The sequence below is a fragment of the Anticarsia gemmatalis genome, chromosome 15, assembly GCF_050436995.1.
Source record: "Anticarsia gemmatalis isolate Benzon Research Colony breed Stoneville strain chromosome 15, ilAntGemm2 primary, whole genome shotgun sequence".
Classification (NCBI taxonomy): Eukaryota; Metazoa; Arthropoda; class Insecta; order Lepidoptera; family Erebidae; genus Anticarsia; species Anticarsia gemmatalis.
Window position 1 is genome coordinate 9,260,088 of NC_134759.1, and position 110,536 is coordinate 9,370,623.

Consider the following 110,536-nt stretch of genomic DNA (forward strand, 5'->3'; position numbering starts at 1 on the left):
TCCTTGGTACACCGCAAATAACTCACATCTACCTGCTTTAATTATTGTGAAACAGTTCAAAAGGCTTACGAAATGGAAACTCTCAATTTAACTCTACAAAACGAATGTTTTCATGAAAAGAAATTTGTTGGGACGAAAGACCCCTTTTTATTTTCACGTCGAGTTACCTCCTTTAGAATTTACAAACTGTAAATGGTTTTGATCACTGAGTCTGTGAGACTGTGACAGTTCAAGAGTTTTACATTTAAATGTATGTAGCACGTGGAGCGTGGCACTTACTTCCATCTTGTGAAACCCAACGAATGTAATAAAGAGGTTAGCAAACCGAACTCCTCTGAGACGTTCAAGATTCAATCAAAGATAGAAATGAACGAATGTTTTATTTGTCACGAAGAGAGGGAACCTCGAGGAAAGATGTAACACGTGTTTTTATAAACAGATTTGTAGAGTAGTTTATAAATCAAAAAACATTTACATTGAATAAATATGATTGTAGTATTGTATTGTATTTTGTAATTTGTGCCTATTTCTGTTGTGTATAGCAAGTGCCAACATGTTTATAGAATACACATCTTGTAGATATTTTATATTATTTCTGTTGTACGTATTATAGTAAGTTTTTTTTTTCCTGAAAGTCCTGTTTACGAAATATAGTCCTGTTTAATGTGACAGTAGTTGGAGGCGTGATCCCGCCTTAATTGGTTCGATGTGCGGTGTACCTTTATGTGTCGAATATTAGTCTCATGGAAATACCCTTGAGGTTACACCCACCTAAAGAGAAACTAGATGTTCTAGGCTAGATTATGTTTGTTTGTAACTCTTATACATTTATTTTAGAGTTTTCCCGCTATAGTTTTCATTTTAAACATTTCATTTATTTAAATTACATGCTGAAGTTATGTGCCGTGCAGTTTTTTAATATAATGCTCTACAACACTTTGCTAAAGATAAATGAATGACAGAATTACAATGCTAACAACTAAAACTACTAATTAACCTTCTAGAAAGATAAAAGAGGTTATTTAATACAGATACACATCTTTAATGAGCCCGAAAATCGAAGAGTACCAAAAAATATATTCAAAACAAAATAAGCTTTAGAACGCTATTAACATAAAGTTAGCTGAAGGAAAATTTATAGCACGTTTTATAAAGACAAACTTTATTGGGATTTCGTTAATTGGCTTTATATCTGTGGGCTGTTGGGCACCTCCCGTTAGGCCGAGTCACGTACGTGCTTTCAGGTAAATTGGTTAGTCGTAAATAGACCAGACTGTTTATTTGCTTCAGGATAAACAATGATATTCTACTGATAATATGTTATGGTAAGATGACGAGTAAAATTTAATAAGTTTTAAAGTTAGCTCTTATCATAACTATTTTGAATCTTGGATTTTTTCCAGGTATACAATCAACAGACTTACTTGTATTATGACAAAAAATATTAGTGGCTTTTAAATAGTTGCCAACTGTCGTTCATAATAGCCCCAGAACCCAAAATCAAATCACTAACTTAAAAGCATTTTGCACTGATATTTTATGCTTTCTTCACTACTTAATTCGTTCTTTGGCTACCTTATGGAGAAAAAGGTGTGATGAATGTATAATGTGTCATTCTTTTGATGTCGTGTATTGCATTGCATCTAGAGGTATTATCTAACAATCAGAAATCAAAACAAAAAATCATTAAAATAAATAATTTAAAGTAATGATTGCCCAATACATGTATTTGAATAATGTAATTAAACTAATGTTACAAGCGGTCGTCGACACACATTCAGGCGTTTCATTGTATTCAAATTGTGATCTGATAAATACTTTAGGTAGTTTAACTACTTTGATTAAAATTAATGAATCAGTGTTTTGGTTATAACGTTTTTGATTCAATTTGGAGAATATTTCGTGATAAAATATGTAAAAATGATGTTATCTATACGAAGGCAATTTAATTGTCATGATTATTGAATAGCATTAAAAAACATACACAAACATTCTGATCATACCATAGTTTATTATGGTCAAAATGTGTTTATAAATATGCAGTATGCACCCATGTCCGTCCAGTCGGACTTTGTTTTGTATTTAATTACTACTCTATATTACCTAATATAGTATCGTGAAAAACAATTCTTCAAATAATATATTACTCATTGAAAACGTAAATACCTGACCTATATTGATATGTATAGTGTGACAACCTTTGTTACGTTACTTGATCAGTTCTGTCGAGTATCCAAAGTTTTTCATTAAAATGTACTGACAAAATAGTTCCTACGACGCCCGTTACAAGCGCTGTCCAGATTTTCATACAAATCTTCTCAATAGCAGGCCGGTTGTCGGTCGGTCGATAGTGAGAATCAAGCTACAGTAGCGATATTCTCTACAGTCGGTACTATCGAGTTTCGAGAGTTTAACATTTAAAATTAACTATAATAATAATATTTCCCACGGCTACCACTAGAGGCGCTCATCAGATATTCATACGGAATGATACGATAGCTACCCGATTGTCAATAGTCGATAGTAGTAGGAAATCGCTCCTCTCTAACCGTGTCAGTTAACTAATTACTAAACCTATCGCATGTGGAAGTAGGTAGTAGTGGCTCGCTCTATTTTGGATTATAATAGAAGAAAACGATTAATTATTCAATAATTTGTTACAGATTGCATTAGCAATATTTCATGCGTTGTTGATTTTAAGGAATCAAACGCTATCCTAAACGTTTTTGTTTAGAATAACTCTCACAGTAGTTAAATATATTGACAATTACGTATGCGTTTGATAAGTAGTATATTTTAAGTTGTCACTTTACGCATTAGATAGCCGATCCGAAAGTGTTGCATCAGGAATTATTTGTAACTCAAACATGACATAAGCTTGTTGATAAAATAATTATAAACTGAAAGAAAAGCCTACTTTGTATTTCATTAATTATACATTTAGATTGAATCCATGAGTCATTGGAAATTAAACTTAGGAAAAATGTTCGTTTTAAAAACGATAAATAAACTAAAACCTACATCCATACAATAAAATGAATATGTACTAAAATAGAACAGACAGTACTAAGACGAGGGGTAAGCCTCATTTGAAAGGGAAGTGAAAAGGTCAGTGGTTTCTTTTATAATTAGTAGACTCACGGATAGCTATTTTCATTAGCACGATTTTATACAGTCTGTACTATCGAGTGTCGAGAGTTTGACATTTAAAATCTGCTGCAAAATTAATTCCTACGGTATCCACTAGAGGCGCTGACAGATCAAGTGTTTAGCAAAGACTAAAACTAATGCTTTAACCCCCGGTTTCTGAGTATATTTAGCGGAAGTTTATCTATTCAATAGCGTTTTTTTTTGTATCAGTTTTGACACTATAGAATAGATAAACTACCGCTAAATGTACCTGAGAAAACGGGGGTTAAATTATTATTACTATTGCTTTCACAATTGTTTTAATTTGGCTTTGAAAACGTAGCGATATTTTATGATACTGTCTTCTGTATAAGTTGGACGTGGGTATATATTTACTTAACTGCTGTTTCTTCAAAATAAGTATAATTTAGTTTGTAGGTCGAACTTCCACAATTGTTTTTATTATCATAAACATTTGCTATCACTTTATGTATCGGATATTTTATACGGCTTTTACATTTTCACAGAGCACAATGATTGAAATATGTAGTACAGAATATGAGGATCCTAAACCCCATCGTTAGGCCTTATTATGTTTTATATAATGATGCCTATATTTTTATAATTATTACATCAAATACGAAGGTTAATGATGACATGGACGCTCATTATCAAAATAAAGGGTCTAATTGTAGGAATATCACGTTTCCTGCTTTGTTACATTCCTTCGCGTACGTTTGGGAATACCCTCTTCCTGTAGTTACTGAACGAACCTTATAATTATGCTATTACTAGAAAATTTTACAATGTTAAAACTTATATATGAAGAAGAAACAATTATTATTCTAAAATTTAATGAACTTTACTATTTAAGTACCTAATTACTTTTATTCTTTGAATGAAAAAAGAGGAACACTTAGTATTGCCCCAAAAAAGACGATCAATAATATTACACATTATGACATACTGCACAATTTTAGTTCCGATACTGTGCGTTTGCTCAATTATTATTGCATACTATTTTTGCGGGTTTCTAAGAATCTTTAACATACGCTCATTTTAAACTAAACCAACAAAAACTTAAAATACATTTCTAAACGAATAAAAGTAGATGTAAAATATTTTACCACGATTTTAGCCAAATTCAAAAGAAGGAATATTTCAAATCTGCACGTTTAATTATTCCGAATTCTACATTTATTAATGCTGACCTCCTATCGAACGTCGTTCAGTCAGCTATTCTTGAGCTTAACGTTCTTCTATGACAGAAATGGATCAAGAATGGTCCGACTTAATCCTGAAGACTTAACATGTTCACAATGTTCCGTCGAGTAAATTCTTGTTTGCGTAACATTTTTAGGGTTTAAGTACAACTTTAGCGACTTATCTCGTTCTCAGGGTTTGTTCTAAAGATGTTAAATACGATGCTCCAGTTTCAGCAAATATTTAATATTTGCTGACTTGTTTGTTTGTTCGTTTAAAATATTATATTGGATCAAATTAATGTGGGAAGTTGTTAAGATAGTGGAATGCACGTATTTAAAGCATAATTTAAAGATAATACGATATGATACGATAATATTTGGATGAAAGCTGCTGAATTTGTGAAGATATGTTGTATGAAAAGCGTCGCAGAGTTAAACTTTTGGGATCTCCAACAGTATGTATAATACTGTTGGAGATCCTAGAGATTGAAAACTACTAAAGAGGCACTAAAAAAGGCACTCATAATTTATCCCGTGTAATCTCCTTCCATCTATACCTTGTCTAAAATAACTACACAAGTCTCAAAAGTATATTTTTCTTATATCAGGCTCTCAAAACCTGTACAAAGAGATGATAGCGTAGTGACTAAAAACGCTATCAATATTTCAACAAACGCAGTTTTATTGCTTTACTTGGACGTGCTTGTATCTCAGTGTACACCAAACCTTACACCTAATATGCCTAATATCATAAACCATACATGTAAACCAGCTGATCTGATAAAGAGTGCGACGTCGTTTTCATTACGAGTCTCTTTTATACCGCGCCGGGGTTGGACCCATGTGACATATCAGTTACCGACGTCCCTTTGTCTGACAGCGGTTCACAATATAATTACTCGCATCAGGATTACACAGGGATGGATTATAACCATAACCATGTTTTGCTTATTTTCGGATATTTTGGAACAAATAACACGACGGTTCATGGTTGTTTGGGGGTTAATAGGCACCATATAGGTATGTGTTGACCTGTTGTTTTATATTTTATCTAAGAAGAGTTAGATAATACTGTTTATTTTATTATTATTTGCAAAGTTAAGATACATCAAAGTTTATTAGGAAACTTTTCGATCGTGTTTAAGCGAATTATTTAATGGAATCACGCATGTTTTTTTAGTAAACGCATGACTGACAACAGAACTGGCCCCCAACCAAATATTAAACAATAAATATAAATTTCACCACGTCACAGCAAACATCACATGTCACAGCAAAATAAACAATTAAAAATCCTTTTAACATTAAAGGGCGGAAAAGGAGTGTACAAACCGCAGCGCAGATATATCATATGCAAGCAGCTGCTGATGACTGACGCATGACGTCACCCCCATTTAGTTAAAACGGAACATCAAAGTCGCCATAACTTGATGCCTTTCGTTATGAAAGGACACAAAATATTCGAATAAACATGTATACAGTGCGGTTAATATACATTATTTATAAGTTACCGTTCGCCGGAATACGGTACAATTTTAAGCTCATGTTTACGTATTTGAGTTCGATGAGTATAAAATATTACGCTTATATACATACTTACTTCAAAGAGTTACATAATATTACATATATTTATATTTAATTGAATTGATCTTGACCTTGTACTATCCAGGATCCACAGATTCTCTTCTCTTTAAAATAGCAATAAAGTCTCGCAAAGTTTATAGAGTAATTATTGGCAAAACTCTTTTATTTTCCTGCTTCCTGAAACATGCGTGCGTTCTTGCATAATGTATCGGTTATACAGATTTATTAAATATCTATACATATTGAATATATTAAAGTCTGCCGTTGGTATTGTTAAAGCTCTTCTCCGTCTTACTGTCATAAAATAGTTTATATCATAGGTTTTATAACTTCGATCAAACACTGAAGTGAGATTTACCGTCATAACAATACCCCACTACCTATTGTTAGTCTTTCAGATAATATACTTGATATATAAAGTAACGGTGGAATACAATGTTGTAAAGGGATACTTTATTATTTCTTAACAATTAATTTAAGCATTAGCTTTATTTTATTTATAACCTTATACCCTAAAGTCCTTTATTTTTTTAAAACATTTAGCCATCATAGTAAATATTATTTTGATGTAGAAACTAAAACGTTTTCTGAACCCTAACTTTATTCATAGTAACACCTATTTTTATTAGACTTGTAATAACTATAAAGCGTTTTTTGTTCTTAAACTTTACCCAAAACTTTGTTATCTTTCACTTAAACAAAACAATTCAATTGGAGCCGCTTAAAAAGGCTGTTTGTGTTTTCCAAAGTTCCATTACATTTTTATTTAAGTTACTATAAAGAGTAAAATTTAATAGTCTTAAATATTAGAGTTTATAAGCTATTCCACTAACAATTTATAAAGTTCTCAATTTGCATATTTCAGTTGGTGTGACGAGATTCAGCCTAAACATTTCGAGGGTAGTCGTTAAAAAGTCTCTCCATAAAACGGATCAATTACGAGCGATCGCTGGCGGATTTATGGTTCTCCGTTTTACCCGTGACTATGGGCAGCGACCGAAAATTTTGGCAACACGCGCCGGACAAAAATCCTTTGCAGGTTTATCGCGTGTAAAATCAGCCCAGCCGATGGTTGCTTGTGGATTAAGTGAGGTTAAGGAGCCGAGCCCGGTGCTTAAGACTGCCTACGCATAAACTGAACATATTTTATTTTCTCACAACGCCACTCTTTTTATTCCAGATTTCATATTTCATTTTATTATTTCGCTCAGCGTGTGTTGGTCATGTTTACAAGCCACATTTAAAGTTTCTGGAAGTGTAATAACTTCGTCTGATTTTATGGATTTTACAAGTAAACGTGTTTGTACTACACGTAGTTGATTCAAGACGTGCCACAGAACAAGATGCTGAGAAATGTAAACATTCATTCACTTCTTACAATAAATCGTTTCAGCACGTTTAAAAATATACACCAACACATTCCTCGTAAGGAGGCATTATTTTGATAAAGGAGTATTTCTGGCACTGCAAAATTGTTTAGACTCTGTACATTGACGCACCAAAACCGACGTTCCGACGTTAAGTATTCATAAAAGAGAAATGTATATGTCAGTGGGCTGTTTCGTTACGAAAAACGGATGGAAATGAGCCTCGTGGTAGTTTCTGTGTTGTCTTGATAAGAAAATGTTATGGCCCTAGCTGACGGCTCTCCCAGGGGCTTTCGTGCGTAACAACATGGATGGACCGTTTTTCTCCTGAGTCACTTTTAATCTGCGTTCTACTTTATTGCGACACGAAATCTCGTTGCTTTGAACGTTGTAAGAGAAATATTGTCATGCAGTGCATTACTTTGATTACTCCGGTGAACTAGAGGCTACGTAGGAAGTTATTAGAAGATTGTTTTCGTGAACGAGGTTCTCTCAATCACATACATCAATATTTTCAATGAAAATTGCAAGGTTTGCGGTGAAACTAGTCCGAATTTTAGCGATAAGTTTAATGAGATTTTTAGTGGAGGATATTTTTCAAGATTGTAATGTGATATAAGAAATATAGTGTAGTAAATTCAAAGAACGGGTCTAGAGATTTCCTGCTGAGGTAGAACACGTAAATCAGTCTGAATAATGTGACTCCTTGGTTTCGTCCAGTAAAGTGCACTTCTGGAAATTACTTTCCACTTTGCAGACTTTTTTTAATAGATTTTGTTCTCAGACAGATTCTATAGAACAAAGATTGGGCAATTGTTTAACATAGACTAACTATTTAACTTAACATTTGAATACACATTAGTTGAGCAATTTAACAACCTTACTGAGATATTCGACTATTTCGTTATTACACAATTATAAGGTAAAGTTTGTTCAATCATAAAACTTCTCATTACTTTTTTCTATAGGAAAGGAAAGTGTGTTATTTTCACACAAAATGTATCGTCCAAACAATGCAATTTATTTATAACCGGCTACGTATATACTCCATTACCGAAATTAGTATTATTTACGTATAACACAAAGGAAGACCGTTATGGCTTGGGGTCACGTAAGCACGGTTATGATACTCATAATTATAAACATGTACGTACGTATTAAGTGATTGTAGGTAACCGATGGTGTTTTGTTTACAAGCGAGGGAGATAGGCTGTCCTCGTCTACTAAATTATCAATCGTAGACCGATTGTGAAGACACCATTTTTTGATTTCGATTATACTTTTTATTTCAATAGTATAGAAGGATTATAAAATAATGAAGCTAGGCTACAAGGCTCTATACTATCTTCAACCTAAGAAAAAAGATAAGAAATCGAGCTATAGCACAAGAAACCGTGTAATAATTAACAATATGATGTCACAAAATTCCTCATCAAATTTTCGACGTAAAAATCGCAATTAACCAGGCATTAAGATACACGAAAGACTTTGCATCTTGCATGAGCAGCAAAGATACTAAGTAATTTCAGCTGCACCGGCTTTAGCTGTAGGCATTGAAAGCCTTGAATGGCTTTGAGAGGGACTGAAGGGTAGTCCTAGTGAAAGGATTAATCAGTTCAATAAGGTAGCGCCGAGAGCTTTCCACCTCTGTCTACAGAAGGCCTTTTTTGTAGAGGAATTTACTATCTGAGCTGAAAAGATACTAGAAATAGTTTAAAATGGGATAAAATTAAATACTTTTACCCTTTTATTCATAAAAATATATGAAGTTATGAAAGGTTTATAAAGTGTTTTGTTTCTTTCACTCCTTAGCAAAATGAAAAAGACAAAACATATTTTAGTAGTGTTTTAACTAAAATAGGTTTATAGTGTGTTTATGAATAAGAGAGTTATATTTTAAAATGAGGCTATATCTGATAATAAAAATGTTTAGGCATTGGTGATACTTATCTTATAGCAATAAACTAATATTGAGCAGATTCTTATATTTGATCTTCTAAGTGTAGCCATTGTATCCTTTACTTGTATGCTTGTCTGTCTTATACAAAAGATTTAAGGATTCATCAATCTCTTACAAGCCGTAGAATTCGATTGTGATATTATTTTACACTTGAAATGAATGTTGGAAATGATCCAATCGTATGACTTGCTAGACCGCCTTTGTCTTAATACGGTTTTAACTTATATTATTTTAGTTATTATGTTCGACTTATTTATTTAGTTATATTTTAAGCACATACACTGCACTAATAACTGACTGCAAACTTTGTTTACAAGTAGCAATAAATTGTTCAACAAGAGAATACTCCAACGCTCAATTTTTATCTATCTCTACCTGTACCATTAGTTATAATAAATATAACCCATTAATGTCGTACCTACTGCTGGGCAAGGGTCTCCTCTCGTAATGAGGGAGGGGTTAGGCCATGAGTCCGCCACGCTGGCCAATTGTGGTTAAGGGCCTTTGCATATCTTGAAAAACTGTTCTAAAGAACTCTCAGGCATACAAGGTTGCATCACGACGTTTTCCTTCACCGTTGGAACAAGCGATAATTATTTCTAATACACTCATAACTTCGAAAATTCATAAGTGAGTTGCCTCGGGTTTGAACCAGCAACCACTTGCGTGGGAGGTACTAACTTATACCATTCGGTTATCACTGCTGCATATAATATTCGTTATAACCCAAAAACAAAACTTAAGGCATCAATATCTAATAAACCAATAAGCGCCTCACATCAAACCTTAATTCCATCACAACATCCACAATGGTTCCAGACTATTTTTACACCAATTACAGTCTGACTGTAGTCTCATCTAACTTTGGACTGTCTAGCTAGAACTAATTTGAAGTTGTCACCGGAGTGTAATAGTTGCAGCCTGTGCAAATGCCTGTGTTTAGAACATGTGAATTGTCAACTTTACCACATTTCGCTATATAATTGCGACATGACTTTGTAATGTCACCTTCGTGACTTTACGAGAATAGTCGTTGTTGCTTATAGAGTCTGTTGCATAACCTGACAGGATAACAATTAAGTTTAGCGTATTGTTGCATAATGCTGATACCAGTGAAGACTATAATTTAGCATCTTACTATGTAGAATTTACAGCATCTAGAAGAAAATGATATAGTCTTAAATTTATTTCCAAAATGATTCTTGAAGTGTTTATTTTAATAGGCTAGAAATGTCTTTGCTTCTTTATTTTGGTCACTAGTAATAAATAGGTCATAGTACTACAGACGTTTACAGTTGACCTGATATCTATGTATACTCATGACCGTGCCAAGTGTGACTCAACTCACGTACCTATATACTATATAGCACAACCAAAACATAACAGCCTACTAAATTATATTAAGCAAGTGAAGGCACTACTCATTAACGAAACATACATTTAAACGTACATACAAACTGCTTCATTGAACCAATAACTTAATCATAACTTAGAGAAGTAGCTGCATCCCACATTTGAAAGTTCCGTGAACATTTTTGCAATGGATTTTCAACCCTATTAAGTTTGCTGAAGGTTGATTTTAGATTTACTTAGTAACGTCTTAATTATCGTCTTGAAATGCTTTGGGCCATAACCTAAATACCCTCATATATACACTTACTTTGATTCACAATATCGCATGTCGTAACCGTAACATGGGATATTATGCGTGGATTTCATTGGACTTTTCATAAATTGTAAAAAAATATTCTTATCATAAAAATATGACGTGTAACGTAAAATTGACTTTATAATATTGGCATCAATTTATTTATAATTTAGGTATTTTGGAGATAAGGTTATCTCATAGCATAATAGCGGTGAACATGATTACCTTCAAATATGGGAGTGCGTGTAAATTCGTCCGATTCCTATGTAAGTCCTGCCTTCGCTGAGCCATTTAGCTTGCAATCATCAACCAAACATCGAGGAAGGTATAATGCCTACCTGACTCGAAAACAATTATTATTTACTGCCTCTGTGGTGCAGTGTTTTAGGTCGCCACGCCGCTACCATTGCGACGGGAGGTTGTGGGTTCGATTCCCACACGGAGCAATTATTCGTGCGATCCACAAAAATATTTCGGGTTTGTAAAAGTCCCCACGGGCCACGACACAAGGGCAATTCCTAGTGCGGGAGTTGTCATAAAAAAAATACCTTGAACATAGAGACATTTCTTAGATGAGAAGTTTGCGGTAATCGTTGATATTACATACATAAAAAAATGCCCGTCTTTCCATGACAAAATTATATAAACTTTATATAACTGTGTTTGTATTAAATTGCGAACGTTAATAGCAAAACGTTTGCCGAGAATTCGCACTGTATGGAATGTGCAACAATCCTAATTATGTATATTGTAATTAAATTCTATCAGCTCTCCCTAGCATGTCATATTCATGTATGTAGTAGTACGTATATTGCTTTATGTTTAGGACATGAATATCACACTAACGTATTAATTAATAGCTATTATGCAATAATTACTGAACGACTAGGTAAAATTTATACATGAAGAAATGAAAACCAGAAAAAATTAAGATAATTTCACGTTTTTAGACGCGATTATGGACTTTGACATGTGTCAATTCTTCGCGACGGAGGAATGTTAAACTTTTTAATCCACGAATATGCACCACAATTGCTGTAACCTGATACTCGTATTTGACATCATAATATATGTATGTGTACCGAATACGTAACACAAGATCACCAGATTCCCACGTTTAGCTACTACGTGAATGGAAACGACATGTTATTTCTCGAAGCTTTAGCCAGGAGATACAGGGAAATCCCAGGGGATTCGTTTCCTATATAGCAGGGAACTGAGGCCCGAACGCGATTCAGATGTGCCAAAAAAATGAATTTACGATATGGATTGTAAAGCGTCACGTCTTCGCGTACTTATCAAAGTTTTTTGACGAAAATATTCTGCAATAGTCTTTACATCGTATTTATGTCAACGCTACCTTATTTAGATATATTTCATGAAGTAACTTTTAGAAATGAATAGGAACTGGCACGCTATATATCTGTGAACTTGACTTTTACAAAAATACTCGGCTAATACTGACCACTGCGACAAAAAGGTTCAACCAGACCGAAATGTGACGCTACACAAATATGTATATTATTCGTTCGGTTAGAAATCGAACTCACTGTAAGGTTAATATCCTTGATAAACACAGGATATTTTTCACGAGGATTATGTTTTTACACGGATGAAGTCGCGAGCTGATTTGTAAGTATGAAAGACAAATCCATACATTTCATATTAAATTGCACAACGAAACAATTCTAATATTAGCTACAAACATTATTATAATACAACTATTTTAATGAAATAGCGACAGACATTATTTAAAGCAATACCTATTGAAATGAATTAATAATGTTGATGCGAGTGAAACATTTGTCATGAAAATATCTATTATCACGCAAATGTTTGATGGACCGAAATTGTATTTCAAAATTCAAACCCTGGATTTTGAAGTATACAATACTTTGTATACGTTTTCAAAGTAATAACGCGGGAAATAGAAGCTCTAGGCTATTTAATAATATTGTAGTAATGAGTGAGTAATGATAACGTATTTCCAAATAATAGACATCATCCTTCGTAATTTAGGAATACTCTATATAAAAGCAGCTAGTATCCGCTAAAAAAATCTAGCTTTGGTCGGGTAAAATATAAGCCACTATCAAATATTAAAAAATTGACTTCGTCTTGATTTAACACGATGACCTTTGACAAGTTCTAGAATTATAGAAATTGATTAAAAAAGATTATATTCTATACCACTGTATACTTTTCCGGCATAAAATCTATACAATAGAGCCGCCCAAGAGCTGTACAGAATGTCAGACATGACTATCTGAACTTATTTCTAACAACAATATATTAAGCAATCACAAACTTGTTACACATTCATGACCTAAAACCATTTCATCAATAAGATACGTTCCTCCCATAAATTCGATCCACAATTTACAAAGTTAAACAAATAAGTGTTAAAGTAACTAATGGTACATACCAAATAAGATGCTTCGTGACTTGGATTGAATCCAATATGTCTTGGAAACAAGCCAATTGAAATCTCTCACTTAGGTGCTGCGGTAATGGCGGGTTGTCATTCGATCGCCGATCGCACTAAACTATGAGACTAGAGAAATTGTAAGTTATGATAAAAAATTATGGAAGTATTTCAGCTTTTAGAAGGCAATTGAAGTTGATAAACATCATGGGTTTTAACTTAAATAGAAATACACTAAAACAACGATATAAATCAACTTCACGATTACTGTATTTTAGCAACAATTAATACCTAGTAAAATTATACTAAAAACATTTTTCTTGTTTCATCGATCAAATAAAACTTATCGGTAGTTGAAAAGTGAATAAAGCATAGTTTGAGGAAAACTTACTTCTACCTCATCAAAAAAAAAGTTTTCTCGCAATGACTCTTCACATATTGTAGACAGACAGTCCAGAATCACAATAACCATAATTTCGATACAGAAGTTCTTGTTATGTATTAAGTAATTATTTACGTTATATATCTCGTCCTGTTCTCAATACAGTTGCCGCAGTACATTCCACTATTCAGACACGATTGCAAACACTAAGCTGTTTACAAATTGAAGGCTTCGAAAGCGCGTTAAGCCTTCGGTCTCGGGAGTTACATGAATGCCTGTGACGATCGTTACGAGTTCCAGGCTCAAGTTGTGACAACTATTGTTAGCTTACATTATATTGGAGTACTCATGAATTGCGTTCCGGACAAGCTTGATAATTACACTAGGAATATCTACTTCAACAAAGCAATGCTAAGTAAACATTCAAGTCTTATACTTCGAAATGTTAATAACAATCCTGCTAGTTACTATTACTATTACTACGTCTTCCGCAAATAAGGATAGAAAACCTGATTATATGAATAAATACAAAAATAACCAAAATTAAAATATATTTCACGCTAAGAGAACATCATATTTTATTTTGTTATCATATTTGTACTTCAATATTTTTAGTTACTGATTTTTAACACGACTTATTGTAATCTTCTTTGATCAATTCTGCACCTCTTTCTCCAATCATCACGCAAGGTCCGTTTATATTGCCGCTAATCTGATTTGGCATTACACTAGCATCAATCACACGAAGATTACCTACTCCATGGACTTTTAACCGACTGCTCACTACAGAGTTACTAGCACTCGATCCCATTTTGCACGTTCCTACTGGATGATACACTGTGCCTATCATATTGATACAAAGACATTTCCAATAATCTCTACTACCCAATTTAAATTTGTCGCAAGCAGACCACTTTACTCTCCCCAAATAACCTTTCACAGATTTAAAATGTTTCGTTTCAAGAACTTCCAACAGTTTTTGAATACCAGATACAATTAGTTCTAAATCTCTGGGATTACTAAAGTAATTTAAATGAATAAGGGGCAAGTCTTTTGGATCGTTTGAATTTAAAGATACATTCCCTTTTGAATACGGATGCAGTAAACTGATTTGGAAAGCATAAAGAGTGTATTTCTTGTTCAGTTCTACTATAGAATCGACGAGGCTGTCTTTATATCTATTTATCCTGACAAAAAAATCTTTAAGGTCACTTGTATTCTTCTCCATTTTTATAACATAGTATTGAAAATCAGGATATTTTGCATTACGGTCCATGGCGTGAAATGCCAAAATGTCATAAAAACTAAATTCTGCCAAATATCCTGAACGGTCGTAAAAGTATTTTATTACTTGAAATTGTTTGTCTGCTTCAGTTACTTCAACTGGTTCATCAGTGTAAACAGTTATTGGCATAAAGTTATGATCTTCGAGGTTCTGTCCAACCATAGGCAAATCTAGAAGAGTTTTGATGCGTTTTGATTTAAGATGTGCTTTTGGTCCGATCCCAGATAGCATGAGTAATTGAGGAGAGTTAATAGTACCTGCACTCAAAATAACTTCCTTCTTAGATAGTATCGTAATCCTTTTACCATTACGCTCTACCAATACTCCGTAAGCATGTTTCTTTGACGTGTCGGTATCATTAATTAATACTTTTGTCACTAAAGTATTTTTCATTATTTTTAAGTTTCTCCTATGTTTAACAGGGTGTAAATATGCTTCACTGACGCTATTCCTTTCACCGTTTGATGCGGTCGCTCTCATGATACCAGATCCGAACGCATTAGCTACGTTTAGATCTTTAACGTTTTTAAAACCAATTTCATGCCAAGCGGACAATACTTTCTTCGCCAAATGTCTATGCGTATTATTAAAAGTATTTATTACAAGTGGCCCATCGTGCCCGTAGTACACTTTGATTTCAGGAAATTTATCTAATTTAGCATCTTGAAAATTCTCTGCCTTTCTAAAACATCTTTGTGCATGATCTAAACTCCATTCAGTATTGCCAGCATCGTACCATCTTTGATAGTCTTCAGTGTTTCCTCTCATATAAATCATACCATTTATGTTACTGCACCCACCGAATGTTTTACCACGTGGATATTCAATAGATCCGTTAATATTTGCCTGACAGATGATTCCATTGTCCGTAGATTTGTAGCCCCAGTTGTATTTGGTATTGTAGAGGTCAGAATGCAACCCTGGAATCTAAAATAATAGGTGTACAAGTGAATCTACAATTTTTTATTACTTCATACCTAGTAGTAGTCACGAAGAGAAGAGAAGAAAGCCATGTTACGAGGCGAGTGATGAATATGAATGTAAGCGGACATGTAAGTGTAAAAAAGAGATGGATAGATTGTGTGTAAGAGGATATGAATAAGAAAGGGATGAAAATAGAGTTGACGGCTGAAAGAGATGAGTGGAAGACGAAAACATGTTGTGCCGTCCCTACCTAGCGTGGGACAATGGTATAGTAGCATTGACTCTTTGTTCGTTGTCATTGTCCATACTTACTTTTGCTTCGATTGGTGGATCATCTCCTGCCTCTATTAGTAAAATATTCCAGTCTTTAACCTCACTGAGTCTATTAGCCAGCACACTCCCTGCACTGCCAGCGCCACATATTATAAAGTCAAATATAGCAAAATCTGAAAAATAAGTTATAGAGCGTTTTATCGCAACCATCCGATTCCCGATTTCTAGTCAATATATACCTACTATGAACGAATGTGGTTTTGTTTTATTTGCAGACGTGTTACAGAACGGCTCTCTTATGACGGAACATATTAATAATTTTCATATGCAAAATTAATAATAAAAGATTCAGCTACCTTCAACGTCGGCATCTGAGTATGGTCCTTCCGGAGTTAGGCATTGTGCGGTAGCAAAAAACTGCACCGCAGAGGCGAAGACGGAAGAAGCAATGCCTGCAGTAGGTGCTGAACATGATGTGTTGTAACTGGACAATAAGGAATATAAGAGTAAGATTTGGTAGAAGGAAAAAGTAAAGTAGTGCAACTCATAATATAATCATATTGAAGCGAAAGAAAAACAAAATTTAAATCAGTCGAAATTTAATTTTGGGGAACGACATCACAACATCGCTGACTTTTATAACTTTTTCCTAAAATCTAGAAGGCTATTGATATGTGTGGTGAATTAGAAAATAACATAATCTACATTATACTTTACACTATTTGTCATAATGCACTAATAAAAAAATATTTTATAAAAACGTTTTATTTTTTTAGTTTACAAAATATTTTATTGTTGCTACGAAACAATTATAACGATAGTAATAAAAGAATGTTATCTTACCAATGCGTCGTTAACATGTCGAATCTTGTACTGACACTAAAATTGTAAGATACTTCAATGCAGTTTTTTAATTGCTCATTTATTTACAATTTATACAAGTGCAGTGTCTGCGCTAATTAACCTACTGCACGCCAGACAAATGACGATGCTACTAATAAACTACCTAATTATCTTAACGTGTCCTTTTAAAGAATTAAAGTAAATTAAAACAATATTATCATTTTATATATTTAATTATTAAATTCACAAACAAAATTTTGTTTATTTAGCAGCAGTAATATGAACATCAGTAGAACAATACAAGTGGTTTACTTAATAACATTTTTATAGTATGCATATTTTTTCACGTCAGTAGCATTTATCTTAAGTCCCGTATCGGCTATTGTCTGAATTATGTTTTACCTACTGTTCTGAATATTTATTTAACAGGTGAAGCAAGTTTAATTTATTGATTAAATATAACTCTTTAATGTATGTACAGTTAAATCAGTACCTATCAGTTATGACTAAAGGACGAGTGTCCCGGGTTCAAGACCGCCGGATAACTATAAGATAGTTTATCAGATGAAATTTTGATAGTTGATTCCATACAAATTCTGTCATTTTATTTTGCAGATAAATGTACATTGCATTTTAGAGCTTAGAAATAAGTGTCAGATAGACACTGTGAAACTAGCCCTTAATATTTTAAACATGCAAAAATATAAAGGGTTCATTTAATTATTTTTACCTACTTCGTACACTTAGTTTGTGCCCACAAAATATATTACTAAGAGCACACAGAATGTCTAAATGGGCTTTTAATTAGTCAGGTAAAAGGCCATTCTGAAAGTGAGGTCTACGCACTTAGAAATTTTCTACATTATTAAAAGGTTTTTATGAATGTTTGCAAAATTTAAGGGTCAAATGAACTTTTGTTTGGGGATAAATAAACTTTTGAAGTGTATGAAATTAAAAACAAAATATATTGAGTTTATTATGAACGCTACAGGAAAAAATATTAGTTTTAAGTAAGTTTATCAAATTATTAATTGAAAGATATATATAATTTCGACTTAGTCAACTTAAAAAAGGTATCTGGATTTTAACTTATATTGTGTAACAACTAGTAGCCAGCACTTTCATACATACAAATTATAAACTAGGACAAGTTGCTTTACAATGTAAAGTTAGCGGTCAAAAAGGAAAATGCTTAGCATGACTGAACATTGATTGATGGCTATTGAGAACCCATAGACCTTTCAATCAATCTGTCAATCGTGGTCACTTCACCATTGATTTTATGGGAACATACTTTATTAAACCGCGGTTGTCGCATGAAGGATTGACAATTCATTGAAGGCTGAATGACGACTGATAAAAAATTTAATCACAATGCAACTGAATAAAACAAGCATCTTAATTACATAAGTCATTATTTACATGTTTTAAGGTGACTAAAACCACATCATGAACATCACGCCTGTTATACCCAAAGGCGTAGGTATACGAAATACATCAGTGTTTTACCGTTAACAATGATTGTACCATGTAATAGGGCGAGCCTATTGCTATAATAGACGTCTACAATTTATTTCTGGCGTGTCGCTGGACTAGTTCTCTAGTGACAGTGCGTGTGTAGGTTATGGATAATCAAAGAACCCCGCAACTTAAATACAAGCATATTAACTTACACAACGGATGCCAAATAATCACAAAAAAGGATAAGAAAACCGCATGATATAGACAGAGTCAACATTTTCTTCAAAGAAAGTAAGAGGGAATCCTTGCGGAAATACTGTTCTTTACCCACATTCCTGCATAAATCTCTTCAATCAGATTCCAGGAACATTGTGTTGAGAAAACAAATATTGTTCAGAAATGGGGAGAACAGAACGCATCGCACGTTTATTCTGCCGGTTAAGTCGTAGACTTCACGGAAGGGAAAGGGTTATGGAGCTACAAATGGCGGCTTAGTAAGTCAACACTGTAAACTTCGAACCGTCATATTTTTTATACACAACCTTTAGGGAACTGATAAGAATTTTCTTTTTCTTATTTATATTTTAAGGCTGCAGTCATTCACTGCGGTATTTTTGATATAATTATGTAGGCATTCGTTATTGACGAATATTTCTTTTTTTTTACACTTCGCTGTCTCACTAGGAGGTGTTAGGCCTTGAGACCAAGCGTCGAACATTAAATGTCTGTTGAGATTTTCAAACTAAAATTGCTAGACTTCCTACTACATAATACATAATCTCAACATTAGTCTCTGAGGTCTATCTGTGATTAAAATGCATTAATTATTTAACTTATAGTGAGTTGCTTTTGCTCTGACTTTTAAGCTTATTTAATAATATTATTCTGTGTATAACATCTACGAGTTTATAATGTAAGAAACAAACAAATACTTTAACATTGATTCTACGATTACGTAATATTTAGAATTGTATTTTATATTTTCAACTACAAACAATTATAATATACAATCCTTAGTTTTTAAACACGAATTTTAATTCGCTTAGACCGCGGGCAAAACCTGCCTTATCTGAATAAAAATAACAAGGACAATAAAAGGTACATACCTACTAATGTAAAAAGATATTCTAGCTTTGCAGTTCGTTGTCACTATTACCAAATACTGCCTAGTAGCAGCTAAACAGTCTGAGTCCGAGACGTGAGCAGTAAACAGTGTCCATTGACATGTATATTAGCGTCGCAACATCCTTCCGGGTCCAACGCAGCAATAAAGTTGACCGACATTACACGACTGAGTTACATCTCAAACATGTATTATGTATAGGATATCCTCTTGTAACATATGATTCATGAACGGCCTCATCCTGAATGTATATCACTGATATAGAAGGTTTAATTTATATTTTATCATATTGCGCAGCGATTTCTTGCCGCTGTCGACTATTAACAACCTAAAAACTCTGGAGAAGTTTTCTATGGAGAGCCGATCGGCGCACCGAACGTATTTTGAAAACAAACTATTTTATATTTTAAATAAAACCTGCGAAATGAAGACGTCACTAAAGTTCAGACTGCCATCAAATTTTTATTTATGGATTTCGTTTGAACAAGCATTTAAGAAATAGTTGACGTCTTATATGTAAGTGAGTTCTGTACTCGTATCTTAATGTATCAAATATGTTATTTAATTTATGCCGAAGACCTCCAGAAAAATATGATTTAATCTACAATATCTTCTTCTACGGATATCATCGCCGTTCACAAATTTCTAATTATAGAAAGCGAAGATCATTACATAGGTTTCATTTCCACAAGACTAGTAATACCTTATTTCGATTACAGTCTTCTTTAATAACGTCTCATATAGCGTTACATTTCATTAATTACAAGCTTGTCGCCTAGCAATGCTTATTATGGATAGTTCTCAAGGGATAATTACATAATTAGCACGTCGAGAGTGTTTGAAAAGACATATAGTGATTGGATAATCAATAATTTTAGTAATTTCTAGCGTAATTATATGAAACCTATACGAAAACATGCCTTAACTAATCGGTACTTTTCCTGGAACTATAAATATGATAATTACATTTTCTAACACATTTTCACAGTTATAAGGAACTATATGTAAAAACGATAGCTTCAATTTGAACATGAGCTGCTTCGTCTTCTCAAAAACTTACACAGCGACAGACAAATTAGTTCGTAAACTTCTATAATATGCAAACTCGCTGTTGGCAATTCATAACAACGCAATCAGCCAGGGATTATCATAGGATAGCTTTGAAACCGCAGTATTAACATCAATACAGTGCAAATGTCCGTAACAGAGCATCGCGTCCGACCGCGACAACGAATGGTCATCGGTTTGTATCACGCGTTTGGATTAGCGGTCGGACTGATATTACGTTCAGTCCGCACAATAGTTCCATACTTAGATTGATATGATCGAAGTTGAATTCTCGATCTGCGAGTATCGGTTACGTAATGAACCACGTTGTGCTATTTCTCGCAAGTACAGACAAATTAGGAGTTATTTTGACGTTTTCATCAAATTATAATAATAATATAAAATGAATGAAATCAAATACTGAACAATTCGCGGACATTCACACACCACTTCCATCACTACTTGCTAATTCGGACTCATATCATAGCTCTATTATTTAATCGACTAATAATATAGGTGATGCACTAAGATTAAGTGCAGGTTTATAGCGTGGGGATCGTCATCTAGGAGATCTTTAAGGCTAGGTATAAAAATGCAACTATGAAATAAACTTTAATAAAAAATTAAGTGAAAATATCGCCCCAAAAAACGAAACGTGAGGGCCGATATTAATTTTCCGAGTTAAAATTCAGCGTGTCGTTCCTTTTTTCGTAAAAGAAGGGATACGAAATCCTGCGTAGGTAATTGGTTTTCGACACAAATACGCAATAAGTTACCCATGAAACTTTATGTGCGATCCGTGAGCCGAATACGTGGTAGGTTCTCATAGTCTGATGCGCCAAAGTAAGTGTTATCACCACCCCTGAATAACAAAAGCATGTTTCTATAGACCCTATAGATACCACATTCTACCGGCGTTAGTAATTGTGTGTATGTGTGTGTATGGAGATCGATTCGCGAGGGTTTACGACATCTTCCGTTTATGTTGTGCATACTTTTTAGGAACGGCTTTATGACTTAGCGTACGCGATGGATGGATCAAATATGTTAACACTTTTTCGGATTTTCGAATAGAAACGATTTGTCGGATTTATTGTGGTTTGTTTTAGCTGCCTCTCTGAAGCACGAAGTATTTTAACGTTGATGCCTACTCTACGTTATCCAGTACTTTTAAGAAATCGGTCTCGCTTTGAATGTCATGTGCCTCCTGCTTTCAATTTTGCACAGAAGTATAATACTTAGTAATATTATTTTTAGAAAGATCGTTATATATGTATATGTATTTACCGTGAAATTAGACGGTCTTTATGTAAATCACATTTCTATAGAAAAATACCATTACGTCAAGAACGGTATCCTTTAAAAACAGCTTATTAGAACACGAAACCCATAGCGTATACAAAACAGATTATCGTGTAAGAACAAGATAAGACATCCATGGGGCCGAAATCCCAAAGGGTCCTTTACAAGAAAAGGAAAAGTGCGAAGATAATCCAGTAAGTCGAACAAAATAAGTCGGTGGAATTATTACTGTACTTGTATATACATATGTATTGACAGATTGTTGGAGCAATCCTTCTTTTTCAATAAAGTTTTACGATTCCCTTGTGATGGTAAACAGTGGCTAGATATTGGTCTTCACACACGCATGCTTATAACATGTGTGTTATGAATTGATGTGTTGTCATGTTTGTTGTTGCTTAAAGAAAATAATTATTCATAGCTATGTGAAAATTAAGATTTAAAACAGCTAACATTCTATTCAACTGTTGTTTTTGGGCCATAAGAGGATTTAACGGAAAATCTTTAACTCTGTTTTTTTATTTACCTAATTTCCATCATTTTTGTATCGTTAGAATTATGGTTTTTAAGTAGACACGTCATATACTGCCTGTATGCGTTTACGTATTTAAATAGCGGAGAGCTATAAAACATTTTCTTTCTAATGTAATTAATAATTAGTTTTGAAAATCAACGCGTACTTTCATCTCCATAGATCCAAAAACAACAAACGACTTAAACCGATGACAGAGCAGCTGGCAGTTCTTCGTGAAATATGATTTCAATAGCACTCTCCATACAAAGCAATATTTAAAAAACACATAGCTGTATCGGGAACCGTTGACCCAAACATTCATTCCAAATAGGTAAGCACTCGTTTGGTGTGCGTAACAAATGACTGGCGGAACCTTCACCCTTTTTTAATATCCACATAAAAGAAATAACTGAAATAACTCCGGGTTTTTATTAAGAACAATAATTTAATATGTGGAAAAAAATATATAAGATTTATGAATCACTACGGGTGGACATAATTCATAAACATCTGTTGAGGCAATAAAGCTTTAACGATGGGTACACTTTCCGCTTGCCTTTGGCTTGCCTTGTTTCGTACGAGACAAAATTGTGTTATACTTATGAAGCACGTTACTAGGTGCTATCATAAAATGTGCTTGCATAATGTTTGGGACGAAAATGAAATCTTGCTACGTTTCAGGCTACTGATATAAGAAATACCATGCCACTCCTAATAAGAATATCTGTGACTGCCTGTATGGAACCTTTTTCTTATATCTTAGTGATAATATTTTCCACAAAACACTCCAAGCTAAGGTGTGCTTCTTCAAAACAATACTGTCAAAGATCACCCTTAATATGATTAAAAATGAACATTATAAAAGGCTCTTTCATTAACATCAGGTTACATTTTTGAGTACTTAAATTTTAATGTGGGTTTGATCTCGAACTAAGGGTCTGAGAGCTTGGCGTATGTTACACTAACAGAATATGTAATGGGCATAAGGCCGTAATGTTAAATTCTCTCTATCATGTTGTGGACTTAAAACTAAATATTTTGTCTTTCATATAATCTCATTGAAAAATATTGACCTTGTACTATGATTCTGTACAGTTACATCTCAAACTACTCACAAATGTGCTAAAAATCCATTATTAGCAATTATTATTGAACACTTCTGCTCAATATGTGATAAAATAATATTTTTTTATGCGTTTGTGACACAGGCCACAGCTATCATCGGAAGGTTCTTATCGATCTACAATTTTCACTTTTGTATTTTCCAATTACATAATTATAATATTACATTATTTTATATCATAAGAGTTCCGTCACCATCTCCCAAATAAAGCAATTAGTTAATTAATTACTTAGTTTACGTAGAACCCTCAAAGCCAGCACTTTTAATTGCCGCTTGTTTCAAAAACCTCTCAAGCAACTTAATGAAGAAAAAAAATGGAATGAAACTTTTTAATTTCGACAAAAGGGCTACACCCTACACTTGGGTACAAAGAGTTTTACACTCGGAAAAGTTTGTAGTTAAAAAATAAAAAATCTCGGTAGGGTATAATCCTTTTATAGCGAATACGGTGTTTGGTTCAATAGCTTTTTGATATTCTTTGTATCGAGTGCTTTGTGAACTTCAACTGGAAGTGAGCTGAGTGTGTTTTATGACTTAGTATAAAAATACCTTGGAGTTGTTACAACGATACATTTACGAGCAGTGCTCGCAATTGTATGGACCAAGTTTATATGAAATTCTTACTAAGCAAGTCTTTATTTGAATCAATAAAGTAGTTTTGTTCCTAAGTTGAAGGAAACAGTTGGTGTACTCGTTGTCCTTTTCATAATATTATGCAGAACGATTCAGTTACGTTGTAACTTTGTGCTAAGCTTAACTTGCACTACTCAATTGTTGAAGTTCGAACTCTCTCGCTCGTTTTCCGTTAGTTACTTTGTGGTTAATGTTTCTTCAATTGTTTTTTTTAAATAATTAAACTGTTAAACACTTAATAGTACAAGTTAGATCATACAGGTTCACTATCTCAAACCCACCATTTAAGAGGTGGAAGTGGAGGAATACAATATTGCTATTTAATTTTCACGTGCTGTTAAAAGGTTTATATTAGATTCAAATGCAGACTTCATTAGGTACCCATCAAGAATATAAGCCCTTACCGTAAGAACATACATAAGAACTTTTCATTCCAATCAACAAAAAACAAACTAAATATTTAACTTTCGTATTGGTTAAGTTTTGCATACAATAATTGGTTGGCGCGACCACCGAACGCGAACATTATACATGCAGGCTGGTAAATTAGGCAGCAGCTAATTTGTGCCGCCAACGCATATATGCTCATTATTATAACGTAGTTGCAATTAATTTTATTCATGGCCTGACGCGGAAATGAATTACGGAATATTTGATTGTTTGCAAATTGTATGCAAATGACTAAAATATAGACTAATTCAAGGGCATTTCTAAAATTGTTACGGAAGGATCTAACATACTAATTGAGTCCATCCACAGTATTCTGAGGTATATCCCTCTCATACATTAACTGTTGCCAGGAATCTGCTACCCAGACTACCAAAACCACCGGCCTTCAGAAACTTCTCATCTTACTTAGTTTATGGGGCTAAATCTGATACTGTTCCTCATTTGAAACAATCCTATATTTGTTACATTTACTTCATTGTTAAGTTAGTGGTCAACCTCAAAACCACTTAAAGCATCTAAAATGACTCTATTATATTTACAAGAAAACCTTAATTAGAAATTAACTAAACAGAGGACTTGTGAAAAATAATGTCGTAATGAGAAACTATTAAGCGGTGTAATTATAAACCTATGTATGGTTATAAACAATTAAACCACCGTATTTGCACGTGCGGCAACTGTGGTTGTTAATAGTGCTTTGTAACTACTTGTATCTCTGTTTAAGAGCCCGTAATCACGGATTAAATACTAGTTACCGGCGTAATGTTGCCCGCAATTGTGACAATCAGACAAGTGATAATTTCTACTTGAGAAATGAGGATGGAATCTGTAATTTGCGGTTCATAAAGAAATAATCTATGGAATATTCATAATAGATCTGTAAACGACACCGGCAATAAACTGTAATATGTGTCATGAAAACTTGGACAAATATTATCTTGTTACTGACTATAAAATAAAATCCTACATTTCATGAATAAAATAAGTGCATATAAATCTTGACACAAAACAAACAAAAGAATACAGAAAATAGTCCTAAAATAACGCAAACACTACTAAAGAATTGTGACCTTGCCTTCACAGAATCTACTACTTACCTTAGGTACTAGGTGTCTACATTACATACCTCTTAAGCCTTACCTTCATGGCTCATTAACTAATTCTAAGAGCTGCGGTGACTAGGTATTCTAGGTATTATACTCATATAACCGAGAGAACCACAAACACCTCAGACATCTGGGAATTCTCATTAAAATTAAACACCAAATGATAATGATAAGGTAACTAGTGCTAATAGACATTCGTATATGCGGAGAATTATGTAAGGGTGCATAGTATAAACAGTAGGTCGGAAATGCAATTCTTGGGGATAGATAAACAACAAAGATGATCTTATGATGCGAGCATGTAATGATATCGTATTCATATGCTGACGCCACGCACTAACCCATGGTCCTATAAATGCCTGCAGCCATTAGCTTTCTCCAAACGTCATATCGTTGGACCACCATAATAAGGACTTATTCACAGTAACAACAAACAAATAATTGAAAAACATTCTCCCAAACAAATTAGGGTTACAAAACACATTTTCTCCGAAGCCATTTACCAAATCCAATACAAACGATTTATCAAACTCGTTGTGAGTTTATTATCAAATCACCTCCGCGTGCCGTTTTATACTGTTTTGCCGCTGAGCGTATACGCGATAGGAAACAATAACAGGCAAATATTATCAGCAGGGGTGCCTTCATAACGCTGTTTATGTCTTTATCGACGTAGGGTTCGCACATAAATTGACGTCACAATCCATTTCGCGGCACATCTATGCGTAAAGTAATAAAGTTGGGTATTAGCGCTACGGTTTTTATTGTGTACTTTATTGGTGGTTTGACGTCGTGATGGGCTAATTTCGCGCGCTAGTGTGAAAGTGATGTATGCCGTCAACATGTGTATCGTTAGTAAAACCATTAATATGTGTGAATAAAACGCTAACAACCCTCGCCCCTAATAAATACAGACGTAACAAGATTATTATGAACAGCAGTAAAACTATTTCAGTTGTTGATATTAAACATGAAAGGTTTTATTTTGTTGAAGATCTTGATATGGAAGTAGCTTACTTGTGTTAACGAATAACTTTTTCAAAAATGCCATTTTACTGAAGTATTTACTATTATTATTAAATCTGGACACCATATACGCAATATAAATACGCGGTATTCGAAAAAATAAAGATTTCAGTACTGCGGTCAATTTAGCTACAAGTCAGTCAGCCAAATTCAATCAGGCAGGACAAACTGACACATTAATATATTCCATCAACTAGATTAAATACTGTCCAGTGCGGCCTCAACCACGCGTTATAATCCTAAAGCCTAGCGACGGAATAAATTAGGCATACCTACGAAACACGCTTCTACAGGCTAAAAGAGACTAAGTAATAGAGGTCGCTACCGAGTTAAGCCGCAGCCGCTATCAAGACTCAGCCGTATTAGGCAAATGGTTTGCAGCAAAATGTTTCTCATGCAGTTTTTTAACATTTTTTCATGTCTTTTGCAAGGGTACTAACAGGTTTACGTTGTAGTTTAAAATTTAACAACATGGAATTTCCATTCTTAATTACCAATCTATAGATCTAATGAATACAAACCAGAAATCAAATTATTCTAATAACTATTATAGAAACAAACATGGCAAAAAATGTAGAGAAGAGTGTCAATGGAAGTGGGAATGTTTCTAGTTTGCTCTGGGACATTCAATTTACAAATTCACGCAGCGTATCGAAACCAATCCCGGTTGTTAAACGTGCTAACTGCATACCGTCCGAAAGAGCCTCGATTTGTCACAGACCATTTGTTACAAATTATTTGTCAAATGTGAAACAGTCTTAAGTACCAAAGTCTGTAACCAATAGATTAATTGGTCGTTTATTTATTCATGATGCCTTACCGTGAGAATTGGACAAGTGGTGAATTCGACGTATTAAATTCCAGACAAGGAGGGACCTTTAAAATTCAGAACATGAAAGCCTAATTGCAAAATTCCGGATAATGTTGAGGGGAAACTCATTTATAGAGTCTTCAATAATATTATAGTTTATTTATAGAAGTTCTAAACTTTACGATTTAAAATAGAAATTCTGTTTTATTTATACGAAGGGTATCAAGTTCGTCGATCAAATGCCAATCTATACTAATATTATAAAGCTGAAGAGTTTGTTTGTTTGATTGTTTGTTTGTTTGTTTGTTTGTTTGTTTGTTTGTTTGAACGCGCTAATCTCAGAAACTACTGGTCCGATTTGAAAAATTCTTTCAGTGTTAGATAGTCCATTTATCGAGGAAGGTTATAGGCTATATATCATCACGCTACTACCAATAGGAGCAGAGTACGGGTGAAAAATGTTACAAAAACGGGGACAATTTTTACCCATTCTCTCTTATGTGACGCAAGCGAAGTTGCGCGGGTCAGCTAGTACTTAATATTTTGACATTTAGACTATCGTATTTAGATATTTTAATAGATGTGGGCGTCTGGGGATTTCAATCGTATGGAAGACAACTAACAATTTGACGTCTTAATTCCTATTTCACGATATCTTTAGCATTACAACTTGTTATATTGGATCATTGATTCCATTGTCGGGTATTGTTTCATTGAAAAGTTTGTTCGGTAGATTAATAAATTGATTTTAAACAATATATTATAATAGAACAAGACCTCCAAATGAAATGCTCTATTTTCAAATGCGTGGAAAACAAAAGGCCTCACATTTATTTTCTCATTCATATTTGTTAGCACAATAACTGCGTGGGTTTTTAAGACGCTTAACAGAACACAGGTTTATTGTAATAAATGTAGAGAAGTCTAAACATTTCTGTTTATGTCTAAGAGGAAACCTAAAGCCACTTACGTAGAAGCTTACTTACCTACATTAATGGCGTTAAGCGCTCGTAGAAAAGCATTTGCATGAGTTTAAGGTAAATGCTCTAGTTGAGTGTTAAGAAACTTAAGTGTATCTTAGTGTCAGTAGACAGTGTTTCACAATTAAAACTGCTACTATCTTCTCAGTAATAAGATAGTTTTTTTTAAGACAACTCCCGCACTAAGAATTGCTCTTGTGTCGCGGGGACTTTTACAATCGTACAAACAACGGACAAGAAGCACAACCAGACCCGAAACAATTATTTGTGGATCGCACAAATAATTGCTCCGTGTGGGAATCGAACCCTAGACCTCCCGACGCAGTGGTATCGGCGTGGCGACCTTTAACCACTGCGCCACGGAGGCAGTCAAATAGTAGCAGTTTTAATTGTGAAACACCACTAATGCCCGGTTTCTGATTACACTTAGCGGTAGTTTATCTCTTCAATAGCGTTTGTTATAAGATTTTAAACTCTATTGAATAGATAAATTACTGCTGTTTTCAGAAACCGGGGGTAAGACAGACAAAAGACGATGTGGAATTGTTTACATGTCAAGTATCCGATACATCGTTTTTGAGGTCTAGTTACTTAAGACGTATTTATTTGTTATTTATTTTATTAGGTCGCGTTAATCCGTTTAACTTACTTTATAATTGTTCTAGTTTTATTTAAACTAGGTGGTATAGAATTGAATAATTATAATACACTGAATGTCAGCGAAGGTTTTTTTTAAAGAATATACCTACTGCGAAGTAAAACTATCAAGTAACCAAAGGTTTTTTGATAAAAAACGAATGCTCATATTCATGCGTATCGTGCAAATTATATTCACAAAAAGTACCTACGAGTAGATACGATAAAAGCGTTAAATTCAAAATGTATTTAGTTACAGGTTATAGTCAAACATTAAATATATCGGAACACACAATCAGGGAACATTTAGAGCGCAGATAAGGTTCTAAAGCGACGAAACGTTTATCGATAATGGATCCATTAAACACCCTCACTACTGGCGCATAGCGATTTTTTCTTAATTTAATGCATCATCCGTTTTCACTCAACGGAGCCAATATAAAAAGGTGAATAAAACAGCTTCATTATGTTCCTGCATAGGTACTTAAGATAAACTTTTATTGTTCCTTTTTAAATGCACAGAATAGACTTGCTCTGTTTTTTTTCTGTTTTTAGCTAGATGAGATTTTAATTAATTAAAGTACCTTTTCAGATTACACTTAGCTTCCTGGATGTTTTAACAAATAAACAACTCGAAATACAGCCGAAAGAGAGAAAGTTAATTATTTTTTCACGTATTTTTTTCTTAAGGTTCAACCACACATAAACTTTATTTATTTTTTGGGAAAAAAACGTGATATTACGTATTACATATTTACGCATATTATTCATAAACTATGGAAAAAATATGTTTATAGAACCCGTGTACCTAAAATAAAAAAAAATGTTTAGTCTTATTATATTCAGTTGAGTATATTATTATTTATAACTTAATAAAAAATACTCTTTTTTACATATATTTTTCGTTCCCACAGTTTTTTTCTCTGTAATAAACTACGTGGCGTACGCGCGTGGGTTTCATCGGAAAACTAATATATTCATACTTAATACTGAACCGGTATGAGGCAACACGAACGCCGCTTATGTGTTGAATTGTGACCTAACATCTAGCTAGTAGGTCTCTCATTTTTTTCATATATCTATTACTTTTATTCGATAACAGTTCAACTTGTATCTTAAAGTAGTTCACTAAATGCGTCTTCTCAGGATTTAACATGGATGAACTATTTATGACCTAAACTTTAAATATAACTCAGCTCTCTTTATTACTATTTTTATCGGTAGCTTGTTAAATAATTTACCACACACATTTCTTTTCCCATTGTAAACAAACTAATTTATCTACTTTATATCTAAATTAAATTTACCTTGAAACAGCTTATCTAGAGGAAGATAACGCAACCCTTTTAGCTGGAACCCAATTTAAAATGCCTTCGCCTTGAAATATTTAAAAAGTTTACCGCGAAAAAATACCTTAAAATTTCTTTAAAGAAGGTGAAATAAGACAAAACAAACAAGTACAAAGTGTTCAAATCCGAACTCCCCCAAAGAACAAAGATTTAGAAAAGCCAAGAAATAAAATTTACCTTGGAACTTTCCTACGTAGGTCGGTAATAAGTAACACCACTGGAGGCCATAAATTCCGCTAAGAAACCGCGTTTATACTCGATACCCCTAACATTAATACAGATTTTCTAAGATTATTGTAACTTACCCTTTGAAGAATCGTGAGAAGGTTATTCTATGCGAAAAAAGTATTAAGGAAAACGGTAGAGTTATAACGTACTTAGTATCTTACTTAAAATTAACTAGTGTTCCTAATTTCCTATTCAAATCTAATAATAATATAAACTGTTTATAGCTTATCTCTGACTTATATTTTTCTTAAATGCATATTTTCTGCGTAATTTAAATATAAAAATAGCATTCCAATATCAAAGTCTTTCTGAAACCCGAGAGGGAACACGACGGGATAGTACTACATTTCTTGAAATAGTCTTCGCTTCGTGTCCGATATGAAAATGGAGAAAATATTTTTAGTATTTTTCTCATCTTAGAGTTCTTTTTATTTTTATTTAAACAATCAAATGGCAAGTTTATGACAGAGAACAAGAATACACCCACAAAAAGGTCAAACTATTTACTTTAAAATAATGGAAATTACATAAATATGCTGAGTACTTTACAAAGGCAGGTAATGAGGTAACAAATATATCGTAAGCGCAACTTAATTGAATATATATACGGCTTAGTAGGTTACATACTAATACATACATACCTATATTATTTATCACTGATTTATGATGTAATTGGTTAAATACATGCACTTATGCACTCTTTGAAGTCCCTAAGAGGACGAAAACGACATTAATAGATTTTCAAAAAGAAGTTTATAACCGTATTGTGGTGACTAATTTCACCCCACTAACAACTATTTATTTTGGAACCAGTTCTATGTAAACATACCTACATTTTAAGCTAAATGCATATTAATTCCGGATACATATTATTTACATACAAGTAAGAACTTCGTTTCCTAATAGGAATGCCCAGACAAACAATGGACTATTAAATGTTAATTTATATTATGCCTCGAAAAGTCTGCCGAAATTTTACGGTTCTGTATATTTCGATAGTAAAAAAATAATTATCTATTAATTTACAAGATGCAGTCAGCAATTAAAACCCTTTCAGTGAATAAGCATGCTCTACGTCAAGTGTAGAAGCATGATGGATAAATAACACAATTTATCTCGCTTTTTATTTACGCGTATTAATTTCCTTTAGTTGGCAGAGCGGTGATAGCCGAGTGGTATAAGTTGGTACCTCCCACGTAAGTGGTCGCAGGTTCGAACCCGAGGCAACACACCAATGACTTTTCGAAGTTATGTGTGTATTAGAAATAATTATCACATGCTCCAACGGTGAAGGAAAACATCGTGAGGAAACCTTGCATGCCTAAAATTTGTTTAATACATTTATTGAGGGCATGCAAAGTCCCCAACCCGCACTTGGCCAGCGTGGTGGACTCAAGGCCTAGCCCCTCCCTCATTACGGGAGGAGACCCTTGCCCAGCAGTGGGACAGTAATGGGTTAAATTTATTTTATTTTTGGCAAGGTAAGAAAGAATTTTAAATACATCACAAGAACATCCTAGCTTAATGTTGACTACCATGGAAGCTGGATTCGAAACTTAAGTATAAAATAATAATATTTGAGTACATAAATGTCATTTTGTATTTTAAGGTTTTATCTAATACGGCTTCGAATAAATTTCTACGGATTTCTAATTAAATCGTATTCCCTACGTTCATTCACCTAGTTTCCCGAATAAATTACATCATTGCAACACAATGCTTATAAGCAAGTTTACCTCACTAATGCCACGAAGTGTACAAAGTCAAATACAAGCAGACTGTCCCTTGAGGCGGACAAATAATAATATAAAGTGATATTTACAATGGATACGAAAAGTACTAACAACGTTAAACGGGGTATAACTCTAAGTGAAATAGTTCAGAATATAGAGAAACATTTTGGATTCCAGAATGAAATAAAATGGCCGAACGCGATCGCAATAGTTTTGTATCATATAATTGGTGTTTATTGGTGCTATTACTACGCGTTTCCTGTGAAATGGCAGACTCTAGTTTTCGGTAAGTGTTTTTCTTTTTATACATTTCATAAGTTCAGTAGACAAAAGGCAAGATACTAAGTTTTAAGAAGTAATAAGTCATAAATATTGTCTATTTGAAGTGGTCAGTTATTGCAGCTATATTCCAAGGTGCTAAAATCTTCAATTGTCCAAAATTGTGTGTGATTTTTGAATATTCTTACTCTGCTATTAAAAATGTTACGACTGCCATGTGTGATCATCAAGTTAAAAATGATCTCCAAGTCGAGCAAGCTTACGAAATTGCAATTAATCTCCACTAAAACTAAGTTACTTATTAAAAGAAAAATAGCGAAAAACGAAAGCGTTCTATAGAATCGCAAAGTTGGTAGTATTTTGTTAAAAAAAAAAAACAGCGAAATGCAAGGCAGTTATGTATAAAGAGATTCATTCAATTAACACCTTTCTGTAGCCCTCATCATGTACATCGCATCTGGATTCGGCATCACTGGCGGAGCTCACAGACTGTGGACACATAAGTCATACAAAGCTACGAACCCATTGAAAATATTCCTTCTTCTGTGTTTCGCAAGTGCTGGACAGGTACGATACTTTTACGTTCTAAGAATTACTTAAACTGAATGTGTCGTTTGCTTTAAGCTTACAAAAAATATTAAATTCTTAATGGTTCAACGGTCTTCTACAAAAAAAGGTTTTCATTTCAAAACAAATTGAAAAACTTTAAACCTTTTAACCTAGTTCCAGCAATCAATAAAATTGTAACTGAAATAAATCAGGTTCCTAAGTTTCACGACACCATTTTTCTCAAATCCACTGAGGGTCGTTTTAAAGAAAAGTGTTCTAAGATTTCCTCACTTTTCAGAATTCGCTTGTTCAATGGGTTCGCGACCATCGGACTCATCATAGATACAGTGACACCGACGCTGATCCTCATAATGCCAATCGAGGTTTATTCTTCTCCCACATTGGATGGCTAATGATGAAGAAGAATGATGAAGTGATTCTTAGAGGAAAACAATTGGACTTGAGCGATGTTGTCAATGACCCGATTGTTAGGTATTATGAAAGGTAAGGACAAGTTGGCAATATATTATTTTATTATTTTGTGGTCTTTGATTGTTAAAAATTAGGTCTATTATGAGATTTAAATTAGGTCAATCAAGATTACAAAATATCAAACTTGTAAGCAAGATCGCATCGTGATCGAAAAGCACTTAGCCGTGTTCAAGATATTTCCTCAATAATAAAAACATGCGAAATATTCTATTCAACAAACCAAAACACACGGAAAGTCGTGAATTTAATTCAAATGTGTTGCTATGACGAACATAACAATGTTTATCGTATTTGTTTTCTTGGCGACAATCGTCAACGTTTTGAAAGGAGTTCACTGCGTCGCGTTTTGTTTGACTCACAAAGTTTCGTTTTCAACATCTCTCTCAGTTGAGAATCAAAGTATGCACAGAGTTAAATTAATAAAATACAAGTAGTATGGCAACTTAATTAACTGCCACGCTGTGACTCGTTGTTTTGACTTGTTTCAAACTTTATTTATACCTCAAACTTAATATAAAATAATAACCATATTTTCAGCAAAATAATTTTAATTATTTTCCGTGACAGGATAAAAAATATGGTTGCTATAGATTGCTGCAACACCGAAACTGAACTTACCATCAGACTGTTTAGCTACGAAACTTAGATTTTTATTATTTTAACATCTATAAATGTTAAAGATCACAATAAAATAAATCGTCTACTCCTATTCTCTTGACTTTATAGATCTTCTGCTATCTGATCTCCATAACTATAAGAATATCAGGTGTGACTTTTTTAAATATAGGTATCTGATTATCTGATAAATTTTTAACAGGCATTTCAACCTCTTCAAGTTCATGTTCTGCTACTTTTTTCCAACAATTGCTGGTGTTTACTTGTGGAAGGAGGACTGGAAGTGTGCCGTCGCGTGGCAATGCTTCATCAGGTTCCTGAGCATGTTCCACAGCGAGCTTACAGTCAACAGCCTCGCTCATACTTATGGATACAAACCTTATAACAAGTATGTCGTTTATTTTCCGCTTCTGTTTTCTTAATAGGTAAAAAAGGATAAATCACTAATACAAAAAACTGTAGTATGCAAACCTCATTCTGCACTGCTATTTTTTAAAAAAAACAATACATTTTCAACCTAAAAATTCAATTTTCGTCTGCGTCCTACACATTTAAGATAGAAAATTAATTTATACCATATTAAATACCACAATATCTATTAAAATTATTGCTTAAATCTCTTTTCATCGTTTCTCTATCAACTAAATACTGTAATATTTTTTCAGAGACATTATCCCAACAGAGAATAGATTTGTAGCGTTCTGCACTCTCGGCGAAGGTTGGCACAACTACCACCACGCATTTCCGTTCGACTACAAAGCAGCTGAACACTTCGATATGTTCAATTTCGCGACTAAATTCATCAGATTCTTTGAGAAAATAGGATGGGCGTACGATCTTAGAGAAGCTTCAGCAGAGGCTATTAATTCCATGGCTCAGAGATTAGGTGATGGCACACCAGTACATTTCCCAGTACCTTTGAAGAAACACCAAAGAGCTTCGGGATAAGTGACTAGATACAAGCACTGGCAAACGTTCTAACAATTGACTTGCGTAAATAGTTTGCACATACCTGTGTATAAACATTTATTCCTGTATTAATATTGCAATGAATGTCTGTGTAAAAGTCAATAATGATGTACAGTTACAAATAAGCTAGAATTAATAAGTCTGATTAAGTTTATATGAATTTAATGTAGTAAAATTGTTCCATAATTATCGCAAATAAAGCTAAGCATTGAAACTAAATTTATAGTTTTTTACTTAAGAAATGTACAACATTTGCTTACAGAATAAAATAAACTAAGATTCTTTGTTTTAGTACCTGTTAAATTAAAAGTAAACTATGTAATAACTTAAAATATTGGTAAATCGTATTTATATATCTTATGCTAACTTAAATGTATTTCGTATTATAGAGGTAGTAACACTAACATTACTTAACAACTTAATACAAACTCCTATCCTTGTTCCTATGAATTCAACTTATTAATACACTAGCTGACCCGCGCAACTTCGTTTGCGTCACTTAAGATAATCATAATTTTCCCCGTTTTTGTAACATTTTTCACTATTACTCTGCTCCTATTGGTCATAGCGTGATGATATATAGCCTATAGCCTTCCTCGATAAATGGGCTATCTAACACTGAAATAATTTTTCAAATGTGACCAGTAGTTCCCGAGATTAGCGCGTTCAAACAAACAAACAAACAAACAAACAAACTCTTCAGCTTTATAATATTAGTATAGATTTTATAAATGCAGCAGTTATATTACATTGCTATTAAAAACTAAAAAATAGTGGTTAGAATAATAAGGATGGCATAATAATCGACGGAACCGGTCCCTGTCGGCTTTTGATAAGAAATTTTCCAATGCCGTTCTTACATTAAGTATACCTACAACATACTACAGCGGACAAATTTTATTCTCATAATAGCAAGACCCGTAATGTTTTGGATCTGGTTGTGGTCCAACACGACCGTACATGTTACGGTTCAGTAGATCCTTTTTGCGGAAACAAGTTATTAGATGTTTATCACCTTTACCAAATTGCCATCCATATTTCCAACTAGAACATTCAATAAAATAATACTTATCTTCGGGAGCAATTTTATTTCTTTCGTGGAGGTAGCTCACTCTCCTTTCGTTCAGCAGTTCCTTCTCTTCTTTGGAGACCGGCATCATCGTAGGTGCTGGCGATGCTTCTTTTGTTTCCTTTGGTCTTTCTACACGATGATGGTACGGTATTGGTAACTGAAACCTGTGACGAGCAGCCACTTTATTGTCCCTTGTTATAGTCGCCATACCTGCGACCATTACACGTCTTGAGATATCTTCTGTGGTATAATTTGTTGGTTCTCTGTGCAGTACAGCAGCTTGCTCTATTTCCTCCATATTCTTGGCCACCCATATTGAACGCAGCGTTTTTTCTCTCTCATAGTTCTCTAACATAAAACCAGCTATTTTTGGGTCAGTAAAGTCACTGCGTCCTGGCATCGTCGACTTGTAGTACTTTTATTTACTTTCTTATTATATTATATAGGTTTATATCTTAATCTACCTACTTAGTTTTTATTACACTTAAAGTACGAAGAGTCGACTAAGATTTAACAACGATCATGAGTATTGAGTAGCATTGTTCTAATACTTATTTTCGGAAGTATTTGCCTCCCCAAATCATGAGAGAACCCACAAGTGAAAATGACAAACACGACATTGACGTGAATGAAATGAGTGTTGAAATTCTAATAGACAAAACCAACGATAGTCAAAACTTTCGTAAAATCATAAATAAACGGAAAAAAACTACTATTATTCAGACACGTCATATTTTTAGTCACATTGTGTCATATGTCATATCTTTTGCTAGGATGTTTGAGCGCAGCTTGCTTTAGTAATAATTTATTTAATACTTATTTGTTTTACAATCATTGTTTTCGAGAAAGTGTTACATAGTAGCTTTTGATTACTTATAATTTGTATAAGGTTTAATTTTAATTCCACAATGCCTCTAATAGATATCACTAATCCTGATATAATAAAGTTTCTCGTCGAGAGCTATGATAAGACAGCTCGACTTCGTATGAAATGGAACAATCTTTATGGAGACAAGTTGAAACAAGCGGCCACGTTACATCGTGAAGAGAAAGGATATTTCGAAACAGATGTATTGAAAGCTGCAATGGCGGCAGGAATGCCGACCATTACAAGAGATACTATATCCGGGAGTCGAAATAGAAGACTCACTCCTATCCGCGATGGTGTCCACATTCCAGACTTATCTGATATGAAGAAGGGACATTCCATAGCTGAAGTTGGCCTCGGTGATCCTGAAAAAGATCCGAGACTCGCGCGCCCTGATACTGACTTGTCAATAGACCCAATCATGCGTCCCATCGACCCGAACCAAAAAGAAATCATTTACAAAGGTATTCCATATTATGGGCGTGAAGTATATTTGAAAAGCAGGAATAAAATGTCGCCTGAGAGTAAATACTACTTTAACGAATGTAATGGTTGGGACTACGGCTGGAGACTCGGTGACAGTTTCTTCGGTAGATCTGCGCCTAAGTACGGACGCGTATGGCGACTGAACCGCGACGTGAAAAGTCGTACTGGTCCATACCCGGATCCGCTACATTACAAGAATCCTGATGGAGGACCTTCTCTTAGAGTTTGAATGTTATCTCAAATATTTGATTTTTATTATTTAATAACTACAGCTTCAATGATTATGATAGTCAGTTTTATTATTTTAATGTATTTTTAATTTGACTTAATAAAATAAATGCTGATAAATACTTACCTTCTTTATTTTACTAAAACAACAGATAGTTACTATCCACTTGTCCTTACGCAATAATTATATCAACGATCATAGTTAGGATGAGTCTGCGGACTCTAAAATATCCAGACATCTGGTCTAATCATCCAAGTATCGGGAACCTATTTGGAAATCGAAGGTCGGGAGTAAATTGCTCTTAATAAATCTGATTTTCAATAAGATTCGGTTAAGCTGAATATCAATATTTTGCCTAAGTCAACTAATTTCTATTTCAATTCTACTATATGTTTTACTGCACATTGCACGGCAAGTCACTTTTTATTTTAAAGAAATGTTTTCCAAAGACAGAAGATAATACGATAAATGCTATAAAATTTGATGACAAAGCTTTAACCATTAGTGGTGATGATAGGTACTCAACTATCAACAAAACGTTTGATGATGTAATAACTTCGTAGGAAAATCAATCTATCTTAACCACGATAGCAAGCTACCTCTTTGGCGATTACTGAATGCCGAAAAAAATTTACAGCATAGCACAGACGAAACATTTGTCATTACTTTGGAATCAGTATAAAATACAAGATCGCCATTGTGAAACTAACAAATAATTTAATATCTAATTTACAATAATTGTTTTTAAGAAGACTGTTACATAGAAGCTTTAAATTACTTTTATTTTGTATAAGGTTTAACATAGGTTTTAATAATATAAGATTTAATTATATTATAACTTTAAAATGCCTATATTAGATATAACAAATCCTGAAATAATAAAATTTCTTGTTGAGAGCTATGACAAGACAGCTCGGCTTCGTATGAAATGGAACAATCTTTATGGAGACAAGTTAAGACAAGCGGCAACGTTACAACGTGAAGAGAAGGGATATTGCGAAGCAGATGTACTGGAAGCTGCTATGAGGGTGGGAATGGCCACAGTCACAAGAGACACTATAGCTGGAAGGCGGTACAAAAGGCTCGTTCCTATCCGAGACGGTGTCCACATAACAAACTTGTCGGACATGAAGAAGGGCCATTCTGTAGTTGATATAGGCCTCGGTGATGCCAAAACAGACCCTAGACTTGCGCGGCCCGACACTGACGAAACTATAGACCCAATCATGCGACCCGTCGACCCGCAACAGACAGCTATTATTTATAAGGGAATCCCAGGATATGGACGCGAAGCTTATTTGAGAAGTAGAAATAAAATGTCACCTGAGAGTAAGTACTACTTTAACGAAACTACTGCTAGTGACTACGGCTGGAGACTCGGTGACAGTTTCTTGGGAAAATCTGGACCAAAGTACGGACGCGTGTGGCGTCTGAACCGCGACGTGAAAAGTCGTACTGGTCCATACCCGGATCCGCTACATTACAAGAATCCTGATGGAGGACCTTCTCTTAGAGTTTGAATGTTACCTCAAATATTTGATTTTTATTATTGAAAACCATGCAGCTCCAATAATTATGATTCTGATACCTAATGTGGTAAGCGGTGGAGGACCATCAATTTAGAAGTATTTTCAATCCGTACTGCTCTAAATACTGCAATAGTCTGGCGACGATAATTTATTATTGTTAGGTATTTTAATGTAACTTAATGTAATAAATTGTTTAACAAACGTTCTTGCATTCTTGAATTTTCATTGTCTAGTAATCCCGGCTATCTCGAACATGAGTGACAATTTTAACGACTGCTCTCAGGCAGTGACAGGCACCTGTCATACCGCCTACAACAAATCGAATAGGTAGGATGTGAAATCCTACAACTGCTTTATATTAGTATAGTATTGTTGTTATAATAGAAGTGTTGGTCTTAGTTATTCTTAACGTCCTGTAGAGATTTAACAGAATAAAAGATTCCTAGCTACTCCTCGACATCACTATGATTAGTATTTTTTAAACCTGTTAGAGTGAGTGTTACTGTCCTACTGCTGGGCAAGGGTCTCTCTCCCCGAACGAGGGAAGAGTCAGGCCTTAAGAAATAAAACAAATTTTAAGCATGCAATTCAAGGTTTCATCACGATGTTTTCCTTCACCGTTAGAGCCAGTGATAATTATTTCTTAAACACACTTTTTTAAGTTAGTTTAAATAAAACCAGTAACATAGTGCCAATAAAAATATGCGTTATATTAAAACAATAAACTTTGAAGAGGCTTTCAAATTCTAATCTCCTCCATCAGGACTTCTGTAATATTGAGGATCTGGATGTGGACCGCTACGACTAGCCATGTCGCGTTTCAGTCGCCACACACGCCCGAACTTAGGCGCAGATCTACCGAAGTAACTGTCACCGAGTCTCCAACCGTAATCCCAATTACTACTTTGGCTTAAGTAGTACTTACTTTCAGGAGACATTTTGCTTCTATTTTTCAAGTAAACTTTTCGTCCATAGAAAGGAATTGGCTTGTAAATGATTTGTTTCTGTTTTGGATCGATAGGTCGCATTACTGGGTCTATACTGAGGTCAGTGTCAGGCCGCGCAAGTCTAGGGTCCTCTTTAGGATCGCCGAGGCCTACGTCAACGATGGAATGTCCCTTTCTCATATCTGCTACGGCGGGAATATGGACACAGTCACGAATAGCAACTAGTCTCCTGTTCCGACTTCCAGATATTGTGTCTCTCGTAATGGTCGGCATTCCCGCTACCATCGCAGCTTTCAATACGTCTGTTTCATAATACCCTTTTTCCTCTTTATTTAATGTAGCTGCTTGTTTTAACTTATCTCCATAAATTGTGTTCCATTTCATACGTAGACGAGCTGTCTTATCATAATTCTCAACGAGAAACTTTATAATATCAGGATTAGTGATATCTATTAGCGGCATTTTGTAAAAATAAAAAAGAAAATTATCTCCACAAATAAATAAAGTAAAATAGAAAAATAAACGACTCTATTAAATTAAAATAACGAACAAAATATTACAAATCAATAAAAATAAAACTTAACAAAATATTTTTTTGACAGAAGCAATGACTTCAGCCCATTTTTGTTATTGTATAATTGCATCACAAACTAAAACATCATTATAGGTCCTACTTAAAGAGTTAGTATACCACGTTCTATGGGCTTACTAAGACATTTAACTTCAACAAACCGAGTTATGGAACCAAAAAAGGGACAAGCGGTGCGTTAGTTAACGATGTCCATTGCGAGTGTTGTGGGTTCGATTGTCATTCCAGAACGAAAAAATTGTGCATTCATATTGTTTAGTAGTTTCGGATCTATTTGTGCTTCATAAAAAATATTGCATCACCAAAGTAGGTAGGGTTTTGTGCAAGAGTAAACATTTTTAAATAGGAAATCACCACAAACCACAGCAAACATCACACTAGTTATATAAACTTTTCTCACCATGAACGGGTTTTGAGTTGATATAATAGCCTACTCTAGGATACTTTAGAATACGGACGTGCGTTTTGTCAGATTAGTAGCGTAAATTTAACCCTAGGGCAAGGCACGTCCCGACAAACGTTGTCTAATGGCCACAATGGGACCAAAACTTTTATCATCTACGCACCGCTTACTGAAGTTCAACACTTAAACTTTTATTTTACCCGTAAACGATGGTGATACACGGTCCATGGGCCTTAATGGTGCAACCACCAACCACAATGATAGCAACCAGGGAGATAAGGGGAGATATTTGTTAATCGTTGTTTGGTGTGCTAAATAACGGAGGATTCAAATGTGGATTGGACCATAAAGGTTACATACAAGGTATACTAGATAGATAGGTTTGTACGTGGTTCGTACCTACCTAGTTTTTTTTTTGTAGATTCCGTACTTTCGATGAAACGTAAAAGAAGTTGGGCTCGATCACTATTCTACTACTCACCTTCTATGTGTAGATTCCAAGCACTTTAACTTTCAACGAGAATCCGGTCGCCAGAAAAATTTACCGTAATAAGAAATTATTGCAGTAAGTAAGACTGCAAAAACGTCGCGAAAGTTCGATACAGAAACTATAAAAGTCAAGCGTATCTCGGATACGACAACATTATTTCTAAGCTTAGCTATAAATCACGATAAAATCTCTCATGACGCCGTCAGTGTTAAGTCGCGTTATATAAAAGTTTGTAACGATAGAAGTTCCTTGTTGAAGCCGTTTAAAGTCGTAAGGCTCTTGGCTGATGAATATACAGTTCATGGTTACATGGGAGAGAATGCCAGGAATTTTGCGCAATAATTGTCTGGAATATAAACTTAAGTGACGTGTGTAGGCTTTGAAACTTTGTCAATAGGTACGTAGCTATGTTTCTACGTAAGCTCGTGAAAACAAATATCATAATATATTATGAACAGTTAGGCATTTACGTAAGTGAGCTTTGACTGTATCTTTACATTCGAATAACATTACCTTTTTACAGCCCAAAATCCTAATTTCTATTACGAAGTAAGCCTGAAACTATAACTTTCAATCGTGCCACTTTTTAACTATCGTGTTGGCTGTATTATGCCACTTTTACTTGTCCCACTTCGTCAAAATTAAACCAATTAATAATTTAAATTCAATTCCTTTATTCAACTTACAAACAAAAACTATTTACAAAAACACAGCGTCAACATTCTTTCTCTAATCATTTCCACACGGAACATATTAATTCAAACCGACACTCTATACATTACTCGTTCATTTTCTTTATTCATACATTATGTTTCCTCTTAGCAGAAGGTTTGTCGAACACTTGCTTCATACCCCCTCTAAAGTTGGCAAGTCTGGCCGCGGCTCCTTCATTGCTCCACGCAGAATCAAACTCTGTGGTATCTTGATCGACTAAGTGAGTGTATTTGGTGCGGCCGGAGCGACCGAATTTCTTTACTTGCATTACCTGTTAAAAGAAAATGTTTTATGAAATGATTGGTTAAAAGCTAGACTCTAAGACAGATTTGAATTGTTTACAAAAATCCAGCATGGAAAGTTTTTTCTGCTTTAGGAACACTTACCTTAGGAAGAACAGTCTTATCAAAGTGATCGTCCAACGTCGCACCAGAGAAGTCTTGTTTGAACACATCCTCTTCTTTGTCCAAATAAAAGGCACCTCTGCAAAATAAAATAATCAATAATATTATTAAATGTTAAGTTTCGAAGTTAAGGCTGGTACCTATTTCTAGCCGAAAACTAGGGCTTACAAAAATCGTCTTAAATTCCTACCCTTACCTAACTGGGTTATAAAAGTAGTGTCAAAAATAAAATCAATGTAATAGAGTTATATCAATAGTCAATTCGACATACTAGTTGAATAGATGGTCCGTATTTTAAGATTATAGTATATTTTGCAATACCTTTGAAAGAGGCAAAATATTGCGTCTAAATTGCGACTATGGTAGCGCCTATAAAACAAACAGTATAGTAAAATACCAACATACCTGTGATAATACTTCTGTAAGAACTTGTACTTTCCCTTGACAGCTTTGTTGGTCACTTGCTTCGGGTTGAGGCGTTGTTCCACGCGCCGCTCCTCGTCCGTCATGTTGCGCATACGCTCAATAGCTAATAGCTCTTTCTCCGCACTGAAAATTAATAAAACAATGTAAATACGGTTGAATACGAAATTTTATCTATTATTTCCAAAAAAAAGTAACAGTCAATATTCGTGATAGATATAAATACATTTTTTCAGTGATAATCAATTTCACGACACTGACGGTGATGGTGAACGAAATATCCAATCAACCATTTATACCAGGTGTTGATCAATCAATGACATTTCTAGCTCCATGAATAACGTGTTTACCACGCCGGTATCACTGCGTCAAAAAGCGTGGACGGATATGGTTCACGCAGTAAAATAATATTATTTTATTAAATCTACTAAATAAAATCAGAATAATATACCAGCATGGAATCAGACCGCCGCACTGTGGATCGAAAATCGGCTGTAGAAGACATAGAATCTCGATGTCGTGAATGTTATTTTTTTTGATGGAAATGTATTCTGCTGATCATTACTGTTCTATAAAATGTCATATGACGTAATTGTGTGCACAAATGGAAGAGTTATCATTTTTTAAAGAAAATTTTGTATGGAGCTGACATGAAAAATGAGAATATCTCTGGAATCGCAAGGTTGGCCGTTATATCCTTGCACACTGATATAGTACTATTTATTTGTGAATTTTTGACATACTTTATATCGCGGCATCACTTGCGATTTTTTTTCTAAAAATCGTCAAAATTTTCAAAAAAAATATTTTGTTTATGATACATTCAAATGCTTAAGTATGACTATAACAAGTGTAATTTACAATATTTTTTATGCTTACACCAAAACGTTCTTAGAAATCACAAAATCGTACTACTCCTCCTCCAATGGTGTTCTCTAAACCTCGTATAATCTTTGTTTCGGGCCTCTGAAGCTTCTTCCGAAAGACTTCCAATTAGTACAATAGCATTTACTGCAATTATGTCCCCTCCGTGAATCAACAATTTGTGGACAGTTGATGACATGTAGCACCCATCATACAGTTCCATGTATTTTTCAGCGGTTGTTCTAGCGTATTCGTTAAATTACGGCATGTCTACAAACTCTCCAGATGTGATAGCTCTCAGAATCACAACAAATCTGCGTATTATGTGTTCATCTAATGCAATGATCATCTTTGAATCGATCTTGGATTAGTTTTTACGTGGATGCAATAACTCTTGAAAGCCTTCTCCTCTAGCAGACCACTTTTTGTAGTCGAGACGATACGGTATGTGTAAAAATTATTCCATCACATTTATGCGGGCATGAAAGTGATACCGTAGTTGATAGTAGCTGACGGTGATACCGATATACCGTATGAGTGAATCCAAAACCCTACTCACCTATGTACCTATTACCCTCCAGTCCAGTTTAGTTTTTCGAAAGCAACCAAAGAAGTTGTCATATAAAGGAAAAAACTGCTATGGGTATTGAAACTCTCGTTACGGATAACAAAATTGCAGCTCTCGTTCCCTCAAAATGTCAGGGACATGAAATTAATCACCAATTAATGATGACGATGATTGAGGGCAACATTTGTATAGATATGTACAAAAAAGGGAAGTCAATGCGGCCTGCTACATGTGTTTGGCTAAGACCACATAAATGAATAAGTTTGATGCTGTTGCGTCAAAAACCATTTCTTCTGGTGTGTATGAGTCCGGATTATCATCATTTCATGCATGCATTTCATAAATGTGATGGAATAATTTTTACACATACCGTATCGTCTCGACTACAAAAAGTGGTCTGCTAGAGGAGAAGGCTTTCAAGAGTTATTGCATCCACGTAAAAACTAATCCAAGATCGATTCAAAGATGATCATTGCATTAGATGAACACATAATACGCAGATTTGTTGTGATTCTGAGAGCTATCACATCTGGAGAGTTTGTAGACATGCCGTAATTTAACGAATACACTAGAACAACCGCTGAAAAATACATGGAACTGTATGATGGGTGCTACATGTCATCAACTGTCCACAAATTGTTGATTCACGGAGGGGACATAATTGCAGTAAATGCTATTGTACTAATTGGAAGTCTTTCGGAAGAAGCTTCAGAGGCCCGAAACAAAGATTATACGAGGTTTAGAGAACACCATTGGAGGAGGAGTAGTACGATTTTGTGATTTCTAAGAACGTTTTGGTGTAAGCATAAAAAATATTGTAAATTACACTTGTTATAGTCATACTTAAGCATTTGAATGTATCATAAACAAAATATTTTTTTTGAAAATTTTGACGATTTTTAGAAAAAAAATCGCAAGTGATGCCGCGATATAAAGTATGTCAAAAATTCACAAATAAATAGTACTATATCAGTGTGCAAGGATATAACGGCCAACCTTGCGATTCCAGAGATATTCTCATTTTTCATGTCAGCTCCATACAAAATTTTCTTTAAAAAATTATAACTCTTCCATTTGTGCACACAATTACGTCATATGACATTTTATAGAACAGTAATGATCAGCAGAATACATTTCCATCAAAAAAAATAACATTCACGACATCGAGATTCTATGTCTTCTACAGCCGATTTTCGATCCACCGTGCGCCGGAGATAGGCTACAATGAAAAACTATAGGGAAGGCCTTTGCCCAGCAGTGGGACTACAAAGGCTTATAATAAAAATCTACAATACAATACTAATAGCTTTTTCTTATTACTAAATGGTGATATACTGCTATGATACTTACGCTTCCCTTTCTTCCTTGTCCCGCTTGATCCTCTTCATTTCACGCAACTTCCACGCCTCATATTCCAATTCGTCATTCTCGTCATCAGTACATACATCGTTAATGTTGCCTTCTTTTTGATCTCCCTGTAATGAATTCGATTTAATTAGAACCCAAACACAGATAAGTGTCTAATATTATATTGACAATATCAATACAAATTGAGTAGAATTGATATTATAATTTAACTTTATTTTATCTAAATTATTTTCTATACACATTCAGTCGTTACTATATTACCATTAGAAAATGATACAATAACTTCTAATCACAGGCATTTACGAAAATATCGTGAAAACACGCTAATTCAACTGAACACCTATGCATATTCTCATATTTTATTTTAATACATACATCTGTTCTCTTGTGTTCTGAGCGTATTGTCTCCTCGACAAGTTTTAAAGCCTCCCTTCTGCGTTCTTCTTTTTCCTTTCGTGCTTCTGCTTCTTCTTTCTTCTGCAATTTCACTTTGCGCTCCCGCTCTGCTACTGTCATTCTTTCCGATGCTCTAACAAACACAGGCTTCACGCGGGGTCCTAAGCAAAGAATAGATCAATTATAGTTTCCTTTTTTTGATAGAGTACATGCAATAGATAATACGCCCATCTAATCCGTTTTAAGAATACAGTGTTTGTGACTAAAGAAGGTAACATATAATAAAAACTTAGATAACTTATAAAAAAAGTGTTGTTTAGGGTGGATTCATTTGATGATAGGATTTTGGTGCACTGGCTATATTCACTAGGACCACAGCCAGTGGACCATAATAAAGGTCCAGAATTTCCACCATGAATGGGTACTAAATATATGTATGCTCACATTAGCCAGATATTTAACAATGATCAAGCAATTTAGTTTTACCTGTATCTTCTTCACTGTCTGTGTACTCTGTGTCAGAAGATCCACTCTCTTCTTTGACACCATCCAACATTTCTTCATCTTCATCTCTACCAAGAACTTCCTTTTCAGCTTCCCTAGAAAATTTATTAGGATCTTAGTTTATCCAAACTTTCCAAAGGCAAAAACATTCAAACAAAATATTAAATAAAGTCTTACAAAATATTGTAGTAGTATACATGTAAACATCACCTTCAAAATATTGTAAATAATGTCTTGGAATGCTGAAAAACCTTAATGAATTATGCAAACTTTTCTTATTTATGTTATATATTTCCTGCCTTATCTTTAAGTAAAAACTACAGTTTGTTAAAAAGAAAGATAGGGTTAACAAAGTGATCTGAATGAAGTGAGTGAACTATGATCACAGCATTGGACTTTGTTTCATAATGATATATTAAGTAGTAACACATAAAACACAGCAGTAATTGTAATAACAAGTATATAAAGAGTTTAGTTACCTAGCAGCAAGTTTGGCTCTAAGTGCCTGCCTCCTTTTCTCAATCTCCTCCTCGTCAAGTTCGTCTTCACTCTCTGAGCTATCCTTAGCCTCTTCAGCACTACTCTCTGATTCAGGTTCTGGTTCAGCATCTATTATCTCTGGTTTGTGTTCAGCCCTCCTTGGTGGAGACTGGGCTGCTTGTCTGAGACGCCTGAGACGAGGATCATCTACCTAGAAAAGATGTGTTAGATTTTTTATTTCTGGTTTGACTGTTTAAAAATAGCTGCTTTAATTATGTTGGCACATACCACATACTCATTAAGTAGATTGATCAAAACTATAAATGTGTATTGTTATAGATTATTCAACCATAACACAATGTAAACAAAGAAAATACTTCTCACCTCCATTTAACTCATTTAACCTTTATGTCAAAAACAATCATCATCACATTTTATATATTATCATTCGAAATAAAGTTGAAGCAATTGAATACTTACTTCTTTTTCAGAATCACTGTCCTCCTTCTTGCTTATAATTTGAGGTAATATCTGCTGTCTTCTCTCTGGTTTCTGTTGCTCAATAAAATCATCTACATCAGATTCCCCTGAAGATGTTGCTCCTTGTGCATAATCTGGCTTTTTACCCGATATGTATCTTTGCACTTTCACTTTCTGCATAGAAACATCGCCTGGAAAAAAGTAGGAAATTCAACACAACTGCATGCCTAATGATAATGTCATTTTTGTATTAGTTAAATCCAATCAATTTTGACACAAAATAAGTTGTATTACATGCATGGAGTCCATAATCTATTTGAATAATCACATTATTATCACGATATAATTGTAAACTTACCCTTTTCATTTAAAACAGGCACAGCCCCAGCCGTACTCTGTATGCCAATCGGTTGAGCAGGTAACGTATTCATTTTCACTGATATATTAAGTACAATTTGCTTTTCTCAAGTTATATCGGCGGGTCACTTTTTATACAGAAAATATTATAGATATTAAAGTGATTAACTAATATAACTTGATCTATAACACATCGTTGTAAACATCGTGTTTTGGCACTTGAATCTTGATTTGATTGACACTTGCTTGGATTCATAGAGTTTCGTCTGTGGAACCGACATAGACTAAAATGACAATAGTTTTAGGCACTGCCTTTATAGACTGACAAAGTTATTTTTGATGATGATCTCGAGTACCTTATTGCTTATTATTATAATTATTTTTAATGGTTCTTTACAAAATACCGTAGAAATGTTATTTACAGGGATCCTTTCCTCGTGTGGATAAAAATAACTGTACATTTTATGGACTTCTGTAGCGTTGTATTCAAAGCGAACTGAAGATTTCGTTACTTAGTAATAATCTCAAATCATAAATGCTGTCGATAACTGGCTGGCTCGAAGTTAGTAGAAAATTGTCTCTTTACCCCAAAGTACAGACCGTCGCATGTCAGCATTGCAACTAGCATGTTTCAGAAATAGCTACATCAAAAGGTACCTAGGTATTATTCTGGAAAGGTCTAACAAAGTAATAACAAAAGTAACTAACGCTTCTATTTACTTACCTACTTTGTTTAATAACACAACGTAGTTATGTAATCAAGACTTGATACGATATAATTGTATTACATACAGGACACTTACCTACTTTTACTTTTGGTTATACATAGTTGCTGAAAATTAAATGGGTTGTATTGTAATAAAGAGTATTTACTCTACCATATCAATAAGAATTAACTGTGCAGGACCTACCTAAGTACTTGCCATAGTCTGTTACAACCACATTTGTATATTAGTAGTAGGTCCGTCGGGCCATCTCGGGTTCGATTCCTGAATCGTGCCAAAAAAGTTTCTGTAAATAATTTTTCAGACATAGGAAGTATACTAGTGATCGAATCCGTACGTGCAGCTGGCCAGCGAAACATAAAAATACCAAATGCTCAAATAAAATGATTATCGGCAATTCAACCAAACATCAGTAAGTATCTGAAAAAAACTGCATTATTTAATCAATGTACCAGATACGTATAAGATAAGTATGCTGTGGCCTTCAAACATAACATCTAGTGTGTGGCATCCAGTTTAAGCTGGTTTGAGTTTATGATTTATCATGCTATCTGTCATTGTTTTGTACTGTTAACTTTACTGATAATAAAAACATCATAAAAATTATGTAGATACCGCACATAATTCGAAAATACTTAGATATTTTTTTTTATCAAAGATGTTTTTTTTTTCATTTTTATAGAAATGAGGTGTAACAAACTAAAAGTATCACTGTAGAATATGAAGCAGAGCGCAGAGGCGTAAGACTGCAGATCGCCATGTTCATAGATTTGAAACCTCGCGGCCCGACCGATTACGGATTTATCTAAAATCAAGGACTAAAGTGTATTATTTTAAAAAAATGTTTACTAAAGATCTCTTTGAAGTTAAACTAATTTAAGTACTCATAACTCAAGTGACTGAAATTGAATTTTTTTGTACAGTCAAATAGCGCACTTATTTATCGTTGGTTCAACATCACTATTATCCAAGTTTGACAGAAGTGATAACATTTGACACATGCTATCAGTTAAGTGATGGCTCGTTGTTTATTTAGATATTTATTATGATCTTGGCAATCTGGTGGGGAGTGGTAACGCTCCGCTGCGAATAAATTGCTACTTCATCTTGATCATTCTAGTTTTGTAAACTACAGTAGAAGCACATCTTTTAGTTACTCCTAGCCAAAATGGCAGCTTCTACAGAATTACCAAGCTTCGACAAACTCATAACTAAGGCATTATCAGGAAAAGATTTGGAAGAATTTAATAGAATACACTACGGTAGAACTAATCATCATGAATTAGATGTGAAGACTAGTAACTTGCAACAGGCAGAGAAAAATAATTTCGAGATCGCAGCCTATGACTTCCCAGCGCAAAAAGAAGATATTAGCAGCCCGCGTATCGTAAGAATTGGTATCGTTCAAAATTGTATTGCTACATCGACTGACAAACCCATTCCAGTACAAAGGCAAGCAATTTTCGATAAAATGCGCCCCATTATTGAGTGTGCTGCTAGTGAAGGCGTCAATGTGTTATGTTTTCAAGAAGCCTGGAGTATGCCATTCGCTTTCTGCACTAGAGAAAAACACCCATGGTGTCAATTCGCGGAATGCGCTAAGACTGGCCCAAGCACTCGATTCCTTCAAGAATTTGCTGTTAAGCACAATATGATTATTATATCACCCATTTTAGAAAGAGATGAAGCTCATGGTGATACAATTTGGAATACAGCAGTGGTTATAAACGAAAGTGGAAAAGTAATTGGCAAACATCGTAAGAATCATATTCCACGTGTTGGTGATTTCAATGAGTCCACTTATTACTATGAAGGCAACACTGGACATCCTGTTTTTGATACTAAATATGGTAAAATTGCTATTAATATTTGCTATGGGCGTCACCACCCTCAGAATTGGATGATGTTTGGAATCAATGGTGCAGAGATAGTGTTCAACCCTTCAGCTACTGTTGGAGGACTTAGTGAACATTTATGGGCTATAGAGGCTCGGAATGCTGCCATAGCTAACAGCTACTTCACTTGTGCAATCAACAGAGTTGGTACAGAAACATATCCCCGTGAATTTACTTCTGGAGATGGAAAACCAGCTCACAAAGACTTTGGCCATTTCTATGGATCTAGTTACATCACTGCTCCTGATGGAGCCAGAAGCCCAGGCCTATCAAGAGTGAAGGATGGCTTACTAATAGCACAAGTTGATCTGAATCTATGCCGTCAAATAAAAGATAAATGGTGCTTCAGAATGACTCAGCGTCTTGATCTATATGCCGAGAGCCTAACCAAGGCTGTTGAGCTTGATTTTGAGCCACAAATTGTCTCTGGTAATTAATAATATTTGTTTTTAAATGTATTTGTGTCACAAATTATTATGGCAAAATGTAAGTCAATGGCACTATTTTTATAAGAGTTTAAAAGTTTGTTATTAGAGACATTATTTACTAAGAACTATTGTATTTGTATTAATCTTGAAATTATTTTCGTGTTTTGCTTTTTCTATCACTGTGATAAGCATGACTGACTAGACTAATATTTCATTGTTATTATACTTACTTACTAAAACAAATCATCGAGTGTTGCTACATAATGTGTATTGCTTTGACCTTGTATCCATTACTAGCATGTAGGTATTTGAACTTTGAATAAATTAAATTTATCTTATCAATAAGCTTTGAGAAATGGAGGAAACTTACAAACAGAATTAATTCTAAAGACTTTATCTATTATACTTATTATTATTCTTTAATTCTATATCTGTAATAATTTGTACCTTTTAAATTATAATTTATACCTAGTACAAAACCGTAATTTTAATAACTCTAAGCAATTAAGTTTTATTTGATTTTGTGTTTTTATGGTTCTAACTCATAATAATCATTTTTAAATATATTTGTTTATAGTTGTTATCCTAACAACTTTTGTTATTGTTAAAGATTTAAAATGTTTATGCACCTAATCATTGTTATCTATACTTATAATAAATCTGTAGAGAGGTCAATTCTGTACATTGAATATATTTAAAAAAAAACCAATGGGGGATGTTTAGTAACGGATACTGATACCGAATCTGCAATTTATAATTTTCTTTTCTGTCTGTCTGTCTGTCTGTCCTCCGTCTGTATGTGACGCTATCACGTAAAAACTACCGGATAGAACGCACTGAAATTTGCTATATGCATAGAATAAGTAGTGGAGCAGTTCCTAGGATACTTTTTATCGCATAATTTTTCATAGATTTTTAGAAAATTGAAAAAAATACGTAGAAATCTTTCGAACCTGCGTTTCCCTAAAGATACCATAGATGGCGTTGCGAATCCATTTCACAACATTCGCAATATAGTTCGCGGCGCCTGCCGTATCGATACCTGTTGTTCGCACCAACCAATAGATGGCGTATAGTCCGCAACAAAGCATGTTTTTCCTAATTAATTTATTTTGATTGCTTTATTGTAAAAAAAATACCTTTAAAACAGGCTATACATTTATAAGATTTTCAAACATAAATGTTGTATGATTTATTACACAAAAATGTTGGTTTACGAGGGTCCGGTGCGGTCGGGATATCCTAGGTGGCAAACCGAATAATTTCGTTTGTGGTCGTTGTTCGTCGCAACTAACAGATGGCGTTGTTTTTCGAAACACATAACCAAATTAATTGGTTGCATTAAGGAAATAAATTGGATAGCTATGCAACAGACTATAGGTAAGTTTTAAAAAATAAACAACGGATGATATATAAAAAATAATTACGGGTTACGCGGTTCCGGACGTATCATCGCAAGTACCTATACATTATTAAGCATAAAATGTGTTTAGGCATCATTAGTTCAGAAAAATACCTCACATAAAATTCAAGGGCGTACAAAACTCATACCGGAAGGTCGACCAACAATGTTTCAATTTAAATACGAATCATTTAAAACTGAGTACGAACTCAGTGACCAATTATACATGGTTTGAACACAAAAGATATACCTACTCTTTGAGTATGGTAATACAGTAATGTTGTGAAATATGCGTCAAATTTACACTTTCATGGATAATTTTCCTGTATCAGCGCCTTCTACACTCCAGCAGAGTCCGGCAGTCTTGCCCCCACTCCAATTCCAAATTTCCATATTGCATAGTACTCATCGCTCTAATTTCCCCTCTAAATTTCCTATTGAATTTTTAAGAAGAGCCAAGGTCAGGCAAGCGGTCCTAAAAATGCCTAGCCAAATCTATGGCAACCCTAATCAATGTAGGATAATATGTATTTTGGAATTAAAATCTAAGTAGTTCTATGTTTTGCTTTTTATTTTCAGGAGAACGACCCAGTAACCCAAGTGTTATCGCGTTCCAAATAATTCCATTTTAAATACTTAATTCTAAACCTAGGTCAATGGCCTTACATTAAAAAAAATTGTAACGTTATTCACAATATCCTTTTTGTACTAAGTATGTTTTTTTTATCTGATTAACATTTAGGATATTTATAATATTTAAAAAAAAATCGAATCGCCTTTTTGGAATAAACGTATAATTTTATCTTGCATATTAATAGCGTTCGTGGTCGAAGTAGTAACATATCAAGTTTGAACTTTTGTTTTGTCATGAGAGAGTAAGTTCAAATCCTAACGAGTGACATTTCATTTTTGTACAATTTATTTATTTTTTTAAATTTTGTGTTAATTTTTTTAGGTGATTTAATTCAATGTTATCATTTTTTGACATATTTTTTTATTTAAATAACATTTTTATCACAATATTGAGTGAGCGAATATTTTTGTTGTCATAAATTCCGCAGTCTTTTGAAAGTATAAGTAGGTACCTACTTGGTTATTCAATATTTTAAATCTTAATCTAAATTATTAATCTATTTTTAATAGGATTGTTAGCTGCCTGTTGCAAAAAAAAATCTCTAAGATTCATTTAGTACGATCATAATATGAAATTTTATTACTCATTAATAGTCATTTATTTCAAACCCACAGCGATTCTAATGTACCGCCTGGGTATAAATATAGGTATTCTTATCTATATCTATTCTATACTTATAATAAATCTGTAGAGAGGTCAATTCTGTACATTGAATATATTTAAAAAAAAAACCAATGGGGGATGTTTAGTAACGGATACTGATACCGAATCTGCAATTTATAATTTTCTTTTCTGTCTGTCTGTCTGTCTGTCTGTCCTCCGTCTGTATGTGTCGCTATCACGTAAAAACTACCGGATAGAACGCACTGAAATTTGGTATATGCATAGAATAAGTAGTGGAGCAGTACCTAGGATACTTTTTATCGCATAATTTTTCATAGATTTTTAGAAAATTTAAAAAAATACGTAGAAATCTTTCGAACCTGCGTTTCCCTAAAGATACCATAGATGGCGTTGCGAATCCATTTCACAACATTCGCAATATAGTTCGCGGCGCGATTAAGGAAATAAATTGGATAGCTATGAAACAGACTATGTGGTAAGTTTTAAAAAATAAACAACGGATGATATAAGTATAAAAAATAATTACGGGTTACGCGGTTTCGGACGTATCATCGTAAGTATACATTATTACGCGTCTGAAGAGCTCCGGCGCAGATAGGACCTATAATAATATTCTGAATCTAGACGGGTAAGCAATGGTCAGTCTATAATAAGGTATTATATTTTACACTGTAAACTGCTACGGATACAGACGAGAGCGGAAAAGAAGGTAACCACAGGAAATCAGGCCTGCCTGAGCCTGTGTCACATTGTGTGCCCTTCGGGTCCCTTTCGTAAATAACCATTAGATGACATAAGAGTTGTTAACATTTTTATGTGTAGGTGTATCGAGTGCTTCGCAATTCGCGTGCTCAAACGAATAAGCAACAGTACGAAATTCACGCGAGCGGAGCCGCACGGGTCAGCTAGTAAAATATATTATTGGTAAAAATTAAACAAATATTTTGATTTCCATGACCCTCATTTCAGGTTGGCCCCTTTATATCTTATTACTTTTATTAACTTACACTGTTTACATGAACAAAATAAAGTTCGCCTTCACAGGAACACACAAAGTAAGTAGTTATAACAAGTTTTGAATGTGTAAATAACACTAATAGAAGATAAACAAAATTTTATTATCATTGTTATCTGGAAGCTGTTTAATAATGGAAATGTTTTAGTTCAGATCAAATAATAACATGTGAATAGAATCTCGAGTTAAGCCTTAACTTAGTAGCCAGATCATTCTCGAAGATTACACGAAGATAACATTATTGATTCTTGGTGTCTAATTTACTTTTACAAACAATTCTACCCTTTCTCATATAGATACCTACAGCTGTTGTTTGATATGCAATTCCTGGTAGATAGGCAACAACTTAGGCAAGTCCAGATTGATACTGTGGTTTTTTATCTATCATGTTATGTAGGTAAGTACCTAGGTACCTACTGTTTTATGTGGTATCTACCTACTTGCCTTATAGCATTAAGTCCCGGGTTCAAACCCCACTAGCCCCTGTTCTATTAAATTTACTTGACTGTAGAACACAGTTTGGTAACCTAGACTATCTCATATAATTTTTTAATAAAAGTAAGTGTAAGTACCTAGTAACAAGCTGGTATTCTATAGACGTCAGTAAATAACGGTATATTGCAAAAGGTAAAATAAAATTGTGTGGAGACAACCGGCATGTTACGCGTTAATTGGTAATAACGCCATCTAGTAGCAAAACATGGAAAAACGCTGTTGCACTATTTTCTTTTCATAGAAAGGATACAATTGGCGTTCAGCATTGATTTTTTCTTAATTATTTCAGATCAGTGTATTTAAAATAATTGTTTGTTTAAACTAATTTATTAGGAAAGTAACAGTGGGTAACATAACAAGATTTCTTGAACAGCTTGAGTGAAAGACAAAGAGAGGCCACATGGATAAGATTTTGAAATAAAACATCAATATATAAAACCATTGTGTATCAATGAGAATAATACAGAAGTGAGCTATACATAAATATAGGGGTTAGAATGGGGTACATTCAGGCAATAATCTTGCAACCAATTGCAAATATTTGAGCACATTACTAATTTATATTACTCATAGAATAAAACAAGCATTGAAATGGTGATAAATGAAGTGAAAATATATTTGTAATTCATCATAGGTTTTCATAAACCATAACAACACCTGTTTGGTACATATTATATTAAATTGTGTTAAATGTATGTTTATACCAAGCTATACAAAATTCTACATAATTACACAATAATTACAAAAATCAGCATCATACACTTGCTGATGTCTGTTTACAATATTTCACAAGAAACAAGTAATATTACTGTATGTACCCCAGATCCGCAACTGTAAAATTAGTTATCACTAAACACTAATACTCTATGCAGTCTTTGCACGAATGGCCGCACGCTTGCCAGTCACAGCCTGGAAACCAGATTTAATGCTGGCAACAGAGCAACGTGAGCCACAAGTTTCACATTGAAGGAAGAATAATCGAGTATCTTTCTGCAGGATGGTGTCAGGCGAGCGACATGTGTGACATGTTACATATTCCTTGATATACCGACGGAGTACATTCTCAATTTGTTTTTGCTGGAAGCGACCTTTAATGATCAGCTGACTATTACCATCCACAGATCCACTTGTTCCCAACTCAGCTAGTAAAAAGTCTAGTAAATGTTTAGGCTGTCTGTGAAGAGTTTTACAAATTTCTGTGAAATTGGCAAATGATGTTTTCTTGGTACCAATTCGTACCACTTGAGGAGGTCTCATAATGAATTTCTGCTTCTTGCCAGAAACCATGCTAGGGTTCTTCTCGCGCATGATATCGAACACACGCTCCAGAAGCTCATCATAAGTGTAGTCACGATCAGTGCCCGTCCAGTTGTCACCGGTTGTATCTTCTACGTTCTCCTGATCGTCTCCTTTGATGTCGTCCTCGAGGACAAGCTCTTCGAGGTTTTTCTTCTTCTTCTTCTTTTTAGTTTTTGAGAAGTCAATGTCTAGATCTAAGTCATCAATAACGTCGTCCTCTTGCGGCTCCTGCTCTTCGGCCGGTGGTGTTTCCGGCAAAGTATTTTCGAGTTCTTCCATATTAAAGATTGCCTTCTTTTTCTTCTTCTTTTTCTTTCCAAAGTTATCCAAATCGAGGTTATCATCTTCGGGCAAGTCTACGTCACCCGTCCCAGCGGGCGCCTCCACGCTCGTGCTCTCACCTTGATCGCCTGCTAAAGCGGCATCTATGTCGAAACCAGTCTTCTTCTTCTTTTTCTTTTTCAAAGAAGGATCAAATACCATATCGTCATCCATGATTTCGTGTAAAATTGATCACTAATTCGCTATAAAATATTCAGTGAATGGTTATATTTGAAGATAATTTGGCAGGTGGCTATCAGGCTGTGGCTTATGTCAAAACGTTGCATCAGCTTGCCGTTCAAAAATTTAGAAAGTTTTCCATAATTTCGCAATAATATTTAATTATCAAAATAATGTCTTATATATATTTTGTTATCTTAACTGATAAGAAAACATGTTTAATCTAAAAATGTTGACGTAAATATTATTTATCAGACACATTCAAAGTAATTCGTTCTAAATGGTACGCCATATGATTAATCGATTTCAGAACGAAACCTAACCTCAAAATATTATGGGATTGCAATTTGAGTAGGCCCTAATCGTATTATTTAAATAAAAATGTATCTAAACAGGGTACACCGAACTTTTCCTAAATTAAAGAAAATTATATCAAGACCTCAGTCTCAGGCGGCACTCGTAGAACAAAATGAATTCACCGAAACGCCAGAATATCCGCCGATTTTGGATCAGTCTCTTGAAGCCCGAAAATTACGCGAAAGACAAGAACTGCATCAGAAAATTCAAGAATTAAATACTGTAGAAGAAAAGCAAATTGCGTTGAATATGCCTCGTTATTATGGTTGGAGATGCATAATGTTCAATGAAGATAAAGTACCATACAATGCGATGCCTTTGGTTCAGTGTTACACAAGAAGTCACTTTATTCCTGTGGATAAACTTCCCGAATCTTACAACGAGACTGCTGCTAGTGCAGAAGCAGTGGTTCAGGAGACAAAATCACTTATTGAAGAAGCCATTGCCATTGAAAATGATGGTGTTGAGTATGTTTAATTTATATTTATAGAGAACTGTAGCTCTATAGCTTTATCGTTCGATACAAAATATATAATTTAACTACGTAACGTTTTTCAGCCGTAACTTTACTACTTCTGTTGATAAGCCTGAGGCATCTCAAAGGGAAGATGCTTTAGCTAAATGTGTTGTAAAGCAAATAAACAGAATAATCACCAACAACTTGACTGATAAAGTGCCTCATATATTATCTTCTCAGGTAAATGATTTAAAATAAATAATATATGTATACTTAATTATTTAAAATGTATTGGATCTCTTTACTCAAGTATCTAGCTAGTTTAAAACTATTTATGCCAGAGTAAAAATAATCTTGGTTGTCTGCTATATTTTTCCATTTTGAATTTACTGAAGAAAAAGGATATAGATTTTTTAAACTATGTCCTTGCTGCATATACTCTCATATATGTAATAAATAAATCTTATTCAGATTGTCTTACCACCCTGTTGCCAATGTTTGCTGTGCTATTAAGACTGTATGTGTGTTGTAATTATTCCAGGTTGATTATGATACACGTCATGAAGCATTTTGGTTCATAGGAGGTGTGGACCCTCCTCCTAAACTTATAGCTTGGAGATCAAAATACAACTGGCTAAAGAGCAGATTACATGAGCCTATTGATAGGCCTGTTCAATACATAGGTACATTTCGTTTTTATTTCTCTATAGGAAGGATCATAGAAAATTACTAATTTCATACTTACATACAATCACAACTTTTATCCATGTGTTTGAAATTTAAGGATCAAGCAAGTTGGTGGATAATTGCTTTATTGTCACATATTTATTTACATGTCCCACTTTTTCTATTCTCCTATTTGGTTGTATTTTACTGTGTCTCTCAACATACTAAACTTTCATTACAATGTGATGTGGATTGATTCTTCCAATATTTAATTGAAAGCAAACATTATTTAACAACCTTTAAGATGTGTTGACTTTAATTCATAAACATAGATGTAATACTAATGTTTATGGACATATCTTCCAATGTATTGTAATTATTATTTATATGTACTTGTTTTTTCAGGTTCACCAATGTTGACAATAAGGAATAGATTACCTTTGAAGCCTCTTATCCCATACAGTGAGGCAGAAAACCCAGAATTTAAGGTTCCCCAGTTTACCAACTTGCCTGGAAGTATTGGATACTGTGAAGACTACAGACATGGCACCAATGTACCAGGTAACTAAATATATTATTTTTCAATTTCCATTTTTATATACCACTTTAGAGTTTAGATTTTTAACTGTAATGAGTCATAATAATTTAGTAAAAGATTCTTTAAGACCTTTTACTAAATTGTATAGCAAGTGATGTGTCCCACTGGAGGTCAGAGCAGTCTGTTCTCTTCCAAATCAAGATTATTATATTGTTTTATTCCATTGTTTACAGGATACTGGCCAGGTGATTATGATGAGTTTGGCCTCATGTCTTTTCATGGCCGTGGACATATTATAGACAGAAAGGAGTCATTTGGACCAGAAGATAATCTAGAAGCTTTACATTGCCAAGCCATGAAGGCTAGTTTTGGCTGGCTCCTTGCACAGGCTAATCATCAAGGCTTTACAACCTTCAATGATGTCACATACCCACTGGTCACACAAACTGCTATAACAAATGGACAGCTATGGTCTTTATATGCATACCAGTTAAATACAATAGAAATGCACAATGATAAGGTTGACAGCAATCCAAAACACAATGTTTGCTTTGGCACAAAACCCATGAAACTTTATGACTGCATAGAAGATGGTAAAGTAAAAGGTTTGAATGAGGATGTTCTGAAAATGCTAATTCAGTTTTATTTGAATGCTCCTGAAGAACGTGAACATGAAATGAAGCCATACTTAGGTAAAGAAGTGCAAGTGGTTGCTGATATTGAAGATGATAATAAGCGTTGTTGGTTGGAATCCAGATATAAGCACTTAGTAGCCAACAGACCGAAACATTTGCTAAGGCCCGAAATATACCTCTGGGAGAAAATTTACAAAATCGAACACAAAACCAGATTCTTTGAAGCCAAGAGAAGACCATTTGAACTTGGTCAAAAGAGCCCACTCAACAGACGCTTGGATGACCATCTACCTCCTTATATTCCAAAAGCTCTGCGGCCTTATCCTAAAAGTAGAAAGAAGTTTGAGACTACTTATTATCCTAAAGTGTAAAGTTAGTATTTAAAGATATCTAATATGTTGCTAGTGTAGTGTTTTAGTTAATATTATATTATACTAAATGAAATTATGTTTTATTTCCACGATAAACTTGATGATGACCTTAAATACGAAGGATTTATTCTTGTTGAAACTTGCCTTGGCATATATTTTTTTAAGTTTAATGGTCACAGATAAGATCTTAAAAAATAATTCCATTTAAGTGACTGCTTTCAGTCTTAATAGTGATCCTGTTCCTCTTCGTAAATATAATGTAACATGTGTGTAACAAAAAGGGTAGGTTTCGAATTAGGGAAACATAAAATTCCGAACGAATCTTTCGTATCTGTCATCCTCGTGAAATTTGTCATCAACAATGTCAAGCTGACACTGACAGTATTCTCATGCAATTCCAAACGTGTTTACAATATTGTAGATTTAATACTTTTTGATAATGAAGAACTTAAATCTTTGGGTCGTGTCGGTGAACGATTTAAAACTAAAATTAGAAGACAAACTCACAGTATGCAGCGGCTGCGACGATGAGGGTTCTAGTAATGAGTTGTTTGTTTGTACGCATAACCTATGTGTGATCAACTATAATGAGAATGGAGATACAAAGTGGACGAAGGATTTGTCGGAATTTGCGTCTCCAGATAATAGACCTGTGAACATAACGTTCCTCACGTTGACAAATGCTTTGTGCGTCGGACTCGCGAATGGTGAGCTAATTACGATCAGCGATGGCGGTAATACGTATGATTTAGCCGGAACCTGCGACAATGGATTGTTGGTATGTTTAGATTTAAATTAATAAAAAACTTTACAAACTGTTATACTACTGTATATTGCACCTATATAACAACAATGTTGGGATTTATTAATTCATCCCCAGATTTGATTTCATAAGTATTTGTTACTTTTCATCATTTATGTTGTTTGAAATAAATCATAAATTTTACATTTAAAAACATTTTGTTTATATTCATTGTGATAATGCTTATGTTATGTAAAAATTACTAATTTGAATGATCAGGCTATGGAATGGAGTCCAGACCAAGAGCTGCTTGTACTAGTAACTAAAGACATGAACATGATCTTAATGAACATGTTTGATCCCATCAATGAAGGGAACTTGTTGAATGAAGACTTTGGTGAGAAGCAGTTCATCACAGTTGGCTGGGGGAAGAAGGAGACACAGTTCCATGGCTCTGCTGGCAAACAAGCTAGAGTCAAGAGTGAAGTTACTGCAGGTATTGTTTTAATATGAATTGAGTAATTAAATGTATCTTTAGTAAATGAAGGAGCTTCATTAAATGAGTCCATAATCAAGTGGAGACATCAGACAAGAATTTGAGGTATGAGTGACCCTAATTCTTTATAACTCATCTTTTATCTTATTTTTTATGGAAATATTTGTTTGCAAGCTGCCTTGATAAAAATGGCATGTGTAATTTTCAGATGCAATAACAACCACCATAAGTTACGCTGTTAAAAGCTTTATCTTTTCTTGCAGATGAAACTTTATCAGACAGTACAGTGAAAATATCATGGAGAGGCGATGGCAACTTGTATGCCATAGGCTTCACAATGGATGGTATTAGAAGATTCAAAGTATTTGACAAAGAAGGAAACTTACAGTATACCAGTGAAAAACAACAAGGATTAGAATCAAATTTGTCTTGGAGGCCAAGTGGCAATCTCATAGCAACAACACAGAAACTCAATGAAAAATACATTGTGTCTTTCTTTGAAAAGAATGGTTTAAAACATGGTGAATTTGATATACCAGTAAATTCAAACACTATAGTAGAAGATATTACCTGGAGTTCTGATTCAGAAGTACTCACTTTACAGTGTAGGGACATGACAACAAATACACAGTTAATATTACTCTATACTATTGGCAACTACCACTGGTATCTCAAACAGACTCTCGAGTTCTCTAATGAACAAAGGATAAGTAAAATAATGTGGGACAATGACTTTGATATAATAAATAATAAGAAATTACATGTATTTCTGCACAATGGACAACATTTATCTTATACTTGGATTTGGAATGTAGATCACAGTAGAGGCATAGGTGATAATGATGATGCAGTAGTTGCAGTCATAGATGGCAAGAAAGTTTTACTGACAGGTTTCAGACAGACTGTTGTGCCTCCCCCTATGTGCTCTTTTGAAGTAAACCTGGATGCAAATGTCACTTCCATACATTTTGCTCCTCGAGCAACTGACACCAATCCAAATTCGTTCTTTGTATGTACTGCAGATAACAAATTAGTATTTTACAAACATACTAATAAGTTTCCTCTACAATATGAATTGTATAAAACTGTGGACATTCCACAATTAGAGTTTCCATTTCAAAATTACAACTGGTTTTGGGTCAATCATGACACAGTTGTAAGTGTGGCAGTTGAAGGTGGTTATGACTTAGTTGAATATACAATTGGAGCAGATAAAATTGAAAAAAAGAGGTCCAGTTATGTTCCTGCAGGTGTCACAAAGATTCAGCCACATCCAACAGAAACATCTTCTGTATTTTTACAACTGCAAAGTAAAAGTATAGTCCTTTATGAATTAGGAAAAGATATTGACATCTCACAAGACAGTCAAATCATGGCGCCTTTTGATGTTATTTGTCAAAAATTCAATGTATTTGCAGTTGAAAATGAGTTGCAGTTCATAGGTCTATCTCATAAGGGCCAACTGTACATCAATGACAAAATGACTATGAATAATGTCAGTTCATACTATGTTCACAGTCACTTCCTCTTGGTGACCACTCTCCAACATGTATTACTATGTGCAGAATTAACAAATGCAGGCATTGAAGCAATTTCTGAATACCAGAAGACTGAATCAGATCATGTTTATAAGAGAAAGATTGAAAGGGGAGCCAAGTTGGTAATAGCTGTCCCTAATGACACAAGAACAGTGTTCCAATTACCCAGAGGAAACCTAGAAACCATTCAACCAAGACCTTTATCTTTGAAAATTATTGGAGAGTTTCTGGACAAACTTCAGTACCATGAGGCATTCGATTTAATGAGGAAACAAAGAATCAATTTGAACCTTATCTATGATCATGATCCTAATAAGTTTGTGGAAAATATTGACACATTTTTGGAGTCTGTCAAAAACAATTCTTGGTTGAATCTGTTCTTATCTGATTTGGAAAACTTGGATGTGACAAAAACGATGTATGCTAGCAGTTATGCGTCAAAAGATAAAGCAACAAATGGAGTTGATACTAAGATTCAGAAGATATGTGATATTGTTAGAGAACATTTGAAGAAAAGATCAGATAGTGACAGTAAAGTACTACCATTGCTGACAACTTTTGTGAAGAAAAATACAGTTGAGGATATGGAAAAGGCTCTTTTGATTATAAAAGAACTCAAAGTTCAAGAGTCAGGTGGTTCAAAACTGCCTGTAGGGTCTGATGAAGCCTTAAAATACTTATTATACATGGTTGATGTGAACAATCTGTTTGATGTTGCTTTGGGAATGTATGATTTCGACTTAGTGCTGTTAGTTGCTAATAAATCACAGAAAGATCCTAAAGAATATGTTCCAATGCTTGATGAACTGAATGAGATGGAGGAGAACTACAAAAGGTTTACAATAAACAAACATTTGAAGAGGTTTGATAGGGCAGTGGAAAGCCTTGTACTATGTGGTACTAGTAGGCATAATGAGTTGAAAACTTTTGTGAAGTACCACAGCCTTTATAGAGAAGCTTTAGCCCTATTTTCTCCAAGTGATGAGATATTTAAAGAAATATCAGATGATTTTGGCCTCTATTTAAAATTAAAGAAGCAGTACACAGAAGCTGGTGTGATATATGAACGAGCCAGCAATATAGAAAAGGCCATTGAATGTTACAAGGATGCTTTGGAATGGGAACTGGCGATTAGTTTAGCTATTTCATGGCCTGAGGACCAATTCAAGTCTCTATGCTGGTATGTATTTGTCATAACATTTAATATTGTTAATGCTTTGACTGCATCCCTATTGTAATAAAGCATATTTTATAATCCCTATTGGGTTGTAATCTAACACCCTGCCTAATTTGATTGAAATAGATTCAGCCATTATCACATAAAATAATGATAGACAAAACAACACTTTGACATTGTAACATTATATAGAAAATATTAAGTATTATATTCACACTCAAATTAATATTGTTCCAGGGACCTGGTAGAGGGATTAAAAGAAGAAAAACGCCACAAGGAAGCTCTGATCATCTTGGAGCAGTATTATGGTAAAGGTGAAGAAGCTGTCTCATATGCTGTTGAATGTGGACAATATAAAACAGCATTGAGGCTTTGTTCACAACACAAGCTGTCTCATTTGAAAGGTAATTATCTCTAGTATTTTATAAAGAAAAATTGAATTATTATTTACTTAGAACCCTGTTCAAAGGATAACATTAGTTTTCAACAGTTCATGAGATACTCAGTTTTATCTAAGTTACTGCTAATATTGAAACTTGTATTTTACTTAAGTATTTCTTGCAAAATTCATTTTAAAATGCTACTATTTTTATACCAGCTGTCCCCTTATTTAAATCACATCATGTTATTTGTTCCAGAAGCGAAGGTTCTACTAAATTTGCTAGAAGAATACAACAACATAAAGGAACAAATAGAGACAAGTTGGGCGAACTTTATAAGGCACAGGGATCGCCTGCAATTTGTTAGAGTGAACAAAACTAAGCATCCAGTAGACACATACGACTTCTATACTAACAAAGACAGTGATCTTTATTCGGATGCAGGCAGTACTATTGCGTCTTCGTCTAGAGGTTCCACGTAAGTTGTATAGCATTAACAATGATAAAAAGTAATATGGTATAGTACTAATTCAAGTATAGATCAACGTTTCGCTTGCAATTATGCTGTCCATGTAGTGATAAGTACAATACCATCATCACTGATGGCAGGGGCGTGGCTTCGATTCCCATAGGCAACAAATAGTTGTTGTAGTTTAAATAGTAATATATTATGTCCATTATAATAATGTTTGTAATAAAACCTTAGACAATTTTTGAGCGTTTTATGTTACACATATTATGTTATTTAATTGTGTATGTTTTGTTTCAGCCGATCATTCCGTTCAAGTAAGAACAGAAGAAAACATGAGCGAAAAGTGGCGTCACTGAAAGAGGGCTCGCAGTATGAAGATGTTGCACTCGTGATGGCTTTACACACGCTAGTTGTAGCCACATTTGATCTGAGATTGTTAGTGAAGGAGGTTATCATAGCCCTAAGCTATTTTAGTAAGGATAAAGAAGCTTTCTTACTACAGGTAAACTCTTAAACTTAAGTTAATGACATAATCTTCGCCAAATTTATGGTTTATTTCAAGTGGGGTCACTTAGATGTATTAGCTAATCTCATAAGTAGTAGTTATTTCAACTTCGAGGTGATTTATTGATGTTTTGTTCACAGTCGTCTTTGGAGAAAGTACTTAAAGATATGAAGGACAGTTTTAAGGACATCTGGACAAATGAGCTGGTGCTAGAAGCGACTAATGCTAGCATAGCTGCCCTAAATGTTCCAGAGGGACAAAGTATAGTACCACAGGGCATTGCCACACTTGGTAAGCATGAATATGATATATTACTGAATATCTTATAAAATCCATTAGATTAAACTCTACAAGAGCCTTAATATGTGTACGTTACGCTAGCAAGAAAGTGTCACCTAGAGTGATATAAGTAGAACGTATAATTAGTGCGCAATCTGCTGTAAATGTGCGCCGCATAAAAAAATTGTGCGTGTTGTAGTTTTGAAAAAAAAACGTAAAAACGATTCCTGCTGGAGTAACGTTGTTCTAGCAAGAAAATTCTAGACGAATTATCGGAGAGATAAAATACATACATGGGCAGAGAGCTTATATTTGTGCAAGTATGTGCGCCATAAATATAATTTGTGCGTCTTCAGGTTTTCGAGATATTGCGTTTCTCGCTGCAGTAACGTTTTGCAAATTCGTGTATCTCCAAGACCATTTTATGTGCGCCTGTAGAATGAACATACACGAATAGCTCTTAATTTGTGCATATTTGTGACATAATTAGATGCCAGATAATATTTATAATTTTCAAGTAATCGCGCTTTATTGAAAACTTAAAAAAATATTGTAGCGCCTAAATGAGAAGACGTATAAGCTCGCTAAAAACTGTATTCGTTCCATCTTTTTGTTTATAATTACCATAAAAAGTTTCAAAACAGAACCTACAAGCGTTAATGAATAATATTACTAAAAGTCGAAACGACGGCATCATAACTTTGACGCCAACAAACAAGAAACTGGCTCAACCTAAGATGTGTAGATGTAAACCAAAAATTAGTGCATTTATCAAATAATATATAGTAAAAATATCCAGCTTCAACTGTTTCGTGTTAAGTAAATATTAATATCAAACCAAAACAGTTATTCAGCGCAGGTTATCCGACCAAATTCGAATGACTACAAAAAAGCGACGGATTCATACGTATCGATGACCTCCTTTATTAAACGTATTACACCTAAACTGTGTTCGTACAGTCACGCTCAAATGTTCGTTGGGAATTATTATTACAATGACCTAATAAAAATATAATATATGTAATATACCTAGGTATTAAATGTACTTTCTGATCATATGAAATCAAAAAGCTTGTTGGTTTAAAAAAATATTATTTTTATTATCATAATCATGATTCTTAAAGTAATTATGGCAACAAATCACAGATCAAATTTTCTACCTATAAATATTAGAACAAACATTGTTCAATTAAACTATTTGTACCTTGTATAGTCATTTGGTATTATTTAAAATCACAGATCAGTTTTTCATTTACTTAAGTACACAAACAATAAAATCACTTAAAGTAGTTCAGTACCATCATGGCGTGAAATTTAAATATTAAGTAGTTGTTGTTTTGGCCGAGATATAATTATGTTTTGGTTAGGTATGATTATATAGTACGCGAACGTAATAAAAACCTATAGAGCGTTATATTTTGTTATCAATTTATGTTTTTTAAAGAATAGCCGGATTTGAAAACTTCAACTCAAGTTTCACATATCGGGCTGCTTAGGTTTGGGTTTTCAAATTAGGCAATTAATAAAAGGATAAAAAAGAATAATAATTTTAACCGGTCTATACTACGTTCGCGTATCATACTATCATACCCAAAACTAAATTATATCTCGGCCAACAAATGATGTACATAATCGTGCGCAAAGTTACCGGAACAGCTAGAATAGAATGATAGAAGAATAGGTATGTTTAATTTAATCAAAAGTTATTTATTTTTAACTATTTTCTACTGCACTGTACTCGGGCACAATACGTTTCAACCAGTTAGCGAGTAAAGTTAAGAAGGTCATCGACACGTATGAATCCGTCGCTTTTTTGTAGTCATTCGAATTTGGTCGGATAACCTGCGCTGAATAACTGTTTTGGTTTGATATTAATATTTACTTAACACGAAACAGTTGAAGCTGGATATTTTTACTATATATTATTTGATAAATGCACTAATTTTTGGTTTACATCTACACATCTTAGGTTGAGCCAGTTTCTTGTTTGTTGGCGTCAAAGTTATGATGCCGTCGTTTCGACTTTTAGTAATATTATTCATTAACGCTTGTAGGTTCTGTTTTGAAACTTTTTATGGTAATTATAAACAAAAAGATGGAACGAATACAGTTTTTAGCGAGCTTATACGTCTTCTCATTTAGGCGCTACAATATTTTTTTAAGTTTTCAATAAAGCGCGATTACTTGAAAATTATAAATATTATCTGGCATCTAATTATGTCACAAATATGCACAAATTAAGAGCTATTCGTGTATGTTCATTCTACAGGCGCACATAAAATGGTCTTGGAGATACACGAATTTGCAAAACGTTACTGCAGCGAGAAACGCAATATCTCGAAAACCTGAAGACGCACAAATTATATTTATGGCGCACATACTTGCACAAATATAAGCTCTCTGCCCATGTATGTATTTTATCTCTCCGATAATTCGTCTAGAATTTTCTTGCTAGAACAACGTTACTCCAGCAGGAATCGTTTTTACGTTTTTTTTTCAAAACTACAACATGCACAATTTTTTTATGCGGCGCACATTTACAGCAGATTGCGCACTAATTATACGTTCTACTTATATCACTCTAGGTGACACTTTCTTGCTGGCGTAACGTACACCCTTAATATATTATAATATATTTTTAATAATTAAGAATGCCTGAGTTTGTGAGCCATATCATAGACTTATACTCTATGATATGGCTCAAAAACTCAAGTATCACAATTTGTATTAACAATTTGATTTCTTCTTTTTCAGAACCACACATTAGAATAGCCCCAGTGATATCAGACATCAGTTGGAAACTTGATGGCCTTAATTAAACAAATCAGTAATAAATAAGTTTTTATTGTGCAATTCATTTTTTTGTTTCATTCACACACACATTACAATATCTTAATCATCTATTAAAGCACTTTGGAGAGCAAAAATAACATTGAACTGTAACAGTACTCTTTCTATTACTATTAAACACAACAACTCTGAAATAATCTTTTAATTGAAACTCCTTGTTCATGTAAAAGCTGTTGTTGACTACTGGCGAGCCACAGACACACATGTTAGCATTGTCGAGGAACTCAACAAGAGTCCTAGGTATTATATTTGGAGCATAGAAGAACTTTTGCTTGAGAACTACTTTAGAAGCAATGTCAACTAAACTGCCAATGTAAAATTCCCAGGGAGAATGTTTTACAAGCTGCATAGGTGTTTCTGTTGTATCAAATTTATTTTCTGAGAGGTCTATGTATTCCAATCTGCATTGTAGTAAGCTACAGGGTAGTGATGTTAATTCATTCTGGGACATTGTTAGGTACCTGGAAATAAATAAGAAAAATATAAAATGCTAGCTTTTCTCGCGACTTTGACTGTGGGTACAGATTTACAGGAAAATAAGTATTCTATGTATATCTTAAACCAGAATTAATTACACATCTGTGAACCAAATATTATCAAAATTGGTTTCAGTACATTGACATAAACATCTACACAGTTATTCATCCAAACCTCAAACTTTCACATTTAGAATAAGAAAAGATGCACAAATAGTTAACACAGTTATTCAACAAAATATCATTTTAATAATGGTTACCTTAGACTGCTCATTCTGCCAATAGTAGTTGGTAGTTTATCTAACATATTGTTGTCTAATTTCAATGTGACTAGTTTTTGCAACTTCCACATAGATTTTGGTAGATGTCCTAGTTTATTTCCACTTATGTCTAATAGCTTCAGCACTTTTGTAATCTGGAAGTCATTAGTTGTTTGTAATGCTATTCAATTATTTTTATATGGTACTTAACTTATGCCCGGTTTCTGACACACATTAAGTAGTAGTTTATCTTTTCAAACTGTAATTTTTATATGAGCTTAAACAGTATTGAATAGATGAACTACCCCTAAATATACCTCAGAAACCGGGGGGAAGACAATACTCTTTATTTATTATAATTACCTGTGGTCCTAATAACCACCTCCAATCCACTTCACCCTTGACACCGATCTGATTATTTGATAAATATAATTCACACAGACTCGGCATCCTACCTGTAAATATTAAAAAGTAATAAATTACTTGTATTTTTTCAAGTGTGCATTATAATATTGTAAACATGTTTTACCACTTACCAAATTCTGGAGGTAATTTTTCTATAGCATTATTACTTAAATCTAAGACAGTCAGTTGTTTCAATAATAAAATATCTCGTCGAAAGTTGCACAGGTTCAACCCGTTTATGTAAAGAGATTCTAGTGTTCTTGGGAGGCCTTTCACAGGAAATTCACTTCTATCGCGTATAACTAGTTTCGTGGGAGCATTGTCTTTGTGTGTAACACTTAAACTTGTCAAAGGCGCTATTTGTAAGTTCTTGGTATCGCCGGTAATACATGACTTCAATAAACGCATGAAACATTTTAGCTGAATAGCCTCGCTCTTTATACACAGATCGTGAGGCGGTTCTTCAAATCTTAATGTCGTTTTCCCTTCATTTAAACACTTCGCAAACACCTGCTTTATTCGCTTCACACTGTATTTAGTCCCAGCTTTGTTTACAGATGAAAAATGTATGATAAAATAATCAGTCTCACGTTTTGGTTCTTTACCCAATGCAAGCGTAGATTTTAAATATTTTCCGCTTGATCTTATATTTAAATTGCTGTGTAGTCTATTTACAACTTCTACTTGGCACTGTAACTTCATTATTTAACCATATAAACTATTATAGCAAGAAGAAAGAACAAAATTTATACAGATCATTTACACAGACCGCGCCAAAAGTCCAAAACAATGTGAAAGTCAACGTCAAGTCAAACTGTCATCAAATAAGTTAAAAACAGATGTTCCATCTGCTTATTTCTGCACGACAAAATAAGTTATTGCTATACTGAAAAATCATGTTCAAAGTGTGGCAATTATATTTTAATGTCAAAGTGACGTTACTAACGTCAAATTTTGGCATTATTTTTATTGGTGTCTGGTGGCAGAATTTTGTGTTATAATTTTTTTCCGTAGAAGAACATTTTCTTATCACTGCTAATAAACAACAATATTTCTTAATAATGTCTATAACAACTCTGGTTCGTGTTGCAGTCGTTAAAGTGATGTGGCATTCCATAGTCTATCAAACCGGCTAACTACATTAATTCTTGTGTTTACAGTATTATTTACACTTGAAGAGGGAGAATGCTCATGAAGACTCCATATGGTGCTGTGGCTGGAGTAAAATAGACCACGAGAAACCGCCGAAAGACACTGAAAATGAGAACGAAAATAATGAAAACTCACAGTACGTTTCTAACCTTAAACTATGCATCTTGAAATATAAAACGATCGCCTTTTCGTGATATTGCAATACTGAAATCACTAAACAGTAATTTTATCTATTTTGTAATATTTGTATTCTGGTTTATATCTTTTATGGTATATAAACAGTAAATTTTAGGCAAGTGTAATAGAATTAGTGATTGTCATTTCTATTTTCATTTCAGGGACTCAAATCACTCAGAAGCTGGTTCTGAGAATTACATGATCACTGGAGGGTTAGATGACTTGATCAAAGTCTGGCATTTAGAGAATGGCAAAGTTGAAGAGAAGTTTCAATTAGAAGGACATTCTCTTGGTGTTATTTCAGTAGCTGTAAGCCCTGATGGGAAAAGTAAGTATATTTTGCAACAATACCTAATATACATAAATATAGATATTTTTGCAAATTAACTTTTAATACAAGCTATTAATATAATGATTGTATAACATTACTATTAATTGCATAACAAAACTGTACTACTGCTATGTACTACTATGCATGTCAGTGTCCAATTATTTATATAAATTATGTTTTAAAATCCATTTCAGCTTTAGCTAGTAGTTCTCAAGACTCATCCCTCATCTTATGGGACCTGACAAATGGAGAGAAACTGAAGACAATGGAGACAGGACCCACTGATGTATGGACACTAGACTTCTCACCAGATGGCAAGCATGTGATATCTGGCAGTAATGCAGGAAAGATATTGATATTTGGAGTTGAAAGTGGAAAGCAGGAACAGACACTGGACACTAGAGGGAAATTCACATTGAGTGTTGCTTATGTATGATGCATTTCACTGAGAAATCTTAATTTCTTAATTGATTTAACAGTAATATTTCATAACATAGTTCTATTTATTAAAGTAAAAAAAATTATAGAACACTAGCTGACCCGCGCAACTTCGCTTGCGTCACATAAGAGAGAATGAGTCAGAATTTTCCACGTTTTTACTGTTACTTTGCTCCTATTGGGCGTAGCGTGATGATATAAAATATGTTTTTTTTTGTCACGAAAAATATTCTTAAAATTATTTGTATCTATATCTTATCTATACTAATATATAAAGCTGAAGAGTTTGTTTGTTTGTTTGTTTGAACGCGCTAATCTCAGGAACTACTGGTCCGATTAGAAAAATTCTTTCAATGTTAGATAGCCCTTTTACCGAGGAAGGCTATAGGCTATATATCATTACGCTACGACCAATAGGAGCAGAGCAGCAGCAAAAAATGTTACAAAAACGGGGAAAATTTTTACTCATTCTCTCTTATGTGACGCAAGCGAAGTTGCGCGGGTCAGCTAGTCTCTTAATAAAACGAAGTCGCGCTAAGGCATATCCGCCATTAAAACAGTTGCCATGACAACGGAATTTTGTTATTTTTATGTCATTATTATATTGATTATTCGGGAGTTCGTCCGCCACCTGAATTTTCCCGGAAATGCGTCATTTTCCCGGGGTAAAAAGTAGCCTATGTCCTTTCTCGGGTATCAAAATATCTCCACACCAAATTTCATGCAAATTGGTTCAGTAGTTTAGGCGTGATTGAGTAGCAGACAGACAGACAGACAGACAGACAGACAGACAGAGTTACTTTCGCATTTATAATATTAAGTATGGATAATATTAAGACATGTATTTCATTGATGGATTTCCAATATTAACCATAAATTAACCATAAACTACCTGATCTTTTAAGTAGTTTGCTACAAACAATTTTTTGAATGTTTCTCAGTTATAATTTTTTATTCTTCAGAGTCCAGATGGAAAGTATATAGCAAGTGGAGCTTTGGATGGGATCATAAACATATTTGATGTAGCACAAGGAAAGTTAGTCCACACACTAGAAGGACACGCCATGCCTATTAGAAGTCTGTGCTTCTCACCAGATTCACAATTGCTTCTTACTGCCTCTGATGATGGACATATGAAACTTTATGATGTGTAAGTTGAATAAGTTGAAAATCATCTTTTAATAGTATTTATTGTACTTTTTTATACCAAGCATGTTAGCTCTTTTATATGGCCCTGTTTTAACATTGTGAACAGTAGAAAACAAGTCAATTCATGTAATTCCCCTTGAAAAAACAATGAAGTGTGCTGAATATATAAGTAGGGGGTTCCCCTGTATTTTTCAAATTATTACTCTAGTACCATTCTTGTTCAGTAAATTTCTTTTTGTTCCAGTGTTCATGCAAACTTAGCTGGAACGTTATCAGGTCATGCATCCTGGGTTCTTTCAGTGGCATTCTCACCTGACGGCAAAAGATTCGTGTCAGGCAGTGCCGATCGCACAGTCAGGGTTTGGGATTTAGATAGCATGCAGTGCCAACATGTATTCAAAGAACACAGCGACCAGGTAAGAAAAAATATGTTAAAATTTTAATAAATGGTATATGCAAGAGTATGTTGTCTTTAAAATATTTTTTTTGTTTACAGGTTTGGGGTGTGAAGTTCAACGCCGAAAGTAATAAAATAATGTCTGTATCGGAAGATAAAAGTATGAATGTTTATGACTGCCCATTATAATTAATTGTAATAAGTGTAATAATATTAAATATGTTTAAATTATACATTGCGTTCTTGATTTAAACCTAGATTATGTATAGTTTTAAGTCTCTTTAATTTTTGATGATAGAATTTCAATTATAATAATCAATAGGTATCATTAGGGCATTGTTCTGAATGGGCCAAGGGTTGAGATCTTTATTACAATGTTAATTAAATTATATAATACATTATGGACTTTACCATCAAACTGAGCTTTACAAATACGAGTCATGCTTTTCCAATGCCAGGATCAGATTCTTAAACGAGTTTATTAAGGTTGGCCGATTTATCAAGTGTTGAAACTTATTTCTAAACGAATCGAAAAATGTCATTCTAGTTGTTATGACTTTTGACTACCTGTCAAATGTCAAAATATAAATGATCCGTCGCAATATTTTTAATTTCTAGCATGAATAGAGACATTTCTCTTTTTAACAAGAGCTCTTATGTATATAGTTATCTCTTTTTAAACGCTTCCTTCCTATTTCTTTTTGAACTTTATTCAAGTTTTAGTTCTGAGATTTCTGAGCAAAAATAGAAATATAAAAACCATATTATTATAGATTGTTCTGCAAGTTTATTAAAAAAGGTTCCTTGTAGAACTGAAGTACTAAACCTTTTTTAATATTAGCTAAACTATAAATAATACTTTGCGACAATGCCGGCAAATGTTGTGGTGAGAACCGTTTTAAGAAGTAAGATAACTGCTATTGAACTACGAGTAAACATCCTAATTTTTATTTACAGTATTCAATATTATTCAAAAAAGAAAATGCTCACGACGATCCAATATACTGCTGTGCATGGGTCAAATCTAATGTGTCAGGGGATTCGGCGTAAGTTCCCATATGTTATTATTTTTTTTAAGAATATAGATAATGCTACATATTTTTTCTAATGCCTATTACCTTTGCCTCAGTAATGCTGCCAAAGATTTGATAGTGACTGGAGGTCTTGATGGGGTAGTGAAGGTGTGGAAAATGCAAAATGATAGACTGGAACAAATACATGCCCTAGAAGGACATCTGATGGGTGTAGTGTCAGTTGCTATTAACCCTGCTGCATCAAGTAAGGAGACTAACATTAGACTCTACACACTTTTTTTTAAATATGGAGACTGTATCAAAAAAAAGGCATACTAACATGAATTTTATTGTCCCACTGCCAATTTGCTTTGCAGAGCGACAGAATTTGTCTATTTTATTTTAATTAATTAAATATTGTTTAAGTCAGATAGTAGACTCTAAGTAAATTATGTATACCTAAGTATAAATTACAGTTTGATTTTTTCTTATTTCTACCAATTGGTGTATATTTTTCCTTCTATGCTGAACTAGATAACTTTGTATTTTTAGTGATAGTAAGTGCCTCACTAGATTCAAACATGATTCTCTGGGACTTAAACTCTGGCAAGAAGATAACTGAAGTGGCTATCGGTGAGTCAGATGTGTGGCAGCTGGTGTTCTCCCCTGATGGTGAACATGTGGCTACTGGGGGTCATCTGGGGAAAGTGCAAGTGTTTAATGTCAGCCACGGCAGTATTGATAAGACACTTGATACTAGAGGGAAATTTATATTGAGTATTGATTGGGTGAGTATTCCATTCAGTAGTTTATAGTTCAATAGTATTGTATGTTGTGCACATTTATTTTTTAGTATACCTACTTTGTGTCTTTTTGTTGTAGGTTACTAAAATTCCCTCAGAAAATATACATTATAAGCCAGTTTTATTTCACAACACACATTTTATTTTTTGTTTCTACTCAAGATCTCTCTCATTCTAGGAGGAAACTCGTGCCCAGCAATGGAGCAGTAATGAGTTAAACAAAAAATAGTTTTAGATTTTATGGATAATATTTTAACAACACACAATCTTGCTAGTATGAAAAATCTATTAAGTGCAGAGCAGTAGGTATATTTTATGTTTTTATTTTATTGGCAGAGTCCTGATGGTAAATACATAGCAACAGGTTCAGAAGATGGCACAGTGTGCATTCTAGATGTGCAGCAAGGTAAAGTGCTGCACACTATTGAAGCACACTCTCAACCAATCAGAAGTGTATCATTCTCACCATGCAGCAATAGACTTGCTACAGCCTCTAATTATGGATTTATTAAGGTTTATGGAGTGTAAGTATTAAGGAACCAGTTGATGCTGTGATAATCTTTCTGCCTTATGTGCCTATAGACTTATCTACTTTGCTTGCATAACAGTAATACAAACTGATTTTTTGCCATTGTACAAGATATTATTATACTGATGTTGCTGCTTTTTTTATCAGTTAAAATAAATATTTACTTGTATCTGACATTTGTAAAAGACAGCTACTAAAAAATATTTCTTTAAATCGTTTTTCCAGACTTATTCTAAGTTCATAATACTATTACAGCAATATATTTCTCTTAATAAAGTCTCTGAAGCTATATTTATTACATACATGGGTGATTTTTGTTTGATCTACAGTGTAAGTGCAGGACTACAAGGCTCGTTAGGTCACAAGACGTGGATGTCGAGCGTCTGTTTCGCACCAGATGGCGTTCGTATCGCGGCGGGAGCGGCCGACGGCTCTGTGCGAGTCGTCAACTCTCAAGACCTCACTCTACTTAATACTTTTCAAGAACATAACGATACGGTATGCTCTTTTATCTTAGTTGTTAATTATATATTTTTTAAATGAAAAGAAAAACATTGGTGTTAGTTTAGTATGTCGCAACATAGATGGCGCTGGGAACACGAAACTGTCGTTAACTCGTAAAGCATTTGCTAAAAGATAGAAAATGCCTTTTTTTCGATATGATTCTAATTATCATTACTGTTTCGCAGGTTTGGGGTGTGCATTTCGACAGCAGCAGTAAGAAGTTAATATCGGTGTCTAAAGATAAATGTATAAACTTATATGAATGTCCACAGAAGAATAAGTAAAAGTGAAATATTGACTATCTTGTATATTTTACTTAGGTATTATACCGTTCTACATTATCTAATTTGAAAACTAAAGCTTTTACATACTTAACTATAAGTACAAAGGCTCAAAATACAAACGCAGTTTTTTGTAAAACATTTTTCAAAACTTTATGGTTCTAATATTTCTACGATAAAAAAGCTGTTAGTGTAGCAAGTTCTTGCGTTATTTATTGATAGTGAAGATGTATCCAAATAAATTGTTGAAAGTTATTTATGCCTTTTACCTTTCTCATAGTTGAAAAATAAGAATTTTCAAAACACCATAACAAATCTCAAATCCCGTCTTATTCCCATACTGGTAGATAGAGATTAAGGAACGCTAGTAACTACTACCCTTTCAAACTTTCTACTTACTTCATACATGCGAAGAAAAGTTTGTTTGAATAGATGTATGGATATATAAAAGATATTTTTGTTGCCGTTTCTTGCAAAAATTGGTTGAACATTTACGAAAAGTCAAACAGATGGTTTACTGCGCGAGCTGCGTAGATAAAAGATAATTTTACCCTGGAAAAGAACTCTACACGGATGTAGTTGTTGTCAGAGGTTATAGTTTCAAATTACCGACAGTAAAATGATTTGTTTGCAGCATACTTCAAAACAAAAACCGGCTAAGTGCGAGTAAGACTCGGGCTCAAAGGGTTCCGTGCCAGTGATTAAAAAATGGCAAAATCATCATGTCATTACTTCTACTGCTATTATTAGGTACTAATATACCTTCAATAATGTATGAGAGCCACTTCAGATTCGTGAGATAGAGCCTGGTGACAGACAGACAAATAAACTTAGTGATAGGGTTCCCGTTTTACCCTTTGCCCACGGAACTCTAAGAGTATAAATTCAAAACCTTCTCTACATAGGTACGATAGTTGAATGTAGCACTGAATAACGTGCAAAGCAAGGGTGCTCTGTCCCCTATAAGACGCGTCTGGCGGCTTGATTAATTTTCGGCAGTAAGCGGATTGCGCCCACCGCCGTATTAAAGATTTTTGCCTAGCACTGTACCTATAGGTAGTAGGTACCTAACTGAAACCTGCCCTTTTCAGTTTTAACATCTAGTACTTATCTAAGTACTTATTCACGAAAAATGTGAACAAGTATTTTGTTTATTTAAGGAGATTTTAATGAAGTACCACTAATCGAAAGAAGACCAGTTCCAAGTCATTAAATAATAATCGCGAAGCACATTAACGTACTTATTTCATCTATCAATATTGGAGGGTTGATAAGATTTACCAACGTAAGCTTATCGATTTTAATACTTATAATTTGCTGTTACCTCACATGAAGATATAAAAGATGCAAAGTGTGACTTCCAGATTTTAAACCTAGTAATAAAATGTTCCCTTATAGCGTGTGAACTGCGAAGGGTGCAGATCAATTCTCTATTTAAAATGAATGAAATTGCTATGTTGATATCAATGTCGGAATCTTACAATCACCACAATACTCTGATTTCTAAGATAGAAAGGTAATGAAACACTGAGTAGAAGACGGTTATCGGTTCGAATTCGCTTAAATTTTTTACAGGCATAAAAAATAATTTGGTATTTTTCTATAAAACAACAAAGGATGTTAAATAGCAGATAATATTCACATCGCATTATTATTATTGAACCGTTGCGTTGTCAAGGTAAATACATAAAGGGGAGGCATATAACAAAAATATTTACATTGGTAGCAAGTCAATTGGTATCGGCTTAATTTGCGGGGAATTATGCGGTGCGGCCCGCCGGGAAATCAACTTTACATTCAATTTACCGCCAGTGCACAGATAAAAACCAATCTCTTCATTTTTACCTGCCGCACCGAGAGTTTTAAATCCTCTTTTTAATGTTCCGTATAACCCTATGTTAGTGTATTTTTTATTATATTTAATCCTTTTCTTGATTCGGTTGTTGTCGCTATTTAGGTAGGCATAATGTTGTAGGTACCTCCCTTAAACATTCTTTCAGCAATTTTCATTTTACTCGTCAATGATATGTCGCTTACTTCTGACGAGACATATATAATATGTTTTAGAATCTATGCCTGCAGCAATAAAATAAATGTCTGCCTAGGTATTCACTGTAACTGTTCTCCTACCACTTATCAATGCAAGTTTTTCCGGAATTCCGATATTAGATATAGGTAACTCCTGATTTCTATGTTATTTCGCAATGGTTTTTCTATGTACTTAACGTATATAGCACTAACTAATAGCCAGTTGACAAGTCGTATTGTACAGTCCACATACTGGTATTGCCGGTGGCGGGCGGCGGAGGTATCGGTGTCGTAATCACGGCCGCGCCGCCGGCAGCTCCATTCAATGAGATGAAATCACTATGCGGCTGTATGAATAATTCAGGTGCGGTACACCGGCTTGGAGGGAGGCACCCGATGCACCCCCCACTATCGACGATATTGATATAAAGTTGACAAAATATGTATGGACATGGCAACGGTATGCATCATTTCAGTATTGCTGAAACCTAAATAGTGTTCAGGTACCTACTACGTGCGTCGTTCATAGTTCAAAGCCTGGAATTAGTGTTGAGTTTACTGTTATTTTAAATCTTTATGTTCAAATTACGGGACGAAATAAAATAGTTTGAATAAACTTTGTTCATATCGATAATGTATTAGCAACTATTGTTTTGCATAAATAATAGTTCTCTTAACTAGTTAACAATGCGTGTTCAGTAATGTGCTGTCGCCTAGTGGTGGTAAGAGATGGCGGGCGAGGAGTAGGTGACGTGGGCGAGGGGAGCGGCGGCGTACGCCACTTTAGCGACGGGGGCGGCGTAGGCGATCTTGGCGACGGGAGCGTGCGCGTAGGCGACGGGAGCGGCGTGCGCGTACACGGGAGCGGCGGCGACGGCGATCTTAGCGGGCGCGGGGTGGACGGGGGTGCCCTCGTAGCGCACGATGGCGTTGAAGCCGTGGAGCTTGTCGGCGGTGTACTCGACGATGCGGTGCACGCCGTCGGGCTGCACCAGCGAGTACGAGCCGTGCACGGCGTCGCCGGCGCGCGCCTCCTGCTGCTGCTTCACGTCGCCGCTGTGCGAGTCGTGCACTGAGTACGAGAAGTCGTAGTGCGCGGGCGCCTCGGGCTCCGCGTACACCACCTTGGCGACGGGCACCAGGGGGCCGGCACTCGCCACCACCGCCAGGGACAGGACAATCACGAACTGGAACAAAGACAATATAATTAATCATTTAAGTTCTATGAAGTTATTTTGATCTCACTCTAATATTTTGCTGATGATTTACTTATTTCATGAAATCTCGACTAGAAATTAAACTTACTTTAGCGACCATTTTTGCTACTTGTTGTTGGTATGTTACTAGTGTACAGGTTAGTACTTGACTGTGATAAAATAAGTCCTGCTTCACTTTTTATAAGAGATTTGCCGCCTACAATTTGATCTGGTTGGTGACATGTGTCATGCCCGGGGCACTGCTTATTAATATTTACAATGAATTGGAGGTCAAGGTTTGGCACGCGGCGAATTTTTATAATGTAGGTATCACTTATGTATCAATGCACACGAATGAATTCTATTCTCTTTTAAAAGAAACCTACCATCCCATAGTCTCTTTACACAATAATCTTTTTATTAATGATGAACGTGAACCTTGCCATTGTTAAGGCTCAACGACACAGGCTTACAGCTGCAGTGTATTCAACGAAAAAAGACATTAAGTTCGTCTGCTGCACACAGAACAAAACGGAGAATTTTAGGAGTAACCCTGATTTACCAGCCACCTTGTAACGCAGTGAAGACGAAAATAATTTGTTTATGTGAGTGGACTGCGCTGATTTAATCAAGTAGTTTTTTATGACATGTTTAACTTCTTTAGAGAAGTGTCAGTGTTTGCCGTAATCACTGAAAAAAATAATAAAAATCCGAGACCTCATGTAAGTCTATCGTACAGAGTTCAAATAGCATAACAATATGTGCAGATAGTTCTTATATAATATACATAATGTTTTCATGGAATAATCTACACACATGTCTTAGAGCTTTCTACAAAATTTCTAATCTAGAAATCAGAACGCATACCTACGCAAGAGTTGTGACAATCAAGTTTTTAAAATGATTAAAGTGTACAGGTACTAACCTGTGCTACATAGTCAGACTGAACAGTGTTCGACCTTCACCTCTCAATTAATTATTGTAAAGCTTTTTTGACACCGGCTTGAACCTAAACATGTGTCACAAAACCAGATTTGTTCAACAGATTACTTATGTATAAAAACTGAACAAAGTTAGTAATAATTACAGTCGAACACTGACAGCCAAATTAGCAACAACAAATTCAGTCCGTTATTATCAAAAATGGTCGCCAAAGTAAGTATTTACTTTAATGCTGTCTCTTAGTATTTTCCACATGATGAAAGTGTTAAATAATAATAAGAGAATCAGCATTTATAAACCATAATTTAATTTCCAGTTCGTGATTGTCCTGTCCCTGGCGGTGGTGGCGAGTGCGGGCCCCCTGGTGCCCGTCGCCAAGGTGGTGTACGCGGAGCCCGAGGCGCCCGCGCACTACGACTTCTCGTACTCAGTGCACGACTCGCACAGCGGCGACGTGAAGCAGCAGCAGGAGGCGCGCGCCGGCGACGCCGTGCACGGCTCGTACTCGCTGGTGCAGCCCGACGGCGTGCACCGCATCGTCGAGTACACCGCCGACAAGCTCCACGGCTTCAACGCCATCGTGCGCTACGAGGGCACCCCCGTCCACCCCGCGCCCGCTAAGATCGCCGTCGCCGCCGCTCCCGTGTACGCGCACGCCGCTCCCGTCGCCTACGCGCACGCTCCCGTCGCCAAGATCGCCTACGCCGCCCCCGTCGCTAAAGTGGCGTACGCCGCCGCTCCCCTCGCCCACGTCACCTACTCCTCGCCCGCCATCTCTTACCACCACTAGGCGACAGCACATGACTGAACACGCATTGTTAACTAGTTAAGAGAACTATTATTTATGCAAAACAATAGTTGCTAATAAATTATACCTTCAAAGTTATAGCCATAACTTTTTCTTTATCTTAATTCCTACGTTTGCCAGTAGCTATAATTGGCTAGACCCTCAGAAATATGTAGTACTAACCTTAATACAACAAGTAATTAAGAAAACCTTTAAAAATGCAAAAGACCCTTAAGGGGCTACACACATTTATTCAGCTGCATTCGCGTTTCACTGAACGATTTTGGACTCATTAATTCAGCTTCTATCAGCCGCGTAAGAATGAGAAAAGCGATTACGTGTTATCTCAGCTGAAACGCTTCTATCAGCCGCGTATAATGATTACGGATTAATAAATCATATAAATCCAGGGACTATGCAGGTACAACACGTGTACAGCGCTGTAAGGTCGCGTACGGCGCTGAAAACTGTTGTAAGAACAGCGTTGAACTATTTCTATAGCACGCGTAAGATAAAAACACACTTGTCCTTATTTTCTACTCGTTTGCCGCGAAAGCTGAAACGACGCGGAAAGCTGTAAGGATGTGTACGCGTCTCCATAAAAAAACGCATTTTTTATGGATAGGTATAAGCTAAATAGAGCTAAGTGCTAATAGAGCAAAGATAGTCCTAATTGTGACCAAAATCGTTCAGTAAACGCAAATGAATCTGAATAAATGTAAGTAGTCCCTAAAAATTACCAATATCGTTCAGCGAAACGGGAATGGAGCTGAACAATTGTGAGTAGTCCCTAATGTTTCAACTGCTATGGCAACTCTAACTTGCAAATCTCTCACATCGTCAGTCTTAGTGCGAGTCTAAAAGAAGAACCAAGTAATACACAAAATAAAGCACTTTATGTTTCGATCCAGCGTTACAGCTCTATAATTGTTCGCTCCAAATAGAGATAGCTTAGGAAATCACTTGACGAAGTGGTTCATTGCTAACAATATTTATGTAGCTAGTGATATGTTATATGTCCTGAGGGCTCGAAATATGTGACAAAATAACTTAAGGTTTATATAAATTAAAACTAAAAATTCTGTGCGTATGAAACAGCTTCAGACAGGTATGTCGTGAACGCTAGACCTTCATTGTCAGTGCATGCTCCCAAAATTGGTAATATTGATGGATGAAGCTGGGCCCTCGTGATTTTGGCAGATGACAAACTATCAGCCTTTGTAAAATAGCGCAGATCCGTCGTTCACGGTCTTTTGCTCTATTCCTTCGTCGATCAAATAATTATCAAATTATAGATACTTTTTTCCATTTTTTTTTTGTGTCTAGAAGTCGTTTTTTTCTCATCCAGACTTAGAATTTGTCGTTATGAAGTGATAAAACAAAATGGGTTTTAACTTTGAAGGTATAATTTATTAGCAACTATTGTTTTGCATAAATAATAGTTCTCTTAACTAGTTAACAATGCGTGTTCAGTCATGTGCTGTCGCCTAGTGGTGGTAAGAGATGGCGGGCGAGGAGTAGGTGACGTGGGCGAGGGGAGCGGCGGCGTACGCCACTTTAGCGACGGGGGCGGCGTAGGCGATCTTGGCGACGGGAGCGTGCGCGTAGGCGACGGGAGCGGCGTGCGCGTACACGGGAGCGGCGGCGACGGCGATCTTAGCGGGCGCGGGGTGGACGGGGGTGCCCTCGTAGCGCACGATGGCGTTGAAGCCGTGGAGCTTGTCGGCGGTGTACTCGACGATGCGGTGCACGCCGTCGGGCTGCACCAGCGAGTACGAGCCGTGCACGGCGTCGCCGGCGCGCGCCTCCTGCTGCTGCTTCACGTCGCCGCTGTGCGAGTCGTGCACTGAGTACGAGAAGTCGTAGTGCGCGGGCGCCTCGGGCTCCGCGTACACCACCTTGGCGACGGGCACCAGGGGGCCCGCAGACGCCACCACCGCCAGGGACAGGACAATCACGAACTGGAAAATGAAGCGTAAAGCGTAAATTCAATGTTTTCTACAGCTTCAGTCTCTATGTTTGTGACTAAACGTTCCGTTGTTGTGATCAAAATGAAATAAGTAATTTTCGCATCATAAGATTACTATCTTACAATTTTTAAGACTAGACTGCTGTCTATTTATTTACGTGACAACAGCCTGGTGTTATTTACTCACTTTGGCAACCATTTTTGCTAATTTGTGTAGTTGGGTGCTGACAATTTGACTATCAGTACTTGACTGTGATAATGTATAAATCTGATCCAGTTTTTATATGTTGTGCTAGATAAAATGATACATGAACTTAAAATTCTGGTTTATGACACACAGGCCTAGACAGGTGTCAAATAAGCTAGTAGCTCGTTGTATAGCTCTGAAGGTCAACACTATTCATTGCATTATTTAATAAATTATTAAGAATCGCTATTAATTGTGTTGCATTGTTATTTTTTTTTTTTTTTATAATCTGTAATAGTTGCAGTAGCTTGTTGACGTGAAACTTTAGACCACAACAATAGGTAGTGTATGGAGTACTGAAAGGGCCACACGCTGCTTGGAGATTTAAATGATAAGTCACTGATAAGTTTAATGAAATGCTACTTATTGGTAACTTTACTATTAAGTAACTAGTGATATGTAGATATATGAATGTGTTATGAGTCTGGCGTTAAAGAATGTAGATTCCGTACTTATACAATAGTTAGAATTTATTAAATGCGATGCTACAGTAAAATGCTGAATTAGGGCGCGTTCCCACTATGTCGTAACGTTAATTTATCGTTGGACGACTGTCGTCTCTAGCTGTTCCCATTATAACGATTGTTTGCCGTCAAAGAATTTTATCGTTTATGTGATTGTCGTATCTAGCCGTCCCCACTGTCGCGATATTCTTACATCATTGCAATAAATGTCGTAGACGACAGTAAGTCGTGTCGTTCTATATGTGAACACCTCCATTTAAACATATAAGCCACGACACTTAAAACTACACGATTATCTGTCGTCACGACATAGTGGAAACGCACCCTTAGAAGGTCGCGCGAGCCATGATGTACAATATATATAGGTATATAACTATTAACTAATGCAGGTAGGTTAGAATGAATTAACCAAAAAAATCACAAGTACGTACAATAAAAAGTATAAAAAATGATAGCGAAGTGACGCATGTGCTTCTGCACTTTAAAATGTTATAAAATTGAACACGTTGAGAAAAGTGTAGAAAATAATGAATGAAGGCATGTGTAATACTTATATATTCTGCACCTTCATACTTTGAACAATGACCATAGATTTGCAAATGGTTATAAATATCGTTCGTATACAAATGAACGACATATAATGAAACCTTGACCTCTAAATTATAATGAAGCGTATTTTATAATTTTTCGAGCCCGAGGCGATGCTGAATAACTAGAGCACACTGTAAGCGTACCTACTCATAATGTATAAAAAGTGCAGCAGTATTAATATTTATTACAGTCACACATTGACACGCTAATAAACAACAACAAACCAAAAAAAATATTTGCAACAATGGTCGCCAAAGTGAGTTCAATCAGAAAGCAATAAAAACAGCTAAAAATATGATTGAATGATATACATAATGTCAATTATTATTTATTAACGTGTCTAAGAACAATATGAAGTGGTTTAAGGTAAATATTTCTGCTTTGTTCCAGTTCGTGATTGTCCTGTCCCTGGCGGTGGTGGCGTGTGCGGGCCCCCTGGTGCCCGTCGCCAAGGTGGTGTACGCGGAGCCCGAGGCGCCCGCGCACTACGACTTCTCGTACTCAGTGCACGACTCGCACAGCGGCGACGTGAAGCAGCAGCAGGAGGCGCGCGCCGGCGACGCCGTGCACGGCTCGTACTCGCTGGTGCAGCCCGACGGCGTGCACCGCATCGTCGAGTACACCGCCGACAAGCTCCACGGCTTCAACGCCATCGTGCGCTACGAGGGCACCCCCGTCCACCCCGCGCCCGCTAAGATCGCCGTCGCCGCCGCTCCCGTGTACGCGCACGCCGCTCCCGTCGCCTACGCGCACGCTCCCGTCGCCAAGATCGCCTACGCCGCCCCCGTCGCTAAAGTGGCGTACGCCGCCGCTCCCCTCGCCCACGTCACCTACTCCTCGCCCGCCATCTCTTACCACCACTAGGCGACGGCACATGACTGAACACGCATTGTTAACTAGTTAAGAGAACTATTATTTATGCAAAACAATAGTTGCTAATAAATTATACTTTCAAAGTTAAAACCCCTTTTCTTCTCTCACTTAACTACAACAAATTCTAAGTCTGTATGAGAAGAAATCGACTTCTGGATACAAAAATAATGTAAAAAGTATCTATGATTTGATAATAATTATTTGATCGACGAAGTAATAGACTGAAAGACCGTGACCGTCGGACCTGCGCTATTTTACAAAGGCTGATAGTTTGTCATCTGCCAAAGTCACGACGGCCCAAGCTTCATCCATCATTCTTACCTGTGTTGGGAGCATGCACTGACAATGAAGATCTAGCGTTCACGAGATACCTGTCTAAAGTTGGTTCTTACGCACTGATTTTTTTGACATATCAATTTATACGAAACTCAAGTTATTTTGTCACACATTAAGAGCCCTCAGGACATATGATATATCACTAGCTCCATAAATATTGTTAGCAATGAACGACTGTCTTCATCAAGTGATTTCCCATCTCTATTTGGAGCGAACATTAGAAATAGTTGTTATGCTGGATCGGAACATTCGGAACATAAAGTCGTTCTTTTTCATTTCGTGTATTACTTGTTTCAATTTTAACACTCACACTAGGAAAGACGTTGTGAGAGTTTTGCAAAGGAACAAGTTAGAGGAAAACTTACAGATAGAAACGAAATAAGCTAATCAATCGTGACTCTACTTACACCACGTAAAAAATGTGATGTCGAGGATACTGAAATAGCTTAATAAAAAAGTTTATTATTAATTGACATCAACTAAATTAAGAAATCAACTAAATCAGTAAATAATTGCGAGTGTATTTTTTCTCATTATCTTCTTTACTTCAGCTATTGAGAGTTATTAAACCACGTTTATTTTATATAGAAGTATTCACATGCAATTTTTTCAATTTTCATTATCTACATTTTCGTAAACAAAATGATACCAAGGTTATGTACTTAAATTATACGTGTGTAAGCATTATTGTATATATTTATGTAATTACTAACTCGATCAACAATGTAGTGCTCCGTTGGCCAAGCATGAATTTTGTCCAGCAAAAATAGATAGCAAACATAATCTGTAACAGGCATTTCGTTAGAGTTGCCATAGCAGTTGAAACATTAAGGGCCTTTTGCATTTTTAAAGCTTTTCTCAATTACGAGTCGTATTAAGGTCGGTACTACATACAACATATTTCTGAGGCTAGAGTTAATCATAGCTGCTGGCAAACGTACGAAATTAAGGTAAAGAAAAAGTTGTTGCTGTAACTTGGAATGTATAATTTATTAGCAACTATTGTTTTGCATAAATAATAGTTCTCTTAACTAGTTAACAATGCGTGTTCAGTCATGTGCCGTCGCCTAGTGGTGGTAAGAGATGGCGGGCGAGGAGTAGGTGACGTGGGCGAGGGGAGCGGCGGCGTACGCCACTTTAGCGACGGGGGCGGCGTAGCCGATCTTGGCGACGGGAGCGTGCGCGTAGGCGACGGGAGCGGCGTGCGCGTACACGGGAGCGGCGGCGACGGCGATCTTAGCGGGCGCGGGGTGGACGGGGGTGCCCTCGTAGCGCACGATGGCGTTGAAGCCGTGGAGCTTGTCGGCGGTGTACTCGACGATGCGGTGCACGCCGTCGGGCTGCACCAGCGAGTACGAGCCGTGCACGGCGTCGCCGGCGCGCGCCTCCTGCTGCTGCTTCACGTCGCCGCTGTGCGAGTCGTGCACTGAGTACGAGAAGTCGTAGTGCGCGGGCGCCTCGGGCTCCGCGTACACCACCTTGGCGACGGGCACCAGGGGGCCCGCACTCGCCACCACCGCCAGGGACAGGACAATCACGAACTGAAAAATTTATAAAAACTGTTAGAATTTTCCTTTTCGTTATTCAACAAATGGTTTGTAGTCAGTCAGTTATGTAAAACATAATTGATTATCCTACTTACTTTAGCGACCATGTTGCTAATTTGGGTATCAGTACTCAACTGTGCTAGTGTTTGTCCTGTTACAGTTTTTATATTATTTTGTCACCACTATACGTGGTTGGTGACATACAAGCCCGGAGCGCTGCCAAATAAGCTTCATAATGATTGAGAGGTGAAGGCCGGACATGCATTGGTTCAACCGACACGATCCGACCTAGAGATTAGCACCTGTAGATACAGTAGGACAGTCACGACCTTACTTGGAATGTGTTACTTGTACGATCAAAGAAACCGGTTTTAAAAAGCTTTGGGCTATTATTAAATTGCCGCAATGCTTTTTCTTCACGGTTTTGAAATTAGGTTTTTATTAGTTTTCGTTTTACAGTATAATATGCTTTTTTATTCAAATAAAATTAGTAGTACTTAAATTATGTAAAGGCCTATATATGTAGGTACGTAGTTCATTTTGCTACTCACTGATTAACCTGAATTCAAAAATGATGCAATCATTTTGCAATATCCGCTTTTGGTGAGAAATTTTAATATATGGGAGTCAAGTTCATAACCTTCAAGACTTTCTTAATAACCGGAGTCGGAAGTATTTCAGGTAGACAGGTACATTTGTTTCTAAGTATCACTGAGTAGTTAACAATTTAGTTTACAATATGCGAAATATATATATAAATATCTAATTTAGAATCGTAACACCGTGATCATATTGATCTGCATCTTTTCCTGAATAAACCTCAAAATCACTTATTAAACTTTACAAGCAGACTTTTCCGTAAGTAATTCAGAAGTGGAAGGTTGTCACGTATTGTATTATGATTTAGAAAGACTACTGTCCAAGTAATGCATGTCTAATGCTCAAACACCCACAGTATGATTAAGATAAATTATTGCACATGTTACTCTAATCATAATAAAAATATATTACTTTATCTGATTTACGAGAGCCATATCTTAATTTAAATCTTAGGAACTTACACAGCTACCTACAAAGTTACGTCACATCTATGGTTCCAGTAATTTCATAGAGATAACGAAACTTAAAACAAGTTTATGAGCTTATACAAAAACTAGCCCTGAATGGTACACTTTTACGCTGGTTAAGATTCTTCAAACATCGAGAACTTAAGAAGTAATCAGATTTTCATAATAATATTGATGCATGCATTGATGAATCAGATTTTCATAATATTTATTATTATGAAAATCTGATTCATCAATGCATGCATCAATAGGAAACCTTATGAATAAGGTGGGTTTAATATTTAGAATTGGACTGAATCATAGGCCTAACCCTTTTGGTAAGGCGTGATGTTATGTTTCTATGTATGGACTGAAACTGGATGATGGATAAGTCTATATGTATATAGGTTACACTTATTCAGAAACGCGAAAAAAAGTATTGCAGTAAGCTTAGCCACTGTAGAATTTGTAAATGAAGACAAAAAACGGTGATGTTTCTGGACATATGTGAGTAGATATACATTCTTACTTAGTACGCATACGATATTAATTGTAACTTCTTTAGTATACATTATATTATTAGTATGCATTCTATGTGCATATAAATAACTTATAATACTCTAAAGATCTAGTTTTTACCGGACACCTTCGTTTTAATAGACCGGCATTCTTTCAACTACGCCGACTACTTTTCAAAAATATATTTTAAAATTGCAATCCTAATTGATTTAATAATTAGCAGGCATAGATAATCTAATATATTACTGACATTACGGGCATTACAATTTGACACCAAATTAATGCGTAAATAAATTGCAAGTATAATAAATATTGTAACATTATGATATTTCTTGAAGAAACATGTAGTTTCCATTTTAATTAGACCTATGTCGTTTAAACTTTTATCACATTGGAAAGGCCTTAATAAGATGGCTGGAGTCCGGTAAAGAAATTAAAAGTAGTTTGGTGAACCGGTGTGACCAAGGCCTTGGCCGAATTGTTTTGGGTGTGGTCCAATGGGTGATATGTGTACCACGGACCACGCGTGCACAGATTGATCGGAAGACAAGCTTAAGAAATTGTTTACTAAGTACATTTGAACGTGACTTGGAATATGTTGCAAATATGTTCCTAATGTGGTCCACGGGTTGACCTGCCGCTGGTAACTAATGTAGGTCATTGAGATAATACGTCTATTGTAGATTATATTTCTCTTTAGAGTAATGGCGGCTTAGATAAACTATGATTTCATAGTTATTTAATTATCACGTATCGTTAGTTCAGTAATTTGTCTGTTGACAGTATTATTTATTGTGAAATCAAGAGTAAGGAAACGCTGTAATATAAAGCCTGAAGTACAAACTCCCTTAAAAAAATATAAATAACGCGAAAGTTATTGAATGGGTATATGATTACGCAATTTACGGCAGAAGATCCCTTGAATGCTTGCAATGAATCATCTCTGTTCATCTTTTGCAAAACTTTATCATTCATCGCAATCTTCTCTCAATCATATCATAATAATATTTACCATCTATCATTATTTTATTGACATGAAGTGATATAAATCGATCGTCGGTTTAAATCGCTTTATTTAACACATGAACTTGAAAAACCGGAACCATTTTATTAAAGAAATATATCAGTTTATATAAAAACCGAATTGCTTCCGAAAATATCGTAAATATTGCTTACGTAATATATAATTTTATCGTCCTTTAAAGGACAGCGACTGTTTCATAATAAAAAGTAATTAATACTTCCGTTTTGTTAATAATTAACTGGTTTTATAGGAAATCGGACATTATGATAACTTAAGGTATTTAATCATGACCTTGTTGATTCTCGAAGTTGTTTTACGACAAATGGTTGTACCTTAGTATTTGATTGCCATTGACATAATAAGATGGACTTTCGTTTGCGATCATTAGTTCTATTTTAGTGCAAGTAGTAGTATCGATGTTCTACATTCATTACCTAATTTGCAACACATGTAATCTTAAGTTAACACAATATTAAATATCTCTAATAGGAGCAAAATCTACCTGTTTACAGAATTCTATTTTCCAAATTACATCGGGGTTGCAGATATTGCGTTTCGATTACTCTTATTAATAGTTATTAATCTAGTCTAATTTGAATTTCAATAATTAGTTATCCATTACCAATATTTAATAGGCTAATACGTATCCACAACCTTCGTAATATTCGCAAATCATTTAATAATTAAATCATAACATCATAATTTTAAAACGCCTCGAGGTATAATAAAATACACATAGTTTTTACAACTAACAAAGATATCGCATTACTCAAGTTACATTATGTAAATCAATAGTTTAGCAATTTGTAAAATTGGAGCATTCACTTCTAAGTAATATCAGTGCGGTAATTACGCAGTATAACCTGTTTTACTGCTGACAGATGTGCTTTTTTAGGGTTCGCTGCGTCACAAAATTTGTACGGATTATTGCACCATGAGTCTTCAATGGAAAAGATTATCTTTTATGATATTTAAATCAATCTTAAAAATATAATAATCAACCTTATCATTGTTTTTCAAAATTAAGAAATGTTATTATCTAATATTTCCTTATTTAGGACTTTTAATTGTTTTTCGAACACTGATATCGAACAAAATGTAATGACAAAAAATACCTAAGGAATCTGATCTCCAAAACTTGGAGAAAGTAAATTAGAGTAATTACGTCATAACTATCGATTGAACATTAGACATGCGTGAATACATGATTGATGATTATAGTCTACAAATGTACGAGAACGATCAACAGAACCTTCACAACAAGCCGGATTCACTCTTGCCCATATTTCGTAGCTACAATTTAAGTATTTATTATACGTGGGAAAATTCACAAGTATGCGTAATTTACTTCAATTCAATGACATTTAAAAAACCTTACGATTTCTACTCGTATCGACATATGGCAAGGTGAATCAGTTCCTTTGGCGGTTAATGTCCCTATCCAAATAAATTAAAAATTTTACTCTTATTACCTGGTCTCGTTTAACAAGAATTTTGTCAAGGTTTCATTTCGTTTCGGAGTACACTTCCATAATGGTGCATCCACGCATATTTTTGTGGTGCAATGTGTCCAAATGCCATTTGTTAGTGATGTAATCTCTCCGTTTTGCTGCTCTACGATAGCTTCGATGTTGAATTAGCTCTAACATAGAATATAGATTCTTCATAAATGACCTAGCTCTAACATAGAATATAGATTCTTCATAAATGACCTATAGGAAACCTCTCATCTTACAATTTAAACTATCTAAACAGATAACAATCTTAGGATCTAAAACCAAGATCCAACCTACCAATCAAACTAATTGTTCTTTTTTTTCTTCTATCTAGAAAGTTTAGTAGGTTATAGAAATAAAGCTTATCTCTTGTATGATATTTGGAATTCATATATTAAGATAAATATTTGAATGATAGATTGATGACAGTTTTTAGTATCCTACATTCTGTAAGAGTTACCTTTACCTAATAGTTTGCTGTAAAAAAGATGTGTAGGCTGATAAACCACTATAACTCGGTAGACTATCTTCTCATAACGATAGGTAGATTATTGCGACCAAGCATAGAAGTAGACAATAAACTCAATGTCAATTTCATAACAAAATACATATATTTTCTTTAAATTCTGTCTTTATATCTTCCGTAGAAAAAACGACTTTATAATAAATAATATCAAGTATAATTATTTAATAGTATATAATATGATTAAGCTTTTAAAGCCCTGAAAACTAATCCTAACATACCGTATTCTCTATTTATTATGATATTCGTTAAACATTTGATTTATATCATTTCTATTTATTTTTGGATTAGAAGTCCGTAAGGTTTGGTTTGACTAAGCCTTCTTCATCGATCATGGCATGTAGTTTCACCTTTACTGTTGTTGACTTGTTGTTGTTAATCTTACTAGGAGTAGGATACTCTGTTTGCAATCAGTAACTAACGATCGAGTTGCAAGAGAGATTAATGATTTTCGTAAGTACGACGTGGATAAAAGTTACACAAATCCAAAATACGTATGCGAAACGGCCGCTACTCTATGCACTATGAAAGTAGAAAAAATCTATTAATAAATATTTATAACTTGTTAACTTAACGAGTTGGAAACAAAAGTAAATCTGTTGCAAGATACAAACAAAACTAATGAACTTGAGAAGGGTTACATAACGATACTTGCTACCGATCCAGTTTTGGACACGTGCGCCGGAGGCATCGAGCACGTCCAAGTACACGCGTGTTTACACCTTGATTCATTCGTGTGTAAACACATATGTGTATGCGTAACTAGCTTACTATAAAAAGCTCTGTGCGTACAGCAACGGTACACTCGTCAACAATAAACAATCCAGTCAACATGGTTGCCAAAGTGAGTAATCAGGACTGAAAATTTACGGTCTATTTCAAAATCATGTGAATGATATAATTTGTGATTTGAACGGAGAGTAAACAAAGTTTTTATGTGATATTAATTACGATTTTCCTTACAGTTCCTGACTTTCTTCGGCCTGGTGGCTGCCGCTGCCGCTGTTGCCATCCCAGTAGCCCCCATCCAAAAGGTGGTGTACGCCCAGCCTGAGGCGCCCGCCCACTACGAGTTCTCGTACTCCGTCCACGATGACCACAGCGGTGATGTAAAGCAACAGCAGGAGGCTCGCTCCGGAGACAACGTGCACGGCTCTTACTCGCTGGTGCAACCCGACGGTGTCCACCGTATCGTCGAGTACACCGCCGATGAGCACAACGGCTTCAACGCTGTCGTCCGTTACGAGGGCACCCCCGTCCACCCCGCACCCGCCAAGATCGCTGTTGCCGCCGCTCCCGTTGCCAAGATCGCCTACGCTCCGGCTCCTGTTGCCAAGATCGCCTACGCTGCGGCTCCCGTCGCCAAGGTTGCCTACGCCCCTGCCCCTGTTGCCGTAGCTGCTGCCCCCATCGCTAAAGTGGCGTACGCTCACGCTCCGGCTCCAGTTACCTACGCTCACGCTCCCGCTCAAGTGACCTACGCTCATGCTCCCGCCCAGGTCACCTACGCCCACGCTCCCGCCCAGGTCTCCTACGCCCACGCTCCCGCCCAGATTGCGTACTCTCACGCTCCCGTCGCCAAGGTGGCCTACGCTGCTGCTCCCGTCGCTAAGGTCGCGTATGCTGCTGCGCCCGTCGCCAAAGTGGCCTACGCCCAGAACCTTGGACACGTCACTTTCTCGTCCCCGGCTGTCTCCTACCACCACTAAGTCATAAGCTTTAAAATTGTTGATAATAATATTTATTCGTTGAATACAAGATAGTCAATTGAATTTGCTACTTTTATTTTTACCGAGGGTCAGTGGGGAAAGAATTGTACAAGGAGGCGTCAAAACGGCGTATCCGATATCAAAACGTTCTAAACGAAGTTAGAAGGAAGCGTGCGGGTAGTGTCGGGGAATCAATTGAATTATGTAGCATTATGATGCGAGTGGGTCCGGTTACGCGGCACGTCCGCGGCGCCCCCGGCGGGCCGCTCTGACGCATTGCTTCTGACACCTATTCATTCGGCTAGTTTACACCAACACCAACACATGTAGAGCTACATGTAAGAAGTGGGCGCCGGCCCCGGTCGCCACTCACACTATGCCTAGCGGGACGCAGGGAGTTTCCATATTCACTGGTACTTTTATAGTGCCCCGCTTTGCAAAAACAGCAGTACGTGTCGACGCCTACTTTAATGATTGCAGGCAAATATAAATTGACAGAGCCGATGGTGAAGGTAGTTGTTAGTGCGAAACGAGGGGTCCATAAAATGTGTGATGTGAATATTGTATTTTGTAACCCGCGCCTGTGTCTATGAACTGATGTAAGGGGTTGTAAGGCAATCATTATATTCACATAGATTATGAAGATCTCTTATAAATGACTCAGGTTATTAATACAAAAAGGTTTCCTCAATAAGAAATTCCTGCATTAGGGACTGCCGCAACAATCTTATGCTATAGTATAGCTACTTATAACTCATTAAACTAAACAAACACATACCTTGTAAAACAATGGTGTGTTCACGAATAAGAACTATATTATCCTAAATCGTGGTAACTGCGACAATCAGTATCCAGTGTTTCTCCAAACACTGTAAAACAAACAAAACGAAAAACATGAAACCATAATTCAGCTTAACGAATAAATAAAATACAAAACAAAACACATTTGTGTAATCTCTCGGTATCGGTGTTTATTGAAAAAGCCGCGTGCAATAACGTATTCACTGTGCGAATATTTAATGTACGGGGAATAAATTAATCAGTGCGGACAAACGTTTTGGTAAAGTTTTACAATCCGCCCACAAAGGGTTGTATCGTGTTAATCCCGCTATTATCGGATGATCAACTATTACTTCCCCCCCTGGCACACACCCCGCACCGCACCTCACACCCCTCGCTGTCCGATGTTTGTTCTATGGTGAACATTACACCGAATGTTCTAATTCCTAAGAGATTTGTGCCACTGTTATTACGTGCGATGAAAGGGTTGTTTTTTAAAAATGTTATGACAATAATTACTGCTTTATGGAAGAGTTCAAAGCTTTGTGTAGGATTAGCGTTGTTTTGTATTTGGTTTGTGTTTGTTTAGTTATTTTATATCTATTTTAATGGCCGTTTTATCACCGCCGGATAAATATCGGTTAGCTCAACTTGAATAAAATGTAGACAGATTTTTAATACATTAACTATCACTTAATCTATCAAGTTATTTATGTATCTTCAAGAGATTACTAAAGCTTCTCCTTTCCAATTGCCATGTGAACAGGCGTATTAATCATATACAAAATTCATGTAAATTATGCTCTATCGTCCGATTATCAGCAATGTCTTGATAGATCAACGTTTAATTGGAATATTATCATCGCATGATAGGTAATGTACCCGGCTATGTTACATAATTAAATACATACTATTAACTAAGATACTATATGGATAATGCAGTCTCATCTGCCTTCAATATCGTCATGAATAGTTTAATTATTTCAATCTTCTACTGCTATAGTAGTACCATATTAGGTTATTATACACAGGTCTAAACTCTTAGGTAAACCCGATAAGTAGGTAAATGTGTATCTAAATAAAAAAATCTTATTCTAATAACATAAAGCGCACTTTTCAAAACACCAGCAGTTTTTTTGTATGCCTTTTAGTTTTAAGTGATAGAACTATTCTCATTCAAGGCATCACTACAAAGTTATCTCATCAACTCATTTCTTTGAATGCCCACTAATCAGACATTACAAGACCAGTTCCCAGGAACAATTAATTGATGCCCAACAAGCGTAAATCGCGATCATAATAGAGTAGTCGCTAATTCGTCACAGTGCGCAAATCGCGGACACACGCCAATGCACGTGGCACTCGTGGCTCACAATGTACATTTCAGCTTTTGTGCCGTCCCGCCCGATTGCTTCCGGATGACCCAAGTGTCAAGTTGCATTGATAAAAAAATGTTGATATAAGCCCGTGCCGATATGATGAGCGTTTGAATGAACTGTGATTTTATGCCAGTTGGAGCGAAATTGAAACAGTTTTGTGAAAATGTTTCCTGTTTTTTTTTGTAGCTGAATTGGTTATATTGTGCGTTTAACAAAGTGTGTTCCATAAACGAATTTCTACGACTCTACAACTGCAGTTTGGCCGTCAAGAGCTTATTTCTATTTACTACTATAACTTTCACGATATCTTCATGAAATTGAGTATAGATACTCTATAATCAATGAATCTATAACAAAGTTCTACCTACAAAGAAACTAAACCGTGATATCAAAACCAAATTCAGTAGGTACTCAAAACATTGCAGTTCCAGACCAGCTTTACGCTTTCCTTGTTATCGCCCGGAGCTTTGGAGTAGCGGGGGTGGTGGCGGGCGAGGGAGGGGGGCAGGGAGGGGAGGTAAGACTCCGTCGGAAACAATTAGGGTGTGCGCACGCGCGCCAGCTTCCTGCGCCTGGCCTAATTGGCGTATCTCTGTTCCGCTCAATGTATCCCTGTTATAATTGACGTAGATGCAACAATGAGATCAGATTGCTATCTGTTTATGTAAGTTACGACATTAATGTGGCTGTATTATGTGAATGTTAGTGATAGTTTCAGCCGTGTGGGAAAGGGTAGATAGGAAATATCGTAGATTTTCACAAGTCTTTTTCATTTGTTTGAAGTTTGCAAAACAACTTATCTTTTTGAGTTAAAGAAGATTGATTCTTATGATAATGGTAACACTGGTTTACGTGGCCCTCATTTGAATACAAAGTTCAATTTCCACATGTATGTGCTCTTGCATTTGATAGTTAACGTGTTGCTGAATAAAACGAACAGGCTCAGTTTTCATGCGTGAGATTTTTTTTTTGTAGCGGTCCAGGCTTCTAGAATTTAAGCTCAACAAAAAATCTTAGCTAAGTATTTTTTATTTTTGACGCTTATTAACGTATATTTTTAACATGCTTTTAAAATGTTGACGAATTCTAATTCAATAGAACTAAAATGAAACACAGTGCTACCCCATTCACAATGACATTCGAATATTTTACGCAACCCTTCATTAGCAAAACTAATGATTCGCTAAACACCCACGTCCCCTACGACTTATTCCCATGGCACCTGCTTTGTTCGAGAATACAGACCAAAATCTATTTATTCATATCGTATTGCTAATTTTGGGATTAGGCGGCGCGTTCCGTCGGTGATTGAATTATCCATTCCGTTTGCGGGGACCGGCTCCCGAGGGTATTGTACTACGGTGCTTAGTTGCTTACTGCTCACTCAACTTTGATGTAGACGGTTATTTGGGTGGTTGCTTGTTTGAATACATTTTGCTGTTTGGACTTTGATAGTACCAATTCCTCTTGAAGCTGTAAGTTTTAGATATTGTTTAGAGTTGCTACAAATATGGTGTAACGATGCAATTGGTGTTTGGGCGTAAAAAAACTAATCGGAATATTAATATCAATTGCACTAATATACTAGCAGTTTTTAATATTATTACCGCGCTCCTAGAAAACCTCTATTAGAACGGATAGGTATAAAATTATGAATTATAATTCAAATTTGCTCTTTAGATTCACATTCAGCAACATCAAATTTGCGGTCTCAATAGTTAACTTCGCAAGAGGAAAAGAGAATCGAAGAATTGACAAGATGTTCTTGGTTACGACAAAAAAAAAAACTTAGCTGTAAAATAACATGGCAATGTAAAGATTCCTCTAGCAAAAGTGGCCAGCCCTCATAAAACATCTGGTAGGGGATAGTACACGAGTAAAACGTCGCCGAAACATTGTCGCTCGCGCTTTGAATACGTTATTATGTTTCGTTTAGTAAATGTTTAGCGCGCCCCGCGACAATTAGCACTGCGGTGAACGTATAACAGGCCATCTGAGCGCTTTGTGTCGGCTACAGACACAATACAGCTTATAGAACAAGCAAAACCAGATAATATTCGCACAGTGTACTGAATACTGTATGGATGGACTCCAGAATCTCTCTTCGATTGGGAAGCTTATTTGAAGTTTATTGGTTTCTGGGCACCATTATTATATTGAATTTTGGGACAATTTAACGTGCACAGCGGCTAAACAGCAAAATTGGCAAATCAAGTATACATTGTCCTTATACTTACTTACAAAGGAAATCATTACAAAATTACCTCTGCGAGTGACCTTTGAAAGGCGACATCACTCAAAGCGCTGTGACGCGTAAAACATCTATAAAACCATCATTAATTCGCGAGCATTTAGCTCATAATTGCTTTAATGGCGTCGACAATGGATCAGTGGAGCGTCGAGGAGCCACTCAATTATGTGGCATTCAGGATCGCTGCTGTTTGCACTGGTGAAGACGGGGCCTCTCATTGGCCACCCTCCCGGCGTGAGGGGACAGCCCCTCGCGAGCCTTTGTGCACCCGCCGCGGTTACTTGTAACGTCAATATTTGGATTGTTAAGATTTTATCAAGTGTCTTTTATGCATGTAGACAATGTAGACGTTCAGCTGCGGAGGTATCGCGGCTTTTGTATCAAGAAGCCAAGTAACCTGAGATACTGAAATCAGGACACATACTTATTGTGTGTTTTTGGACATAAACTTTTTAGACAAAATAAATCTATGAATCAAATCAACCAAAATGTATTCCAGAAACTTAATGATAGACAAATGTGTTCTCCCACCATGCAACAGACAACCATTTTGATCCCAACAAGACCCACTGTCAAGAAATATGTATAGCTAAGATCTAGAGCTATCTAAACGACTGCACAATCATAGAACGAGGAGTGAGAGCGCTCCCCTGCCCCAGACGCACGCATTAATGTTATTATTTGGCAACATTTACTAAATAATTTGCTCGTTAAACGTCCGCCGATACTCCCCCTATTCCCTAACTACCGTATTGTGCGGGACGATTTGCGCCTCCCTAGGGACTAACGACTGAATTCAACCAATACGACTCTAACATTAATTACTCGGCCTCCTTTTGTGCAGATATTTGTAGCAACATGCTCTTTTGTTGCCGATATGAAATTAATAACGGCCTGTTATTGTGAGGGAGGATTACAAAACTATCCGCAGCTTTCAATGAAGACTTATACGTGCGCTATACAGAGGCTTGATGAGTTTTTCCTGAGCTTTCTTTGAGGGATTTCTGTAGCAAAAATATTGAATGAAGCCGTCTAATAAATGATTTATATATACGTTTTCAAAACTCTCTGAACGAATTAAATGATTCCGTTTTAATCATTAAATATATTTAATTATATATTGATCTTGCAATTCGGAAATTACTAGCGCAGACATATCTCGCTGGACCGTATGTTGTAATTGCACATACATAAAATAAGTTTTAATGCTGAGTATAGTGAGTTGACTCTCAATAAAATAATAAAACAAAGTGACACGTCATCCATATATTACACTGAAATGTCTGGCGTTCGTGTTGGTAAGATACGTTTCAACCCAATGCTCTGGTGGTAAGCACCACTTCATGCCGCTGTGGCCATTCCACCATAGACGGAACTCCTTGTATGCCCGTGCATGCTTAGCTCTATCGCTGTTTAAAGCCTCACATAAACTGTACATAGGATTGTCTTCCGTTGAATCCAACACGGACTTTATTTTATAAACATTTGTCCATGTAAAGTACTCTTCATATTTGGATGGGCTATCCACAATCTCTTTCATCAAAAAGGCTAAGTTGAACGGGTCGTGGTCGCGAGCGTTGATGTAGGATCCCGGCGGTAGAAATCTGAAAACGGTTACATTTTGCTTAGATTTAAATATTTACACCTACTTTCTTTTAAAAATCATCATGTTACGTAATAAATCATCTGCATCACATTTCTGCCCTAATAATGTCTGGAATTCAAGTTAAGTATTATATTAAGCTTGTATAACGTCTCTATTTTGAATACACGTTCCTACTTTCTTAATGAGTTTCCAATAGTTCGTAGTATTCCAAGAAAATGTATAATACAAAGTTGTAGTTTGCGGAACTGGCATCACCCGTGGGAACTGTATTATGGTCTCTAGATATCGCTTACCTGTTGTAATTAGCTGCGCCGTACACAATAGGAACCACGTAATTATCGTATCCGTGGAGCACCTTCTCCGTGACGTAATCGTTTGAGAAAGAATTCTCAAACGCTATGTAGAAATAATAATCCCTCGACAACATTCTTTCACAATCGTCTTCAGGGCACTTTTTATCAGAACAGCCTCCGTAAATGTCGATTTCGAGAGAATAGTGGAATAAATGCTCCTGAAGTTTCGATACGTATTCATCCCTTAAACTGTCGGCCTCACAGTGGGTCACGAGCCAGGCGGCTGCTTTCTTTTTGTTATGCAATATAGCTTTTATCTCTGGGCTAATAGTCGTGTTACTAATATCCATCCATTTAACGTGAATACTGGGAGCTATAACTTGCCCAATCATATCACGTACGGTGAAGTATCTCCAAATTACGTCGGAGTCCAATCTATATGTAAATGTCCAATTGAAGAAATTATCGTGCCATATTTCACACGCGGGGTAATTAGATGCCGATTCTAACGTTGAAAATATATAAATTTGAGATTCGGAACGATGATTTAGTTTGATTCTAGTTACATTAGTCTGTAGTAAAACATTTTCACCAAAAATTATTGCGTCGAACTGACTGTAATCGTCAAAAAGTTTTCGGTCGTAGGTGAAAATACAGTTGTCGATTTTACGCTGCGATCTAGAGAATATCAAGTCTCTCCTATGTTTATCCACAAAGTGCCCTCGATTCAAAACAAGGATATATATTGGTCTAGCATCTGAAGTGAGTTGGTCTTTCAATAGTAAATTATCAGAGTACCAGAACAAAAGTTTAACAAAAATATACAAGGTCATAAAACACAGCACATATCTCTCAAAGCCTTTGAATTTAGACAAAAATTTAAACATTTTCGATTGTACGCCTACAAAATAGTTAAATAAAACAAATCACATATTGTTCTGGATGAGCACGGGAAATTAAAATGACATTGACTTTGTAATTACATTTATTCGTCAAAAATCTATTATCACCTTTCTCTAAAAAGTATTTATTGTGGACTAATGAGGATTTGTATCTGTGTAAAAGTTTTCTGCTTATATATCTATGGAAATTAATATGAAATATGTGAATACACTCACGTTATAAATTAGACCGGATCTGCGATGGTAAAAGATTACACTAATCGCTATTGTGACGCGTGGGAGTATCTTGACCACTGAATGGCTTTTGTCCCCGATAGGTGGCACCATCAGTTAACAGACAAGTTAACAAAGCCTCCTAACACCTCGCTAATCCGAGATTAAGATCGTATCTGGGACAGGACATGATAAACACTTCACGTATAAATACAATTCATGTTTCGTGAACAGTTATTTCTGAGTGTCGAAAAAATATTGAGAATAGTCATCGTGTAGTGGTATCACAGAAGTACTGTTGTTATTGGCACCTTTAAATTAACGCGTTAAAATAAAACGGAAGGATGATGATAACTTTTATAGTTATAATCAACTACATCAAAATATTTCTTTATTTTTTAAGTTTTTTTTTTAAATTAGATATAAACTGGTACAGAAAGTACGGATTTATATACATTAACTTGCAGATAACTAGATGTTCAATGCAGCAAATTCAACAGTATGCTTAAAATTCTGTCTTTAATCCTACTGTATTTTTCAAAAGTAGTTACTATGAAAATCTTCGTAACAAGTTATACTTCTGCATTCAATTATAACATGCATTGGTCATCGAGTCCGAGTGTCGACGAGATTGTCTGTCGAATACAGTTATTGTTGGCAAAATAACTCCATTGTTGGCGTATAAAATGTTCGAGAGCAAAAACTTTGTGGACAATAGGTGCATAATTGAATTAAGCCCACTCCTCAGTGTTGTGTGCATGTCCGTTCCTGGAATGTGTCCTGACCGTAGCCGTAGGTGTAAAACGAGTCCGTATTATGAAACTCGGACATTGATTTTGACTTGGCAGCTGGTTTTGCAATACTATCTCACCTGCAATTATTTCCGTAGACATAGTATTAATATTGATGTTTTCGTAGTATCACAAGTCAAAATAAGTATCTCAATTATGACTTTTCCATCACCCAATACGTCTCTCTCTAAGTACGTATATGATATGATTTTGCTGAAAGGTGAAACGCTCGTTTATTATTCGATTACTACAATGTTAACTATAAGTTGAATTCGGAAGCTATTATTAGCTCTTTAATTAACAACATTTTTAAAATTGCTTCCTCCTTCTTACTAAAGAGCTTTAAAATAACTTAGGTTTTTTTCTTGCTGTAGTTTTAATATTCTGTTTGAAAATTATTAAAGCGATCGAAGCATCTTTTTATAGCCTTTCATAGTGTTTTGTAGCCGGTCGCCAAACTTTGTAGAGTTTTATTGGGAAGCTGTGCTCATTATAAATTTATTTTCAAAACTTACTGCTCGTCTATTGTGAAAGAAAGTTTTTAAAAGCATATTTTTAAATATAAGGCTGTAGTAACGCGGAAAGAAACAAAATTATCAAACCAATGTTTTCATAAGATACGTGGTTAATAATTGGAAATTTATACTTAAAAGTGATTGGACATTAGACTGTGGTATTATATTTTTTTTTATAAACGTAATTTGATTTATAATAACAAGGAACTCAGGGCTATTAACAGGTAATAATATAGGCGGCTTCCTCTACTTTAAAGTACCTCAGGTTGCTAAAGTCTCGAAATCTCTAAAGATTTAACTTTAAAATACATTTACTCCATCGTTAAATTCTGCTACAATACTAACAATTATAATACCTTCCACGATTTCCTTGATTAAATGATTATTACAATTAACTCTTTGTAAAAATTACATACCTAATTCTGAAGCCTTTTTCAAATCAATCTCATATGTACGTCTCTTCCCAAAACTAATTAATGTCTAAAGCAAAGCAGGCTTTGGGACATGTGAAATCTTTTGAAACAGGGTATGTACCTACTACATAGTGTAATCCGATTAGCTGGTCACCCTCGTACCCGGTAACATGGTGCCCTTAATAACGTTTTGATAGAGGTATCTGTATTGATGTAGGCTATTTGATGTTATTGGTTAGAAACCTATGTAAGGTTTTAAGTCAGTACGGGATTACAAAATATTAAGGTTTACTGAAAATTTTATATTTTATTTTTTTTTACTCCTTATTATATTATTATGGTACCTACATATTATTATGTACTCAGGAATGAGTTGTAGCGTGGCACCATTTCAAACACCAGTGTCCTTTCGCTGATGAAAAACTACATTTAGATCGAGAGTTCATGTATTACTTATTTCAGTAGAAAATATGAACAAATAACTATGGCAAATTTCTACTGATTTAGTTGATGTCTTTATTTATCATTTAACTCAAACAGACCTTTAGACACAGTCAGACAGGCAGGAAAATAAATAAATGAAAACTAACTGCATTAACCAACATCAAACATATCAACATATGAAAAACCACAATCAAATCGAAACAGATTTCACTACAAAAAAGGGTCACAGCTCCCAACATTAGACTAAGCTGTTTAAATATTTATGAAGTATTTACTTATTGACAAAACAGAGAGGAGACACAATGGTACTCTGCCATTGTGATCATTGTTCCCGTGGTGATGTTGAGTGCGCTCTATTGACCACCGAGGGCTTCCGTGTCGTTGGGGACTTTAAGGGACTTTTGGGGGACAACACTACAATGTTCTACCAAATGAATATATATTTATTTGAGAGTAACTTGGCGGTTACAGTTGTGATTTATATCGTCCTAGTAAAACCGTAGAAGTGTAGACTATCTATAATTAATTGTTTCTAAATAATTTAAAAAGAGCTGAATAAATATTGTGACCAAATTTCGTTGATAGTAGTGGCACAAGTCACTAATAATGCTGGATAAAGACCTTGGTAACTTGGTTTGTAATCTGTGCATCTACTGAGGACGTAGCTTTACGGACTTTTCTTGCTTTTGTTATGACATTAAGCAACAAACCAATAAATTCAAATATCAAAATTATATTAAAGCATACTTATAATACGGAGGTACGGAAAGGAAAGCTAGAGATAATGAACTTGAGGTTTCTACGACAGTTGTATAGCAATAAATAGAAATCACACCAACTGGTTCGGTACAAAAAGTGTAGAAAAAAAGGCGACAATCGTATTAATAGTGATGAATCTGTTAATGTAGTGCTCAAGTGCACTGACAATGGTAGCGGAAGGGCCGCCTGCACCACATGTGTAATCCACTTAACGTCGGTTAATCTTAACGCTTAGTTACCGCGACACTATTGTCCGAGCTCGGGAAGTTCGCTCAACTGTGCTTAATGTAATCACAACTGCTGTGACGATTTTGTTATGTTTATCATGTAAGTTTAGGTGAATATTTATAGGTTTAGTGGTTGATGTCTTGATTCACTTAAAACTAGAATATCTACAGTTAAAGTTTAAAAACTCAGGTTCAACATATTCTACACCATGGTAATGTGCCAAACTGTCAAATATTTAGCGTTAACAAATTGCGGACTATAAAGAGTTACTGCCGGTTCTTTTCACTATTATACAAACTATAGAGACAATAGTGGCTTGGTAGTGATAGATTTCATTTTGGTTTATTATTTTTAGCCTTTTACTGTAGTTGGTTCTTTTTTGCTTAATTAATTTATTTTACATAGACTAAAATAAGAGACGTGCACTTATCTAGATTTAAGAAAGCATATTTTAGGCATAAAGAGTTTTTAGATCAAGCCTCACAAAAACTTTAACTGCTTGCTAAACTACAATGTTAATCGGGAACAAAACTATTTCTTTTAATCTGATATTTTGGTCTACATATCTCACAAAAAATCTCAAGTTGTGGTATGATTGTTCAAATTGCATTAAACGATAAGCATTTGTAACCTCACAGTTCTGGAAACAACATAGTAAACCATAACAATCCTAAGTTTACTCTTATCATCACCAACTCAAATTTCCTGTTCCTGCTTTCGAACCCAATAATTGTTCCGTGCACTTTATCTTACGCATGTATCTTAAACAGTGACTAATATCTCTTGATCTGCACTTAGTAGATAAAGGGCGAGCCCAAAAAATATTTATTGTGTTTACACAAATACGTAGGTGGTAATCCGAGTTAATTCTACCTATGCCTCACTCTACGGGAAGGGGAACGAACCATTGTGTCTCGCGAAAAAAACTTTTAATAATATTATTGGGTTCTAATTTCGTTTGACTGTTAATCGTAGTTATATAAAAGTGTCAACCGACCTCAATGGAGGTGCCAATTTGTATAGAGTTACAGTACTTGAATGGGACCATGCGTTTTCTGTTACACAATGATGGTATGTGTAACAAAAAATATGAATAATATCGCGCCCTAATAGGATAAGTGATTATTCAAGTGTTGCGTCTCGATACCTCTTCTTTTCTCATATATCGCCGTGGGTTCTTAGAAAATATTATTAGTTCGAGTGCCTTTCAAGAGAGCATTAGTAAAATTCATGTTTATGTATCGTATTATCTCGATAAACATTGAATAGAACGAGTTTTCAGATTCATTATACAATCATTTATACAATCATCGCGTTGAAAAATCTATATAATACGTAATTCTACAAAATTCTACTTTAACAAAATGAAACAAGATTTAAACATAAGCTTTTTGATTTGAACTCTAGTTGCTTTCAAATGAGAGCAATTTTAAATAATATCAACTAGTCTAAATCATTTATAACTAATTCCAGAGTAACATAATTTTCAAAACTCTCCAATCTATTCTATTGCCACTTACATCGCGCAGACACAAAAATCTTTACCAAAGAGATATATTTCATAAAGCTACAAATACAGCTAAAAGCTCCTTACAGATTTACAATAGTATAGATTAGAGATGAAACGGATAGCAGTTTGGCCGGATACCGGATACCGGATATTCGGCCTACCACCTGGCCGGATAGCCGGATATCCGGTCGCCGAATATTCGGCGTACCTTAGCCGTTTGGTGCAGCGCACACACACTTGGCGTAGGCGACGCGCGAACGACCGGGTCGCCTCGGTTTGATTCGGGTCTTTTCGTTGATGAGCGAAGTTAGCAATTCTTTCATTCATTCTTTTTTATCATCATTCATTTCATCATTTGACTTAATCTGTCGATTGCAGTGCAGACACGTGCGTGATTTTAGGTTATTAATATTATTTCATTGTGCTATTGTTATTTGAAAATTTCAAGTTGAATTTTAAAAGATTTAACAACGAGAAATGGCATCGGCGAAGAAAAAGTCGCCCTTATGGGAATACTTTGACATAAACAGTGAAAATAATAAGTTAGCTGTTTGTTTATTATGCAATGTTAACATTTCACGTGGCGGCGAAGGCAAAAAAGCAGGTATGTATCTAATAAATCTAATAGTCCATACTTTCATACTATCCATACTAATATTATAAATGCGAAAGTCAGTTTGTTTATTTGTTTGTTTGTCCGTCTTTCACGTCGAAACGAAGCAACGGATCGACGTGATTTTTGGTATGGGGCATGGGGATAGTTTGGGGGCTGGAAAGTGAAAAAGACATAGTGTTCATTCACGTTGACTCGCGGGCGCGGTGGCGGGCGCGGTCGCGAAATATCAAACATATGGCGTAGTTCCCAAGTGTTCACGAACAAACCGTACGCGCGGTCTAAGTAGCGGGCGAGCTAGCGGTGTCGCGCGCGGCCCGCGTGGCGCGCTCGCGGCAATATCAAACGCGTGAAGATGTTCGTGTGTGTTCACGTCGAACTAGCGGTGGCGGGCGCGATTCACTCGCGACGTCAAGTAAGTTCAACCAGTTTGAGCCAGTTTGAGCCAAACGCCCGCCTGGCGGCCAACGTGAAGACAAATCGCCACGTCCCCGCGCTCGCGACCGCCACCGCGCCCGCGAGTTCCAACGTGAACAAGCACATAGGCTACTTTTTATCCCGGAACAATATTACATTCCCGCGGGATGACGTCGTGTAGTCCACACGGGCGAAGCCGCGAGCGGAAAGCTAGTAATAATCTAATTGCAATTCTTTATTTATCGAGTACAGTATCTTGCATGTTTAAGTGCAAGTTTAAAGTATTTATTTACATTAAGTATTTAATTTTTTTTTCTAGGTACTTCTGCTATGAAAAATCATTTAAAATCAAAACATCCAGATGAATTTCGTGCAGTGAATAAAGACAAGGCCGCTGTCGAGCCTACTACAATTTCTTTAGCCATTGCGGGGACAAGTTCATCGTCATTTCCAAAAAAGCAATTGACTATGACAGAATCTTTCGAAAGGAAATTGCTCTGGGATATAAATGATGCTAAAGCCAAAAAGTACCATTATTTAGTAGCCGAAATGATTGCACTCGACAACGAGCCATTGTCCATAGTGGAAAGAACCGGATTTACCAGACTCTTAGAACAAGCTTTACCCCGCTATAAATTGCCAAGCCGGACTTATATTAGCCAAAAAATCGTTCCTGATATATATGACAGAATTTACGAGAAAATCAAACGTAACATTTCGAGTGCCTTCGCTATTTCAGTAACTTCTGACATATGGACTTGCTTACACAATAATGCTAGCTTTCTGAGCTTCACAGCTCATTGGATATCATCTGAATTTAAACTAGAACACGGAGTCCTGGCAATGAAGCCTTTCTCAGGGTCACACACAGGAGAAAATATATCCATGGAACTTAACACTGTCGCAAACCGCTGGGATATTGAGCACACTAAAATACATTTGTTAATTCATGATAGTGGTGCTAATATGGTGAAGGGTGTCCGTTTGGCTAAGTACGATTCTGCTAGATGTTTTATACATACACTTCAAAGAGCAATAAACGAGTCACTCAAAGTGCAGACTGAAGTGACAGCAATGATTGCTGCTGGCAGGCGACTTGTAACACACTTCAATCACTCAGGTTTAGCTCAAGAAAAACTGCTGACAATTCAAAAAGAGCTAAGTTTACCCGAGCATCAATTAGTGCAAGATATTAGCACTAGGTGGAATTCCACTTTTTACTTGATTGAACGTTTGTTAGAACAAAAGCGTGCCATATCATTGTATGTTGCTGATCACGATACACTCGTAAATTTGACAGCTCAACAGTGGAGTTTAATGGAGCAGTGTATCAATTTATTAAAGCCCTTCGAAGAAATAACAAAAATAACAAGTTCTGGACTATCCTGCGTGTCGGAAGTTATTCCACACGTAACTGCTTTAAAAAGATACTTAGATAAAGCTGAAACTGAGCAAAGAACTCCTGATTTATCACATATGCGCGCCTCGTTAAAAGCTGAATTAGAAGTTCGTTTTAACTCCATAAGTCAAGACTCAAACTACTTGATTGCAACTTACCTAGATCCGAGATTTAAAACAAACTACTTGGGGGTGATTGACGCTGAAAGAGCACGCCAGGAGATCTTGTTGGAATATTTAAAAATGTCTTGTGAAGAGTCCTCAAGTAGCAGTTCATGTTCAACACCGGCTAAAAAGAGTAGAGGAGAGGAGACAGAGTCAGCTGTATCTCGCAAAGCTCATGACACGTTTTGGGATTGTTTTGATGAGGTAGCAAATGAAAACAATACTGGCCAGGTTCCACGCGAAGAAAGAAACGCGATAACCTGTGAGCTGGATTTTTATCTCAAGTCAGTGCGAATTGATCGCAATCGTGACCCTTATTCTTGGTGGGCAGCTAATGCCAAACAATACCCAAATTTATCAAAGTTTGCCAAAATCTATCTTTCAGCACCTTGCAGTAGTGTGTATAGCGAAAGACTTTTTTCTGAAGCTGGCCTTATTTATGAAGAGAAGCGAAACCGCCTGCTGCCTCTCAATGCAGAAAAATTGGTTTTTATTCACCATAATTTGCCCTTAGTACAGTATGAGTACTAATTAATTAATTTTCTACTTTAAACAATACCTAATTATGTTTCTTAAGTCTTACTAAATAAAGTAAATAATTACTAAACAATTTTTTTTATCCAGACCTTTTTTTATTTCGGCCGGATGTCTATCCGGCCGAATAGTAGCTATCCGGTATTCGGCCGGATAGTATTAAGGCCGCCGGATAGGCCGGATACCGGATAGTTACCGGATATCCGTTTCATCTCTAGTATAGATAGGCAGACGGGAGTCAAACATCCCCCCGCCCCCCACTGCTCCCTCCCCCTGGGCTGCTCGTAATTAGCCCCCTTCGACTCCACACTTTGGCTTCCCTCCTCCTGAAAACACAGACGCAACCCGAAAACAACAAGCTATTTGTATGTAGTAGGGGTTTTTACGTTGTTTTGTACTTGTGTAGGTGTAACGAGCTTAGATATGTAGGTGACTATGTATTCAATGTGTGGAGGTATTCTGTTTTCGGTTCTAGTATAGCTTTTGTACGTGGGTCCACTTGAGTATGAAAAATATAGCTTTATTTCGTTCAAAGAAATTGAAGTAGGTTTTAGAAGTTTATTAACACTGCCTTGTAACGAATATGTTTGCGGGCAATCATTTTAGGAAATACATATAGTTGTGTTTACAAAATACTGAAAATACCTACTTCTACGAAATCTAGGTACAACAGGATCTAAAATATAAGAGTATCTTAACAGCTAACTGAAGTACAATATTCATCGTTTCATTAGATAATGCAAGAATTTTCAGAATACAAGTGGTGAAAATAAAAATACGAGGTATTTAAAAATTCCGGTTACTGAATAATTAAACAAAAAATTATGCGACGCATTCTGCTGTACTCATAACACAAGGTTATTAATAAAACATGTTGTAAACCGAACAGTCTAACAAATCGTCCGAGGTATTCAGCTAGGGGACGGGGATTATCTTCAAATAAGCGTATTACATCGGCTCGTGACTCCGTGCTTTGTGATCAAAATACATACGGCTTCGCCACAGAATAC

At 35.5% G+C, this 110,536-nt stretch overlaps 18 protein-coding genes across 18 annotated transcripts; 10 read left to right on the top strand and 8 right to left on the bottom strand.

Moving 5' to 3' along the window:
* Positions 1-14,325: 14,325 nt before the first annotated feature.
* Positions 14,326-17,042, bottom strand: LOC142979061 (ecdysone oxidase-like). Its single transcript, XM_076123821.1, has 4 exons — positions 17,026-17,042; positions 16,539-16,666; positions 16,222-16,355; positions 14,326-15,912 (listed from the first exon to the last, which is right to left on the bottom strand). The coding sequence occupies exons 1-4, from the start codon at positions 17,040-17,042 to the stop codon at positions 14,326-14,328; spliced, it is 1,866 nt and encodes a 621-aa protein (XP_075979936.1).
* Positions 17,043-32,553: 15,511 nt separating this feature from the next.
* On the top strand, positions 32,554-35,670 carry LOC142978803 (acyl-CoA Delta(11) desaturase-like). The gene is made up of 5 exons (XM_076123380.1): positions 32,554-32,833; positions 33,263-33,393; positions 33,674-33,879; positions 34,685-34,870; positions 35,148-35,670. Exons 1-5 carry the CDS (start codon positions 32,638-32,640, stop codon positions 35,428-35,430), a joined length of 1,002 nt encoding a protein of 333 aa, XP_075979495.1. The 5' UTR covers positions 32,554-32,637; the 3' UTR covers positions 35,431-35,670.
* A 1,617-nt stretch (positions 35,671-37,287) lies between these two features.
* Positions 37,288-38,221, top strand: LOC142978804 (uncharacterized). The gene has a single exon (XM_076123381.1). It carries the CDS (start codon positions 37,432-37,434, stop codon positions 38,104-38,106), a length of 675 nt encoding a protein of 224 aa, XP_075979496.1. The 5' UTR covers positions 37,288-37,431; the 3' UTR covers positions 38,107-38,221.
* A 730-nt stretch (positions 38,222-38,951) lies between these two features.
* On the top strand, positions 38,952-39,626 carry LOC142979062 (uncharacterized). Its single transcript, XM_076123822.1, has one exon. It carries the CDS (start codon positions 38,952-38,954, stop codon positions 39,624-39,626), a length of 675 nt encoding a protein of 224 aa, XP_075979937.1.
* A 695-nt stretch (positions 39,627-40,321) lies between these two features.
* Positions 40,322-41,203, bottom strand: LOC142978806 (uncharacterized). Its single transcript, XM_076123382.1, has one exon. The coding sequence runs from the start codon at positions 41,042-41,044 to the stop codon at positions 40,382-40,384; it is 663 nt and encodes a 220-aa protein (XP_075979497.1). The 5' UTR covers positions 41,045-41,203; the 3' UTR covers positions 40,322-40,381.
* A 1,515-nt stretch (positions 41,204-42,718) lies between these two features.
* Positions 42,719-48,868, bottom strand: Mfap1 (Microfibril-associated protein 1). Its single transcript, XM_076123383.1, has 9 exons — positions 48,624-48,868; positions 48,266-48,456; positions 47,785-47,996; positions 47,288-47,400; positions 46,781-46,962; positions 46,388-46,512; positions 43,588-43,731; positions 43,165-43,261; positions 42,719-43,049 (listed from the first exon to the last, which is right to left on the bottom strand). Exons 1-9 carry the CDS (start codon positions 48,694-48,696, stop codon positions 42,864-42,866), a joined length of 1,323 nt encoding a protein of 440 aa, XP_075979498.1. The 5' UTR covers positions 48,697-48,868; the 3' UTR covers positions 42,719-42,863.
* Positions 48,869-50,165: 1,297 nt separating this feature from the next.
* LOC142978863 (beta-ureidopropionase-like) lies at positions 50,166-53,630 on the top strand. Its single transcript, XM_076123458.1, has one exon. The coding sequence runs from the start codon at positions 50,516-50,518 to the stop codon at positions 51,677-51,679; it is 1,164 nt and encodes a 387-aa protein (XP_075979573.1). The 5' UTR covers positions 50,166-50,515; the 3' UTR covers positions 51,680-53,630.
* A 2,641-nt stretch (positions 53,631-56,271) lies between these two features.
* On the bottom strand, positions 56,272-57,746 carry eIF2beta (eukaryotic translation initiation factor 2 subunit beta). Its single transcript, XM_076123392.1, has one exon. The coding sequence runs from the start codon at positions 57,632-57,634 to the stop codon at positions 56,705-56,707; it is 930 nt and encodes a 309-aa protein (XP_075979507.1). The 5' UTR covers positions 57,635-57,746; the 3' UTR covers positions 56,272-56,704.
* A 211-nt stretch (positions 57,747-57,957) lies between these two features.
* On the top strand, positions 57,958-60,737 carry mRpS30 (mitochondrial ribosomal protein S30). Its single transcript, XM_076123491.1, has 5 exons — positions 57,958-58,464; positions 58,556-58,694; positions 58,996-59,137; positions 59,526-59,681; positions 59,892-60,737. Exons 1-5 carry the CDS (start codon positions 58,022-58,024, stop codon positions 60,662-60,664), a joined length of 1,653 nt encoding a protein of 550 aa, XP_075979606.1. The 5' UTR covers positions 57,958-58,021; the 3' UTR covers positions 60,665-60,737.
* Positions 60,738-61,039: 302 nt separating this feature from the next.
* On the top strand, positions 61,040-69,110 carry Elp1 (elongator complex protein 1). Its single transcript, XM_076123330.1, has 8 exons — positions 61,040-61,442; positions 61,686-61,902; positions 62,166-64,620; positions 64,855-65,021; positions 65,256-65,475; positions 65,767-65,971; positions 66,115-66,265; positions 69,008-69,110. The coding sequence occupies exons 1-8, from the start codon at positions 61,104-61,106 to the stop codon at positions 69,070-69,072; spliced, it is 3,819 nt and encodes a 1,272-aa protein (XP_075979445.1). The 5' UTR covers positions 61,040-61,103; the 3' UTR covers positions 69,073-69,110.
* A 39-nt stretch (positions 69,111-69,149) lies between these two features.
* Lrr47 (Leucine-rich repeat 47) lies at positions 69,150-71,057 on the bottom strand. Its single transcript, XM_076123331.1, has 4 exons — positions 70,376-71,057; positions 70,203-70,294; positions 69,840-69,994; positions 69,150-69,564 (listed from the first exon to the last, which is right to left on the bottom strand). Exons 1-4 carry the CDS (start codon positions 70,944-70,946, stop codon positions 69,150-69,152), a joined length of 1,233 nt encoding a protein of 410 aa, XP_075979446.1. The 5' UTR covers positions 70,947-71,057.
* A 129-nt stretch (positions 71,058-71,186) lies between these two features.
* Positions 71,187-74,121, top strand: LOC142978882 (uncharacterized). The gene is made up of 7 exons (XM_076123487.1): positions 71,187-71,323; positions 71,405-71,532; positions 71,735-71,901; positions 72,099-72,334; positions 73,305-73,492; positions 73,736-73,907; positions 73,988-74,121. The coding sequence occupies exons 1-7, from the start codon at positions 71,306-71,308 to the stop codon at positions 74,075-74,077; spliced, it is 999 nt and encodes a 332-aa protein (XP_075979602.1). The 5' UTR covers positions 71,187-71,305; the 3' UTR covers positions 74,078-74,121.
* Positions 74,122-74,567: 446 nt separating this feature from the next.
* Positions 74,568-77,260, top strand: LOC142978883 (WD repeat-containing protein SL1-17-like). Its single transcript, XM_076123488.1, has 7 exons — positions 74,568-74,774; positions 74,846-74,934; positions 75,018-75,166; positions 75,454-75,689; positions 76,041-76,228; positions 76,563-76,731; positions 76,923-77,260. Exons 1-7 carry the CDS (start codon positions 74,757-74,759, stop codon positions 77,019-77,021), a joined length of 948 nt encoding a protein of 315 aa, XP_075979603.1. The 5' UTR covers positions 74,568-74,756; the 3' UTR covers positions 77,022-77,260.
* Positions 77,261-79,668: 2,408 nt separating this feature from the next.
* LOC142978906 (uncharacterized) lies at positions 79,669-84,176 on the bottom strand. The gene is made up of 3 exons (XM_076123516.1): positions 84,128-84,176; positions 83,528-83,932; positions 79,669-80,233 (listed from the first exon to the last, which is right to left on the bottom strand). Exons 1-3 carry the CDS (start codon positions 84,137-84,139, stop codon positions 79,760-79,762), a joined length of 891 nt encoding a protein of 296 aa, XP_075979631.1. The 5' UTR covers positions 84,140-84,176; the 3' UTR covers positions 79,669-79,759.
* On the top strand, positions 81,335-86,199 carry LOC142978908 (uncharacterized). The gene is made up of 3 exons (XM_076123517.1): positions 81,335-81,397; positions 81,501-81,905; positions 85,633-86,199. Exons 1-3 carry the CDS (start codon positions 81,386-81,388, stop codon positions 86,104-86,106), a joined length of 891 nt encoding a protein of 296 aa, XP_075979632.1. The 5' UTR covers positions 81,335-81,385; the 3' UTR covers positions 86,107-86,199.
* A 1,223-nt stretch (positions 86,200-87,422) lies between these two features.
* On the bottom strand, positions 87,423-88,130 carry LOC142978855 (pupal cuticle protein Edg-84A-like). The gene is made up of 2 exons (XM_076123448.1): positions 88,094-88,130; positions 87,423-87,992 (listed from the first exon to the last, which is right to left on the bottom strand). Exons 1-2 carry the CDS (start codon positions 88,103-88,105, stop codon positions 87,519-87,521), a joined length of 486 nt encoding a protein of 161 aa, XP_075979563.1. The 5' UTR covers positions 88,106-88,130; the 3' UTR covers positions 87,423-87,518.
* A 5,269-nt stretch (positions 88,131-93,399) lies between these two features.
* Positions 93,400-94,378, top strand: LOC142978781 (uncharacterized). Its single transcript, XM_076123344.1, has 2 exons — positions 93,400-93,450; positions 93,572-94,378. The coding sequence occupies exons 1-2, from the start codon at positions 93,439-93,441 to the stop codon at positions 94,313-94,315; spliced, it is 756 nt and encodes a 251-aa protein (XP_075979459.1). The 5' UTR covers positions 93,400-93,438; the 3' UTR covers positions 94,316-94,378.
* Positions 94,379-99,878: 5,500 nt separating this feature from the next.
* Positions 99,879-101,581, bottom strand: LOC142978888 (alpha-(1,3)-fucosyltransferase C-like). The gene is made up of 2 exons (XM_076123494.1): positions 100,625-101,581; positions 99,879-100,329 (listed from the first exon to the last, which is right to left on the bottom strand). The coding sequence occupies exons 1-2, from the start codon at positions 101,509-101,511 to the stop codon at positions 99,984-99,986; spliced, it is 1,233 nt and encodes a 410-aa protein (XP_075979609.1). The 5' UTR covers positions 101,512-101,581; the 3' UTR covers positions 99,879-99,983.
* Between the last annotated feature and the right edge of the window lie 8,955 nt (positions 101,582-110,536).

Bases quoted from the DNA above. Each gene is read 5' to 3' on its own strand.
- LOC142979062 (XM_076123822.1), top strand. From the start codon at position 38,952: ATGCCTATATTAGATATAACAAATCCTGAAATAATAAAATTTCTTGTT.
- Lrr47 (XM_076123331.1), bottom strand. From the start codon at position 70,946: ATGAAGTTACAGTGCCAAGTAGAAGTTGTAAATAGACTACACAGCAAT. The intron at 69,995-70,202 runs GTAATTATAATA...AATGACTTCCAG, and splicing joins GGTGGTTATTAGGACCACAG to ATTACAAAAGTGCTGAAGCT. The intron at 69,565-69,839 runs GTAACCATTATT...ATTTATTTCCAG, and splicing joins GGCAGAATGAGCAGTCTAAG to GTACCTAACAATGTCCCAGA.
- LOC142978804 (XM_076123381.1), top strand. From the start codon at position 37,432: ATGCCTCTAATAGATATCACTAATCCTGATATAATAAAGTTTCTCGTC.
- eIF2beta (XM_076123392.1), bottom strand. From the start codon at position 57,634: ATGGATGACGATATGGTATTTGATCCTTCTTTGAAAAAGAAAAAGAAG.
- LOC142978908 (XM_076123517.1), top strand. The intron at 81,906-85,632 runs GTGGCGTACGCC...GCTTTGTTCCAG, and splicing joins ACGCCGCCCCCGTCGCTAAA to TTCGTGATTGTCCTGTCCCT.
- LOC142978883 (XM_076123488.1), top strand. The intron at 75,167-75,453 runs GTAAGGAGACTA...TTGTATTTTTAG, and splicing joins TATTAACCCTGCTGCATCAA to TGATAGTAAGTGCCTCACTA. The intron at 76,229-76,562 runs GTAAGTATTAAG...TTTGATCTACAG, and splicing joins TTTATTAAGGTTTATGGAGT to TGTAAGTGCAGGACTACAAG.
- LOC142979061 (XM_076123821.1), bottom strand. The intron at 16,356-16,538 runs GTAGCTGAATCT...CTTATTTTTCAG, and splicing joins CTCAGATGCCGACGTTGAAG to ATTTTGCTATATTTGACTTT. The intron at 15,913-16,221 runs GTAAGTATGGAC...CTATTATTTTAG, and splicing joins ATCCACCAATCGAAGCAAAA to ATTCCAGGGTTGCATTCTGA.
- LOC142978882 (XM_076123487.1), top strand. The intron at 71,533-71,734 runs GTACGTTTCTAA...TTTTCATTTCAG, and splicing joins GAAAATAATGAAAACTCACA to GGACTCAAATCACTCAGAAG. The intron at 73,493-73,735 runs GTAAGTTGAATA...TTTTTGTTCCAG, and splicing joins CATATGAAACTTTATGATGT to TGTTCATGCAAACTTAGCTG.
- Elp1 (XM_076123330.1), top strand. From the start codon at position 61,104: ATGAAGAACTTAAATCTTTGGGTCGTGTCGGTGAACGATTTAAAACTA. The intron at 61,443-61,685 runs GTATGTTTAGAT...TTGAATGATCAG, and splicing joins CCTGCGACAATGGATTGTTG to GCTATGGAATGGAGTCCAGA. The intron at 65,022-65,255 runs GTAATTATCTCT...TATTTGTTCCAG, and splicing joins CAAGCTGTCTCATTTGAAAG to AAGCGAAGGTTCTACTAAAT.
- LOC142978806 (XM_076123382.1), bottom strand. From the start codon at position 41,044: ATGCCGCTAATAGATATCACTAATCCTGATATTATAAAGTTTCTCGTT.
- LOC142978906 (XM_076123516.1), bottom strand. The intron at 80,234-83,527 runs GTGGCGTACGCC...TCTTTGTTCCAG, and splicing joins ACGCCGCCCCCGTCGCTAAA to TTCGTGATTGTCCTGTCCCT.
- LOC142978803 (XM_076123380.1), top strand. From the start codon at position 32,638: ATGGATACGAAAAGTACTAACAACGTTAAACGGGGTATAACTCTAAGT. The intron at 32,834-33,262 runs GTAAGTGTTTTT...ACCTTTCTGTAG, and splicing joins ATGGCAGACTCTAGTTTTCG to CCCTCATCATGTACATCGCA. The intron at 33,394-33,673 runs GTACGATACTTT...CTCACTTTTCAG, and splicing joins GTTTCGCAAGTGCTGGACAG to AATTCGCTTGTTCAATGGGT.
- LOC142978863 (XM_076123458.1), top strand. From the start codon at position 50,516: ATGGCAGCTTCTACAGAATTACCAAGCTTCGACAAACTCATAACTAAG.
- mRpS30 (XM_076123491.1), top strand. From the start codon at position 58,022: ATGTATCTAAACAGGGTACACCGAACTTTTCCTAAATTAAAGAAAATT. The intron at 58,465-58,555 runs GTATGTTTAATT...AACGTTTTTCAG, and splicing joins ATTGAAAATGATGGTGTTGA to CCGTAACTTTACTACTTCTG. The intron at 59,682-59,891 runs GTAACTAAATAT...CATTGTTTACAG, and splicing joins ACATGGCACCAATGTACCAG to GATACTGGCCAGGTGATTAT.
- LOC142978888 (XM_076123494.1), bottom strand. From the start codon at position 101,511: ATGTTTAAATTTTTGTCTAAATTCAAAGGCTTTGAGAGATATGTGCTG. The intron at 100,330-100,624 runs GTAAGCGATATC...AACCGTTTTCAG, and splicing joins GGCGCAGCTAATTACAACAG to ATTTCTACCGCCGGGATCCT.
- Mfap1 (XM_076123383.1), bottom strand. From the start codon at position 48,696: ATGAATACGTTACCTGCTCAACCGATTGGCATACAGAGTACGGCTGGG. The intron at 47,401-47,784 runs GTAACTAAACTC...TAAATTTTCTAG, and splicing joins AGAGCCAAACTTGCTGCTAG to GGAAGCTGAAAAGGAAGTTC. The intron at 46,963-47,287 runs GTAAAACTAAAT...TTCTTTGCTTAG, and splicing joins AGACAGTGAAGAAGATACAG to GACCCCGCGTGAAGCCTGTG.